This window comes from Chamaea fasciata, unplaced genomic scaffold, assembly GCF_029207755.1.
Source record: "Chamaea fasciata isolate MVZ Bird 193981 ecotype frontalis unplaced genomic scaffold, bChaFas1.0.hap1 SCAF_19, whole genome shotgun sequence".
In the NCBI taxonomy this organism is placed as follows: Eukaryota; Metazoa; Chordata; class Aves; order Passeriformes; family Sylviidae; genus Chamaea; species Chamaea fasciata.
This window is the reverse complement of record NW_027094104.1, coordinates 7,116,732-7,237,126: the sequence shown is the minus strand read 5'-3', so window position 1 is coordinate 7,237,126 and position 120,395 is coordinate 7,116,732. Positions and strand designations below refer to the sequence as shown.

Here is a 120,395-nt window from a genome sequence, read left to right as displayed (position 1 = left end):
CATCCTGTCCAAGTGAAATAGTGCTGCTACTTCCCTAGGATGTAGCTTGCCTAACGGGATGAGGGATCCTGTTACCCAGTGCTGGCAGTCCTTCACTGCCTTCATCCTCCAGTGTTCTTGGAAAACTGGATAATTTTGCCTGCCAGCCTGGGAACTGTTTGTCTACCACAGTGCCAGAGAGGGAAGACCTCCAGAAGCCCGTCCCACATCGCTGTCAGTGTCGTGCTGGAGAGTCACCACTCCATGGTGACAGAGCCAGTGTGACCCCCTGGGAAGAGCACTGCTGGCTTTTTCCTTAGTCAAAACTTCTTGGGTTTGCTTTTTGCCACTTGGGTTCTCCATAGGCAGAAGGGAGAATCTCCAGCTCGATCGGAATGGGTAAAGTGAGCTGTGAGCACCCAGACCTGGGTCCCTTCTGGAGGATGCAGCACATGGGCCTGGGCTGCCCTCAGAAAAAGGCATCCCTGAAGTTGTGCTTTGCTCTGCCAGCTGGAGGCTAAAGCTCCTCCGAGCCTCACTGCTCTGCCTGATTCATCCCTTTGGACTCTGCAAAATCGTGCTCCTGCTCCTCACCTTTGCTTAAGGCAACAGCCCCCAGCTCTGCAACCACGGCCAGTAAAGCAGGGGGAAAGTGCCATTTCTTGTTTAGAAAACACTGGCTGCACTAAAAATCCCTCTGTCCCTGCAACCCAGCTGGTGAAAGGAGGAGCTGTGGGCTGCAGGGGCCCAGCAGGCTGCCAGAGTGCATGGGTACAGGTTCATGGTCAAGGCTTGGTGCCCCTGGGTGGCTGGTGACCCACCTCAGCCGTGAGGCTTCTGGCTGCAGGGAAGGGTTTCCCCCTGTTTGGAGCACGGGGGAAAGGGCTGAATTGAACTTCGAATTTTAAATCATTTGGACATCCTTCCACAGAGGTCTCAGCAGGTGCTGCTGAAAGATATCCAATATCCTTCTTGTGTGGCTGCTCATCAAACTAGGGGCTGGGCTGCACTGGGTTCAGCATGTGCTAATTAATATTTATCTTTAACCACTACACAAATGCAGCTCTGTTGCCCAATCTTTAATGCAGGATGACCTGGTCCTGCTCAGCTGTGAAGGAATTTCCAGTTTTGCAGCTCTTTAAGGATAAAGAACATGAAAGGTTGAGGTTTAATTGTGCCTTCAAGTGAATTTAAGTCTCTTGAAAAAGCTGCAGGTTGAAGTAGAGATTTGGGAGGATGCAGTGCCTTGCTGCAGGGACAGCTGGTTTGGCAGGCTGGGGCTTGGGGTGTCTACAGAGAGATCAGAGCTTGTTGCCTTCTTGCAAGGTTAAAATTGGATGAGGAACTATGGCTGGGCAGGGTCTTTATTTCAGCTGGAAGGCTGAAATAGCTGAGGCCATCTCCCTCTTCCACTGGTCTGCAACAGCACTGCCAGGCTGCTTCTCCTCCCCCACTTAACTCACAAGAGAAATTAATTTCTGGAGCTGTTTCTTGCTGTTTCTCCTGAGAAGTGGAGAAATGCCAGTGGGAAAATACAGCATTTCCCCTCACCTGTCCTCTTAATTTTGAGTTAAAATGCATTCAGGCTCCTGGGAGGAAGAGCCTCTGCTGTGGTAGTCTGTCTTGGTATTTAATTTAATGCAATTTCATGGCCTGTCTCAAAAGGTCTTATTAACAAGGTGGGTGTGAATTCAGTGTGAAGGCACTCGAGCAGCACTGCCTCCAGCAGCAGTGTGCGTGGCCATGTGGTCCTAGTCCTGGTCTAGCTGTCTGGTTTGATTTTTAGCTGCTGCTGCCTTGTTCTTCAGAGGCAGCTTCTCTCTCGAGGTGGAGGAAATTATAGGAGATCCTGGGGAGAGATTTGTCATGCCCAGCACATACCCCACCAATGCTGAACCTGTTATGGCAGAGTCGAGTTGCTAGAGGGTTAAAATCCCATCACACCAGCACCAAGAGTCAAGGAAAAGAGCCCAAAATGACTGGTGGTTGTAGGTGGGAGAGACCCCACAGGCACCCTCCAGGGATTTGGAGAGCTGGGAACCTGCTGACATTTATCCTTGTAGCCCCAGTGCATCAGCAGCCTGCTGCTGCCAAAAAGCTGCATTTGGGAGTTAAAGGGAAAGAATGTGATGGAAATCCTGCAGCTGTGGGCTGCAGTGGCTGCAGGACTTTGATGTTGTCCTGTTTTCATCCTGGAGAAGGATCCTGGTGATCCTGATGTGCCTCTGAGTGTGTTATCAAAGGCAGCTGCTGATTTCCTGCGCTGTGGAGGAGGAAGGATGCTGCCTGTGCTATTGGGTTATAGTTGGCGTCAAGGCTGATGTTCCTGAATCCTTGGGCTCTTCAGCATTGCAAGCATTTACCTGAACAAGTCATGTATTGATACTGTAATCATGCCCTAAAGGCCAGAATGGGGGATCCAGGATGGGAATTGATGTGTCTGACACACCAGTAAGATATAATGATCCTCTAGGGCCCAGGCTTTGCTCTTTAGGATAAGGAGAGGAGGGAAAAAACAAACCCCAGGTGTCTGTATTAAAACCAGCAAACATGCAGAGGCTGCTTCTTGGGCAGTTTGGGGACAATTGGCACTGAGGTGAGCTTGTACAGCCCTTCTTGTGGAGCTGAGCTGCCTCCCAGTCAGGGAAGAAGAGCCCTGGCTCGTTGTGTGGATGCACAGAGGGTGTCACTGGCAGGATCCAGAGCCAGGCTGGGGAATACTTCAGCTGTGGGCTGGAGGTGTGGGAAGGAGTGTGACCAAACCCCAGCAGCTCGCAGCTGTGTTTGTGAAATCCAGCAGAGATGGCCCTTTGCTGCCCTGGCTTTGTGTGAAGCCCCAGCTTCTGGGAAGAGCTAAAAATTGATAACAGCATCCAAAGGGGGGGCTCTATTCTCTCCTGTAATGACTCACTGGTGCAGCCATGGGCTCATTGCTGCGTGCTGCTCTGCCTGAAAGGATGGTTAATATGCTCTGTGCAGGCACTACTAGTTTGCATCCCTTACCCACTTTGTTACTGGTGTAACTGCACCCAGCTGCAAATTAATTGGGACTTCATTGTCTCAGAGCAAATTGCTTGCAGATGTACCATAAATTCGAAGCCCGTGAACTAGACTGGGGTGGGGCTGGGTGTGCTCTACACCACTCTGCATCAAACTGATTGACAGTGCTGGGAGGGAGGGATGCAGCTGTGCTCCAGAGCAAAGTTATCCCAGCCCTGGGTGCCTACAGCCTTGCTCAGGGAGCCTGAGAGGAAGTAAAAATAGGAAGAGGGTGGTGCTGGCTAAGCTCTGAAATGAATAGCTCTTTGTGGAAGTATCTTGGTGTCATTTGTCATCTCTTTGTGCTGCACTGGGGTCTGGGGTGCCATGGGTGGGGGAGAGCTCTGGGAGCTGGGATTGATCCCTGTTCCCTGTGGGACTGAGGGTCTCGTTGTGCCTGGGCTGGAAGCGCTTTGGCCTGCACATGCAGGCTGGTTCTGGAGCTGGTTTTATCTTCACCCAGCACAAGCACAGCATGAGTGAAGTATTCCCTCTTTTCACAGCATCGACAACGGCATAACATTAGCGATCCCAAATTAATGATATGTTGAAAGCTCAAGGCTAAGGCAGCAGGAATTAATATCCTTGAGACCTGTCTAGTTCTGCCTCTTCTGACACCTCCTAATTTTCCATGTAAATTGGCTTATGGATCCCTGGCTCTAAGGCTGTCTTGTGTGCTGGGGGAGTCTGGCGTGTCTGCTAGGAAATTATCCAGAGTAATGGTAGGGTTGTAATTGTGCTGTAGCTATTCAGATCTGCCTCCCCTGTGTGGACGTCCTCTCTGTGACTATCTGAATAATCACTGCATTTAGAGCAGTTTCACACACATTTCAGGTTTGTTAAATACTCCATGCCAGCGTGTGATGGGCCTGTGTGTGCACAGTTGTGCTCATAATAAAACATCTTGTTTAATCCTTCTGTTATATTGACCCAACCGTGCGTGAACAGCAGGGACAGTTCTTATGTACACACCTAGAATAAGCCCAGGCTTCAGCTTATCCAAGCAAAGTAAACAGACCCAGAATTTTGGAGGAAGTAAATAAAGGTGTGAGCACAGCTGCAGGCAAATCCATTCAAAAGGTATTGATTTGCTTCATTCTGGACCTGTTACTGTACACCAGGACAGGCTGAAATCTGTTTCTGACTTCACAGAAAATCAAACGTGGGAGTTGATTTTTCAAAAACTAATGTTGCAATAGGGACAAAAAGCTGTACAAGTAATTTGTTCAACAGAAATTCATTCAGCTTTTTAATTAAAAAAGGTTTATTGACTGGTGTGTTTTAAGTGCTGATGATTTGAGGACTCTATAGCACAATGAGAATTTGTCCCTCCACACAAATATAATAAATAAAAACAGAGTATGTTTTTATATATAGAGCCAGAGTCCCTTTGTGCTATGGCTTTGCAATTGGAAAGTTCCCTCAATTTGCACATTGCAGTCCTGCTTACTTTTGAGGCCTGAGCTGAAGATGGGAACCATAGAAACATCAATAATAAATCCCCAGAAGAAAAGGAAGCTTTGCTGAAATAGCGTCCCTGCTTGACCCTGAAAGATGGTTATGGAAACAAAGCTGTGGGAAGCTGGAGGCACAGCCAGGTGTGTGCCAGCCTTCAGTGGATGCTCAGGGGGTGCAGATGTCCCTTTCAGGTTCAGCCCACCAAAGGCTGGCAGCTGCTTTTAGGTGGATGTGTATGAGGGCAGGGAGCTTTGCTGAGTCCAGGACAGAGAATGAAGTGTTCATTCAGTCCAAGCACCCAACTTCTGCAGTATCTCAGCAGAGATGCTCTAAGCACCAACTTCACTCTGATCAGCTGAAGTACTTTTGTCTGTCAGGGAGGAAATGAAAATGTGCAGACCAGAAACTCTCACAGGCTCAGGAAGGATGTTCCATTCCCATGCTAGAGGGTTGTGTTGCCAGCATCCCCTCGCTGACATTTTGTGCTTTGTTGGGTTTACTTTGCTGTGTGGGGTGTTTTGGCAGCAGCATGGCCAGGGAATGCCTGTTGGGAGCCTGGACAGGTGCTGAAACCCCTTTGCCAGCTGGACTGAAGAGTTATAAACAGCCAAAATCAACTGTCCTGAAAGAGCCACTAACAAGGCAATCAGAATGCAATAGATTTTGGTAAAACTTGCCTCTGGTTTTAAACAGCTCAATAATTCTATTCTCAGAGTGTACTTGAAGGGCTTGGAATTGACTGTGAGGGGTTTTTTTAAAATTTATTTTCTTCCTAAAGAGAAAGTAGCAGGACCTAACTTCTGGAGGTGGTATATTTAAAAAGAAGAAACCCAACCAATTCTTTCTTTCATGAAGAACAAGAAGATTGTTTCCCTTTTGCTACCCTTCCCTCAGTGCTGAAATTGTCTTGCTCTCTGAGTGTCCAGTCCCCATTGCTCTTTCTGGAGCTTAGAACAATCCTCCCAGGGGTGCTGCTCACTTCTCTTGACTATTTCCACTCCTCAAGTGGCACAAACAGTGCTGACTGGTCTCTTTGCCAAGTGCTTAGACCTTCCCTTCATCTGTTTTCCTTCCCTCTGTCCGTAACATCACCCTTGCTCATGGATCTTGTTTAAAGACATCTCACTCCCTGTGATTTGGTGAAAACTGTCCAGCTTTTCCCAGATGACATAGCCAGGTCCCAGCTCTTGTCTCCTCACCACTGTCAGTGCTATCCCAGATTCCTCCTGTGTAGGATTTACAAATCAAACCCAGTCTGAGTAACACTGCCCTTTCCTAGCTCATCGTCAAGGGGTGAGGAAGGAGCAGACTAAAGGAACTGTGGAATTTGCTTAAACTTGATATCCTCAGAAGTTATCCCATTCCTCTTTAAAGAAGGGAAAACACAGCTGGCAGATCTAGGTGTCCCAGCTCCTCACTGGCTGCTGGAATCTCTTTTCTGGGAGCAGTTCTGTACATCAGCAGTGTGTCACCCTGTCTTGAACTCATCTGAATGAAGCAACACTCACTGCTGGGCCATCTCCCCCAGCCCATGGGATGTATCTGAGATCTTTGCAGCGTTTGAAAAAAGCATATTTAAAAGAATTAGGACCATGAGGTGGTTTGGGGGGATTAGAGGAATGGAGGTTGTGTGCTGTCTTTAACACGTCAAGGCTTAACTGCTCTGCCTGGTCCTTGGCGCTGCATCTCCTCGGCAGCTTTGGTCTGTCACTGGTGGCTTTGTCTTTTCTTGAGCCACCCACTGTCCTCTCTTGGTTTCCTTTCCTCTACTAAAGGAGAGTCAAGATAAGCAGTTGCCTTTCTCAGCAATACTGGAGATTTTATCTGAGACAAGAGCCTACACTTTCCAAGGATCAAATGACCCTCATTATTCTCCTGTCTGCAGCCCTCATCTGAGGTTTGGGTCATAAATACTTGTAAAACATCTGAAATTTTTAGACTCAGGAACTAGAGGACAGCAACATGTCAGCTTTCCTTCTTAACAGCTCATTTTGGTGGTGAAATCAGAGCCCTGAGATGTCAAACTCCATTCTTAGGCAGCCAGAAGAAGCTTTTGGCATGACTCAGACCTTGTTTTGCTTGGCTTTTCTCTATTCCCATGTCATAAATTTCCGAGGAAGCAGTGCTGAGTGAGAGGAGGCTCTGGATTTCCCCCTGGGGCCAAGGGGTCAAAGGGGTCTGAGGCTGCCCATGCCCCTGTCCCATTTCCTTGTGCCACCGTGGACTGAGCACTGCTGCCATTGCCTCCTGGATGCACATGTGCAGGGTGCCATCCCATTTTGGAACAGGTCCCCACACCCCTTGGGGAGGAGTGGTTTGGTCCCAGAGCGTGTTCAAGGCAGGTTCCCTGGTTAGCTGTTATTGTAGGTGTGAGGGTGAGTTTGGAGATAAAATAAAATAAAATAAAATAAAATAAAATAAAATAAAATAAGATAAAATAAAATAAAATAAAATAACAAACTCCAGAGTGTTTAGGTCTTCATGATGTTCTTCTGAAGGATAACTACCCAGCTCAGCCTCTTTTTCCATCCTGTAGCCTTCAGAGCACTAGGTGAGCTGGCAGGACCAAAGGGAAAGGCAGAACCCGACTGTACTCAGCACAGCCCTTTTCCCAACTGCACACAAAGCTGGTCTGCTCCTCTTCCCACTAAAGCCAGGAGTAATTAGCTGTGCTGTGGCAATATAATGAACAGTGGGGCTGGATTTACTGGGTAAAGCCTCCCTCAGAACACAGGAGACATCTTAATTAGCCCGATTGGGCCACTACACGATTCAGGGTTGATGGGGAGAGGCTGGAATGCTGTTTTTCTTTTTTTTTTTTTTTTTCCTTTTACCCTGAGCCTGAGAGTGTCAGGAAAAAAGGGGGGAGGTTTCATTAAAATCCTCCCAAGAAAGACACATGATTTATTTCTCATGGAACAATCGATGTTTCCCATGCTGCAGAAAGGCTGAATATTAATTACAGCAAATGAGCCCCTTCTTATTGAGCTGCCAGTGTTTGTTCTTAGACCTGAGCCCCTGGTACTGACTGGGGGCTGTGACTGGCACAGCCTGGGAGCAAATGTTCATGTGCTTTCTTCAGTGGCAGCAGTTGGCTGAGGAAAAATATCTGGATCTGAATGAAAGCAAAGGACTTGTTCTCACTCTGAGAGGTGACATTTTACTCTTTTCTTTTTCTTCTCAAATAGTTTCTGTGTTGATAACATGACAAATGTACAAGTCCAGAGCACCTGAAGGCCTAAGCTGAAATGCTAGCTGGAATCTTGGTGGTTGTAATGAGGTGACCTTTATGAAAAACAAAAGTGGGAGGGAGTTAAGTCCCCAAAATGTTTTGTGCAAGTTGAGATTTAAGTCTTAATTCATGAGCAGAGAGGAAGGAGGACAGGGAGCCCTGATGTGAACAGTCTGCTCCTTTCACAAGCTCTTTCAATTTTGTGGTGGGAGGGACCTGGCTGCTGGAGAAGGTGCACCTCCAAGAGCGAAGTTCCTAAGGGAGTAAGTCAATAAGAACTTTTAGTAACTCTCATCACTGATAACTTCACCCACTGTTTCCATCCCTCTGCTTATCCCTGTTGAGTGCTCTGTGCCAAAATGTGCATGAAAATGTCAGCATTCGGCTTTCTGTGTTCAAGCCCCATGGGAGAAGGGGGTAGAGGATTGGAGCCTGGAGTGGGATGTGGGTGTGAGATGTCGTGCTCCTGGATGGGGCAGGAGTCCTCCTTGCTGTGGCTGCCTAAGGAGAGCTCTGCTCTCTCCCCTGAAGTGTCTGGTGGAGCAGGGAGCAGCAGACCAGTGTTTCCAAGCTGCTGTGCTTACAGCATCATATGTAGGAAGATAATTGTAAGAGCTCCTCCAGACTTAGCAAAGGCAACTGAATAGTAACTAAACACCAGAATAATTAAAATGATGTCACTGACTCTCAGGCTGCCTACTCTGTGAGTGGAAACCTGCAGGGGACACAAGAGCACAGGTTGGAGGGAAGGGCTGATTCATCTGCCAACTCAGTTTTAAGTGGAAGAAATAAGGTTTAAAGCTTAAACAGGGACATGCTCCAGTTCTGGTTTAACTGAAGCTTGGAAAAATCATTGCCCCAAATGCATTTTTGTGGGTCCAGACCCTGCAGATCTTATTGCAATGCAGTGCTGGACGATGATGCAGTTGGTATGTGAGGTAGGATCTGCTTCCTGGTGTGCTAAAAACCCCCTCACTGCTGTGGTATCAACTCATCCCTGGTACGATGGGCAGAACCTGGCTCTCATCTCCAAAGGACTGACCCTGTGTGGACCTGCAGGACGAGGCCTTGAGCCTTCAGTGGTGCTTGTGCTGTTCAGCTGCTGTTGTGGGCAGGGTGAGGCTTTGGAGGAGCAGAGGACAGAGGGCTTCCTGCAGAGGCTGGACCTGACTCCAGCAGTGTTTAGAGATTGTGAGAGGTACTGAGGTGACACCCTGATAGCTCTTCTGATACGCTTGGCCTCAGTGCCTCTGGAAGCACCTCTCTGTGCACTGCCACGTCTCACGCTGAAGCCGCTTCTCAAAGGGTGACTTTGCAGTTGTTGAAGCCCAGCTCTACCCTTTGGGAGGAACCAGTGCTGCTGCTCTCCCTGAGCCAGTCTGGGACAGCAGGAGTGGTGTTTTCCATAGCCAAGGCAGCCCTACTGGTAGAAAGATGTGAGAGGAACCATTATTGGGTCCTATACAATCATAGGAGCTGTTTCCCAAAGGGGATGTGGATAGGGACAAAGGCACTCAGAGCTGGTCTCCTTTCTCATGCCCTTCTGCAATTGTGATCTACATCTCTTAGCAAAATTTTTCCTTCCAGTGGTGCAGTGAGTTCCCTGCTCAAATGCTGCTCTGTAAATGTAAATTCTGGAGGCTGGAGGGCTCTCGTGTGCTGGAGGAGCCCTTCACTGGGAGATGGGGGCTGTAGAGGAGACATTTCACTTTTACTTCTCTCCTGTGGTTGTGTTTCCTTTTTGCTGCCCTTCCCCAGTCCCACAGCGGGGTTGGAGCCAGCGGAAAGGCTGTGGGGGTTTGGCTGTGCTGCTTTGCTAGCAGGAGGTGAGGAGGGAAGGGCATTGCTGTGTGGTCTCTGCATCTGCAGGAGGATTTAGGAGAAGCCAGTGGGCTGGGAATGTATCCGTACCCTCCACGTGGCTCCTCTCCCACCGGTGAGTCTGCTGAATGAAATGTGTTCAATTAGCAGCCCAGGAAGTCTGAGGAAACAGGATTAGTCAGGTTCTGGCTGTGTCCCAGGGGCCAGTGAGTCACCCCACCTTTCCCTCCTCCCCACCCTGCAGCCTCCATCCGTGTGCTCCATCACGGCTGAAGTTTTCTCCTGGGCAGGTTTAGCTGTGCAGAGACTTCAGGTGGAGAAGGGTGTCCAGGGAAGGATGTCACCAGCTGGGCTCCAGGGACCTCAGCTCCAGGGATAGCTTGGCAGAGCTGTGACTGGGGGAAGGAAGGGATTTTTTTGCTGCCTGTGGGGACACAGGGAGGTGGAGAGTGGAATAGAGGTAACTGAGAAGGGTGAGCTGGGGACTGAATCCTGCCACGACCAGCCAAGGATGGCTTTGTCACTAGCAGGGAAAGTAGGAGTGAGTAAAAGTAACTGGACCATCTGCCCTTTTGTGGGAGTTTATCAAGAGCAGAGCTGTGACATGTGGCTTCACTTGCACCTCTGAGGACAATGAGGGGAAGAGGAGGGGCTGGAGAGTGAACCCATCTGTCGCCCTGCTGTCTGACAAGGCCGCTCACAAACACATGGGATAAGTGCTGGCAAAATGAGCAGAGGAAATTTGTCTCCTCGAGCGTAGTAGGCTGTTGTTCTGAAAAAACAGATTGAATAGTTTTTCTATCACCCTTTGGTTTTGGGGGAGTTTTCCCCCCTGTTTTTTTCAGCTGGATTTCCTTTCGATTGCTCTCAAGATAGAAAATGGGGCCGTGTATGGGACACAGGACTGCTGGGAAATGAGCTGCCTTACCTCTGTGCCCTTCTCATGATGCCTCTCAGGCAGCCCCCACAGCACTCCGGGCTCTCCATCCCTGCACAAGTATCTGTGCCCTTCCCTGCTTTGCAATTCCCTTTATTCAGGCTCTGCCCTTGGTAACCAAGGCACTGAGACAGGAGATCACATAATAAATACAAAGAGCAGAGAGACAAAGAGGTAAAGCTGAACACAAACTAGAATGTCAATGGACTCTCTGAATAAAGCCAGCTCTGAAAATGTAGGAAAAGGGATAGGAGATTTGGAGGAGGTCACACCAAGGTGTGAGCACAGAGATTGTTTAGCTCCTGGAAGGTCTTGCCTTATTGTCTAGGTAGGGTGACACCTCTGAAGGCATTTGATCAATAGGTTTGCTCCTAAGAATAGGCTTTTGTTCATCTTGCCCGGTGCTTTGGGGTGAATTTGGGAAGCTGACAAAAGTTAAATGCTAGCTGTGTTCTTTGCTAGTTTGCTTCCTGTCTGTGCCTCTCTTCCCAGCCACTCAATACATGCACAGGTGTCCACATCCTTGTCTTCCCAAGGAGTGTTTGGCACACTTTCATGGATGTACATGGAAAGGGAAGGACCCCACAGCCAGTATTTAAGCATTTGGACTAGGAAACCCCTTCAGGACAGGCAGGAGAAACTTGAGGGAATGGAAACCATGAGACTTTACAGGGTGGTGGGAAGGGGCACATGGATAAATGGAAGCCTTGTCCATGGTGTTGGGACCAGTCTCTCCAGTATGGCTTTCCACCTCGCACAGATGAGATCTACAGGACTTCAGCCTGGGAAGGTGCCCATGTTGTGGTTAGTGTTGGACTGGTGTGTTGACTTCAGCGTGATGAGATCTGGGAAATGTCAGCCCCACAAAACAAACCCCTTCTGAGTGCTGCACCAGTTGGTGCTGGGGTGGCCTCCCTTCTTGGTTAGCCCACTTGCCCCTGTGGTTTTTAGCACATGTTTTGCCACACCAGTCAGATCGACTCACTTCAGATGGGAACAGACTCGTTCAACCATAAACACCTTTACTGTGTAAGCAAGATAATATCTTCAATGTACTGCTCTCCGAGAAAGCCCTGATAACTCAGTCTGTTTTCATTTCTCATACTTTCCTTATGGCTGGCACTACAGGAAGAAACACCCACCCAGTCATTACCACCTCCTTTCCCAGAAAAGTGTGCCAGTTCTTCCCTTCCCTGCCTCATGGGAGAAAGGTAACACAATAGCTTCCCTTGTCCTGAGGGCAAGTCTGGCTGGCACAGCACACATCCTCCTCGACCTTCGCTCCATCCGAGCCCTTCTGGGAGAGCACTGACCAAAGAGCAAAGCAGCTCCATGAAAAACAGCAGGTGGAAATTCCTGGCAGTTAAAACGGACCAAAGACTTTCGAGCCATAAAGCCTGAAAGTTGCGCAGGTGTCCGGCTTTGTTGGCCGGGGAAACACAGGTGAAAAATCCACAAGATATTCTCAGTCACAGTCTGAATGTGCTGGTTTTGACAGAGCCTGGAAGAAAATTCAGAGGGACCCTGTTCTGAGGTTTGTTCAATGACTCAGAAAGCAACGTGCTGCATCTGATGGTGTCAAAGGTGCTGGTGTTGCACACCTGACTGCTTTGATCGCCGGAGGTGAGCGAATGGCCGTGCGCTTCTCTACAGGGTGTAGGCTGAAGTGTTGGCTGTACCTAAAAGTGCTTACAAGTGTGGTGTGTGTGCATTAGGTGCACCTGTGAGTGTGTGTGTGGCTTAGGACATCCTGTGCAGGTGACAGTTTTGCTTTGGAGCTGAGTAAGGGTGAAATTAAGTCCTGGGCATATCGTGGGTGGCTGGTGGCGTGAAACCATAAGTGTGGTATAACAAATTCCTTTGGACTGTTTGATGTTTTTAATTCTTTAAATTAAATCCATCTACAGTAACCAGTCCCTCCGTGTCTGACAAAGTGTTGAACAATGCCTGCGTGGTCCCTGTGGAGCCCGGCACAGGCTGCCGGTGTAATCCCTGCTTTGAGCTGATCTCTGCTGTCTTTTCTCTACTTTATAATGAGCAGAGTTACTTCCTAACCTCCGACTGTTAAAGCCGCACATGCAACACACAGACATTTAATTTACCCACTTTTAACTTTGTGTAAAGCATTTGTTATTTTTGAGGAAGCTGCATAAGCAACTCTGCTTCCCCTGAGCTGCTTTTTCACAGTTTCTTGCTCCACAGATCTCAGCACAATGTGATTTTTAGTCCAGCTTAAAACTCTCTGCCAGGGGTTCCCCAATGGCCGTGCAGACTGTGAGGCACAAGAGCAGCATGAAGAACTAGCACTGTGAAAATCTGCTCATTGGCATGAAAAGCCACAAAGCTGGTGTTAGCAGCAGTACTTTTGAGAATTCTTTGCAGTCCCTTGAAGCAGTGTGATTATTACGTGTCTGATTTTGCTTGAAATATTTAGGATTAGCATCAAAATGAGCCAGTTCTTGGAAATGTTTTGGTTGCCAAACAATACAGCCCACTGGAGGCAGATGGAGCGGGACTGAAAGGCCAAGCAACAGGGTTGTGTGAGACTTCTGTCCCCCAGATCTCTCTGCTGTGTGCTTCTAGGATATCAGCACAGCCAGCAAAGTCTGCAGATTACTTATTAAAAATATCTATATATGACATTGTGGTTCAAAGGTTCAAGGTTTGAATGAAGAAACTCTGTGTTGACAAGCTGCTTAGGAATCCTGGTCGGGCCAAGAGGTGAGGAATTGTTGGGCAGTGTTGATAGAGGTTTTACTCTTGTAGGGTGAACGTTCCCCCTGGAAATCCTCTGTCCTTTCTCTCTTTTCTGTTCATCCTCTTTGGGGGCCCAGTGGTGGCAGAGTCCTCCTGTGCAGGATGAAAAGCAGCAGCACACAGCATCTCATAGGCTGGAAGCAGTGCAGGAGCAGAGTAATGGAAAGGAGAGGCACCTGCATTTTGGAGGTGCAAGTCTGTAGTCCATAGGCATCTCCAAGACCTGCCTGAAGCTGCTGCTCCTCCATCAATTCACAGATCCAGAGGCTTTCTGCTGCCCTCCCTTCAGAGCGCCCTAGTGAACAGCCACAGTCACCGGCAGCGAGCGTGGGGAAAAGTCCTCCAGAAACTGAGTCTGCTGGGTGGATTCTGGCGCCAGCTTCAGGCACACACTGGCCTCTGTCATGCTGTTGTTGTTGGCAGAGCTGCTGTTGCGACAGGGCTCTTTGGCCGGGCGAATGGCCACCAAGAACTGGCGCTTGAAGGTCTCGCTGAGGGCGATGTAGAGGAAGGGGTTGAGGCAGCTGTTGGCGTAGCCCAGGCTAATGGCAAAGTTGTAGGCGTAAAAGAAGGCCGTGGATGGGGTGTCGATGCCCAGGTGAACAAGCTGGAGGATGTAGAAGGGAGCCCAGCAAATAAAGAAGGCGGAACAGATGGCGACTGCCATTCGGGTGACCTTCTTCGTACGCACCTGGAGACTCCTCTGGGGCAGCGGGACCACGGTGGTGGCCATGTGCTGCAGGATCTTGAAATAGACCACGCAGATGATGACCAAGGGCACCGCAAAGGCCAGCATGAACTGATAGAGGGTGAACCAGTAGATGTCGGTCTCTGGGTTGGGGAGCAGGAGAGCACAGCGCACAGTGCCGTCCTCCAGGGGCATGAGGCCTGCGTACATCCACACGGGAATGATGGTCAGGAAGGACAGGAGCCACACCAGGCAGATGACGAGAGCCGCGACACACGGCGTCCGAACGTAGGTGGACTTGAGGGGGTAGACGGTGGCCAGGTAACGGTCCAGTGTCATCACTGTGAGGATGTTGGTGCTGGTGATCTGGCTGTTTGTGTCCAGGGCAGTGATGATGGTGCACAGGGGAGCTCCAAAGTACCACGAGCCATTGCCTAAGAGCTGGTGGATGAGGAAGGGCATGCCCAAGAGGAAGAGGAGGTCCACGATGGAGAGGTTGAAGATGAAAATATCGGGCACAGTCTGTTTGCATCTCAGCTTCTTCTTCTTGACGATAGTGTAGATCACAATGAGGTTCCCCATGATGCCCAGGAAGCAGATGATGCTGAAGAGACTGGGCATGATGACGTTGGTGTGTGGTGCTGACTTCTCTGCTACTGCCAAAAGAAACCAAAGCAGTGAGTGCAACCCAGAGACAACCTCTTTACAACTCGGTGTGCTTGCCCTGTCCTGCAGATGGACCCATCCCCATCAAGGACATAGATGGGAATGATTTTTGATACACTTTCCAGCACCTGGAGAGGCTTAGCTGGGGATTTGGCACTTCTTTTCTTCCTCTCAGTGCGTGCAGCGTGCCACCCAAACCTGGCTATATGTAGGTATCTTTCCTCAGCTCCCCCAATGTTCTTCTGTCCTGCTCTGCAGCTCTTCAGCCCTTTTTTGAGGGACTAACCTCTGGCTGGCGTGCCTCTGCATTCACCAGCACCTGACAGAGTTGAGAGTAACTTTTATTCCGTGGAGTGAAGTGTTTTTAGCTGTTTTTGAGGGGAGTGTATGAGGCAGCTTGCGCTTCACACACTGGAGAAGTAAAACCTTTCTGCAGGTGCCAAAATCTGGATGAAGTCAATGCTCAAGCTGCTGTCAGAAAGCTTCAGTTCATCTGTTGAGTAGTTTCTCTATTGTCTGGTATAAGACACAGAGTACATTGACCATGGAGGCAGACAGCTCATGCTTATCTGTATGGTGAGATCTGGGACTGTACCCTGGCTGTGCCCCTGTTCTCTTATCAAGGTTAGGCCAGAGAACGTTCTCCTTTCCGTCTTCCTTCCCTGCCTCTCTCCCTTTCTCTAGATTTTTCCTACAAAGAAATCCAAATATGTGGCCAGACAAGGATTGGGAGTATGTTTCAGAGGGACCCTTCAACAGGGATTGTCCTAGGAGAAAAACAGCTTAAAGCTGCTGTCTTTGAGTTCTGGGTGTGGGTGGATTTCCAAGGCAAAATTCTTGCCTGGTAACACTTCACTTATCCATGCCAGTGCTTGACTGTTCCTCTTTGGGGTGGGACCCCCAAACATAATCAAATTCACATTGGCCTTCTCCCTCCCCTGGGTATAAAATCCCATTTTGAAGCCACAAGCTCTTGGGCACAGGAGGTGATGTCAAAGGCAGTGATGGTGGTGCTCTCTGTTCTGCAGGGTTCCCGTGTATTGAAGTCTAAAATAGCCCTTCTTAGTTGAGGCAAATTTCATTTCATCTCATTACTCCTCTCCTATGGGACCTTGCAGGGTTTTTTTCTAGGAAATGGTTTTGAGTGAGTTATTTATGTGGCTGTTGCAAGGACTGTGCGTGACAGCCCCTCAGCCTAGGCTGCCTTTCATTGAATTGCAGATGATTCAATGTGCTGTTAATTGGAAATGCTTTCAGCCACTGAACTGTTCCATCTCCGTAGCAGCAGAAGTGGGGAAGCCTCCTCCAACAGAACCTAGGGAAATCTTGAAAATGAGATTAAGTGAAATAACAGATACTTACAGGTGTAGGCTTTGCCAAAAGCAGTGTCTGTTTGCTGAAGTGGTATTTGCTGACTTTGACCTCTGGAATTCTTGAGTACAAACTTCTCCACATTTGCTTCAGTGTGACAGAGAAGTTTGACAGAATTGGCAAGATGACTGGGGCTACAACACTGGTCTGTGGCTGGAAATGTCTGTGCCATATTTCAATGCTCTTAGAAGTGGGCCATGATAAGCTGCCACTGGCTCAGTCCTTCTGGCATTAGGAAGCAGCCAGCTTAGGCATGAACAAGTCCAAGGCCAATGCCAGAACCCAATAAAGCAGTTCCTGCACCATTTTATTGGGAAGCCTCTCTGCAGGTGTTGGAAAGCAGCCAATGAGGAACAGGAGAACTAGCAGGGGCCTGAAGGTGGAAGCCAGGCTTGGCTGATAAGACAAAAAAGCTTTGTCCAGACCATTTGTGGGGGGTTAAGTGGTCCCTGTTCCTCCTGGTGACCCATTAATGCAAGGAAATGTCCCCTGTTATGTGATTTTAAGTAGATAACCTACAGCCATCAGCATTTGAAATCCGACACTCTTGAGCATCCAAAGATATCTCAAGCCTCGTTAATGCTGGAAGATGGAGGACTAGAAACTGGAAGATGATGTTTCTGGTTCTGCTGTTCTGCATGTAGCTGTTACGAGTTCTGATCTCCTTTCCCTTAACCACAAACTTTATGAGTGTGGTGGGAAAGAATTGTTTGAGTGAAATATAAATGCCACGTGGTTAGGTGGAAATTGGGACAAAATGTCCCTTTCCTGCTGTATAATCAATACAGTGCTCATGGTGATTCCGTAACATTTGGAATGAGCTCAGCCAGCCTCAAAGCAGGACGTGTGGACGCCCAAAGGCTTTGTGTGAGAGGTGGTCTGTGCAGTGCTGTAGCATCTGTCCTGCTGATGGCGTGTGTACAAGCAGGACTTGCAAGAATTCTCAGCTGCACTAATTTGAAGCTCTAGTTCATGTGTGTTTTATAGGCTGGAGTCAGAAGAGCACATCTATCAAATACTCTAAAGTTCTGTGTTTTCTAAAGTCTCTTTCATCTTGAGACATCGTTGAATCTGAATTTTCAGTGCTGCTTTTGTGCATATCCAAGTGAATATATTTTATATTTAAGCAACCACTTCAGGCATTGATTTGTCCTTGTTTGTAGGTCTGTGGCTGGCTTGATAGGTTTTTTTAAAGTCCCAAAGGGGCTGCACTATGTGAACTGAATGAGGACTGGGCTAATTTTTTCTTTTCTCTAAGGTGGTTGTCGTTCTAAGCCATACCCTGACACGTAGGAGACTTCATCTTCACTGCATTTCAGAAGTACCTAAGGCACACTTTTGGTTTCTAAAGGACTGTGCTGGTGCAGAGAGAGTCAAAGACCACATATAAATCACCCTCTGTAGAAGAGTTTCACCAACTTGAACCACTGAGAACTGTCTTGCCTGATCCTAAACTATTGGTTCGAAAACAGGGTCCTATGGAGAAAACGGGAGACTGGTGAGGATCTCTGTATCCCTCTCCAGCGCTATCTCATCCTCTCTGCGCTTCCCTCCCTGTCTAGCCGGGCCGGTTCCTCCCTTCCCAGCAGCCAGGACCTGCGGGCTGCCGGAGTTTGCCGCCTGGCAGCCAACAGGTAGCGGCTGGCTCCGAGCGGCCGTGGCCAGCGGCGGGGTCGGGCTGTGTTCGAGCGCGGCGCGGTGCCCGGGAGGGGTCCCGCCCCCCCGGGGGCCACGGCCCGTCCCTCCGCCCGCCCGGCGCTGTCCGGCCGCGGGTGCTGAAGGCGGCACGGCCCGGGCGGGGTGCGGGGGGTCCCGGCTCCCCCATCGCCCCCATCCCGCTGAGCCCCGGCCCGCGCAGCCCCGCTCACCTGAGCCGTTCCGAGCCTCCGGCGCCGAGAAGTTGCGGGAAGAGTTGCCGGGGGCCATGGCAGCGAGTGCCGGGACCCGGGACGGAGAAAGTTGGGCAAGTTCCCCGTGCGGCTCCGCGGTGGGATGGGCTGGGCCCCCGCGCTTTCCCGGCGGGATGCGGGAGGAAGGAGCCCTCCCACAGCCGGCGAGCGGCGGCTGAGGCTCGGCTGCGCTCGGTTCCGCTGCCGCCCCGCCGAGCCCGGAGCAGGTTCTGACATCAAGCAGCAGCTGACTCGGGCAGACACGCCGGGGGCGAGCGTCCCTCGCCGCCGCCGGTGGGAGGGAACGCGGGTGCGGAGCGCGGGCTGGGCAGTGCCCCTTCACATCACACCCCCAGGGGATGGCGGGGATCTGCGCCCTCCCGCTCACAGCCAGCCTGCGGTGGCCGGCGTCAGGAGGAGTATCAGATTTTTGCCTTTAAAGTAGCGCTCTGATCAGCCTTCAGTGTGTATTTTTCTCTTTACAGACACATGCACTTTTCATCCCCGAGTCATAGGCGCAGCCCAGTGGGGCTGAAGGACGTTAAGGAAGCGAATTACCCACTGAAAAAAACTGTTCCTTTGACCCTCTGACGCCTCTAACTTCAATTCTAACCTGAGACACTTCATTTGTAATTAATTCTCTGCTGTTCTCTGCTGTTCTGCTTCTTGCCACAGCTCATTTGCTTCCTGGCTCCAGAAATGAGCTCTGTTGCTAGCTCAGATTTTATTTGTCTTCTATTTGCCTTAAAAATACTAGGCAAGGACTCCCTTGGGTTTTGAGAAGCTGTTTTACTCTTTTTCTTTGCCTTGCCAGAGCAGTAGCCTGTGGCTTTTTGTGGCTTTGAGCTGATTGTGTTGTGCTCCTGGCCATTGTTTATACATGAGATGGATTCCTCCATTAAGGTTTGATAAATCACATGTTACCAAGGCAAACAGATCGTTCTGTACCTCGGAGCACTTCCTGCACTGAACAAAAAAAAAAAAAACCCACCCATGATAATGTGTCAGAAGCCTGTGAGAAATCCAGCAGCAACAGGCAAGGTTTCCTCTGTGGCAGAGCACAGTGCAGGGGATTTGGTTTGCTTTATAAAAACGACATGTCTGTCTGGAAATCTCCCTTGCTTCTGTCTCTTTCTTTCTGTAGTTCCAAAGGCTGGCATCAACTGCACGAGACATTTTTCGGTGCTTCATAAGTCTGTAGGAATCAACCTGTACCGGTGAAAGGGAGGCCCAGCACACACAGAGCAGCAATCCCGGTATGGGCTGTCAACCAGATTTGACAGCAGCATTTTCAGTACGGGCCATTTTTGTGTAAACCAAGGATGTTCATCATTGTTAGGTTGTCCTCTAGTGGACCAGCAGCAGACACAAACCTGGTGCACATTTTGCCCTGATGTTGAAGCTCTTAGAAACCAGAGACAGGCTGGGGCCATTTTGTCTGGTTAGGTATCTGTGGTATCTAAATTTTGAACATGTACAACTTGTGAAAAAGTGGTGTTTCTCAGTTAATATTTTCTTTAAAAAAAAAACAACCCTGCCTTTTCTTTTCTTTAAAAGCTCTTTCCTTTGCATCTTGGGTGAATGTTAGTGTTCATCTGTATGGGGTTACTGCTGCAAAGCAAGCAGCAGTTTGTGTGTGGGTGTTGGAGTGTTGTGAACAGGGTGCTGTCCTCTGCAGAGAGTGCCTTCAGATAATTTAGTTTTATCCAGGCTTGAAGTATGGATTAAGATTCATTGTTTGCATGGGAAACTGGTAGGCAGTTGCTATTCCAAACATTTTCCCGGCATAGACAAGCTCCTACTCACTTTCCCTGGAGAGGAATGTGGTATCTTATAGCTTTCAAAGAAAGAAGCTGACATTTAAATATAGCAGTTGTTCCAAAGCACGACTTTAGTTTTACTTTGCAATCTCAACTATTGCTGTTCACTTAAAAATGCCTCATGCATGAGGAAGCTGTAATTCCTTCTTCTCAGCTGTAGAGGCTGAGAAAAGGCACAAAACCCCACAGCAGCTCTTTTCCTGACATGACAAAGCCATGCTCAGCATCTGAGATCTGCCTCACCACCATTTCTGTGTCACTGTTTTATTACTGGGCTTTTATATTCAGACTTCGACGAGGTTTGTTTTTACCTTTTTTTTTTTTTTTTTTTTTTTCTCTGTTAATAATCTGGAAGCTCTTGCCCCAGGGGAGGGAACAGTTGTACAAAGTTTTGCCAAGTTGAAGGGATAGAGAGACTGGTGGAATATTAACTGCAGCAACTGGTGATGCGCAGCCTGTCTGTGCACAGAGCTCGCCGTGGGCAGCAGGAGCAGGCACAGTAATCGGCTCATTATCTGGCGGAACACTTGAAGACAGCAGGTCTCTGAAGGACTGGTTCTGTGAGTGTTCATCTACTGGAAACTGCAGCAGGGATGAGCTCTCAGGGGACCTTGGGATATAGCCGATGAGTTGTACTAACCACTGCATGTAATTACAAGGAAGATTGAGGCACTAACCCCTTGAAAACACCTCTTAAAATAGAGATATAGTAATTAACGTTTAGGCAGGGAACTGCCATCTCGACAGCTTAATGATGTAGATAAAAGTGAGGAAATGGAGCTCAGCCCTTGAACATAAAAGAAAGAAGAATTACTTCTTCCTACAAACTTGGCATCACCACTTCACTTAGACCATCCTGTCTGCAACGTTGCTGTTATGAAGAAAGATAGTAATCTTCCAAAGCTGCTGCTAGGCAAATTCTGCAACCAGGGAATGAATCTGGCTGGTCTAACAGTGGTTTAACCCTGAAAGGCTCTTGCATTTCAGTAATGAGTTGTATTTCCTGTGCCTGTCCCAGCTGGAGATCCTGACTTACGCAACGCGAGTGGAACCGCAGCATCCCGTGGGGCAGAGAGCAGTGCCGGCTTCTGTTACCGTGCTACTGAAACCATTTCCCCAGCTGGTTTCACCAAATAATTTCTCATTAAATGGAGACTTTCTCATTTGCTAAATATTTATTTAGCACCTGGCTGCTGCTCTGATTTGCACTCTGGAGAGAGGAGCCTTTGCTAAGAGCCAAGTTCCAAATCCTCCTCTCAAATTCACTGCTCTCCTTCCTCATGACTCCAAACTTACAGAATGGCCCTCTGCACTTCTATTGCTTAGCTCTTTGACTGTGATTATATTGATCAAGTGGCCTAATGGGTGAAGTTTTGTCCTTGTAGTGGCCTTAGGGATAGGGATGATCTCACTCACGATGTGTTAGACATGGTGCATCAACCCTCCATGCTGGCTGAGTGCTGTCTTTGTCTGGTAGCTGCACATCAGTCTCCCTTTTTTCCAGGCAAGACTGGTGAAGCAGTTTCTATCTGCTGTTCCATTTTATCTCCTTTTATTCTTGAAAGTGGGTCTTTGGCACATAGCATTTTCCTTCCCTGTAGACAAGAAGTGATGGCAAACTTAAATAATTTCTCTAAAGCCACATGCTGAGCTTGAGGTCAAAATTTGGCAGCAATTCTCTCTACAGCAGCCCTGGCTTAGGCATCATCTTATCCACCTTTCTGCAATGTCTATCTCAGCACAACTTTTGTATCTTCACAGAGGGATGTGTACTGAATGCAATGATCTGATTAAAAAACTAAACACAGAAAACTCAAATGTTTGGAGGAATACTTTTGTGAAGGCAGCTTGGTGGTGACTCAGGTGCTGCTATCGTTGGTCCAGATGTGCACAGCTGTATGTATGGTCTGGCGGGTTGCAAAGAAGCTCATGTTGCATTGGTGCCCGACTTGGTTCAGACTAGTGCTACTGTGTGATCCAGTTCTGCCCTGGGCTGGTATTAATGAACAAGGAGCCTGAGCCATGAGCAAACTCCTGATTTCTCAGCTCCCAGGCTCTGCTTTCTCTTAGACATGAGCATCTTTAATGAAAGCAGTAGGTGAATTCCCTTTCTCAGCTCTTGATAGCCACATGTTGCTTTACAGAAATTCTTCAGCTAAATGGTCATCTGTGGTCTTCTGTTATCTGTGCTGGATTTCTAATTAATTAACACAAAGTGGGATTTATCTGCAACCAGATTATGACCTCCTCTCTCCCCACAGATTCCTGCCCTTGAAATGACAGGTCCGAGCAGCCTGGCTCATTCCAGTCCCACACTAATTTGAGGTTTAAGCCCTCAGCCTTTGCTCATCCCACTGCTCTCAGCGAGTCAAAGGCCAGGGCAGCACCTTCTGTGGTTCTGTTTTCATTGCTAAAGGTTAGAGGATCCCAGAGACAAAGGCACAGCCAAAAATAACAAGGGGCTAAGCAGAACTTTTCCTGTGGGAGGCTGGCGGGCTCCAGAGCCGGGTCAGCCGATGTGCTGAGGTCAGGGGTGTGGAACTGCGTTTGGTGAAAGGGACAGATCCCCTTGAAGGAGATAAGAAGCTGCCAGCACATCTTGACATTGGGCTGGAGCAGCCAGGAGCCCTCAGGGAGACATCTCCTGCCTCAGGGTATGTATTTGTTGTTAGTCACTGATTCCCTTTTACAAGAACAGGCATTAGCACATGGAGAAGGCAGCTGTAACCTGAATTCTTCATGAGTCTGAACTGGGGGGGAAAAAAGTTTTGGCTTTGATCTGTGGTTTGTAGATAACTGTTAATAGAGCTCAAGAGGAGACAGAGCAGGAGGACTGATGTGGAGAGTTGATGACCAAGTATAGGTGTCTGCCCAACCCAAAATGAGTGCCACGCCATCCTTCTTTTCAATGAGAATTAGGATGTTAAGATTGGAAATGGAAATTACAGATCCAAGATGAAGCAAAAGGGAAAATCCTGAGAGGTTCAAGTCAGGAAAATGAGATAAACTCCATTCAGTGTCTGGAAAGAGCTGTCACATGAAATTGCAAATCCAAGTGTAAGGATTTATGACAGAGCCAATAAAAAAGTGGTGTTTTATAACCAGAGACTGCAATCCTGCTGCCTAGTTCTGAGAAGGGGCAGGGGGGGAAGAAAGCAGTAATAGCTGATTTTTTTGAAACTACCTGAAGCCCAGTAAAACATTTGATACAGCACGTCACAGGAAATTTTTAGTTTGCAAAAGATGTGAGCAAGCACAGAATCTATAAAATTAATAAGGAATTAAATCCCAGGTGAGACCAAAGCCTTGTGTTGAGGGGGCTGTGAGCAGTGGTAGCATGAGATGGGAAACCCTCCTGACAAAAACCTGCAGGTCAGGTCCCAGGAAAAGCTCTGCTCACCTCAGCAGCTGGGTCACTGGAGCAGCCAGATGTTCTTTTCCTCTCCACTTCCCCTCAGGGAAACCAACCATATGTTCCCTGTGCCGCTGCAGGGCACGGAGGCATCTGCTGGGGTTGGAAGCAGTGGCTCAGGGCCGTGGAAGAGGTGGGAACCTTTTAAAATGATAATGAAAAAGTAAAAGGATGCTCAGTTATGAAAACAATAATCCGTAAAGCGCTTTGCCTCTTGGGCTGTTAAACACTGAGAGCAGAGGCAGATGCTCCAGCAAAAGCAGCCGTCATTTGTTATCATCTAGGAATTTCATTAGTTGGAAAGACGGGAGAGGAGCGAGATGTGGGTTCAGTGTGAGCTCCCTGTTTAACGTGGCTCAGAAAAAGGTAAATGTGATTTTCAGAGGGACCTGCTGTGATGTTTCCCTGGCAGGAGTTACTGTTGTGCAAACTCGGGGCGAGGCTTCTTCTGGAAGCCTGTGTGGATTCTTCATCTTTCATGTCCACATCTACACAGAAAGTTGAGCTGCAGAAACACTGAGTGAGTCAGGACAGAGTTAGGGCACAGGGAGGTGACCAGGGTGATGCTGGGGATGAACAGACCTGGTATCACACCCAGTTTTGCAGGTCAAGCTCACAGAAAAGATGCTTTCTTTCTTTCATTGGTGCATTCTTTCAGAATCAGTGCAGGTTCCAGGAGAAGGGTTAAACAAGCAGAAGCTGACCCTTTTTGCTGGTTGCCTTAAAATATTTGGAGAGAGTTCATCTGGATAAAAATCAGCCCCAAATGTTATTTTTGATTGACTCAGTTCCTGGAGGGTTTTGCGGCAGTGGAAGATGCGGATACACCACTGCAGCGCATTCTAAATGTCCCAGTTTGCCACTGGGCGTCTTTCTCTCTTCTCTCCCTGATTTTTCCTGCTGTGTGAGAAGGGCTGTTGGTCTAGAAGGCAATGGAGATATTTCTGCTGCCTCCTGCCCTGGGTTATTACTCTGTGCAAAAGGCCCCTTCCCACATCTTGAGCCACCATAGCCCCGTGGTTCAGCGCACTCAGATCGTCTTTCCACTGGCACTGTGCACAGTGACCTGCTAATGCCTGGAGTTTTTTCCTCTGATCCTTATTTTGCAGACTGAGGTGACAGTCAATGCCTTTGCAAAGCCATTTTAAGTGTGCTAAGTTTTGTATGAGACCGTGTGTGTGTGTACGAATCTGGGCTGCTGAGGTTGCAGCTGGGGTTGTCAGCAGACCCAACAAGCCAGACCTATCTCTAGGTCCAGGATTTATTCCCATCAGAAATCATAGTTAATTAAACCCTTCTTCTGAAAGGAATTTCTTAGCCACACTAGAGGGATAACAAAGTGAAAGCCTTGTCCTTAATCCTGCCCTTTCATCTCTTAGAAATTCCTTCCTCTCCTGTCTCTTTCTCCCTGTCCTGATTGTTAAAAGAAATGAGAAATAATTTCCACTTGGAAAAAACCCAAGACAACAAAACTCCAGCCCAGCTGATCGCAGCAGAAGCCGAGGAGACGGAGCTGAAAGGAGGGAACTGTTAATGAAGCATCAGCAGCGAGCCAGGGGCAGGAGCTGGAGCCCATCCAGATGGCACTGCTAATTCCCTGCATCCACTCCACACACGTGTCCTCCCGGGGAGAGCTCGGCCGAGCGGCCGCTCTCCACAGCACTGGTCAGCTGCAGCCTCGCCCCCACCCCCAGGAGGGGATTTGCCTGGGTTATCCCAGGCCTCCAATTCAACACATCCAAATTCCCTCTGTGGACGGGGAATGGCATCTTCCCTTCTCATCCCATCGAGGGAAAATGGAGCCCCAGAGTTTGGTTTCCATGCATTCCTTCACTCCAATAGCTGCTCTCCTTCCAGCCATCCCTGTTAGCACGGCTGGGAAAGGCCAGGAGGAAGGACGTGAGGGAGCAATGGGAACGGAGGGATCGCTAGGCATGGACAGCAGAGCTGGCAGCGTGGGGAGCAGAGGTGCAGCAGCATGACCCTGATGGCAGAGGGTGCTGTGGCTGTGCCAGCACTGCCCTGTCTCCCCCCGAGTTCCCACAGCTTCCCTTCATCCACAGGCAACCCGGATATTCGTGTTTCCTGGCCTGGCAGATAAGGCGGCCTCGCCATTAATCAGGAGGCCTGGAGAATGGGATCAACGCAAGGCAGGCGTGCTGCAGAGTTAATCTCCTTTACTCCCCGATGATGGATGGAGCTCATTGCAGACATTAATCAAGTCTGTGAGTGTGCACCAGGCAAAATGGATTAGACACTGTGCTGTTGGCAGAGGCACGCCCCGAGTCCCTGGGCAGTCCTGGAGGAAGCCCGGCGTGGTGGCAGCGCCAGTCAGGGCTGCAGCACAGTGATGTGGTGTGGGTGACAGGGATTACAGCTGCCAGAGCCACAGGGTTGCCTAGGTGTGTCCCCACTTCTGCTCTGCTGATGCTGGCTGTGCCTCCTCAGGGGCGCAGGGCTGTGAGGTGGGTTCTGGTCGCAGCTGGATTGTTCTTATCCATGGAGCTGCTCTTCTAAACAGCCTGCAGAAGGTCCTGGGATTGTTTCAGGGACATTGGAACATCTGCAGTTGTACAGCCCCCAGATCTGCCTGTTACCCAGAGGAGACCCTGCTGCCTGTAAAGGGAAGCTCTGGTGGGAATGGAGAAGGAGCATCAGGCAGCAGAAGCCACCTGTGAGGCTCTGGAGATTTTGGGAAAAGGCTGTCCTGGATAGGCAGGAATAGCATCCACTGCCACCTCCCAGCCCTGGCCATGGTTCTGCAGAATCCCTTGCGAAAGGCTTTTTCTGGTGTGAGATCCTGTTCCAGCTCTGAACTGTGCTGCTTTGGACATCACGAATTCGAGGAGTGGTGTCTTGGAAGCAAAGCAACATGTTTTCAGGCAATATGAAAAAAATGTTCTTCATCTGCTTCGTACTGGCGTTGGAAGGACCAGCAGTGAGAACAACCCCAAATCCTCATCTTCCAGAGGGGGGAGAAGTTCAGGCCTGAGGAAGCAGAGGGAAATGCCCTGGAAAGTTAAGGACTGTGCCACTGCACAAATGTCATGCCCCAGGGAGCAGAATATGGATTTCCAGCACAGCCACCCTGCAGCACCTGCTTCCCCCTTAGAAATGAGCAGCTCGGGGTACTCCCCGCGGGCAGCCCTGAGCCCCGATCTGCTGGAGCGATGCCGGTGGCCCACGCGCTCCCTGCTGCACGGCAGCTGGAGGTTGCAATATCCACTGACAGCCAACGAGTTGTGGTTTTCTGATGATTAATGACACCTCCCTCCTCATGGGAGCCATTCAGCCTCCACGCAGCTGGATGATAACGGAGCCAGAGCGAAATTTGGGTGTTTCCAGAGAATAAGGCCCAGACGCAGGGAATGCGGTGCTGCAGTTGTGAGTTGGTTTATTCCCCCCACATCAATCCTGGAAGGGGGCTCAGTTTCTGCAGGTAAATGTGCCTGACCTTCATTTCCAGGATGGATGCAAGTGGTTGGGTGGAATCCAAGAGGTTTGTTAACAGATATTTTCTTTTCCCCCTCTGCCTTAAGTGCAAAGCCCAACTGACATCAAAGCAACAGAAAGTCTAATCCCGTTTTGAATCAGTGCAAGCACATGCAGCGAATGTTAAACAGGGAATCCGGCTGCAAAAAAAAGGGAGGATTATCTTTAATTTCCTGAGTGAGGGACTAAGCAAGGAAGACGGGGAGAAAAGAAAGGCACAAGACCAGAAAGAAGTGACTGTCAGCACAGGGAGGCTGGAGGAGGAGGAAGAAGAGGAAGGCAGGGCAAGGAGGACGGTGCGAGCAGCAGCTCACGTGTGCCTGGAGAGGTGAGTCCGGCGGGAGCCAGGAACTGGCCCGTGGGAAGGAGCCCCATGCCAGCACCTGCCCAAGCCCCCACAGGGATTCAGGGGAAGAGTTTGGGTTTGCTGTGCCAGGGCAGGGGCTGGTGCAGGCTGTAACTCCTGGTTTGCACTTGTTCGAGCCGGAGCTGTGGAGTTGCTTTTCAAGGGAGCTCAGAGCTGGGCTGCTGTGGAATGATGTACCTGATTACTTTTGTGGGGGGGAAACTATTTGTTGCAAAAGATACTACCAGAGCAGAGCTTCCTAAACCACCAAGCCCTGCTACCTGTCTGAGAGCTGACTCTGAGGGGGTTTCTGTAGCTCTTTGCCACCAGCAGGTCCCATCAGCTCTGCTGAGGGCAGTCACTGCTGCATTTTATACTGACTGATGTTCAGCTTCACAGGTTATGAGTTCATGGAGCTGTGTCTGGGTTCTGGCTTGGGTCTGGGATGTATCCTGGCATTGAAACCCTCCTGGTGGCAGTGGCCAGCTGCAGGCAGCAGCTGTGCTGTGGTATGACAGGAGATGTCTGGGGCCAAACTAGCCCAAACCTTTGTCTGCCAGAGCCTATTCTCTGGGAGAGAGCTGTGATCCTCAACCTCCTCCTTGTGGGCAGTGCGTCTTTCTCTTGATCAAGCCCCCTAATTCATCTCCTTGGACTGCTTCCAGCAGCAGCTATTTCCAGGAGGGTGTGTAAGAGGCAATGGATAAATACCTACGTAAGCACCTTTGTGTCCAAATCCTCCATCCTGCTCTCACTTTGCCCTTGACACTAGTGCCAATGAGGTGGAGTGCTGAGCAGGGTGGGAAATGCCTGGCCTGGATGTAAGGTGGGAGGAGATGGATGCCTGTACAGGAAAGGCTCCAATGGGGACAGCATGTGACTTCTGAGGATCAGGAATGAGATTGAGACTTGCTGGGCTGCTTAAGGACATGAGCAAAGCCCAGCAGTGGGGCACCCATCACCCCTCAGTGCTCAGGGAGCCAGGTGATGTGTGAATCAATGCCAGGAGCTGCAGGAAGGGCTCCTGTGGGTGGCTTTAAATCTGAGCAATAACCTGCTTTCTGCCGTGGCCTGATTCAGTGCAGGAGAGGCTCTTCCTCGCCCTGCTTCATCCTCAGCCTGCACCTCTCCTCCCTGCAGGACAGATCCTGTGGTCCAACACAGCCTCTGCCATGGTGGTGCCGCCCTTGTGCAGGTGCCAGACATCAGCCCTGTGCTGGCCCTGAGCGGGGAGTGTTTGGGCAGTGGTGTCTGCACACCCACCCAGGGAATCGACCCTATCTGCCATGGGCATCAAACTGCTATTGCTGCCTTGTTTTCCTGAACCTCCTCCTGCCCAGGTCTGAGAAGCAGCCCTGGGATTACAGCAAGGCTTTGGGTCGAGCTGGGCATGCTTTAAAAAAACAGCAGTGAAAGAGAAGCCTGAGCCACAGCTGAAAGTGGGGAAGTGTATTTACATCCAGCTGGTTCATAACATACTTAAAATGTTTTGGACGTCTGGTCTGGGCCTTTGCAGACCTCCTGCCCACTCAGTGGGGATGAAATGGCCATGAACTTCCAAGTTTGATTTTCATGGGTGAGATTTGGGAGTCTTGCACTCCAAAATTTGGAGCTGTGTCTGTCACAGCCTCACCTGGAACCAGCGCTGGCCATGAAGCTGCTGTGTATATTGCTTCTGCCAGTGTGGTTGCTTCCATGCTGGACTGCAAATGCATTGCTTTGAGTGTTTTACCCCATCCCAAAATAGTATCAGAGTGGAGAGGAGGGGTTTGCACAGCTGCAGGGGCTGCGAGACAAGCCAGGATGAGCCGCAGCCACCCAAGACATGGGCTAACCTAAAAAAGCCGCTTTGAATTGTTGCACTGAATTTAAAAGAAAACCAACAACCTCCTTCCCAATACTTTACAAGGCGACGATCGCTGTAGCAGGGACCTCTAGATGGCAACATCGACCTGAGGAGCTGCGAGCAGGAACCGGGGCCCCGCAGATCTGAGCAGCCCGACCCGGCTGGAGCCCCCAGGCCCCTCACCCAAAGCGGGGAACACAAGTCAGGGCTGCCTTGGGCACCTTTCTGCAGAGGCTGAGGGCAGAGCTGGGCACACAACTGTGCCTGCACCTTGAAACCCGCTAGACTCTAAAACGTACTGGTGCACAGAAGGGGGTAAATCGTTAAAGGACTTTCTCTGCAGTGAAAATTCAATCGATGCTCTCAGCACCTGCTCTGCAGGCACAGGGGAATAAATGTCATGGGGGGTCTGTCAACTCTGCAAGGTGGACACGGTTGAAGCCACTGGCAGCTCTTTGTGCTGGTGTCACCAACCAGCTGTTCATCCTTCAAGAGTAGCTGGAAAACTGGGATTCGTGGGTAGAAATGGGGGCTGCTACCTGCCCCTTCCAGCTCCACTCCCTGCAGGCAGGGCCGTAGAGGGAAGGCGCTGAGCTTTGGTGCAGTGTCAGGACTGCCAATATGGGGTTAAATGTTTGAAGGCTGCACTAGAAATTGTTGATTTCTAGTAAACCCCTCCATTGGCCCCCTCCATTCAAAAGGCTTGTGTGACACCAGAGATTAAAGTTTGAATTATCCAGCTTCAGCCACACGAGTGTGGCTGCAGCAGCACAACCTTTGGCTGGGGATGTCAGGGTGCTGTGCCATTACTGTGGGGTGACAGCGTGTGCTAGAGGCCGCTGGGGTGAAAAAGTCCTTCCCCTGCCTGAAATGGGACACACATTTTGTACAAAGCAGGTTCTGGGCTCCTCTTTTGCAAAGTGGGTTTAGTCTGTGCCCAGGGAGCTGCAAAGCTTAATTAAGATCCTTAAAAGGACAAAAGGTGCCACATAAATTCAGGGGATTATTATAAATGTCACTGCGCTTTACAAGCTCTGGAAAAACTCAGAGGAGGAATAACAAGACCTTTCACTTCACAGCCCTTTCTTGCAGGGCTACTTAGAGCTTTGTGCTTCAGCGTAGCAGCCATAAAATGTTGACATTTATAATTAGATGTGCATAATAATCTCTTTATTCCCGAGCTGAAAAGGCAGGGTGTGTCTGGAGACGTCAGTCCCTCCTCCTTGCCAAGGATCCCCCTCATTGGGGCTGCTCATGAAACCTTCATTTGGTGAAATGTCTCGGGGCCTGGTTTGAAGGTGTGTGGGATCGTTGCAACTCCTCCAGGGAGCTGCAGGCTGGCCATTTAGTGAACAAAACCAAAGCCTCCGTGTGTTTTTAATCTGATTAGTTGATGATAATCCAGTGGTATCATGCAACAAAAACTGTCCAGCTTTATTAGGCAATCTCCTGTTTTAAAAGAACTGTGCTCGAGGGAGTACTTGCCTCTGCTGTTTCTGCTGAAGATTGGCAGAAATGGGTGATTTTTGGTGGTTTTAGTGCTTTGTGAGGATAGGATTAATTTGGGGATCAAATTGACGGCCGGGGATCGGCGGATTTTGGTCCCATGGGTGCCATCAGTGGCATTTTGCAGCCCCTCTCCCAAGGGGGTTGGGGTGGAGGGGGCAAAGGGCTGACGGGGGAGGGCTGGTTCCCAGACCACCGTGCTGCTCCTGAATGGAGGATGGCGGACCTCTCTCCGAGGCCGGTCCTGTAGCACCGGACCATTCCCGGGTCAAGCACTCTAGGTCGGTCCCGTACGATGCCAGTCCCAGACCACCGGCTCCGAGCTGGATTGAGGAGGATGCGGGATTCCCAAGGGAGCCGGTCCCGAACCACTGGCTCGGTCCCGGATCGAGAACGGGGAACCTCCCACCAGCTCGGTCCCGAACCCCGCCGGTCCCGGAGTATCGGGTCGGTGCCGTACCACGCCGGTCCCGCTCCCCGTCGCCGGTCCCGGTCCCGGACCGCGCTGTGTGTCCAGCCGGACCCCCTTCAAAGCGAGTCGATGCCCGGGAGCCGGGGCAGCCCCAGCCGGGGGCGGAGCGGTGCCGGTGCGGCGGGATGGGCGGCCCGGCCCCTGCCCCGCTCGACGCCGCATCACGGTGAGTGACAGCCGCCCCGGCCCGGCCCCGCCGCACAACCCGCCGGGCTTTTCCAATCAGGCCGGGCCGGGGAGGGATTTCCTGCCGGGACGGGGCCGGCCCGAGCGGGACTTTGCCGAGTGCCGCGCCGCCTGCGAGCCGGGACCCGCGGCTCCGCTCCGGTACCGGCCCCGCTCCCGCCCCGCGCGGCTCGGGAAGTTGCGGCCGGACCGGGCTCGGCACTGCTCGGTGCGCCGCGGTCCGGAGCGGCTCCGCACGGCGCGGGCGGGTCCGGTCCGGTGCCGTCGGTTCGCCCCGGCGCGGTTCGGTTCGCCCCGGTGCGGCGGGCTTGGGAGCGCCGCCAGGTGAGTGGGGCCGGCGGAGCAACTCGCCCCGAGAGCCGCGGAACAACTCGCCTCGGTGGGGGCAAAAATCCCCCCGAGCGCGCTCGGAGGAAGGAGCCGCCCCGCCCGGGGGTCTCGGGGCCGGGAGGCGGAGGTGCGGCCGGGGCCCCCCTCGCTGCCCGCCCGCCCGCGTCCGCAGCGGGGCTGGAGCCTCCCGGGGGAACCCGGCTGGCCCCGCCGCCCCTCGGGACCCGGCTGGGTGCTTTCAGCTCCTTTGCATCTTTCCTCCGCCACTTACGTAACTGGTTTGGGTTTGTTTGGGGTTTTTTTTTTTTTTTTCCTCCTCTCCCTCCTTTTTTCCCCCGGCGCTGCCGTTGGCTGCGGGAATGTTTGGGATACTTTGGTTCTCCAGGTGGATTCCTGGGCTGGAGGCTCAGCTCTGCTCGTGTGGGAGGGATTTTTTGCTGTTGCTTTTCCAGCTTTGTGCTTTTCTCGAATTTTGCCTTCGCTTCTCCTCTCTGGAAAGGCTGAAGGAGGTGTAGGTCGGCATTCGGAGCTCTCGGTCCCTCCGAGTTGCCCGCTGAGCTCCGCGTGTTCCGGGAGCCGCGGCAGCAGCACCGGGGCTGTTTTCCAAGGGAGGTCGGGCACCTCAGATATAAAGGATTTCTCAAATATAAAGTCGTCTCACCGCCTCACGTTTTCTTCTTGTGAGTGCTCTTGAGGAGCAGCACAGAGCTGGATGCAGTGCACAGGGTTAAACGAAATTGTTCTGAAGACGGTGCGACGCAGGAGGTTTCGGGAGGGGATTTGTTTGCAGCGAGAGGTTAGTCTGAGTCAAGTGGCTGAAACTTTGTTGTAAGGTAGATAAGCTTGTGCAGGTGCCCCAGGACGAGGGGAGGTGACACCTGGCCCCGATGGGCACCAGCTTCGGTGCCGAGAGCTTCATCAGCTGAATGAGCTGTGGGTGGGGAAGAATCCCCCAGCCTGGTGTGGGAATCACACACCCCCTTGTCCCAGAAGCTAAGCCAGTACCTGAGGATCATCTTTTTGTCTTTCCTGGCTGCTGCACCCTGTGGAGTGCTGGAACACGGGGAAGTCGTGAGCCGTGTCTGTGGGCAGCTGCAGCTCCCGGCTGAGCAATGCTGTTATGCCATGGGATTCTCCTTCTGGTTTTGCCCCCACCCCAACAGGACCTGTCATTGTTGCCTTGTCTCCCCCGTGATTTCTGTGCTCCGAAGGGTGACCTCGATTGCTCGGAGGAAGCGACACCCACTGTTATATAAACTGTGGAGGTCGAGTGCTCTGGGAAGGGAGACTTCACTGAGCCGTGGCTGGGGGAACCAGAGCTGCTTCTGATCCGTCCTGGATGGGCAGAGGGAAAGTTGTGGGGCGATCTGGCGATGGCCTTGCAGCTGGCACGGTGTGTGCTCCCTGCTCTCCTGCACGCACGCTCCTCCCCGGTGTTGGAGCAGCCTGCCAGATGCATGGCCCTGAACCAGGAGGGGTTTTCTTGCCACACAGTGTGGGCAGCCCGGGTGCAGTGTGGGAGCACAGGCTGGGACACGTGAACTGCTTCTACAGGACTCCGTGCCCTCTCCAGGGTACCCTGGCTGGCCAGGATATGGCCTTGAGCCTGTTCTGAGCACAGTTGTCCTGCTAAATTACACCCAGCTCCTCACTGGGGCCAGAGAGAGCTCCTGAACTGGTGAGAAGTGTCTTGAGTCCCGGGAAGTTTGGAGGGTGAGGGTTTATCCTCGTACAGGAGAAGAGTGCGAGGCAGGCTGACCTGCTCCCATGGGCTGCAGAGGGCTTTGCCTAAACCTTCCCAGCTCCATCCCTTGTGTGCTGCTGCCGGGAAAGGAGAGGGGGAGGCATCGTGTGCCCCGAGCCCCGTGTGCTGCCTTTAGGGACGGCGTGGTGTGTGTGGCCCCGGGAGCGCAGGGAAGGAGCTGTGCCCCTGTCCCGCTCTGGGGGCAGCACCCTCGAAAGGTTTCCTCCATAGGTTCTTCCCTCTCCGTTGAACATAAGACTGAGCCAAGTCCCGCCAGGACTAAATATAGTCAAAGTATTCGTTCTTCGGCACGGATACAAAAGCTGTCGCGACTGAGCCGGGAGGTAAATGGCCTTTGGGGGCTGACTCTGCTCTTCCCTCCGCAGGTCCCGGGCTGCCGTGCCGGGGCTCGGCCGTGCATGGGGCTCTCCAGCGTGCCTGCAGTGCCGTCACCGAGAAGAATGCCAAAACGAAGGGGCTAATGAGCACCAGAGAGGGAGGATCTATAACTTCCAGATGGCAACGAGCCCATAATCCCTTTGGGAAGAATTAGGGACTCATCAGCGCAGCAGAGCCTGCTGAAGGGAGCAAAGCACGACACCTCTGGCTCCAGGAGTGCTGTGAGAGGCTGAGGGCATCCCAATGCTGCCAGCGCTGGACACCCTGCCCTGAGCTGCCCGGCTTTGTCTCACAGAGCTCTGGTGCTGCCGGGAGCCTGTCCCCAAGCACTGAAGTATTTTTTGTTTTAATTAAATGCATGTTCTCCAACCAAACCCCATCTGGGTCCTGCTCCTCCCGACGCAGAAAGGGACTTCTGCCCTTAGCAGAAAGACTTCTTCCTTCTGGTTTTTATGCCCGGTGGGATTGTAAAGTGTCTTTCTTCCTGGATTTCATCTCTCATCAAAGTGTGTTTTGAGGAATTAGGGGCTTATTCCTATGGCTTTATAAACCCCTGGGATCTGAGGGTTTCTACGTTGCTGCTGGTCCCACCTGCCTGCGATGGGGCGCGAGCAGGAGCTGATCCAGGCCGTGAAGAACGGGGACGTACCTGGCGTGCAGAAACTGGTGGCCAAGATCAAGGCATCCAAGAGCAGTGAGTACCTGGGCAGAGAGCTGTGGGCTCCCTCCCCCTGACTGGGCTCCCCTGCCAGTCCCGGGGTGTGAGTCTCAGTGCTGGCCAAGCCAGGGTGCAAGTGCCTGCTCTGACCCCCGGCACATGAGTTGTGCTGCGGCCGGATGCGGGAGTGCAAGCGCAGCCCGTGCGGATGAATGACTGGGCTGTAAGCAATCCTACAGCTGAGCTGGGGTTCCCCTTGGGCTCGGGGCCAGGGGCCCTGGAGCGTGGGCCACTGAGCAGGGGTGGGTGAAGGGAAGCAGCCGTGGCGGGGGGAAGTGAACCGCTTTGGGGGGGACGCTGCTACAAAGGGTCTTTAGCGGTTGCTGCTCACTCCCAGCCGTATTTATCTTGTGAAAAATTATCATCCCAGCCAGTCGACTGGAACCAATCGTCAAGCCTTGAATTTCAGTCTGGTAATGTTTAACCCTTCAGCAGGGCTGTTTTCTTGCCTGTGCTCTCAGAAAGGTCAGTAGTAAGCAGAGCTTGGAGTGAACAGAGGGCTCGGGGAGTCCCCAAGGGCAGCAGGGCCCTGCAGACACGGCACGGCATCTGGAGGAGATGGGGAGGGTGGAAAGGTGGATGAGATTGTGACCAGTGCCTTCTATAGACCTGAGCTCCTGGTCCTTTCTCCTGACAGACCAAGAGAAGGAAATTGGGAAAAGTAAATAAAAGGGCTCTCGATGTCATGTCTGGCTGGGGAAAGGTGCACCCTGGATGCCCAGGCTGTGGGAGTGTGGATACCCCTCCCAAGGCTGCTCATCGTGGGGGGTCTCTCGGGGGTGTGTGGGATAGCTGAAGGGGAATAAGCTGTCTGGAGGAGGGAGGGAGGAAACTCAGGCAGGAGAAGCTTTAAGGCTTCTTAGGAACAGCTCAGAGCATAGAGGCTGGCGCAGAGAAACCCAGGTTAGGCTGAAGATTATAAACGTGAGGAGGGGATCAGCTTCCCTGGGTCATCTACTGGAAAGCTTTGACTGGGACCAGAACTTTGCAAATCTCAACTTCTGGGCTTTCAGAAGGGCTGGGAGACTCCTCCTCCGCAGAACAGGGGCACCTGGTGCCCCTTCCCTGGGTGAAGGTACTGGGTGCCATTGCCCCCGCTGCTCAGGAACTGTGCCTGTACAGGGTCCCAGAGCTGAACCAGAGCAGTTTGCCCACGTGGGTGGGTTGAAGGACACCCCCAAGGCAATAAACAACGTTAGGACACGAGTGTCCTGCTGGCTGACGCAGCCCCGTCCCCTGAGCCGGTGTCCCATGGCCAGGCAGTGTGTGCAGGCTGGGCTGCCCATGGCTCTCCTCCTCCTGCACACCCAGAGGGATGAAGTCACACTTGTTTTCTCTCATACCCTCCAGTAACTCTCTCCCAGTTCAATCCCGTCTGTTTTCTCTCTGGAGTCTTCCCCTCCCTGCAGCCGTGGGGCACCCACGTGAACATGTGTGTTTAACTCCCCCGCTGCAGCAGCATCAGCAGCTCCCTCGGCTTATTTTCATTTTATTCCTTTATAAGGAGGGGCCAAAAAACCCTGACCCCTCCAAGGCCACTGCTGCAAGCCCTCAGTGGGGCTCCCGTGGGGCTTGCCTGGTCCTGGAGGCTCATCGCTGGCATGGAGGGCACCACTGCTCCCCATCCCTTACGGTTCCCTCTCCCTCTTCTCACCAGTGCTATGCGAGCCAAGCGTTTGCTGCCTTTGCTGCTCATTAGAGCGCCTTTTCCATATGACAGGCTGAGATGCTGATTTTTTTTTTTTTTATATATATCATTATATATTTTTTTAAATCCCTCTAAGAGTCCTTCTGCTGTCTCAGTGGATTGGGAGCTCGATCGCTGTGATCAGCCCTCTGGGGCTTCCTGTGCCTAAAAAAGTCGCCGCACGTAAGCAAAATCCAAGCGCCAGTCCCGGCAGCGGGAACTTCAGGGACACGTTGTTTAATATTCTCTGCGCGCAGCCTCCTCCCCGAGCAAGCGCCGCCGCACAAGTGGGTCACAGCACCTCTCATTCCAAGGTGCTGGGGTGGGCAGGGACAAGATTTTTGGGGGCAGGAGCCAGGAGGGAAAGGGCAGGCGAGGGCAGTTGTGCTGCCTGCGGGAAGGGGACGTTGGCGCGACGCCGTGGTCACTCCTGCAGCCAGGGAGGGGGTTCTGGTCTGGGAGAGCCAGGCTGCTCCTGCCGGGCCAGCCGTGCTTTGCTGAGGTTCCCTGGCAATGGAAACATCCCGCTTTTTATTTTCCTTCTCCCTCTCCCCTCCCTTCTGCCTCGGGAGCGCTGCAGAGTTTAATTGAAATTGTTAAACGACCCATCACGGCTTTGGCCTCTCTCCCCCGCGATCAATCACGGCCCTGGGCTGCTGCCCTCGCCAACAATGCCCCAGTTGGCCCGGCCAGGGCCGGCACCGAGGGGCTGGGGCTCCCGGGGGAGGCGAGAGGCAGAGCCCCTCTGGCCAGGGGTCCCAGGGGCGACAGCTCCTGGAGCTGGACGGTGCCCCGCAGTTTGGGTGTCCCCATCCCTGGATGCAGGATCAAGGGGCAGGGGATGGGGGGATGCAGGGAGAGGGGGTGCCCCTGTGACAGCCGGGGGCTGGGGGAGCTGTGGAAGGCGATGGGAGCTGGACTCGCTGTTTGTCTTCCTCAAGGGAGTGGTGAAGGTTTTTATTTAAACGTGTGTGAAGTGCAAAGAAAGGGCAGCAGCTGAGCAAACTGGTGTGAAACTCTCAAGGACAGGGAGCAAAGCCCTGCTGGGGTTCAGCTGCTGCCTTGAGGAGGTTCAGTAAGCCACTTGCCCCATTTCACCAGCTGTGTTGGTGCTTTCCAGACCTTAGACATTAAGGATTGGGGTGGGCTCCTGGGACATTTCTGTGTTTGGGCCATGACCTAGCAAGTTGTTAAACGTTAGCAAAGCTTGCAGAGGGGCCTTGGCTTTATCTCCATGCCTGTGTTGGAGCCTCTCACTGCTGCATACAGCCGCACAAAGCATGTTAAGGTTTTCTCAAGAGCTGTGCCAGCCCTCAGATGCTGCTGCCACCATCCAGTTTCGCAGGAGAAGGATGATGCTACTCCACGTGCTGTGAGACTGTAGCAGGCAGATGTGGGATAACTCACTCCTCTCCCCCCTGAATTTCCTCCTAATCCCTAGTAGGTGTATCAGCTTAAGCCTCAAAGCGTGAGGTTTAATATCTCTCCTGTGATTTGTTAGCCTTTGCCAGCGGCGCTCTGTGTCCCTGTCCTCTGCAGAAATATCCACCCTCCTTTCATGACCTGCTAGGATTTCTGCTTCTCCCCACAGCGACAGGTCTGTAATTGTTTGGGGGAGAAGCTGCTCCTTTTTGCAATCTGGGAGTTATTTTGTAATGGTGTTGGATGTGCCTTTGTGTCAGGCAGCAAGCCCAGTGTGCCATCCCCCCGTACCGAGGAGGACCATCCTCCTCTTCACTGCTGCTACCGAGCGAGGCTTGTCCCAAACCCTCGGGTACCCCGGGTGCTATTCCTGGTCTGGCTGCAGGGCAGAGCCCAGGCTGGCCTTGGGCAGGATCCTTATCGTGTCAGGCTCTGTTTCACCCGATGGCTTTCCCTGGTGGCAGTGGTGCAGAGGTGCCTGGGCACCTTTCCTGCTCCACTCCTGCCCCAGGCAGTGGCAGGCAGCTGCCAGCTCTGCCACCGAGCACGAGTGTGGCCCTGGCCACGTCCCTTGAAGGCCAGGTTTCGAGGACGAGTTCCCAAAGCGTCCTTGGCTGTGTCCTCCCCTCCTCTCCCCGCACGCTGTAGGTCTGACGGGCTGGACCGGCTCCGCAGCTGCGCTCCGACTTGGAAAGGCTGTGGGCACGCCTGCGGAGAGACGCTGAGAAACTCTGCCGAAACGGGCAAAACTCCCTCTTCCTCCAGGACTGAGCCAGGAGCGGGGCGAGGCGCCGTGCCCGGGGAGCCGGGCTGGCAGCGGCCCCGTGCCGGGGACCCCACCACCCCACAGCATGCCCAGACCTGCTCCTGAACCAGCCTGCGGTGGGTGGGTGGTGGGAGCGGGAGAAAAGAGCCTTCAAAGGCTCCACAGAGTGCAGCAGCCATGGGGCTGGATGGTGGAGGGGCTGCAGCTCCATGGCAAGGCGGCGTCAATCCTTTCTTCCTCCCGCTGTGGCTCCTAACCTCCCTGGAAGGGAGGTCTCCTCTGGTAGCCTGGTGTTTGCTGGGTGGGTTTTCCCATCCACATCCTGGCGTTCCCACCTCTCACGCTGGGAAGGAAAAGCCCTGCGCAGGCGGCGGAAGGAGTGAAGGGACAGTTGGTTTTCAAAGCTGGGCTCCAGCGGGTGTTGTGTTTGGAAAGGGGCCCGGCTGCCACTGGAGCTCCCAGGGCCAGGGAAAAAGTCGCTGTGCCGAGTGCGGGAGATAAGGCACAAGCGAACAGCGTCACACGGGGAGATGGAGGAGCCTGTGCCGGGCATAGGCTGGCCCTGCCCCTCTGCACCCATTTCCCTGTGTTCGCAGCTCCACGTCTCCCCTTGTCACAGGTCTGTCCCCAGCCTTTGGACACCCATTGGCAGGGCAGCCTGCGGTCCCTTGCTCTCAGCCTGGACCACTGCAGCTGACTTTTTCTTGTCTGTAAAAGAGTGGGGGAGAAACCAGGCTAATTCTGGGAAAGGGGATGAATGTAGGGACTTCTGAGCCTGCCCCAGGCCATGCTGCCATCCTTTGGAGATGACCAGACAGCACTGGGGTATTCCAGGGAATCTCCTGGAAATGTGGAGGTCCCTCAGGGCCGTGGATGGAGCCAGGCTGGCAGCCATCCCCAGTGTCACAGGCAGGAGGTGGAGGTTTGGGACAGGAGGGGAATTTCCATCCCTTGGGCATTTCCTGGTGACTCAGCCCAGACCAGGGGGCTCAGCTGCCTCTTCCCAAGGGCTGCAGAGGCCATTTTGGCTGTCTGACCCAGAAACATGCAACGATTCAGATGAGGACAGCTTGAAGGCAGACAGGGAGGGCAGTCCCGAGCCCAGGGACACCGTGCAGCACACGGGCACAATAACCAGGACAGTGCTCCCCAGGGCTGCAGAGAAGGGGACGTGGCAAGGACACTGCCAGAACAGGCATTCCGTCCCCTGGCTTGGCTGGTTCCAGGAGGGAGCTGGTGGACCACGACAACGACCAGCATCACTTCTGCCACCTCTCTGTCAGGTTCCCAGTGCTGCAAAGAGGTTTTTCTGGGAAGGTGGGAGGTGAATCCCAGTGGTGATGGACGGCGTGTAAGATGGTTTCCTGCTGGAAATGGATGCTTCCACCAGCATTGCTCCGGCAAGAGTTAAAAGCAGGGTTGGATGCCGTGCGTGTATGTGTGCATGCACGCGCCCTGCTTTGTTTTTAAAAGCGCCTCGGCTGTCCTGGATCCCCGCCAGACCCGGGGCCCGCCGCTGGCAAAAACTCCGGCAAAGGAGTATGAAAGGGGCAAGAAACTAAATAACAATAAACCACCTCTTTTTTTTTTCTGGCTGCTCTAGCAAGTGAGAGGGTGGGGAGGAGCTGCGAGCATTCCAGCTCCCCCTAAATCCCATCCTGGCTTCCCTAAAAATCACGCCGGGGATGGAGAGGGAGGGATCTGTTTGAACCTTGGGGCTGTAATATCACCCAAGCCTTGCCGAGGTGTCCTGGTGAGTCACAGACCTGTCTGGAGATGCCCAAACTGCTTGGAAATGGCTCTGTCGGTATGATCTCTACCCTCCCAGGGAAGGGCTGGATACTCTGGCCCATCCCTCGCTCCTGCGGGATGCTGCCCGGGGTAGGTGCGCAGCCACCCCGAGCCGTTTGCAACCCCAGGGAGAAAGGCCGGAGCTGCCAGCGAGCAGGGCTGCGATGGCGAGATAAGGGAGCAGGGAGAACCTGCGTGAGGCAGGTACGCGGCTCCCGCAGCATCCCAGGCCTGGTGCAACACGTCCAGCTGCGCTTCCGCCGAGCCCTGCCAGCGCCGCTCCCCGCGGGCCCCGGCCAAGGCTGCGCAGGGAGCACGTGGCCCCCGGCACCGAGGCCGTGCCCAGACCCCTGCCCTCTCCTCCCCGGTGCCATCCCAGGAGCTGGGCCTGGCTCGGCCACCTGAGGTGGGCGGCTGTGCTGGGAGGGGTGAAAACTCCTGGGATTTCATAACGCTGGGCACGGCTGGTTGTGTAAGGCTCTGTCTGCTTGCATGGGAGTTGGCGAGCATGGCAGGGGCATCTGGTGCCTGTCACTGAGGTGTCCCCAGCAGCAAGGTTGGCTCAGGGTCTGCCATCCACTCTGCAGGTATCTCTTGCCCCCACGGAGCGTCTATCCCAGGGGCTGCCTGTCTCACTCTCCCCCTCCAGCAGTCCCTTGTGAGGCATCGCCTTGTTTCTTTGCCAGGACAGGCGTGGATAAGCCTGAAGGGAGTTTCCAGCTGGAGGTGAACTGGGTGCAAATAGGAGTATGGAGACTGAGGATTGGGAGCCCCACTGAACTTCCCTTTCCATGGGTGTCCTGTCTCCTGTGCAGCCCCTCAGGGATCTGGGATGTGTCCCCACCATGGCAAGGCCATGTGAGAACCACTTGCCTCAGTGGCCTCCAGAAGGGGCCAGAGTCCTCCCTGGTGGCTAATCATTGCCTACAAGGGGAACATGGGGACACGGTGAGTCTGGCCAGCAATGTGGGGTCCAGCACAGCCATGACCCGGGGATTGCTTTGGGCTGTGACCCAGGCTGCTCTGGTTGGTCTGAAGCATCTCTGGTTTGGTTTTGTGGGGCTGACGCAGATGGGAAGGGCTTCATGAGCCCTCCTGGCTTCCCTGAACCTGTACCTGCTAATCCTGCTGGCTTAAAAAGAAGGGATATGCTCCTCCTTAGAGGGAAGGAGGCTCCTGCACAGAATGACGTGCTGCCTCTGACCCTGCTCTGTGTCTCCAAACCTCAAGAGCTACCTAAGCATTGGGAGAGCCCTCAGTTTCCTCCTCAGCAGTGTTGAGGCACAGGCAACTCCCTGTCTTGGAGCATCTGTCCCACTGGTTATATTTAGCAGCACATGGATATCCTGGAGCTGCTTCTCTGTTCCTTTCGCCCCAAACCTGGTGTGGATGGGCAGGTGTCCAGCTCCGAGTCCCCAAAGTCATGGCTCTACTCTGTCCCACTGGATGAACGTTTCCTCCCAGGAGCAGTGCAGGTGGGTGCCTCTTCTCAGCCCCAGCCAGGCACAGCCCAGACCCTGGGACAGGGACCAGCATGTGGCCATCAGCCCACTGTGCCTACACGTGTTGCTGGCCGTGTGTTTGTAAAAACAGAACCTCGTTTTCCAGGAAGGGACATGAGGCTTCCAGGGCTGGTTGGCTCTCCCAGTGTTTTCCCAGCAGGACTGCCACTGCTCAGAAAGCCATTCCCTGCCAGGCCTGGGGATGGAGCAGCTCCCCGTGGTCTCATGGCCAGGGCAGGGGGCATTGGATCCCACAGGAGGGGTGGGTAACACAGAGCAAGCAACGCTGCCTTTTCCTACCAAAAGGAGCAGATGGAGGCAGGAGGGTCCCATTTTTCCCTGTGCTCCCCCACTTTCTCCCCACAGCCGGCCCGGGATGCTGCGGGGCAGCAGGTGGGGGTTTCAGGGCTGGCTCCCACGTCCTGCCTGCGCCGCCAAGTCGGGCTTGCCGGGGCCGTTCCCGACACGCTCCCGCCACGCTGGGAAGGCGTAAACAGATCGGCTTCCCGGCAGGGGTCCAGGGAGCGGGCAGGCCTTGGCTTGTGTCCCACACTGCTCCGTTGGGATGGGGTGTGGGGAGCACCCAGGCAGGGCTGGGATGGAGGGGGCCGACCCGGCAGAGGGGTCCCTGCAAGCAGCAGAGTCCCTGAGGGAAGCTGGGCATGACCTTGGTTTGACAAGGAGCCAAGGATGTTGCCTCTGTTTACCTCTGGTGCTGAGGTGGGCCTGTTCTTTGGGGGCTGGGAGGTGTGGATGTGCTGCCCCCAAACCCCTTCCTGATCCCTTTATGGCGAGCTGCTGGCTAGAGCTCAGCCCATGGACTGGGGGTCCTCGGATCCAGCTCCTTCTTTTCTCTTGGAGTTGTATTATGATGCCTTTGACCTTGCTGTAACTCAGCCCTTGTCCCTTCCAAGGTAGATGGGGGGATGGGGCTGCTCCGTGTCGCCTTTGTCCTCAGCTGGTCCCCGAGCAGCTGCTGCCCGACTCTGGCGTCCGGGCTGGGCAATGGGAGGAACCCGCTGCCCTCCCTGCTGGCCCTGGAGCAGCTGGGACGAGGGGAGGGGGTCAGGAACGCAGTGCCCAGAATAACTCAGCAGTCACCGAGGGCCCCGAAGGGATGGGAAGGTGGGTGTGGGGTCCTGGGATGGGTTCCTGCTTCCAGGACGGGGTGATGTCTCCCCACAGGACACAGACTGTCACCGGCCGCTAAGTGATTGCTGCTTCCATGTGGGGACATGCAGGGTGGTGCAGGACATCCTGGTCATGTAGCTGTCATGTCCTTCTCCTGTCCACTGCATATGGAACCCTGCTGTAGACCAGAATCCCAGGCAAATCCTGCTCTCCCACAGCTGCATGAAAATATCTCAATCCAGCTAAGGCAGTGGGCAAGATTTTGATGATGGCTTCTCCCACTTTGGCATTGTCCAGCCAGAAACCCGGGTGGGCAGTCGGAGGGTCTGATCCATCTGGGAAAGAGCCCTCACTCTGGGCATGGACCACACCATGCTACGGGATGCTGTTGAAAGGACAACCCCTTTCCCTGTCTTGAGAGGGAGAGTGTGGCAATGGGACCACCCCTCTCAGGCTGCTTGTCCCAGGCTGGAGAGATCTTGGCCTATGCCTGCTTGGGATGGACCCAGCCCTCTCCCATTCCCACTTGCCAGCAGCATGGAGCAGCCAGTCAGTGCTCACGTGTTTTGGTAGGTGACTTTTGCACAGGGAATGGGAACAGCAAGGTGCCCTGTGCGCCCTCACCATCACTGGAGAAGGGATTTGGAGAGGGATCCCTCTCGTCCATCATGGCTTGGGAGCTGAGCAGCCACTGCTGGGTGAGGTCCTTACATTCTTTCCCAATGCGGATGCCACAAATGGCTGCAGCACCACAGAATCTGCAGGAGCAGTCACCGATCCAGCATCCCTCGAGACTGGCAGGAACCAGAGGGCACCTTTTGGCTCTGTCCTGGAGTGAAGGAGGCGTTTGGCTGAAGCTGCTGAAACCCAGGCTGCAGTTCAAAGGGAGCTGAACAGTGCAGGCATCGCTTGCTGGAAGGAAACTTTAGGAAGCTGAGCCCCTTGTTTCAGTTTGGCAATAGAGAATATAGTCAGCAGCTCCCCAGAAGTGGAAATCCTTGGTTCTTAGGAAAACCCAGTCCCCAGACAGCAGCTGCCATGTCCCTGCACAGCCCAGGCTGTGACTGTCCCAGGGGACCCCAGTGGCACGTCCCGAGCGGGGCTGGCGGCAGCACCGGCTCACGGGGTCAGAGTTGAGGAAAGGCATCCACAAGGTATTTTTAACTGTGTGACTCCGAACCGTGGCCGCCAGCAGCCATCCGAGGTTAGTCCCGGGCTGCCGACAGCTGATTGCCCACGGGCTGCTGGCAAGAGGGGGGAGTTCTGAGTAAAATTCAGTTCCCAGCCGTGTCGCGGCCTCGGGAAGGAGTGGCGGCACTTGAACCATCGACCTTCTGGGTGACCTCGAGCGAACAGCTTCACCTCCCGCTGCCTCCCCTCCCATCCTGTGTGTGCCTTGCCCAGATTAGCGCAGCCAGGGTGGGGACGGCTGCTCCGTCCGCCCTGGCAGCGCCTGCTCCAGGTGCACAGCAGCTTCCCTGGGGCCAAAGGAGGAAAATGTCACAGGATTTCCAGCCTCCGCATCACTGTGTGCTTTGAGTACTGGCTCCACCGGCTGGAGCAGCTCCTGGGTGCCAAGCTGCCATGTGCAGGCACGGGGCTGGCACTGATGGCAACATGGTGCCATAGGGCTGTGGCAGCCCAGTCCTCCAGCTGCAGCCTTGCCCTGCTTCCCCTGGGAGCTGCACGGTTGCAGCAGCCTCCAAGCTACAGTGCAGGGGCTGGATCCTTGTTTCGCTCCCTTGAGCCCACAGGGTTTTGCTGGCTACTGTTGGCTGCTCTAATTTTTATCTGGGGCTCATTGTTAGAACCATAAAATAAATAGGTACGTGCTGCTCTCGAGCGTCAAACCCCTCCAGGTGTAGGTGGGTTGCTGCGTCCCTGCCCGCCCTGCCTAATTAACTGTTGCTCAGCTAATCCAGACTTACTGACCTGCCCTAATCTTCCCATGCAAGGCCAGCCCTTCACTGCTGCCTCCTGTCGCTCACCTCTTACGTCCCCTGTGAGCCTCTCCCATGTTCGCAGCCCAGGGTACGAGATGGATGGTGGTACCCCAGGAAGCAACAGAATACACGGTGGGAGATGATACCCTGAGAGGCAACATCCACCCATGCAGGGCTGCTGAGGTTGCTTTCCTGACCAGCAGCTCCCTCTGTGCCCACGCTCACACTGCTCCTCTCACCGTCCCCCCACATCCTGCTTCCCCTCTTTCTTCCTCCCATTGACCTGCTGCCGGTTGGATTATTTCTCCCCAGATGCTGCAATCTGCATTTTTCCCAGGTTGAATCTGCCTGGGGTTTGTTCTCCTAATCTCTCTTAAGTCCTTTTCGTGTTATTTCTGCCCTGGTCAATCTGTAGCACATCCGCCACAGATTATTTTAATGCACCATTTGCTGGGCATGGCATTAATGACAACACTGAGTGTGTCTGTAGGTGCAGCCCCTTTGCCAGGGTATCTGGGATAGCCCTTCCTTGGCTTCCAGGGGACCAGCTGGACACGAGCTAAGGTGCATTGCTAATGCTGGAGCTGATGCTCTGCTGGTCCCCGTGTCCCACAGCCCAGGGGTGGCCCTTGGCCCCACGGAGTGCCCGCTGCAGGTTCAGGCGGTGCTCGCACTTGGCCGTTGGCCCCCACCGCTATCGGCCCATCTCTTCCCGCTCGGGAGGCGTCCTGTCCTTTCGGAAGGATGGGGGAAATGGAAAAGGCTCCACCTCTTCCCTGGGCAAATACAGCTCCTCTGAGTTCATATCCTGGAGAGCGGAATAGCCAGGTCCCAGCAGGGACGGTGACTTCACCTCCCGGTAACGCGTTTCCCCGGCCAGCTGGGAAAGGAGCCCTTGTATCTCCGAAGGAGCCGCCTGGCTTCCCCCACCCGAAGCCTTTCCCAGCTGTTTCCATCCTGGATGAGGCTGGGGGATGCAATTTTTGGCTCTATGGGGAAGGGGTGTTACCACTTCTCCCAGCCAGGGGAGCTGGGCTGGGCTGCATCACTTTGGGGTAGGCAGCCACTACAGACCCACAAATTATTGTGGTGAAGGGGAGCAAGCACCGTTCTTCTCACCACAGCTGAAATCCTTCTGGGGGCCTGAAACTCAGAGCAAGAGTATGTGTTTGGCTTTTGCAAGGGGTGAATCCAGCCCCAAAGGATTCCTGTGATGCTCTTTTCCCTGCTTGGTGTTTGTCCCCTGTGGCCATCAAACCTTGGGGTCAAGAGCTGAGAGCTGCACCTTCTTCCCAGCTGCGTGGATGGAGACGGGGTTTCCGATTCTGCTTTTCCTTTCATTGTTCTGGGAGCCTTCACTTCGAACAAACTGCCTGTTTTTTCCTGCTTTGCTTGTGAGGGGAAGCAGCAGGGGAGAATTGGGGGTTTGGATGGGGGTCCTGGAGTGGCTGGGCTGGGGGTGAGTGATCAATGTCTGTGCTCTTTGGGGATGCTGCCCAATGTTTCACCTGCTGCCAACCTCTTAAAAAACTTTATAAGTTTGATTTCTCCTGGAAAAGATATTCCCAGCCTTTTCCAAAGAAGGAAGAAGGCTCCCAGTTGACTCCATGGTCCTGTTGCCCTATCCCTCTTTGCCTGTGGTGGGCCTCTAGCCCAGCCCAGGGTGGAAGGCAGATCCTTGGACCTCTCAAACTCCTCTGCCTTTGCCATCACCTGCCTTCACCATCGTCCGCTGTCATATCTCAACATGTTGCAGGACAGTATTGCTTAGAGAAGGAGATGAGGAAGGAGGCCAAGCTGCCAGAGGAGACTCAGACATGCCATCAGCAGAAACAAGTTGGTGACAGGAACAGTTTGGGCTCTGTGTGGGCTACAAGCCCTAAGATTTGGGGCTCCAGCCAGGGGTAAATAGTGCCTTGTGTTGAGGTTAGAAATGAGCATTAGGTGCAGGGATACTCACAGCACAGAGGTGCTGTGTCCAGCCTCAGGATGCTGTGAGGAGCTGCCCAGAGCTCAGCTCCTGGAAGGTTATTGCCCCTGCTGGGGTTATTCCAGGCTGCTGAAAGCAGGAGCAGGGCTTGGTGTGACAGCCATCCTGCAGCCTGTGCAGCATCAGAGCAGGCAGGGCCCTGTCTGGTCCAGAGTTTGGTAGGTTTCTCAAGGGATGAAAATGCCAATTACTCTTGAGGAGTTGCCAGAGGTTGGTGTAGGGACAGTAAGGGGCGCCGAGCTGCTCTCATGTCACTGCCATTTGCCCTCTGCTGATGGGAATCCACTTCCTTGATTGCAGCGTCCCCATCCCTGCCAGTTAACCCAGTGGGTTTTTCCCAGTCACACCAACCCCATGGTGCCTGGCTTGGCGAGGGGCCTGTTTGTCAGCGTTGGTGGGGAACCCATCCTCAGTGATGCTGCAGAGCCTCAAACCCACACAGGCTCTTTGTGGGCAGGAAGGCGCCCCTGGCATTTGGACAGCCATGGCATTTGGGCACAGGGATGGGTGCTCCACCAGGTGTCCCAGGCAGCCAAATTCACCGACCATCACCATGGGGGAATTAGGGGAGCCCCTGTCTGGGGAGCTGGGCACAGCACTGGACTCAGTGTTTGGGGTGCATCTGGTGGCTGCAGTACAGAGCTGGGGTCAGGAGCCCTTGGCTCTCTCTCACCCAGCCTCTGTTCTGAGCTGGCTGGGCAGCTTTGGTTAAGTTTCTTAACATCTCTGTGGCTGAACTCCTTCCCTATCGAGGTGGGTGAATCTTCTGAACCTATTGGGAAACTGCTCCTGAAGCAGCCGGTCTGCCGGGAGGCTGCTCTGGGAGGAGCCAGGCGTGGGTGGCCACAGCGGGACATACCTGCGGACGGGGAGGCGACAGGGAAGGGTGACTCCTGCGGAAGAGGGATGGACATCACCTCTTTGGGTCTTGGTTTTGGCCAAGACAGTGAGTCTGTCCTGAGCCCTGGCATGAACCCGCCATATGCCGAGGCAGGGCCACCCTGGGCCATCACGGGGCAGGTTGGGTGAAGCTGCCACCTCCTGCCACCTCCGCCTCCAGCTCCAGAGGCTGCCACCACCATCGGAGACGGCTGGTGTTCTGCGGGATGGCAGCTGATTAGCTCCTCCAGCTGGTTTATTGGCTTAGTGGTGACAGTCGCCAGGTGGATTTCATTTTCCCAGAGGGTATGTGCATGTATTTGGTGTGTTGGATGCACACTGTCCCTCTCCCAGTGCCCAGGGAAGCAGGGTGGTGTTCCTGCAGTGCCCTTGCAGGGCTTTCCTGCGTGCAGGGTACTTGTAGCAGGCAGTGTAGGGGTGCTCAGGACTGGATGTTCAGGGATGCTCATGGTACAGGGACACTCAGGGTTGATGCTGTGGCTGGCAGCACAGGGATGTTCATGACACTGGGATGCTCAGGCCTGCAGCACGGGGAGGCTCATGGCACAGGGGTACTTGCAGCCAGCAGTGTGGGGACGTGATTTCCCAGGATGAGGGGATGGGATGAGAGTCTGTGACACAGGACCAGCAGAAGGAGGTGTTTTTCCAAGCGTCTCTGGCAAGGAGGTGGATCTCCAGTTACGGATCTGTGTGTCGCCCTGCACAGCAACAAAGCCTTGCAAGTGGGGGAGCTCTGCTGTGCCTGCCCTGGGTGGACAAAACCGGTGGGGGGTGACAGCAAAAAAAAAAACGCCTTCTGGAGCCTGACTCCCGTGTGAGAGGCAGGGCGGGAGTCTCCAAAGGGCAGGACTCCACGGGATATTTGGGCATTTCCTTCCGCAGCCAAACCCAGGCGAGCACGTGTCGCCGCTTCCCACGGAGCGCTTCGGAGGGATCGCGTCCGTCTCCAGGAGCCCGGGGTGAAGCTCTCCGGTGTCCCCGCAGGAAGGAGCTCTCGGTTGGAGGGCAGGGGGTGACTCAGGGTGCCCGCTGTGCTGGCACAGGGGCGCTGGGCCGGGCGAGGGCACGCCTGGCTCCACGCAGCCGGCACAGCCGGCGCCAGGCGAGTGCCTCCGGGGGGGTAAATACGGGTTTGTGCCGGGCCGGCTGCCAGCACGGCGGGCCAGGAGCTCGCCCCGGCCGGCCGCTCCCCGGGTGCCCCCTGCACCCCCCGAGGAGCCCAGCCCGGCATCCCTGCCATGGGAGTGCGGCCCGCGGGGAAACTGAGGCACGGGCGAAGGGGGAACGCGCCGTGCGGGGCCGCGCCGCAGTGGGGATCCGGCCGGGCCGTGCCGGGGATGAGGGTCCCGGGCCCGTCTGCCTTCGCCACGGCCGGCGGCCGGCCCGACATTTGTAAGCAATTTGCCGCAGCGTTCCGGAGGTGCTTCCCGCTGCCGCTTGGCAGCCAGACGCCGCACAGAAGCTCGCTGGCTCCCTCGAGGCCCCGCTCAGGCCCGGCCCTGCGCTGCGGAGCCGCGTCCTGTCCGGGCAGGCGCCGGGGAGCGCGGCGGGGCCGGGGCAGAGCGGGCTCGGGGCCTGGCGGGACCCCTGGCAGGGTCGTGCTGGGGAGCAGGCCCGGGCAGGGGGAACCCACGGCTGGAGTTAACCCTCGGGCTGCACCAGGCTGTGTTTTCCCTGGGAATAAATAACCCCTTCAGCGCTGGGTCCGTGTTCTTCTGGGTTCGTTCTCCCGGGGATCTGAGCGTGCTCCTGGTGGGGAATGGGGGTTGCAGATCAGGCCTGAGAGTGCCCCCACCCCAGTGCAGACCCAGCGGGGATGATGATGTGGCTGGCAAGGATCTGGCCACACCGTCCCAGTGCTGTGGCTGGATGAAGCCTGGAAGCCCTTTCCCAGCCCAGCTCTGCAGCCCCCTGGCCAAAGCTGAGCAGGCTGGTCTGGAAGGGCTGTGGGATTGGGAACAGCTCGGCCCAGTCTCTGCTGAGCTCCAGAACATCTGTGTGGAAAAGGATGGGTAGCCTGGGCACCAGCGGGGAGAGAAGGGGCTGAAGAAATGTGGGGAAAACCTGGGGAGTTGGTCCAAAGGAGCACATGGATGGAATGAGGAAGGGGGATGCAAGGAAATGTCCCATCCACTGCCTTCCTGTCATCAGGTCCCTGGAGTTTGAGACTGTGCAGCAGGATGGCACTAGCGGAGGGGTCCCAGCTGCCTGGCTGTGCTCTGCTTTGCTTCCATCCATCCATTCCTCTCCTTTCCCATGCCTTCATGGTGGGGTACCCAGACACTTTCTCACCTACACTTCACCTTCCAGCCTTGCTGCAAACCCTCCAGCTCTCCAAGCAGTGATTTACCCAGCTGCAAACCAGGGATGAACTCTTTCCCTCCCTGCCCAAGGTGGATCCAAGCATTCAGGAGGACCCCCAAAGGGAATGCTGCTCCTGGCTCTGCTGTGTGTGACCTCCTGCTTTCTCAGCCACCCACACCATGTCCCTGTGGTCCTGCCCTGTGTCCTGGTCTGGCTGTGCTGCTGGAGCAGGGAACGAATTTGAGGAATGTTGCTCAAGGAGATGTGGATGCTGACAGCTGCCTGGAAGCAGGCAGGGACACCCACTGTGTCCTGGGACATTCCAGCCCTGCTTACTGGGTCCCACTGGCCAGCTCAGTCCCCCTGAAGCTGGGGTTAGGGATGGGATTTTGGGGTGAACTCTCCTTCTTCAAGTAGTGGGCATTGCTTAACTCCAGGGGCTGTGGAATGATTCTGCTTCTTTTGGAGGTGCTGGTGCTGGTGTTCTTTGGGCATCTCCATCCAGCCCCTCTCTTTTTCCAGCACTGCACTCCCAGTGGTCATCATTGAGGGTCTGCCCCTCCTGCCCTGAGTCAGGACCCCTCTTCCTCCTCTTCTTCCTCTTCCCCGACCCTTTTCCAGTGGCAGTTTTCAGCTGCAGGTGGTGGAGGCAATCCCAGTGGTTACGATTCTCCAGGACTCGGTTCAGAAGTGGCCAATTTACAAGTGAAATGTTATTTTTTCCTGGCTGCTGAGGTCAAGGGAGGTGACTTGTCCTTGATGAAGACCCGGGATGCTGGGCTCTTGGGGCTGGGAGGGGGAAGTGGGAGCTCTGCTGAGTGATGGCTTTGGGAGCCAGTTCCTTTGGGAAGGCCTGTTGGATTGGTGGCTGAGGCTCAAAGACAAACAGTCCCTGGAAGAGGTAATTAGGGTGATCCTGTCCTGATCCCCTCAGCTGTGGCGAGGAGTCACGAGTCCTTCACCAGCAGCCACTCCAAGCCTATTTTGTGTTAATTAGGCTGTTTACAAAACACTGTAAATTGCAGTAATGAACACCCCAGTACTTGGTTTCCTTTAATTATCCATTTGCATGATGAATGAGCCAGCCCCTCTTCAGCTCTTCTTTTCCACAGCCCACTATGGCTTTATATGGGATCTGCCATGCAGGGTGGGCAGAGACCTTGGGGAGAGAGAGAAGAGAAGGGAATTGAGGAGGAGAGGAAGGAAAAGGAGAGGGATCTTCAGCACTGGAGATCTACCTGGCTGTGAGGAAGGGGGCTCCTTCCCCAAGACCCCAACACAACAGAGTGGGGTCTGAGCAGCTGTTTTACTCCAGGCTCAGAGCCTGGCACTCGGACTTTGATTTTTCCGTAGGAAAAAGCACAGAAACCATTCAAAGCATTTAATCCTCCCTGGCTGGCGATGGGGCTGCCTGGAAAGGCAGAGGAGGAGCGGTGGTATTTCTTGGCCCCCCACATACCTTCCCCTTTCTTTCCCTTTTGACTTGGTGGGTGAATTCCAGAGATGTTAATCCGCTCTCAACCCCTCAGTGAAGAATAAAACGTCCTCTCTGTGTGGGAGGAAGGAATCCATTCGAATTAAGTGCGGGAAGGAGCCGGGAGCTGGGGCTGCACTGGGGGTGCGTGTAAGGCTGGGCTGAGGGTGGGCTGAGCATCCTCTGCTGCCCAGTGGTCCCCCAAGGGAGGGAGGGATGGGCAGGGGGATAGGGATATCCGAGGTGGCACAATCCTTGGGTCCCTGAAGGGGAGGGAGGGCTGGGCAGGGGGATGGGGATATCCAAGGTAGCACAATCCTTGCATTCACTGCTGAAAGCTTCAGCCTCTGCCCTGGCCATAAAAATGCCAACCATGTGGTCTGTGGGCCAGGCCTCAGTGGCAGTGGCAGGCACAGGCAGCGAGTGGGGGGCAAAATGGCCCCACTCAGCAGTTTTGGGGTGTCAGTGGCTATAAAGGGGAGGGAAGCGCTCGCTGTTCTGCCAAGCCAGGGTGGAAGAAACTGCGGGGTCCAACCCATCCCGGGGGCACACATGGATGGGGCTGGAGAGATGGAGGGAGGAAAGTGCTAATCTTGAGCTGGGTCAGCCCACTGAGGGTTCGTGGAGGTGAAAGTGGAGGCAGAGGAGAGTAGAGGAGAGACCCCCGGGATGGGCCAGGCGCTGTTCTGCGCGCTGGGAGGTGGGTGTGGCTGTGGGATAGGGTTCGTGTGGGGGCCTGGGGGCCTGCAGGCTCTGCCCCCTGCCCTGACCTTCACCTCTTGTCTCTGCAGAGCTCCTGGGATCTGCCAAGCGCCTGAACGTGAACTACCAGGATGCGGACGGGTGAGTGCCCCCCTGGAGGGTGCGTGGTGCTGCTGCCAGCCGGGGTGGGCTCCTCTCCCCTGTGTCCAGTCAGTCCTGCAGCTCAGGACAGCTTTCCAGGGGAGCTGGAGAGCACATCAACATCCCAGAGCCAGGGCAAGCCGTGCACAGGCAGAGCCAATGCCTGCCTGGATCTAAGCTGAGGGCCGTGCTCAGTCCCTCCTGAAAATCCTTCATAAATCCCTTGTATGTGCCCCTCTGTAGGGATGGGGTTGAGTAGGGATGGCAGCGTGTCCAGCCAGTGCCCCGTGTCCCCCTGGCTGAAGCCCAGAGGAGCACCCGGCCGGCCTCAGCCCCTGCACTTGCTCGTGCCTCTGTTCAATATCCCGAAAGCAAAATCCCATTGTTTTGGGGGGAGTTAGAGAAAGAAAATATGAGGTTGCCAAGTGACCACAGCATATTTGTGTTGCTCATCACTTCCAAAATCCAAGTGCTTAATAAGCTGGGTACTGAGAGTTAAAGAAACCACAAAGACCCATAAAATAAACAAGCACATTATTCTTATTGAATTAACTCTGACCTGTCAGTCATCAGCATTGTTTTTATGTGCTGTTGTTGTACCTAATTTCTACATGTTTTCTTTTGGAGGACTCAGTAGGAAGAGGTGTCCATGATGAGTGCTAACAGGCCAGCGGGGGGTTGGGAACGTGCAGGATGGCTCCGTCTTAAAATAATACTGTACAGATGGAGCTTAATAGAAAAAGAATTTAATAATAGAAGCAATGATCTGATTCTGATAAGGCACAGGGTTTGTGCTTGGGCAGCTCCAGGAGGGCTGATGGTGGGAACTGGTGTAAAGGGTCTGTTCCCTCCCCTAGGGACATGGGGAGGGTGTTGAGTGTTGCGAGGGCACAGGAAGGGGATGATGGGGAGGTGAGACACGAGCATGGGGATGGTGGTGTGCGTCCTGGGAGAGCCGTAGTGCTGGTGGTGTCCTTGGCATCACCTTGCTCAGGGCTTGGAGAGGATGGGGTGGGCGAGTGTGGGTGTTGTGCAGCCCCCCAGGGCAGAGTGGGACCCCACAGGGTTGGTCTGGGGGGGATGTTGTACTTTGTGGCAGAGGTTTTGCTGTGGCTCAGGGACACGGTGGGTGTCCTGGAAGAGGACTGGAGGAGGGAGCAGTACCCTCTCTGCTGGGGTTAGTGTACCTCCTGCAACGTTGAGACTTGCACAGGGATTTGGGGATGCTGTGGGACTGCAGATCATGAGGAGAGCCATGTCAGGAGCCCCCCATGTCACTTGGAGCAGCTCACGGGCTAATCCCCAGTGGCACAGGGACCCTCGCTTGGCCTTGGCCCTTCACGTGACGGCTCAGGGGGAGCGCCAGGCAGACAGGCCCCTTTCACAGCCCCAAGACACTGGGCTCTTTCATTACTGGCGGCCTCCCACGCTCTGCCATGAGCTCCTGGCAGCCCTGCTGGCGTGGGGAGGGGGCAGCTGGCACAGGGGGCAGGAGTGGCCACAGGGCTGATGTGTTTGATGCTGTGAGCAGCGTTGGGGCTGCCTGGCTGCTCCGTGGAGAGGGGAGATGCATCTCTCTCCATCCTGCCTGTTTCCCCCGACAGAGGGCATGGAGTGAGGGTCTCCTCTCTCTGGGGCTTCCAAAGGTACACAGTGTGCCTGGATCTCTCACTGAGCCCTGGGGCACAGACAGCTTGGAGGGATTTATCAGTGTTTTGCCATGGGGAATCTGAGTCACAGGGAGTGGGGAGTCAGGGAGGACGTAGTCATGAACAACTGGTGACAATCCCAGCCCTCAGCCCATGTCCCCGTGCAGGGGGGGTGGCTGTGGGGACAGCACAGTGGGGCCGGGCTGAGCCCTGCTTTGTGCCACAGGTTCTCGGCTCTGCACCACGCAGCCCTGGGCGGCAGCCTGGACCTCATCTCGCTGCTGCTGGAGGCGCAGGCCACCGTCGACATCAAAGACAGCAACGGTAAGGGGTGACCCCCAGGCACGGCCCCCGCGGCCGCCAGCTCAGCCCCCTGTGCCGGCCGGGGGCTGTGCCCAGCCCCGCTGAGCCCCGCTGCCCACAGGGATGCGGCCCCTGCACTACGCGGCGTGGCAGGGCCGCGTGGAGCCCGTGCGGGTGCTGCTCCGCGCCGCCGCCTCCGTCAACATGGCCTCGCTGGACGGGCAGATCCCGCTGCACCTCTCGGCGCAGTACGGCCACTACGAGGTGGTAAGTGAGAGCCCAGAGCCACCCGTGACCCTCCCTGGGGTTCTCTGGGGTGCTGGGTGGGGGCAAACCCCGCCGTGCCGGGTGGGAGGGAGGCTGCAGGGTGACGCTGAGCCCCCTGCACCGTGTTGCTCCCCTGCAGTCGGAGATGCTGCTCCAGCACCAGTCCAACCCGTGCCTCATCAACAAGGCGAAGAAAACCCCGCTGGACTTGGCCTGCGAGTTCGGGCGGCTGAAGGTGGGTGCTGGGGGCTCTGCCCTGCACCAAGGGCTTCTCCAGGGGCAGCTCTGGAGCCCACTGGCTCCTTCAGGAGCAAAGCGTGGGGTCTGGCCACAACCGCTCTCCCTCCACCATGAGACTCAGAGCCTGGCAAGCAGCAGCTGCCTCCTCCCATGGCCAGACATAGCTAGATCCTGAACCTGGGAGCTGTGGGTTTTGCCCCTGACCTCACAGCAGGGCAGTGTCAGACTGGGAGTGAAGCCAGGAATTGCTGCTCCCGGTTCTCCACAGCCTTCCCCCACCCACCCCGGCTTTGCTCGCGGTTAAGCACGGATAGGCTGAGCTGGCTAATCCCAGCAAGCTCTGAGCATCCAGCCCTGCTCCAGGTCCCCAGCACAGTTCTTGGGGACAGGGCCACACTGTGCTCTGGGAGACCCTTGCCTGGCCAGCACCGCTGGGTTGGCCTGGAGCACAGCCAGCCAGACTTCTGTGCCCCACTGGGAAGTAACCAGGGGGATATTTCCATTTTTGGGGTATCTTTAATGTCTGCAGCTATAAACGGGGCAGTAAAAATAACTCCTCTGTGCCTCTGGGTTGCCCTGAGATGCTGAGAGTCGCTCTGGGCTGGAGAGATTGGAGGTTTTTAGGGCTTGGTCTGAAAAGCCCGATTATGGGAAGACTATTTCTGGCTGTTGTGACCTTTTACAGCCCCTCACAGCAGTGTGGCCATGCCAAGCACTGTCCAGCTCTAGCCAAGCCTGGGGCTGTGGATGGAAGGGAGTGGCAGGATGGGGAGTGGTGGGCTGGCCCCAAGGATGAGACCCTCACTGGGAGGGTGCAGGTGGGGGTACCTGCACCCCATTGCTTACCACTGTCTCATGCAGGTGGCCCAGCTGCTGCTGAACAGCCATCTGTGTGTCGCCCTGCTGGAGGGACAGTCCAAGGATGCCACTGACCCCAACTACACCACTCCGCTGCACCTGGCAGCCAAGAACGGGCACAAGGAGATCATCAGGTAACTCCCTGGAAAAACCCATCATGGCTTCCTCCCAAACACACCTTCCTCCTGCAGGCTTCAGCCCCTCGTCCCCAAAGCAAGTGCAAGGTGTTGTCCCCTTCCCATCGGAAAGCAGCCAAGTGCCTGGCCCTGATGTCCATATCCTGCTGTTCATGCCTCTCCCTCCTTCCCACCAGGCAGCTGCTGAAGGCCGGGATCGAGATCAACAAGCAGACGAAGACGGGCACAGCCCTGCACGAGGCCGCGCTCTACGGCAAAACAGAGGTGGTGCGGCTCCTGCTGGAGGTGAGCGCGGCAGGGACGGGGCTGCGTGGGGAGACAGCCCCTGGCAGTCACCCAGCACCCCTTCTCCTCAGTCCCTTACCTCCCTTGGGTCTGGTGGCGGTGAGGGATCTGGCCTTGACCACGTCTCCTCCTGGGCAGGGCGGCGTTGATGTGAACATCAGGAACACCTACAACCAGACAGCGCTGGACATTGTCAACCAGTTCACCACCTCACACGCCAGCAAGGACATCAAGCAGCTGTTGAGAGGTGGGGATGGCACTGAGAGGGGCTTCTTCCCCCTGGGACCTGCCTGGGCTCCCAGTGCTCCTCCTGAGCAGCCTAAATCAGTGCCAGCATCCCAGTCCCCTCTCACGTGTGCCCCCATCCTACACGTGGGGCAGTGTCTGGGGATTGAGTGCTTTCTGCAGTATTAATGTTTTCTTCTCTCCTCTCCTTGCTCTTGCTTTCTCCTTCTGCCCTCCCTGGACTCCTCTCTTTCCTCCCTGCGCTCTGGCACCTTCTTTCTTCCTCTGTCCCTTGCCTTCAGAGGCATCAGGAATCCTGAAGGTCCGAGCTTTGAAGGATTTTTGGAACCTCCATGACCCAACTGCTCTCAACGTCCGAGCAGGAGACGTCATCACGGTGAGGCTGCTCTCTGCTCCCCATCCCCCTGCCCCACCACGGCCCTGGGTACCAGCCCCATCCCTCTTGTCCCATGGCAGGTCCTGGAGCAGCATCCAGATGGCCGATGGAAGGGGCACATCCACGATGCTCAGAAAGGCACCGACCGGGTCGGGTACTTCCCCCCCTCCATTGCTGAGGTCATCAGCAAGAGGACAGGTCAGTGGCCGTCCTGGGCATGCCGGGGACAGTCCCCTGTGCGAAACCTTCCCAGCCTTCCCAGCACCTCCTGTCGGACAGGCCCTGCAGTCCTGGCTAGCTAGGGGGGAAGAGAAGGACTAAGGGGGTGTCACCATGGTTGGGATACTACTTTGAGGGTTGTGGCTCAGCTCTCCCCCACCCGCACCTGCCTCCTGCATGAGCTCTGACTGTGTTTTGTCTTTGAACGCAGGCATGGTTGTCCCCCGTGTGGCACCCGCGCAGCAGCGCCAGGGTCCCCCCGGGGCCCTCCCGGCCCCCCCTGGGGGGCTGCAGCACCTCCCTGACGAGTGTCCACACCCGGCAGCCCCGAGCGGCCCCGCGGCCTTCGGTCACCTCACCCTAACCCGGACGGCCCCAGGCCCTGACAGCTCAGGTCAGGGGAGCATCTGGGGAGGGAGAGGGGCTGGGGACCTTCCCCTGTTCCCAGCCCTGCCTGGGCAGGGGCGCAGGGGGAGACTGTCCTTCCACCTCTCCGTGGGAAGTAGCCAGATGAGATGGAGCAGATGCAGGGAAAGGGAGTTTTGGGAAGCCCTTAGAGCAGCCCCTTCTCTCCCTGTGTCTCAGCCCTCTGTGTGTCCCTTGCCAGCCCAGGTCACCCTGTCTGTGTTGTGCGTGCTGGGAGGCGGGAGGGAACTGATGCGTTGACCGTCACTAGACGGATCTTGTGGGAGATCGGTGGCATCAGTGTGTTGGCACACAGGTCCTTGCTGGGGACCTCTGTGTCACCCCCGATCCTGGGGAGCTGCTGACAGGCTCCCTGCTTGCCCCAAGCAGCAGGAGACAGGAACAGCGTGGGCAGTGAGGGCAGCATCGGCAGCATCCGCAGCGCCGGCAGCGGCCAGAGCACCGAGGGCACCAATGGGCAGAGCACCAGCATCCTCATTGAGAACGCCAGGGTAGGCGCCAGCCCCTGCTCCCCTGTACTGCTTCCCTGTACTGGCTTAGGCTGAAGATGTCCCCTCCTAGCAAAGGAGGAGCTGCTGGAGTAGTGTGTCCTACACCAAACACCTACTTGCTGCCAGGACTTGGCAGGGAGATGCTCCTGGGGTGATCCCAGTTGTTCCCCAAAGCACAACTGGCCTTTTTGAGTGGAGCTGGAGGCTGTGCTTGGCATCACACAGCATCTCCATCATGTGCTGTGTCACCTGAGAGGATAATAAAAGGCCCTGAGCCAAATCCTGCCCAGATCTCTTGTTGGGGGCCAGCCTGTTGCTGGGTGAAGCTGTGACCAGCAACCCAGCATGGGGACCCCCACTCTGCTCCTGGGGGTGGGACAAAGCTGGTCTCCAGAGCTGAGTTCTTCCTCCACTGACTTCTCCTCTCCCTCAGCCTCTGCCCTCCACCGGTGACAACCTCCAGCAGCACCTTTTGGGATCAGAGCCACACAATGGGACCTCCCCAGCAGGTGAGAGCTGTCCCAACTCCACGGGGCCCTGGGGACAGCTGTCCCTGCAGCCCTAGGGGCTGGTCACTGTTCAAGTGCTCCGGTGACAGTTCTCCTCTCTACTTTCTGCCAGGGCCACAGGGCCTCCAGACCCCAGGCAGCTGCCCCCCTGGAGACAGGGTCTTCTCCCACCAGTTCTTACGTCCTGAGCAGCTCCTCGAGGGGAAGGTAACTGGAACAACTGGGGAATGGTGTGCTGGGTGAGAGGGCCATGTTTGGGACACTCAGCCCAGCTCTCACTGCACCAGGGACACAGGGAACTGGGTCTTCAGGACACAAGTGGCTCTTGCCCGGGGAGATCCTGTCATCTTGCCTGGAGCAGTCAGGTTCTTTCAGCCCCTCCAGCCACGTCATGGGCTGTTCTGTGTCCTGTCCCCTCCCCAGGATGCAGAAGCCATTTACAACTGGCTGCGTGAGTTCCAGCTGGAGTCGTACACTGTCAACTTCCTCAACGCTGGCTACGACGTCCCCACCATCAGCCGCATGACCCCGGAGGTGAGGCAGGTCCTTCCCCACCCAGAGCTGCCAGCAGTGGGTACACACTGCCTCGAGCTCCCTGAGCCACTGCTGACCACGGCCCCACTCTGCTCCCCTTAGGATCTGACAGCCATTGGCGTGACCAAACCAGGCCACAGGAAAAAGATCTCCACAGAAATTGGGCAGCTCAGCATTGCTGAGTGGCTGCCCAACTACATCCCGGTGAGTCCCTGGCACTGAGGCTTTGGTCACCCCCTTTCTTCAGGTCTTTTCTCAGAGCTCTCTGACCCCAAGATAGGACAGGATGGGGTCTGTAAGTGATGAATAGCTTTGACTGGATTAAAGCAGTCAAGAGACACCCTAAAAACAGTCTCCCAGGCAGGGAGGGAATGCTGAAGGGAATGCTGTGCATTCCTCGATGTCCATGGCAGTGGCTCCATGCTCTTTCCAGGCTGACCTGATGGACTGGCTCAGTGCCATTGGGTTGCCCCAGTACCACAAAAAGCTGGTGAACAACGGCTACGATTCCATCACCATCGTGACGGACCTGACATGGGAGGATCTGCAAGAGATTGGCATCAACAAGCTGGGTGAGTCTCCCCTGCCATGCTGTGGTGGCCCAGGGCAGCCAAGTTTCCCACCCAGGTTCTCCCTAAGGCTGGGGGGTGCAGGCATGTCCTGAGCACCCGGAAAGGACGCTTCCTGGCAGTCCCTAAGGACTCTCCTTGGCCAGCTGGAGCTGGGCCCAGCTAGGTAGATGCCAACAGTAGTTTGTCTCCTCCCATAGGCAGAGTTTAGATAACCCTGAGGCCTTTGCCCCGCTGTGTGACATAACTACTACTCTTCTTGGCATAGAAGCAGGCCTTGAGGGCTGGAACTGATCCAATGTCCCTTTCCTTCCTGCAGGCCACCAGAAGAAGATCATGTTGGCTGTCAAGAAGCTCAGAGACCTCCGCAAAAGCCTCAATCAAGCAGAAGCAACTCTGGCAAGACGCAAAGTCCCCGGTTCCCTGGACATTGTCACCATTGAGTCGCTGGAGAACGGGGAGTGCCAGTCCCCACACACACCCAAAATGACAACCTTCCAGGACAGTGAGCTCAGCTACGAGCTCCAGACAGCCATGTCCAACAGCTGCCACGACACACTCGGCATCAAGAGCAGCCAGGGAATGTCACGGAGCCAGGAGAGCATCGGGGTACGGTCGCGGGGCTCAGGGCACTCGCAGGACAACGTGCTGTCCCGGCGCTTTTCCAGCCCCTCTCAGGAGAGCCTGGGCAGCGGCGAGAGCAGCAGCAGCAGTGGGCAGTCCTGTGCACCGCCCCGCAGCAAGGAGAGCCCAGCCAGCCTGCCGGGCCGGCCCAGCCCAGAGCCCTATGGGAAGCTTGTGTCCCCCGAGGGGCTGAACGGCTTTGCCAACGGCAGCGGGGGCAGCCCTCTCAAGGAGAGGAACCTGCCTGAAGGCACGGACCAGTACGCCCGGCCCGTGGCTCAGAAAGGAGCCGGGACTCCAGCAGTCACTCCCTGTACTCCTCCCCAGACTCCCAGCAAGGGAACAGCCCCCTATGTGTTCATGTACCCGCACGTCTCCCTGAAATCCCCAACAGCCCCGTCTGTCCTGGGAGCAGAGCAGCCCAAGGCCCTGGCACACGCATACCCCTCCGTCTCCCCTGGACAGAAGAGCAGCCTGCAGACGTCGGCCCAAAAAGGCTTCTCCTACCTGCACAGCCAGTGCGGCCCCACGGAGCCGCCCACCACAGCCCCCACGGCCGGGGAGCAGCACAACGGCGGCGAAGGGTTCAAACACAAGAAGCGCTCGCACAGCCTGAACCGCTACGCGCTGTCGGATGGGGAGCACGAGGAGGAGGAGGAGGGGGCCCCCAGCAGCACCCTGGGTTCCTACGCCACGCTGACGCGGCGGCCGGGCCGCAGCCAGATGCCGCGGGCCTGTCTGCAGGCGGAGGCCAACAAGGTGACCCGCAGCCAGTCCTTCGCCATCCGGGCCAAGCGCAAGGGCCCCCCGCCGCCGCCTCCCAAGCGCCTCAGCTCCGTGTCCAGCGCCCTCGCTGCCGAGGCAGACGGCGAGCAGGCCCCCAGCCCCGAGCGGCAGCCCACAGCCCCTCAGGACGTGGTTGATGCGGCTGCCACCCCCGGTGACGCTAGCCGTGGCAGGACAGTGAAGAGCCTGGCGGCTGCGCTGGAGGGAACACCAGGTGTGAGTCCGTCCAAGCCCCTCCTGGCCCCAAAACCGCTGCACCTGACTCAGGACTGTCTCCCCCGGGCAGATGTGGGTGAGGGGTCCCACCATGGCGGTGACGGCAGCAGTGCCACACTTTCCAATGGCAGCAGGGACCCCTTTGAGAGCGGCAAGCCACGGAGACGGACAGTGAGCGAGCCCAGTGCTCCTATGACAGAGGTGGCTGCACAGGGTGAGCAGGAGGACGCCTGCTCAGACACGGAGGAGGAGGCCAAGCCAGGGGTCTCCTCTTCATCATCCCAGAACAGCTCCAGTGAGTGCATCCCCTTTGCAGAAGAAGGCAATTTAACCATCAAACAGCGGCCAAAGCCCAGCGGGCATTCCAAGGCTGACGCAGCCATGCCGGACACGGAGCCTGGTTCCCAGCCGGCAGAGCCCCAGGGCTCCACTGGGAAGGAGCCAGCAGCCCCCACTGCGACCAAGGAGCCGCCCGTGCTGGAGTTCAACCTCACTGAGTCGGACACTGTGAAGCGCCGGCCGCGGTTCAGGGAGCGGGAGCCGCTGCAGGCGGTGCTGAAGGCGTTCAGCATGGCGGGGCAGGCCGAGGCGGGCGCAGCCCCCACACCGCAGTATGCCCAGGCCCAAGCCGTGAGCATCGCCGGCCCTCCCGCCCCGGCACCACGGCCCCCCCTGGCCGGGGATGCCTTTGACGACGACAGCGTGGAGTTCAGGATTGCTGAGATAGAGAAAAGCATCTTGTCGCTGGAAAAAGGGATGAAGAAGGCCCCAAGCCCCACCAAAGCCCCCAGCCCCACAGAGCTGGTCGGCACGGCTGTGGTGAGGACACCCACTCCAGGTATGGGGGCTTGTGCAGTTGTCTCCAAGGTGGTGGTGGGGCTCCCTTCCGTGTTGGTGTGGGCGGTGAGGAGAACCTATTCCACCACCTACCATGAGGCCCCTTCCTTTGCAGATGTCCCTGCCAAGCACACCTCCGTGGCATCCACCAAGCTGGTCTTCTCTGGACCCAAGACCATCTACCAGCAGGTCCTGCAGCCCTCGCGCCACACTGTGGCTCCCTGGGCGGCCACTGAGGCAGTGCCGGATGTGATCGGGTCCCTGCCCAGTCCCAGTTCGCTGACGCTGGAAACGGGCAGCAAGGTATCAGCCAAGCCTTTGGCAGCTGCCACCCTGGCCCAGCAGCGGCTGGAGCAGACCAACTCCAGCCTGGCTGCCACGCTGCAGGCAGCCGAGAAGAAGATCACAGTGGAGGAGGCAGAGAGGTGAGGGAAATGCTGGGGCTGGGCCCCTCGAGGTGGGGTTGGGAAGGTTCCAGGGAGGGCAGGAGAAGGGCTGTGCATGGGCACGTCATGCCTGCACCACACAGGTCACACATGCTCAAGCCCAGCTCAGTGCTGAGCTGCTCCTGGGTCAGACCCAGCCTGGCCAAACCTTCCCCATCAGTAACTGCAGCCTTTGAGCAGAGCTTTGACTCTCTCCCTTTCCTCCCCAGCCATCCTGGGACCGTGCACTCGGCCAAGAACATCTTGGAAGACATCAGCAACATGTTCGACGACCTGGCTGACCAGCTGGATGCAATGCTGGACTGAGGCTCGCTCCCTCCTTCCCCTCCCCGCCTCCGGCTGCTCCACCAGTGCCCCTCATGATGGCGGAAGAGCGGATCCGGAACCGAGCAGTGCCTGCAGGTCTCTCCAGCTGCCTCCCTCCCCACACTTTGCACTGTGGCTGGGAACAAAGCTGCCCTCCTTGCCCACCCCTGGCTCTGTGTCACACGTGACAGCGTGGCCCTGGGCTGGTTTCCGAGGGGGTCAGGCATTTCCCACCAGACTGGCTGCAGGAGGAGAGCCCGGAGGGGCTGCACATGCAGTCCTGCAGGCCACGGAGAAGCCCTTGCTCCCTTGCACAGAGCTGAGGAGCCTCCACAAGGGACCTTTCTCTTTCCCCACTGCATTGTCGAGTCCTGCCTCTTATTATTTATCCCCTGCCAACAATGTGTCACAGGAGAGACCTCCCCGGGCCGCCGCCACCGCCACCGAGCTGGCGATTCACTGTGCAGCCGCAGCCCCGGCCAGGCCTGACAGCACTAAAAGAAGACAGGGCTTGTCGCGATTTGGCAGCTTGCAGAGCGAGAAGGAGCCTTTCTGCTTTATTTGCTGCTTTTCCAAACGCGTCAGCGTCAGGCAGCGTGAAATCCGAGTGGATCGAAATCCCTCCAGTGGGACCCACAGAGGGGGATGTTCCGCCACGGCCCTGCCGGACATGGGAGCCTTCCTGCCCCTTCCCAGAGTGATGAGGATGGTGATGGCAGTGCCAAAAACCTGGGAATTTGGGCCAGTCCGTCTGGATCCTGCTGCTCAATGGAGTTTGCCCTCTGCCAACACCGTGCCTATGCAAACCCCTACCCTGGTCCTTACAGAGTGCAGCAGCAGCATGATGAGTGCTTTTAAATTTTTCTTCTCCCCTCCCTTATCCCTTTTTTTCGGGAGAAAACAGCCCCTTTTCTCACTGCCCCTCCCTGCGGGGAGCTGCTGGCACAAACCCCGCCGTGAGCATTGTTCAACAGTAGCAGCGTTTGGGACGTGATCCTTCCCCGTGGCCCCGCAGCCCGGCGGGGAAGCTGACCCCGGATGCACCGGGGAATTCGGCCCGGGAGCTCCTGCGCGCTGGATGCGGCCGCAGCCCGTGGCTGCAGCGGGGAACGGCAGCGGGAGCTCTCTGCATCCCGGCGGGAGGAGCGGCTGCATCGCTCCGAGACAGATTTCTCTCGCAGGATCTGCTCAGTAGTGCATGGCTAAATATGTCCAAGAGCCCCGAACTTGGCTGGCGCTCGGCATGCCAAGCAAATGAAAGCATCGGAGCACCAGAAGGGAACCGAAGATTGTGCTGAAGTGCCATTTGCTACAAAAATTGCAAACAAAGGGAAAGAAAATTCCACATATTTCCTTTTTGGAAAAAAAAAAAAAGTCACCAATGCAAAACCAAATTGGAGAGGGAGGAGGTGGTTGAGAAGGCAGCTGTGTCCCGGTCCTGTGGGGAGTCTGTGGCTGGATTGGACTGTTTGCAGCCCCTTGCGCTGTTGCATGGGAAGGGGAGCAAAAGCCAACCTGAACATTCCTGAGGGTCTCTGCTCCTGAGGGCAGCTATGCCGTGGGCTGGCCAGGCAAGAGGTGCCAGCCTGCTTTCTGGGCTGAAAAGCAAAGACAAAAAGCCTGGAAAAAACCTAAAATCCCATCACTGTCGGGGACTTGAGGTCAGTGTGAGGCGGGCAAGACACTTCTTCCTTGGCTCTGATTTCTATCCCACACTGAGTGTATCCACTGCCTGTGTCCGAGTGCTACGTCATGGACATGATGTTTTCAAATAGCTACAACCAGTGGCACTTTATAAACAGGTTCACAGAAACCTTTTAAAACTGATTTTTACTCTCACAAGTCAACCTGGGACAAGCCCAGTAATTTTTTTTTTTCCGATGTTGATAAACTGTAAATGTGTTTTTTTTTTAAGGCCAATGTATATATTTTAAATGTGATTTATTCTATATATTTACTAACCAGAACTGCAAGTCTTGGGTCAGGGATAAAGAGGACACTGGGGTGGAGCTGCCACTGTCTGAGCCACCTGAGGGCAGCACAACGCTGCTCTCATTGTCAATAAGGGAACTAAACATTTGATTTTGCAGAAGAATGCCTATTTTTTGAGCTCTAGATCTCTATTTTGAAGCTACTGTATGGTGTGTAAGTTATGTACACTGCAACTGGGACTAACTGACCCCAGCTGCACCTGCTCCGTGCAGCGACAGTGAGGGGAAAAAATAGCCCGTGTAATCACCAGACTGACAACAGATTTTAAACCATCTGCTCTGTTTGTGTTAATCATGTGTTTTGTTTTCCACTAACATCCATTAAGACTAAATTCTATTAAATAGTGGGGCATATTTTACCCTTTTGATAGTTTTCCCTACTTGTGTCGTTTGTGTGAAATGGCACAAGCTTGTCTCCTGCTGCTTTGAAGTCCATCGAGGATCAGCTTTATCCGGTCCCTTGAGTGCTCCAGGGTTCCTCAGATAATCTCCCCTGGTGAGTCCCAGTCACCTCCTCTGAGGTTGATGTTCAGTGTGAGTCTCACCGCCACGGCAGTAACGTGGTGACAGTGCTGGTGTCCCGGTGTCCCAGTGCCCAGCTGTGCCCATGTGACACCTCCAGTGTCCCCATGTGCCAGGCAGAGCATTCCTTTCTCCTCCTGCCTGCTCAGAGTGTGGCCACTGTCACCCCAGTGCCTGCTTTGCCCCGGACAAGCAGCTCAGGCCGCCTTATCCCAGCACTGCTTGTCTCCCGTGCTCCCAGTGCCTCTTCCACCTCACCCTGACCTTTCACCCATCCAGAGAGATCCAAACTGTGCAGCCAGCCTCGACTGAAGCAGTGCCTGGGATCCAGGAAACCACCAGGTAAGCAAACTTCCTCTGTAGGAAGAAGCTTTCAGAGACAGACAGATGTACCCAAAGCTGAGCAGAAAGTGGGAAAAAGGCCAGAACTGGATCCCAGGAGCATCAAGCTCTCAGGCTGTGACCCTACAACAGGAAAATATCACACCTTGTGACCCCAGCAGCCACAGACACTTTTACCTCCTTCATTTGCTGGGTGCAAACTTGTTCCCAACTCTTGTGTGTGTTATCCAAGACAATCATTTATTGCCATTCATATACTGGATGCTTGTGGGTCTGGGTTTGTTTCTTTTTTTTTTTTTTCTTTTTTATACAATTTACAAGCTTTAATACAAATGAAATATTTTTACATACATCCCAAAAAATTTAATATAAAATATACAGCATTTAAAAACATCTCGATGTAGGAAATTTCCTTCTGAAGCCGTGCACTCTGACCCTTAGACACTTCAGTGGCCTGAAGGAAGGCTGGCACTGGCAAGACCATCCTAAAGGCTCCATTCATACACTTTTAGCTCCCTCCAAGTCTAGCTGGGGAAGGAGGATGCAGGAAAATAAACATTTGTGATCACCCAGAGGAGGAAACTTGAAGGTGCCGCCTCCAGAGGAAGGTGTGGCCAGCAGGAAGCCCTGGAATCTGCTGCCTTTTAACACCTACAACAGTTCATGGCACAGGGCAAGAGCTGAGGTCTGGGTGGGAGGAAAGCTGGGACAGCAGTGAGCAGCTCTGTGCTGCCTCTGACTCCAGCTCAGCGCAGCCACGGGGGAGATGATACCCCACTTGTGACCTGACCCTGGCATCAGAAGGAAAGCGCATTTCTCAGTGGCCAGGTGTCAGAGATCTGGAGCTGGCATTTAGTGAACTGAGGCTGAGAAAGTTGCAGCTTGTTCTCCCTGAGCCCTGCAGGTGCCAGGGGAGTGAGGGCACAGGCCAGCCTGGCTGGCAAAGGTGGGCAGACACTGCTGTGGTGCAGGGAAGAGCCCTGTGCTTCCCCAGGGAGCTGCTGGCTCCCTATCCCATGCAATTCTGCCAGCATGGGATCTGCACATCTGCCTCCCAGCTGCAGGAGCTGAGTCCAGGGCTTGAACAGCCCCAGCTGCCCCCCTCCAGCATCCTCAGTGTGTCCCCAGAGCTCAGGGGTTGGCTGTACCCAGCTCTGCTCCTCTACCAGTCCCGCAGCAGGGTGAGGGTATTGCTTAGAGACACTCAGCCGTGTCCGTGCTCTCTGGTTATGCTGAAAAGTGAGGAAGACAAGGTGGAGCAGCAGGGCAGAGCTTGGGGGTTCCAGCCAGCTCCCTGCCTGCCCAGGAGGGACCAGCTGCCACTTGTTAATCTCTGGTACCAAAGAGGAACTAACACAATTATTGTAGTGTTAATGTTGGGACCAAAAACAGGGCTAGGATTTACCAGCTTCTGTCAGTGTTTAGAACTAGACTCAGCATCTCCATGAGCTGCAAATATTCCAGTAGCTAAGCCTGTGTGCTCCTGTGTGGCTCTTGGCTGTCAGCCCACAACGGGACCAGTGCTCCCAGTACAGATGGGGTCTGGTCAGAGCTCAGGAGTTTGTGTGTTGCACTGGGGCAGACCGTGGTTTGCTGCAGCCCTCAGGGGAGGGTCCCCCCAAGGCAAACAAAGAGACCTCCAGAAAAACTGAGCAGATGTTGCCCAGGGAGGTTGTGGCTGCCTCATCCCTGGAACTGTTAAAGGTCAGGTTGGACAGGACTTGGAGCACCCTGGGATAGAGGAAGGTGTCCCTGCCCATGGCAGAGTGCCTGCAGCAGGAGGTGGAACAAGATAAGCTTTAAGGCCCCTTCCAACCCAAACTATTCTGTGGCTCTGTGTGAAGGCATTAGCACAGAGGAGAGAGACTTCCCAGCACTATCACAGACAGACATGATTGAGGGGGGTTCCCTGTGCCTTGAGCAAGAACTGGATGCAACACAATCCTGGGATTGGGGAAAGAGTCATTTGCCAGCTCTGTATTAGTCACAACTGCAAGTTGCAGATATCCTGCCTGGAAAGACATCCCCTTCCTCTAGGGTGGGATAGTCAGGGCTCAGGCTTTATCTCAAGCTGTGGTTTTCTCAAGTAGGCACATTACTGAAGCAGAACAGCAGTTGGGATCACAAACAGGAGAACAGCTATAAAACCTCTCTGGGGGTTGTTAAAGAAGATAAAAGCTGGTTCAACAGGGCTGCAGGAAGCTGAGCCATGCTGGCTCCCTGCAGGCAGGCAGAGCTGCCCTCCCTCTGCACCAGACCGGAGGATCACAGCCAGCTTTTCCCAAAGCCCTGTCTCATTCATCCCTCTTCTGACACAGCCAGCACAGGGCTGTGACAGCGACACTAGAGGGCAGGGCTGGCCCAGCCCGGCTGTCCAGAGACCCTTCCCACTGTCCCCTCGGGAATGTGAGCTCCCAGCACTCTTGGGACTGCAAGAGGGATGGCTCCTTTGCCCCGGGACACAGGGCAGGGAGGCGGGGAGGGCATGCACAGGCATGCACACATGGAAAGCAGGCAGAGGTGGAAAACCAAAATGGGTTTCAATAGAGATCTCCTGCTTCAGCAGCCCTACTGGTCCCAGATTCTGATGCCAGGCCCGGAAAACCCATCTGCTCACAAAGAGGAAAGGAGCTGCTTCATTTTAGCATCACCATGATACTAACAAATGCCTCTAGTAATAAATAAATAAAGGAAGAGCAGCCTGGACAGGCACCAGAGCTTGCAGGCTCCTCTGAGGGTACTTGGCAGGCTGGGAAGGGGCTGCATACCTATGGGGGGTCCCTGCCTGGGGCCCCAGGAAGGTGCAGATGTAGTTTTGCCAGGAGGCTGTCTGGTTTGCGTGTGTGACAGAGAACTCCCTGAGCCTTTGGTGCAGCCACTCTCCCAGTGGCTGTTTGGCTCTGGCTCCAGGGAACTTGAGCTGGGTGCTTTTAAAATGGTGAATTCATCCCCAACTTGGTTTCAAACTGCAACTTCTGCCTCTTTTGGTAACGGACACGGACCCTGGAGAAGAAGAAAGAGAGTCAGTATATAGAGGGGTGAAAGGTAAGACTGCCCCACTGCCATTCCTGAGCTGCTAGCCCCAAGAAGCAGGGAAACCCCTGGCCTGGGCACTGTGGTAGCCTGGGAGGAGAATCAAATCCAGAAAGCAACCCACGGTCTCAGTCCTACCCCATCCAGCCACATCCCATCTCCAGGGACACCAGACAGAATAGAAAGGTCCAGAAACTCTTTGCAGGAACTGAGATGGTGTCTATCCCCATCAGGGCTCCCTGTAATCCCGGCTGCTTTGCCTCCCCAGCCCATTTCCTGAATCAATGTTCGTTAAGGTTGCCTCCCAGCTCCGGCTGCTCCCTGTGCTGGGAAGAACAGCCAGTCACTTTGCCTGCTACTCATTCTTGGCTTCAGCCACTTCCCGTGAAAACGAGTCCCACAGCCCAGGCTCTGTGTGAAGACACATTTCCTCTGCTGTGATTCAATGCCTCTGTCCTCATGGGACAAGATGGAGAGAACAGCCCTCCCCAAATCCATACTGGTGTTGCATAGACCTTGGCTGTCTTCCTCCCTTTGGTTTGAGATAAGGAAATTTTGTTCTCCCTTCCTGCTCCCAATCACTGCCACTGCCCTTCTCTGACCCTCCTTCCTCTCCTGTGCTTCCTCCCTGGGAGGTGGAACGTGGGCCTGCACACAATAGCCAGGTGATTTACACAATGCAATCAGCTCTTCCTTTTTGTTCCCCACCCTGTTCCCTGGGCATCATTAGTTTTTGCAGCTCAAGGCCAGGCTGGAGGAAGGCTTCAGCCCTTTCTCCCCATCCTCCCTACAACCCCCATACCTGATTTCATGCAGCTTGACAATCTCGTTGATGATAACCACAAGGACCAAGGAAAGAAAACCCAGGAGCCATGAGACTGGAGAGATGGAGACGTGGTTAAAGGTCAAAGAAGAGTTGAGGTTTTCCCAGAGTTTCAGGTCCAGCACAGTCTGTGCCACTTGCCCCAGCACTCTAAGATTAAAAACAGACACAGCAAATCTCAGCAGACCTGACAAGCTTCCCAGGATCTGCAGATCAGGATTCAAGCCCAGATGAAACGCTCACAACAGAGACCCTTCACCAGTTCAGCAGTGGAGATCAATTGCCGTGTACTTGATTCTCCTCAGCACCAGCAAACTGGAGCTGGAGCTCCTTGCTCCAGCATCCTGGAACACCTCCCCAGGGCCTGGGGATACTCACACAACAGCCACAGTGAGTGTCCACCAACGGTTGGAGAGGGGGCTCTTCTTCCACAGGGGCTTGGTGCGATGGACGTGGGTGATGGATATGAACACTGCAGGGAAAAGGGGATCATTTAGCATCACACAGAACAGCACTTCCTTCACAAGGTGCATCAACACCTGGTACTCCTAATGGATACGGGGTTCATGTCCCTGGAACCAGCCAAGGTTCAAGGGTCTTTCAGACCAGGCTCCTCACAGCAATTTTAAGTCCCTGGAATGCAGACGGGGGCAGTGAAGTGGTTGTAGTGCACACAGTTATTCACTGTGAGGTTGGTTCACAGCCTGGGAGCTAAAACAGAGCAGGCAAAGGCCCAGGTCTGGGGAGTGGGACAGGGGTGGGTGTGCCCTTGTTCCAGGGCTGCAACAGAGGAAAGCTCCAGCCCAGAGAGAGATTTAGCCAGAGACTCAGAGCTGTCTGTACAGGACTGAGGATTTGCTCAGCTTTCACTCGGGCTCTTCCAAACAGCTGCCAGGTAAAGCACCCCTGCCTTGCCTCGGTGGTCTGAGGGACATAAAAGTACTGCAACCCACTCTCTCCAAAGCTGGAGAACAAATGAGGAAGCATTTCTGTTGGACTGGACACCTGGACACCTCAGCTCACAGTGTCTGCCCAGCACCACGGGACATAAGGGACAGGGAGCTGAGACCTTTCAGCATTGTCAGGGAGCAGCTGGACCTACTCTGCCAGGCAATGGGTGCAGGTGCTGAGGGTCAGCCAGGAGCTGGCTTCACACTCCTCCAGAGGCTTAAAAAGGCTTCAGCTCTCCAACAGTCATAGCTGCATCAGTGCCTAATGTGGGAAGGCAATGGGGTACTTCACAGAATAGCAGCAGAGATATAAACACTTTGGAAGCAGGGAAGATTTTTGGAGAGCTACAGGTGCTGCCACTAACTTTCAAGAAGACAAAAGGGATTTGGCTATTCTGGTGAGACTGGACAGAACTAGCACTTCACCAGGCTGGTAGGAAGCAGAATCATTTCTAAGGGTGTAGTCTTTAATCTGCCAGGGTAATGTTTAGTGAGACAGGGGGATTTGTGCCTGTGCTGTGAGGACACTGCAGTGTCTGCTTCTATCAGGGAGTTTGTGCTCTGACATAGCGGGCAAAGAAAGAGACAGAGGATGCAATTTTTCCCCCAGAGCAGGGAAAGGGCTTCTGGGGAACAAGGACTTACCTGTGTGTAAAACAATCAGGCCAGCTGTGAGCTTCTGGGCTACCAGGAGAGCATTGGAAAACGTCCCAAACCAGTCAGGAGTACCATAAGCATTGCTAGTGAATGAGAGGACACAGGAAAGTCAACAGTGGGCACTTAACTGTCTGACCTGTTCCCACCAGGGCCAGGCCTCCTTTAACAGCTGGGGGACCTGTGTGTGAGCTCAGGCTGTCCTGGAACCAGGAGGTGACAGTGGGCAATGATGTAGCTGTCAAGGCTACAGCCCTGGTGGATCATGGAAGAGGCTGAAACTTGTAAGAGGAATGGAGTCAGTCCTCCTTGGAAAGGGCAGGAGTAGTAGGGATGTGTGTGCCCAGTTCCTCACCTGTGCAGCATGATGGAGGAGCAGGCTGTGAGGTTGAGGCTGGTGGTGTTCACTGCTTTGCAGGACTCATGCAGGGTGAACCCGAAGCAGATGAGGCAGGAGCAAATGGTCAGGCTGAACTTCAGCAGGAAGCAGAGCAGGAAGTAGTGCTGAGTCTGTGAATAAGGGAAAGGAAGGGGGATGAGATGGGCATGTCATTGCTACCACCTCCTCCCCACGGACCATCAGAGAATCAGAGGCTGCAAAAGACAAGCTGTAGTAGAGATGAGATGCTGCACTGAGGATCTGCCCTCTGGGCGTGCTGGAACAGGGGATTCCCTCCCTGGTTCATGCCATGGATCAATTTACTGAGCGAGCTAGGAAGGCACAGGGCCTCAGCTATGCATCAACACTGGGACAAAAATGAAGAGAAAAATGTGTGGACAATTTAAATCTGAGGGGCCACCTACCTTCTTGGGAATGGAAGTCAAGTTTTTTCCTGTTGCCATGGTCATGATGGAGCTGTGGGGAGGCTTGCCCAGGAGCGAGATACTGGAGAAAGGTAAGTTAAGTGTCTCAGTAATGTGTTCAGGCACCAGAGTTATTGTGCTTTTATCTAACATTTGAACCCACATAACCTACTCAGACTGCCTGAAGCATTGGCACTTATCTTTACATATGCCATAAAAGGTGTTATTCATGGCAGGTGCGGACAGAGAGAGAAGTGACCTCCAAATGTATGAGGGAGAAAAAAAAACACCTGTGGTACCTTGGCCTCCACCTGACACCCCAGACTTGCCATCACACAAGGCAGGGGTTAACACAGGAGCACACAGTGCTCCTGTCACTGCTTCCAAGCACCTTGTCAAAGCAGGTGCTTGGAATAATCCTTGCAGCCTTCTTAGCATGCTGTGAGTGAAGTCAGCTTTCTTTTAGCACGGAGACAGTGAGGCTGAGGGAATGGTCTGTGCATCCTGTGCGGGTGGGAGGACATTCCACCCTGACAGACTCACCTGAGCAGTGGGTAGCAGAAACAGGAGAGCCACACGATGTCTGTGGTACTGAGGATGGGGGGCAGCTGCACCAGGCAGGAGAGGAACTGGACAGAAACAACCCAAAGTGAAGAGCATGAGCAGTGCTAGGACAGACTTGTTACCCAAAATGCTGCTGTCTTCCCCCGAAACACTGGGATGAGCTGGTAACTGGGCTGCCAGTGCACAGCCCCTCCATATGTTCCTGTGGCAGGAGCTGCAGGGGATCCTTTTCTCCAGGGAAAAAGGGTTTGAAAGTAAATGTGTGAGGATCAGGGAGAAGGAGCAGCGCAGGCTGAGATCACAAAGTCTCCATCTCTAACCTCCCCAAACACACTGTGTAAACCTGACTGAAGGCCACGCTCCTCTCTTGAGGCTGCCCCAGTGCAGCCACCCATATCCATGTGAGCCCTCCTGTCCTCTGAGCTAAACGCTGTCCCAAGGCAGGCCAGGACTCACCTGAATGACAACCAAGGTCAGCTGGCACTGCAGCAGGAAGAGGAAACACTTGCGGATCCCATACGTTGCATGCCTGGCCTGGAAGGAAGCACAAGCCCTCAGAGCCCTGCTGGGAGCAGCTGCCAGCCAAGAGCAGTCATGGCAGGCAAGGACAGAACATGTGGCCTGCAGGGGAAGTGGGAGGGGAGAGATCTGGACACAATGAAGGCAAAAAGGGAAGGTCTCTTGCCTACGTGGAGAGGTTCTGAAGGAAAGGCAGGATTTAGCCAAGGGGTAAATTTGTTTAAACTCCTGGCTTTGCTGGGGTTACGCTTCTCCTTAACACTGCATTGTTGTCTGGCTAGGGATCTCTGCAAGATTATACTTCATCCAGATGAACAATATTCATGTTCTGTTGCCACAAGGCACCATTTCCAAACCATTCCCTACACCTTGGACCAGGAGGACCAGGCAGGATGATTCTCCTTCTTGTGCTTCCCGGACAAAGGTCGGGAGACACAAGCAACGCTCCTGCTGGCAGCATTGTGGGCACCTCAAGCAGAATGCTCGCGTGAGCTCCTGGCTGTGCTCCTTGCAGAGTGGAGAGGGCATTGTTTGTCTCACCTGCTCTATGAGCCTGATGATGCTGGTGCTCTCCTCTTGGCGGAAGGACATGGAGCAGGGCAGGCTGTTGAGCTGCCCTGAGAGCTGCAGCGGGGTGAGCTCCTCAGAGCCATTGCTCAGGGTGGTGCTGGTGGCATAGCCAAAGGTCTCCCAGGAGCAGCGGGATGGGTAGAGAGGGTCCAGGGCTATACTGCAAGGACAACACAAGGGTGTTGGTGAAAAGCCTCATCCCAGAAAGGAAACTGTCTCACTGCAGTCCAGCTTGCAAAGTCACACTGTGTTGTATCATGAGCTGTATACCTTGCTCAGGTAGAGAAGCTTGAGCTATAACATGAAATTAGGATCAATCTCCCTGGACTTTCAGTTATTCACAAAGAAATAATGAACACATTTGGGTTTGTGGCACAAGGTCAACAAATTGGCTCATCCATGGGGTACTTCCACTCTTTCACCCAATGGGAAGCATCTGCAATGGCAGATGGGGCACAACAGTCCAGCATGCAAGAGAGTATCTTCCTTTCAAACATAGAAATACCTCTGTGTGTCAAGGGCCTTAAACAGACATCCCCATCCAATGACCCCATATCTCCATCTCGGAGAGAAATGCAGCTAAAAATGGACAGAGCAATTGTGAGCACCTCCCTGTACAATTCACAGGTGTGGTGTCACCCACGGCTGGGTATTTGCTACAATCAAAGCAAAGGCAATTGGCGGAGGAACAGACCCTGCCCCACCTGATATCACTCTGCAGGAAGAGGCAACTGTTCCGAAGGTTGGCAGAGCTTCCAAGACAGCAGGTCACCTCCCCATACTCCTGCATGATCTTGATCATCTCACACATGGCTGCAGAGGGACAGAAGGAGCAACAGTGTGTTATGTCATTATGCACACAAAAATGCAGTGTTTTGCACCCTTTCCAATCTGGATAACAAACAGATCCTTTAAAACTGCCCCATCTGATACTCACCACTTGTGTACACTGAGATCCACAGTCAAAGCACACAACTAGACAATTAATTAAGTGCAGACCAGGTGCTCTATATACCTGCCACTTCAGGAATTGACCTGTGGTTCACAGAACTATGACCCGGAGATTTGCATCTCCAGCACACCTCTTTCAGACCAGAGCTGTAGGTATAGCCTGGGTGAATAAAACAGCTTCAGCTTTCTTGTTAGAAAACAGTGGAAACAAAATAAACCTAAATAATTCCAACTGAAAATAAATACAGTGTTTCAAACTCTGCTCAGCAGCACATCACAAGTGTTGCTGCAAGTCTAAAGGAAGGGAGGGAATGTAACAAACCACTCCAAAAGCAGTGCCACACTTAGCCATACTCAGAGCCAGTCCCTGTTCCTGCACTCCCACCCACCACCATCTCTACCCTTTATCAGTTATGTTTATTGACATCCCCAGGGCCTCTGAGTCAAAGCTGCAGTTTGATTTTAGTTCTGTAGCTCCATGCACAGTGCTCTGTGTATACATGGATTTTCTAGAATGCTCCAGGCAAAAAAACCTCAAGCCTCCCTCTGCAGACTGCCTCGTAAACACCTTCACTAAATGCCGGGTGCACAAAGACCTGCAGCACAGTGGGTAGCTGGGGTCAAGTGGGGAGCTCTCACTTCTGTCAAAGAGAGAGAGGAAATTTGGGCACGAAGTGTGAAGGCAGACTGGACTGGAATTGACACACTGGAAACTGTCACCAGAGGTACTAAAATGGCAAATCATAATGATGCTCCACACTTACTGGAGACTTGGCAGGTATTTGCCAGTTGTGCACTCAGCCCCTTTCTTTAAGGAATACCTCAGAGAGCGAGAGAGAAATTTTGTCCTTTCTGTTTCCTGCAATCAAAAACTGTAAAGCAGCAGAAGGTGTTTACAGCAACTGCCAGGGGAAAATTCTGGGAAGTGATTTCCCAGTTATATAAGAGTTGTAAGCAGAGATCAAAGTCTCCTGGTACACTGATAACACTTATTTAATGAAAGGCAGTAGCATTTTGGGTGTTTGCTTTTGTGTCTCTTATGAATGCAAATTGAAAGGAGTGGTTCTCAGCCCAATTCAGCAGCTGGGCAACAGCTGCACTAAAATTCAGTTAACACCTGGCTCCCCACAGGTAGCAACAGAGGGTAAATTAATACCAATATGTCCTTCTAGATTTCTGGAATGTATCCCCTTCCCTTCACCCATGTCCACACTTGGATGAGCCAGACCAAGGAGCTGGGGAAGGAATTCATGGACAGTAGGAAAGGCCACTTACTCTCTGGTGTGCAGTCTGTGAACAGGGGCACCAGCAAAGGCACGTTGTCAATGTTCTGCAGGTGAGGTCTCACCTGGTGGATCCCCCGGGGGAGTTTGGCCTGAAAAAGGGAAAGGACAGATTAAGCAGGGAGTGTGAGAGACAGGCATATCAGAGGGTACTGCTGAAATGAGAATAATGATTCCTAGAATTACGCAGCTTTAAGATGGAATACAAATTCATATTCCTGCAGATAGAACTGGCTTTCCTAAGCCACTGTCAAAAGTTTCCTGATGTAGTTCTGCACTGACCTGCCAAGCTGCCTGTGCTTGCCCTCAGGGTTTGTAAGGTCAGTATGACAAACCTGTGCTCAAGGATTTCTAAGGACTTTTTGCCTGTGTGGAGAATCTAGTCAGACACATCTGCTGTCTTCCAGCAACTGGATGCATTTCAATTCCAGCCACATCAACCTGCAGCAAGGCAAGCAGGGTTCTTGCCTTCTAAAACCAGGCCTAAAAGATTTTTTTAAATCTGTATCTCTGATATTCCTGTAATCTCTGGTGATCATGTGTGAGGTCTTTATGAAGCAGGAAGGGCTTGTCTCACACTCTGACCACTGGGCAGCACCAGTCTGTGGCTCACAGCTGGCAGAGAGAGTGTTTCTTCTGTCTGAATGGAAAGGGGGATGTTCCTCTGCCCTGCCCAAGCCATGGGACCCAGAGGAACTGAGATGCAGCTCTCAAGGTTACCCTGTGTTTGGTAACCTCCATTCCTAAACACCAAAGCAAAGAGCTGTTCAGCAAAAGCAACTAACTGAGAGAATCCCAAATTTCCCAGGCTCTAGATATCAGGCTGGAAGAGGGTGAGGGAAATCAGGGGTCGCAATGTAAACCAATCTCCTCCAAAGAGGAATTTCCTCTGGGAGTAATGAGGCGGCACTCCTGACCATGACAACAGTAGAAGGTGTAGAGGGAAAGGGGCCCTCACCCTGTTACAGTCCTCCAGGAAGCTGGGGATATCACTGTCTGTTGGCTGAAAGCTGATGAGATCCGAGTGCCCCTCCTCTTCCATCAGCAGAAGCCCCTCCACATCATCTCGAGAAACTGGAGCAGAGAGAGGCAGCATAAACAACAATCACAAACCTGCCTCTGCCACCCCTGTGCCACCCATGTGGGACCTGCACGTGGCACTGCAGAAGCCAGGAAACGTGAGGCCTGATTTTCTGGGTTAGCAACACTAAGATCTCCCACTCAGTCATCTAAAATGCAGTATTTTTAGATGACTAATCTGTTCAGAGGTAGATATGTGAGCTCTTTTGAGACATGATACTTTATCTGTACTGCTGTCCTTCTAGGGGAAGAGAATAAAGAAATCCCAGCTGAAGTAAGGAAAAAAAAAAGAGTAATGCACAGGCAAGGGACCTTCAGTGGCTTGACCAGGGCCCCAGCAAGAACCAGAAGCACTCCTGAGCACATAAATTCATGGCAGCTGGTGCACAGAAGGATGTCTGTTTCCAGAAACTTGGTACTGGCTGGCTGGAAAGGCTACAAATATAAAGTGATGTTGCTTACACACACACCCCCGAGGCCCATCCAGTTTTGTGCTCAAAGCTCTGACAGATCAAGTGTCTGGTGTGGACACAGGAACGTATGAATGGGTTTAAAAGAACCACCCAGGAAACACAGAGCATTCGGAGTGGCCAAGGCACAGTTCTCACCCTGATGGAGATCATCGTGCAGGGAGCCAGCATGGCTGGGGCTGGAGGGGGGGATCTCTGAGCCAGGCACGTCACCATTGGGTGTTAAGGATATGTGGCAATTCCAGCCAGTCTCCAGACCCATTTTCTCAGCAAACACCTGTGGGTGAGCAGACAAAGGGTTTTAGAGTGGTTGCCCAGCCCAGAGCACTGCAGACTGATGCCATACTGGAGCACAGGTACCTTCTGGACTCATTAGTGGGCTGAATCAGATTAACCTTAGATTGCACTGGAGCTAAACTCTCCAGTCAGACAACCAGGGGACATGCAAGGTCAGGGGGTTCAGCAAAGACAGCTTACCTTGCTTTTGAGCTCATCTTCCAGGGAGAAGTAGACAAAACGAATGCAGGCATTGACCAATCCATCAATGAGGCGGACAATGTCAAGGCGGGCCTGATACTGAGATGAGACCATTCCCATGAAGATCTGTCCACTCAGAGCCTGGATACAGTCTTCCTTCTCCATCACTTCCCCAATCCCTTCTTCAGGCATGCAAACAACACGCAATCACATTGAGACATGAGGGGCCACGTGTGCATCAGACAAAGGACATGTGGTGGGGAGGCCACCAAGGTGACACCCAAGGACACGATATCCAGACGCAGAAATGTGCAGGAACACAAACACAAGAGGAAAGATGAGGAGCCATCCATTTGTCCCAGCATACCCAGTCACAGACCAAGAACACAAGTGGGAAAGAGCAAGCATGGAAAGGAAAAAGATAAAACAAAAGGCAGGGATCAGTCACAAGGAATTTGGGTAGAAAGGTCAAGGATGTGTGCTGCATAATGTTCATGTGTGCATTTTAAACACATCTTACTGTGCCTAAACAGGATGAGTCTAGCTGAAGCACAGTGGCATCAGAGCACAAGGGGCTGATGCAAAGGAACTGAATCATGCTCCCTGTAAACATTTCCAAAAAGCCTGCAAAGGCTCTTTGACAGGGTTCCTTCACCATCACCACATCATCCTGTGGTGAATGGGGGCTGGATGCAGCAAGAAGAACAAAATAATAAAACACTTCACACAGTTGCAAGGCTTGCCACAGGTGGGACCCAAAAGTGTTCTGAAAACAATCACAACTATCCCTAGCTGTTGGAAACCCCACTAGTCACATTTTACAGAATGGGAGATCAAGGCAGAAAGAGTTTAAGACTGGTTTTCCAAAAGAGCCTCCTGGATTAATGTAATGGTATGTGTAATGGTATGCTTCCTTCTTAGTTTCCATTGCTGATGTAAAGGACATGCACAGTTCATCTAGTGGGTATCAGTTCCTTCAGTACAGCAACAAAATCCATCAAGGAATAATAGTTGCATAGCACTACACATTTCAATCCTTTGAAAAGCCCATCATGTGCGATTTCCATAAAATCAGACAAATAGCAAACCAAGTACTGAAATACCCAGAAGTCTTGACTCTCTGTAGCCTGCTTTAGAGACAGACTTCCCTCAAGGAGAAGAATTTCTCTGTAAGCTTCAATAACTTAACTAGAAATACCCTTACCAGCTGTCACATCATTACTTCCCCTGAAAACGCATCTCCTTCAGAAACTCTTCCATCCAAATATCCACCTGCTACTCTGATTAACAATGTTCTTACAGCTCTAGACTGATCAGATCCAGCCCCTGGGCCAGCAGCAGACCTGGCTGCAGCCAGGATTGCAGACACACATACCATCTGAGCTCCAGCTATTCCTCCTGCTGCTCTGTTTGATGGGAGTGGTGCCGGGGAGGTCGCAGCACGTGAAGATGGCACTCTGCCCTGGCACCTGCACCAGCTCTATGCACTTGCCATTGAGCTGGGAGGACAGGGCACAGTGCATCGGCTTGTATGCAAAGGCAGAGCAGTACCCTGACAGGCAGGCTCGCTGGTAGAAATCCAGCACCTTCTTCCTGTGTGAAAGAGAAAACAGGCAAAGTTAGCAAAAGTGTGCCACGTTTCTGACAGCACAGAAATCCTGTAGTTCCACGTATTTCGGAAAATGTCTTCCATAATGAGTACTTAGAGAGTCTGAAGATGCCTTTCCCTACTGTTTTTGCATTCTCCAAACTGCAGGCACTGCAGGGCAACTAGAGCACATATTCCAATAAGGGCAGTGGTGAATATTTCTGTTTGCTCATCAGACTGATGGGTATGAACACAGAGCTCTTCAAATACACTTATAATATGCTCTATATGGCTGCCAGATGACTCCAAGGAAGTTCACTGCATGACAGCAGAAGCTTAATTCATCAGACATAATATATCCGTAGGGAGATAAACACCAAAGAGGGAACTGACAACTCTGACAACAGGATCTATGGCAGAGATAGTTGCAGGAGCAGACTTTTCTCCTATTCCCTTTCAGAGTCTGGGTTTCAGGAGCTGTATTTAGTCAATATTCAGTCACTGAAATAAGGTAAAGTTCTTTCTTTAAGCCGAATTCACAAAGGTAACAAATTAGACTATACATCAGATTTTTAATTTGCTTGTAATATGATCAATATTCCAAAAAGTATCAGTGGCAGTTTTTTCACACCTGAGGATAAGCAGATTTAGAAGAACAATGTGAAAAGTCAGTGAAACTAAACATTACTGGTCTGCTGTGCCAACAGGAACTGCAATTCAGCCTGCAGATGAAAATACAGCACACACTGTCAGATATTGCAGCAGGACTCCAAGGCCATGATGCATCATGTGGACTGGTTCAGGCACAATTGATCATTTTGCATTTCATGTAAGACAACACATTTTTCTTGAAAAAACAACAGAAAATTCTCTGCCACCAGCATGACCTGATTATAATTCAGTCCAACTACACAGTACAGTCAGAATCCACTTACAAGAGGAAAATATCCCAGCAGATATAGTAAGAAGTGGCTTGCTCTTCCAGTCCAACTGAATGCTTGTTGCTATCTGATCTCTTACATTGCTATGATAACAATTAATTACAAGCAGAGATGGCTCATGTTCATAACCGACAAGAAGCTCTTAAAAAGCTAAACAAGCATCACAAAAAGAATTTTAACAGAGTGACCAGGTTCTCTCTGCATTTTATCTGCAGCTCCTGAATGCCCCAAATGAGAAAGCTGCCCACCTGTCAGAGCCAGAGAGGGGGTAGATGTCAGTACCATCCCAAAAGTCAGTGCAGGCCTCAAGGATGATGTCAGCTGTCCCATGAGAAAACATCTGCTCAGTGCCTGAAGTGTAGAAGAACAGTGAGTCAGCATCACACGTACAGCTCCCAGGAAGGGGATATCACACCAACTGCTCCCTTATTTGTTAAAACATGAGTGTTCCCACGAAATGCTTTGATGCATTCCAAATTCCTTTTCCTCTGCTGAAAGTCTTTAGTCTCCATTAAGAAATTGTTCAGGACTGAGGATGCACCTGCAACTGCCCTTTGTCTAATTGCGGGTTCAAACAAGGCTGTGATAAAACGTGAGCCATGTAGTCCCTTCCTATTCTCCCCTCACCCTGTGTATCAATCCTGCTTCTATAGAGGTGGGGTAATATCTCACTCCTGTATCCCACAGAGCAGAAGAAGAGAAATTCCTTTGTGCCTCTTGTCATGGAAGTACAAGCAGCAGTGAGGAGCCTACGGGGATCAAAGTCTGCCTACACTGCAAAGCGCATTCATTTTTAGGCCAGACATGAACTAAAGGGTGAGAGCTATTCTTGAATACTTTTCATTCAAGTAGCAGAAGATAATTTGACAGTGTGACCTGCCAGATAACAGCCTGTTTCACATTTTCACCCTGAAAATGTGTTAAATCAGGATGGGTCAAAAGTTCAACATAAGAGACTCTAAAAAAGTAATTCATGTCGTCTTTAGGGGAAGAACTAAAAATCAATGGACACCACAGCTTGTCCTGTTTTTCTTTCTCCCCCTATTTTAGTTTTTAATACAGACTCAAAATCTCTTATTCCCTCTTGTAGTCAGAGGTGTTAAAAAGTTTTTCTCAGAGGTGTGTGACATCCCTAATGCAGGTCCCAGGCACAGGACACAAGTTCAGGGATGTGGGGCTGCCTCTCCTGCTCTCTCTCATTTGTATCAAACCATTAACATTTCCTGCACGTAGAGTCTCTATTCTCTCCTCTAGCTGCTCTGTGACTTTGCCCCCAACAGATTCAAAGCTGAGCTAATGAAAAAAAAAAAAAAAAAACACCAAAAAAACCCCCACTGCCAAGAAAAATGAGCCCAAAGGCTTCTTGCAGGTATTGTTGCTGACTGCTAATGTTCACACTGGCTGGTGAAATCCAGAGCCAAGAATATCCCCTCAACACAAACCAGGCAGGGACCTTCAGGAACACCAAAGGATTTTCCAAAACACAGCAGCTCTCTGCTTTTGCTATAAATAGTTGTCACAAGCCAAGTTTATCAGCATAACAAACTTCCAAGACGAATAAAAGCTGTGTGTGAAAGGAGGAGTCTGTCTCAGGGACACAAAGGAGCACTTGTGCAGAGCTGTGGTTAATTTTATTGTAAAAACACCTAATCCTTCCCACCTTGCTCCTAAGGTCAGACAGTCCTTGCTTGGAAAGAGGGAACAAGAGATGTTTATCCATGCAAAACCTATGTCCTGGACACAGAGCAAGAGCTTGCAATGACCACAGGCACAGATGTACCCCCGTTCATGCCTGACAGCAACTGCAATCCATTTCCCATTCATTCCCACCAGAATCCCACAGCACAGCCCTGCTAAGGGGAAAGTGGCAGTGACTGCAGGCACTATAAACTGCAAGGAGCTCAGTGAGCTGTCCTTGCCAGCAAAATGAGCTCAGCCCTTTCCCCTCCCCTCAGGCCAGGATTTCTCTGGCAAAAGAGGAAAAAACGAATGAGTAGGGCAGAGGGTATGATCAGCCATTCATGGCTGCTGGGACTCATTGGGAAGAACCAAACTGGTCCAGCTGAGCCAGTGAAAGAGATCAAAAGGAGTGGAGCAGTGCAGCTCCAGCAAAGGAAGACAGAGATGGTATCGAGCTGTTTTATTCCGCGGAAGACGCCAGTGAGCCCCTCATTTCCATGTGGTTACTATGGATCTGGGATGAACGCTGCCAGATGGTGAGACACGTATTTCAATGGAATAGTAAGGGAACATACAGATAAGCTGCCTCCTTTTCTGCTACAGCTGTAGAATTTATGTATCTTGCTTTGACTGCAGCATGTCATGGGAGTGGGTGGATTCAAAGATTTATTCACAAATAATGTGTGAGAGAGGTAAGTTATGATCATCTGGTCTGACTTCTGCATAAACAGAGCCATTTGACTTCACCCAATGTTATCTGCACAATCCAGTATTTCTGGTTCTAAAATGGCAGTATTTTAGGAAATTTCAAGGGACAAGACTATTGTGTGAGAGGTGTTCCAATGGTTAACTAAACCCAACTGGCAAAATTCCTCTTAGAATTTACTCTAGACAGCATAATCCAGGTCACACCTATTCGTCTGAGCTCCAGGCTCTAACCTAAACCGTTTAAAAGTGAGGATAAGGAGTTGAAATGAGGCAACATTAAAGGGGTTTTTTCTACACTAAAAATCTCAGCATCAAAGTAATTCCTACTTACAAAGGCAAGATAGCAGCAATCAGAACAAATTACACAGTTCCTTCCCAGATAAAGATAAAAATTAAAGAAGTGGGTGAGAGAAGAGAGTTAACCTGGTAAAACTCTGGCCAGCACAACGATCATATTTCAGATTCAATATTGAACATATGTCAACTCGAGAGAGCCAAATTCAGTCAATTTAAGGAATTACAAAGAGACTAAGAGCTCTGACAGGCAAGCTGTTAAATCTTTCTGAGGTGCTTTAAGACCTCAACCAGCTGTACATCCTTCCCATCCTAGTCCATTCCTATGAGAGTAGGAAGGAGTAGAAAGAGTAGAGAAGTCTGCATGGCTTCAGGCTTATATTCACGGTCACTGTGAGTTTGCATGGGAGTTTTGTGATTTCTTATTAGTATGCAATATAGGAGTGTGTAATGTATGCACTAGACAATGCACAAAGATACTGGTTTATGATTTATCAGAAGGATGAGCATTATTAATTAAAACCCAGAGTGATATTCAACCCAGTGCACCCTACCATCATGAAGTCTATTAAAAACTCAATAAACCCATACCGTGCTCTGCACTGCCATTGGTTTCCAGAAAACAGGTCTACTATATGCTAAGATTTTTTTTTTGAAAATATTTTTGGTTCTGGAGTGAATCAAGGCTGGGAAGAATTCCCCCCCTCAGTATACCACAGATGATCACTGAGGTTTGTTAATCATATCTGCACTGGCCATGGGTAGAGCAGGGGAATCACCCAACAGGGACTCCAGGCTCTTCCAGCCTGACATTTTCTGTGCTGTCTGAGGAAAAGCTCCCCCTGTGCCAAGTGGATGCCCAGAGAAAGAGCCAGCCTTACTGGTAGTGGTGTCCTTCACAAACAAGTTAATCATGTGGCTCAGGGGTGGTCTCCTCTTGGTGATGGATGAAAGCTTCCCCAGGATGGTTTCCTTAACCATCTCATCGCTTGGCAAGCGGTACAAAGCCAAATAGTTCTCCTGCTTGAAAAGATCTTTAGCACCGGGTGTGAAACCTGAAACGTGAACACAAGGAGGAGGAAAATCAGGCTCTAATCAGTGCAAAAGAAAAGTCCCTTCTCCTGCTTCTGTGCCACCCACTTTGCCTGTGCTCATTCTGACACCTCCCCAGCAATTGGTAAGTGAGTTGTGCTCACTGTACATCTATGTAAATATGGCTCAAGATCTGGGATGAAAAACACTCAGAAGGACTAGATTAGTAATTACAGTGTTCATGCTCTTGTTCACTGGTGAGAGTAACTGCGACATCACAGGACAGGCACAGAAGTGAGCTCAAATTTCCAGGTTTTAATCATAGTGTTACCTCTAACCTCTTACCACCCCTATGCCTCCATTTTCCCATCTGTAAAATGAGTTGAGCTACATTATTTATCCCCAAACTCCCTGTAAAGCCCTACTGTAAAGACAGGCCAGATATCTGTTCATAAGCAGGTATTCTTTGTCTCCTGATGAGACTGGCAGACTCACACCAGAAGAACAAGAAGCCTAGCCAGGGCTGGCTGGCACTATCCTTGATGACATTTGTTCCTTGGATAGCACTGACAATGTCAGAACTTGCCAAAAGCCATCTCTTTAATAAGCTCTTTTGGCAACCAAACAACTCTGTATTTCCACCTCCTCAGCAAACGCGACTGGGAAAATATTCTCATGTTCTCTAAGGATTAAGTATCTATTGGCAGCTCTGATTTCTCTGTGTCTGCTCATCCAGCTCCTCCTCACCTATCAGCCTGGCAAGCTCACAGAGGCCCCAGGGCACATGCACAGGCAGCACAGCATTGTGAGTCTCCTGCAGGGCGATGTTGCAGAGGTGGTCGGAGAAGCGGCACAGCCGCTCGGTCACGCTGGCGTTGCACAGGTTGAGCAGCACGTTCAGGCCCAGAGGCTTGAGGGAATTCAGGTGCATGTGCCAGTTGGAGTCATCAAACTGGATGCAGGAGGGGTTCTGCTGGTCTTGGGACAGGCTGAGCATCTCCAGGTGGTAGTCACACACAAAGTCTTCAGCTTCACAAGCCAACACCTCGCTGTCCCCACCAACCTGGTCCAACAGGCAGAGAAATTGTAGTTGGTTACAATGAATACAGCTTGAGCCTAGAATCCTGCAGGGAATTCCCAGTTAAATTCCCCAACAGTGGGGACTCTGTGGGTTTGAGTTTGTGTTACAGCTCCACAAAAGCCTACTTGTGTGCCCCTCTAGTAAGTCTTACCTGAGTATGTTCCTCCTCTCCACCCTCTGTGTCCTTGCTAAAGCTCACGTTGGATCCAGAGGGATGTTTGCTTCTGCTGTTTGGCTTTCGGTGGGCAGAGGCTTCAGGAGCCTTTGGAGCATCACCAGACCAGTTGTTTCTCTCTTGTTCATTGGCCATGTGCACTGTGTCTGCCAGGGGGCCGGAGAGCAAAGCATCTCTTTCATGGGGCTGTGGGAGACCAACAGAACCAAGTCTGGTGATTCAGCGGTTGAACACAAGGCACTGCTGATTCACCTGCTGCTTTAGGACTCCTGTAGAAAAGGATCCTTGCTTGCTTCTTCATCTTTAAGCAAAGAATTATGGCACAGGACTTCTCAACAAGGCCCCTCTATAGTATCACATTGTGTGTCACTCAAACTATGATTGCAGCCAACACACTACATTATGGACTACATTATTACTCACCTCATCTTCCATCTCAGGATGGCAGAAGGACCGTGTGGAGAGCTCATCAGTCAGGTCTTCGTGGCTGTCATGAGGTGGTTCCACCTTCCCACTGAAGAACAGAACAGTCTCTGGGCTGGGGTTTGGCCAGGAAAGAATCCCCTGCTTGTCTACACAGCAGAGCACCTAGAACATCCCACAACACCCCCAAGAAAGCAAAATCTTAGTGAAAACATCTCAGTGCTCATGCATAGTTGTAAATATCATGACTTTAATAAACATATGGGAGGATAGACAATTCTCTCCTTCAGCAACTTTCTCTCTTAAGAAACTGCACCTAATAAAACCCAAGAATTCCTTGCTCTAACAAGATTGATTGATTGTTTAACACCAATTACTTCAGCATATTACAAAAGTAGGCATGAAGACCAAGGGAAGGAAGCAACTACTCAACCTATTTCACTGTCTAGTACCTTACCAGGACCCAAACCAGCTGGTTCTTGCACAGGAATCAAGAGGGTTATTTGATCAGAACCAGAGCTGGAAAATACAGACATCCTGTCAGATGCCACAGAGTATCTCAAACCATTGTTTTAGCCTGTAAATGTGCTTGGACATGACCAGACAATTATAAACTCTTCTACAAAGACAGGTGCCTGAAGGGTTTCTAATTCCAGCACAGTGAACTGATTGCAAACAGTCTGTGCTCAGGGATGGACGACATGAATGATGCAAATGAAGCATCCTCACAGGGCTCCTCTTCCTGACAACCCAGCAATACTCACAGTGACAGATCCCAGACTGTGGAGCAAGCTGGAAGTGAAGCTCAGAGTTGGGGATTTGCCTTTTAAAACACAGAGGAAGTGGCTCCAGATACAGCGTATCATTTCCTGAGGAGGGAAGCAGAGGACATCAGCCAGTTAGAGACTCATTCAGTGGAAGATGAAGGGAGAGAAGGAAAAAAGGGAGTATGACATTACCTGCTTTCAGTTTCAACACAGGGATACACTGTAAGATAGACATCAGTCTCTGTGGGAACCTGTTACCTGATACAGTGCTGGTGTTCTCCAGAGAAAAGCATTTCTTCCCCTTTCCACTGATTATGCTAAACAGTCAGTCTGATTGTTGAATTGAGAATTCACTGAAACTACCTCTTATCTACCCAAAAACACAGGAATGAATTCTGAAGTGAGTTTGTTTCAAGTGAATCAGTTGTCACCTCTTGGTGTTTTTATCCTGAAGTAACTCACCACCTTGGATTGTGGAGTCTGAGGCCTTTGGTTTCCTACCACCATGCTGCAAATCAGGCAAAGGATGGGGTCCCTGTGGTGAGGTGACTGGCCCAAGTTTAATTACTGAGGCAATGATAACATCTGAAACAAAGCCAAGGTGCCCTGACTGCTCCATCCTTACAAAGGAATTGGAATGGAATGGAAGGAAGAGGGGATATTTTGCAAAAGTAAAATGTCCAGTTGGCACCCTTCATTTTCCACACAAACGTGTTTTAGAGGGAGTCTGGATGGCAGTAATCAATCCAAGCACCAGAGCTGTGTGTTTTCCTCTGGAAATCCTAAAGCCAGCAAAACCAGAATTGAATTACTGTGTTATTTTACTGCTTTTTAGCTGTTATTCTGGAATACTGTGACTGCACAGCATTTCCCCAAAAGCTCCTCAAATCATGTTCCCTGGATTCTAATGGTTAGTACAGCAGGAAGCTCAAAGGCAAAACAATTTGGAGCTATCACCAAGAAAAAAAAAGCTCTTACTTAAACCAGTTTCTTCTAAGGAAAAATGTTACAAAAGGAAAGAAACAGATCTCCTCAACAGGGTAGGTCAGCTAAAGTCACTCCCATTTAATATCTGAAAAACATCTCAGCTAAATGATGAACTGGCACAGAAAGGCAACAAAATATTTCGCAAAGGAAATATGTGTGTGTACCCACGTGCATTCCTCTGAGTGACTGGGAGCAAGGAGGCAGGAATTGATTCTTTTCATATGGGGATTTTTAATCACTCCTGGAGTCCATCTGCCTCCTTACAGAAAGGGGAACCTTAACGCCAGATTAGAAGGAGAAGTATCTTTCCTCTACCCACCTGTTTAATCTGGATGATGCAATTTACAGAGTGGCCAGAGCAGTTCCTTCCCCAGAAAAAGGGCTCCTGAATGTTTAATTGTCCCAGCTTTGGAAGCACCAGTAATGTGCTTAAACCTGATAAGAAGCCTATGGAGCAGGATCAGACTTTTAAAAAGCCTGAACATCCCACATTCCCCTCTGCAGTTTGCTCTGGGTGCTGACCACCATTCCCTCTGGGTTCTAGTTATGGCTTGAACAAGATTTTTCTGGTACAAGCAAAATACTTCCCTTCTTTCAGACACACACCACACAAAGTTTATTTTACTTCTGGAACAGGACTTGAAAGAGGTGCTGTCTCCTGGACAGAAAACGTTGATTTCAAACCATTCACAATATTCAGAAAAGCACAAGTGGACTCAGTATCGAGGTCACTTCAATCTCTGGTCAGCACAGCAGTATTTACATGGGGAGGTGGAGGGGGAAGACATGCAACCTGCATGCACAGCAAATTAAAGCAACAAATGAGTGACAATGGACAACTGACACAAGTAAAAAGGGTCTAGAAACAAGCAGGAGATCAGAGAGGGAGGAAAGGATATCATGAAGCTCTGCAGTGAAGATGGAGGAAAACAATTCATAATAATAGTACCTGAGAAGATACCATCTCTGTGTAGCTGCTGAGAGTGTCCTCTGAAAATTTAGCAAGCTGCAGCAAGAGAAGAGACCAGTTACTATAATTGTGCTCAGAAATGTGCCATGAGGAACATCCTTGCCTCAGGATGTGCCTTCAGAGAGGAGAAAGCAGGAGTCCTGCTCAGTGGGAATGGCTGTACCAAGGCAGACCGATAACTCATCAAAGCAATTAAGTCTTTAATGGACTCCATTTTTATCTACTTGTGAAGCACAGGCAAAGTGCTTGGTGCTGTACATCACAGAGGAACAACAGTCATTACCTAAATGTCTACAGAGAAAATAATAGCAATTAGACCCAGAGGAGGCTCTTTCTGGGTGGTTATTTTTAGTCAGAAAGAGCCAGGATTGAGTGATCTGATTTTAACTTATATGGGTCAGTTACAGGAAGGGAGCTGGAAAAGGGGTTGGAAAAGCAGGTGCCTGGAACACAATGGACACAGAGGAATGAGGTGATATGAATGGGATGTGGATAGGAAATGAAAAGAAATTATAGCAGAGCACCACCATGGTGCTCTTGGAATTACACTGAGAGCATTCACTAACTCAGATTTTTTCATCCAGCACAAAGGTATTCCACACGAGATGTAATTTTGGAAAAGTTTAAATTTAAGTCTTTACATAACCATAAGTGAACATGGCAATTACATTTATACGTAAATAAAACTATAGCCCAAATAATAATGCATATATCTGGCACTTGAAACAGGATCAGCTTAACAAAGCCAAAAAAAGCCAAGAGAAATCTGTCAGAAATCATTAAAACGAAGAACTACGGAGGATTATTAGGAACTGGTTCAGAATATTTTGTTACAATTTTAAAAAGCAACAATCCCATAGTAAAAATAAGAGACCACTTTTGAGTGAAAGTGAAAACAGAAGTAAGAATTAACACTAAAAATAAGGAAAAGTATATCTAGTAGGTAATTAAAACCAGATCACTGCTTGTTAAAGACAGTGAAATTGCAAATGACATTGTAGGCAAGGCAGATGTGTTAAGTAAATATTGCTATTCCTTATGCAGTGATACAATCATACCATATGACAACTATGAAATATTTTCCATTCCAACACCAGCTACCAAAAGTAAATATGTTTAAATTAGCAGGTCTGGACAATGACTGTTACTGCTGATTCTGCACAAGGCTTGAACTATGGATTAAGTCCCAGTTCAATGGAAGTGGTGCCAATGCCCAAAAAGGGAAGGAGAACCATCCAAGTTACCACAGGACCCCAGACAGACTTTGATTTCAGACAGAATAAAAGAGCAGCTAACATGAGACTCAATTAAAAGAAAAGTGGAATAATACTACCTGTGCCAAACACCACAACTATATGAGCAGCAAATCTCCTCAAACTATTGTGGTATCTTTTTTTGACAAAATTACAAATTTGACTGATAAAAGTACTACTTTTGACATAGACCATTTGGTAATTTGAGTTGATTCTAAATGCTTGTCTAGTTTTCTAATGAAAATACCAAAGTAATAAGGCCCATGTTAGATGTATTAGAAACAGACTATCTCTAAATGAAACAGAAACAGAAATTATTTGCAATAACGTGTTACTAGCTCCAGCAGGGACAAATCTGGGTATATTGTTACTAGTTTGAGAAAAAACTAAAAACAACACATTACTGATAGAGTCTGTAAAAGATACAAAGCTTAGGGCAGGGTTCAAAGTAAAGAGGACAGACCACTGTCACAGAGCAATATGGACTGCTTGGACAATATGCAAAAACATGTAGCCCAACAGGCACAAAGCTAAGGCAGTGTATTGAGGTGCAAAAATGAAGGTTAGACTTACGAGGATGAGGATTCTCAGAAAGCAGTAACTGCAGCTGAACAAAGCCTGACCTGTTAAAGCAGTGACTCAAAGATCTAATGGGATCCTTTGTTGTACAAACAAGAGAACGCAGAGCAGAAAGCCCAAATTATTCTGAAGTTTATCAAAAGCACAGCTATTACTGGAATATTTTGTGGGGTCTGAGATTCATAACCCTACAGTGATCCTGAAACAGTGGAGAAAGCTACGAGGAATGCCAAGAGAAAGATTAGAGGTTTGGAAAATATGCTTCTAGTGCCTTAAGGTGCTTGAACTGTTTACTTAACCAGAGACGGTAAAAAGGAATGTGAGTAGTTACAACAGACCAGAATTTTGATTGATGTGCTCTTTGCTCTTAAATCTAGAAGACAAAAGATGTAAATTTTCCAAGGGCTGGAAATCAGATACCGCAGAAAATTCTCACTAACACAGAACGTCCATTTTTAGCAGTGAAGGTAAATAATTACTGAGACAACCAATCAAAGGCAGTACAAATTTTTTCAAACCCACAGCAAATTCCTTTCTAGAAGGAATGCTGCTGCAGTCCAACTGTAGTAATGAAACCTAAGGCAGGGACTTGTTTAGGGGGGCACTGGTTTGTGTCCTTTCAACCAGTCACAAGGCTCACCTCTGGCCTTGAAAAATTGGGAATCAAACTGCTTGAACACGATAGGAAGGGGAAGAATGTGGGTAAGTGGCCAAGTTGCCACCAAGTAGGCCAAATGACTGGAGAGAAGGGTCTTACCTGCTACATTTTGAACAGAGAAGAGAGAAGGAAGGAGGGAATTAGAGAGGCCAAGTGATTGCCCTTGTCAGGGGGTGAGTGACCAAGGCACATCACAGCAGCTGTTCTGCAGCAGCAAGGATGGAGGATCATGTCTGAGATGCCACAGAAGGAACTGACTGGACAGACAGAGTTGCCTGGACAAGAAAAAGGAAAAGACAGGAAAGAAAAAAAGGAAGGTGCAAGTATGAGTGACAGGACAAATGGGAACATTGAGAATGATGAAGCAAGGAAGCCAAGGAGCTCTGGCTTTTCCCAGCTGAATTGTGAATTGTGAAGGTAAAGAGGAGATTTCAAAAGTACAAACCAAGTGATGCTGAGAATGGGTGGGAAAGGTAAAGTGGCAAAAACACTGAGAAGAGATTCTGAAGATGCAAATGATACTAAGGGATGTAATGTGTCCTTCCTCCCGGGACACGGGCAGCTTAGTTGTTCAACTAGAGAGAAAAGCGTAGAGAACACAGACCTAGGGCCAGAGGCCAAGGAAGGACAAGGAGAGAAACTCTGTCCAAGTAACAGAAATCAGCACAGAAGACAAACATAGATCAGTGCATCTCACCAGCACTGCTACCAGGACAGAAGAAGGGATGCACAACAGCTCATCCAAGTCAGGACCACATCCCATCAGACCATCCCATTTCCCAAACCAGCACAACCAGAAACTGCTCTTACTCCCTGACCTACTCAAAAGCCATGCCTGCAAACATAGCCCCAGAGCCTCTGGAAAGGACTGCTCAGCTCAGAGGGCATTGCAGAGAGATGATGTATCTCATTCTTTCTCAGTGCCTACACATTGCCCAGTTACAGCCAGCACAGGGCATTTATCTCCATGTTGACCCCTCTGACAAACCATATTTATCTGACAGAAAACACATGCCTTGAAGAGTTTTACAGAATCACCAGAGCTTCCTATTACCTTGGGATATCTGCAGAGAGGTTGAAAAAATTAAAGCATCTGTTTAAGAAGTAATATTGTACTTCAGGGAGACAGCACAGTTGTGACAACCAAAGATCCAACAAGGTTTTACAATTATGTGGACATCTCGGCTTTAATTCAGTGTGCTCACTTCACAGAGCCTTTTCATCTCCTGCCCTTGTGTCTGCAATGGTTTGATGTGGAGAAAAACCTACCAGTGAGGTGGATGAGGCCTTGCTCATCTGGGCCAACACTCTGGCTTCTCCAAAGGCTGTAGCAAGAATCCACAGGACGGGAAAGAGCAACGGAAGGATGGGTAAGACACCATTCACCTGAAAAAGACAACCTGCGATCACCAACAAGCACAGAGACAACAAGCTGTCAGAACCTCTCATGTGACATCTTTTCCACCAAAGTGAGAGGATAAGGATAAAAGGCCAGGGCAAGAAGGAAGGGGACTGGAAGCAGTGCCAAATAGTGCACACTTTAGGGGGGTTTAATGAAGGAGGCCATGAATCAATCACACCAACTTGCAGCTGTTTTTCCTGCTGAATTTGGTGTAAACTCTAATGAGTTTAAAGGCAAAGGATATCATATATATAGATATAAACACATACATGGCTAACGAGAGAGAAAACATTTAAAGGTTAAGTCTGTAAGGAATGGCCAGGGAAGTTCTGTTGTCCTCCACTGAATGCTCCTGGATCCAGCATGCTTCCAGATCCAGGAAGCACAGGATGCTGTCACGGGATGAATTAAGTCACTGAGGGAGGGAATCCATCTCAGTGGTGCTCTAGGAAGGAGGTGTAGTGAAGCTCAGAGCTCTCCTTTACCTGCAGCTGAAGAAGAGTGTACTGCCAGGAAGCAATTCCAGGAGCTTGGAAAATGAAGCGCACGGCATTGATGATCAGGAACCCAGCCTGCAATTCAGAGATGACACTGTCACTTAACTACTGGCACTTGCAGGGAAGGTGTTTTCAGTGCCTTGTAACATTCTCAGCCCCGGGGAAAGTATGAAAAATATATTTTTTGATCTGCTGCTGCAGTTCCTCCCTCCACTCTCGTGGTTATGTGGCTCAGCATCTCTGAACGGCCCAAGATACACACAGAGTCAGCAGCATGAGTGAGACTGGCCACAACTTCCTGTTGATGGCTGCAAATTCTTCAGATTTATTGAGAAAACATGGCTATTCTCAAGGACAAAGGCTTGGAATGAGACCTACCAGCACGATAGGGACAGCGTATTTCAGCATCACTGACTGTACAGTGAACCTCTCATTATCCAGGGCTGTCACAGGCCGGGACAGAGCCATTTCCAGGCACCACCTAAGAGACAGAAAACAGCCTGAAATTTCAGCAGCCAAGAATCTAACCTTTCACTTTCCTTGGATATAAAGCTCCTAGCACACCTGATTATAGAATACTGTGCTCAGCCTACGCTATGAGGCAGGGCTGTCAAAAGAGGAGCCAACATCTACAATAAGAGTGTGGCACTTGCCAGGGTAAATTTGCAGTGTTGCCAAGCAAACTCCTCAGGTCTCCTCACCTGCTTAGCAGGAAGGCAGCAACAAGGACACAGACAGCTGGGTAGGCACTGTGACCTGCACTTAACCCACCTGACATTATCAATTATTGGGGTCTTCAACACACGGAAGAGACGATAGAGCTGAGGATTCTGAGGTCCCTTCTTCACTTCTCCCCTTGGGGAGGGTGGGGGTGAGAAGGGTGGAAATAGATCTCCAGGCTCCAGAACTATGTGCTCATCATCCTAGAAGAAAGGACAGAGAGCTCAAAGGCCTGTGTTCAAGCACATCTGGTTATTTCATGAGAATTGGAGTGAAAGTTACAATGAAAACCACCGAAGGCAAATTTCAAGCTTTAAACTTTTTCCAACCTTCTTCATTTGTATAGATCTTGTGAGTAGTTAATTTACCTCTACACCCAGTATTTTATATTACCTTCTTTTATAATAAATCAGTAGTAAGGAGAAGGTCAAAGCAGACAGACTTTATTTCTGCACATAAAAAGCAGGATAAAGGACGAGGTTTTTATGTCATGTTATCCAACTGGATAGATTCACTCTACTTATATTTAGCAGCACATTACATTTTCCCCTTGACCTGAGAGAGGAGGAAATACAGTGCTTTTCTGTAACATTAGTGTCTCCTGTCCACTGGGTTTGGGAGTTCATGGAGAAGATGCAGCCTGGCTAACTATGCACCATCCTTGACTGAACTGGAATTTCAAGCTCAGAAGAACCAAACACTCCAATAATCTGTACTCTGGGAATTAGAGTACTAGCAAGAAAAACCTGGAAAATATATCGTTATAGGTCAGGGAAATTAGACAAGCAAATTACCTTAATCCCTCTCAGAGAAGCAAATGACTCCTGGCCTGGCCTCAAAGCAACAACATCTCCTTCTACCAAGAGGCTCACGGGCAGGTTGACAAGATGCCCATCCCTGTAGGCCCAGTGAAGGGACCAGGATGGGGCATAAGGCATGTGAAGGTCAGGGTACATGGAGTCTGGCCATTTCACCTCTTTGCCAAGTGTATCTGAAAGCACAAAGGGCAAAAGAATGAAGTGGTAGCAATTCTGGATTTACCTGCTGTAGTGGTTATAAGTCCCCCAATGCCAAGCTGAGCCCATTGCCATGATCTTTTATCATCTCTCTATTCCTCCTTGATGTCTTTTCTCTTCTCTCTCCACCCAGTACTAACAACTAAACAGCCATTTAAAAACCTGTGCAACAGAGAAGCTACAGGCTGTCCTTAAAACTGCCCCAGTGAAATGAACTGCCCCCTCAGGCCCCAAAGCCCCCGCTGAGACGATGCTCACGCACAGCAATTTATTTCCTTCTGCTCCATGTTGTGGTACAACCCCATGTGTTCTCCCCTCATCATCTGCTGCAAGGCAGATATTTTTGTAGGGATATGAGGATTTGAATTACTCCAAAGCACAGCCATAACAGACGCCCACCTGGTAACACACAGCTTGGAAGCACATGGCCACATGACAACTCAAAATAACTATTCTACAGGACAGGCATGAGGAGAACACACTTCCCACAGCCTGTTTCTGTGCAACACAGGAGAAGGTTAGAAGCTTAGTTAGGAATGCATGTGATCAGGTTTGGGAAAGATTCAATGGCAGGAAAACACAAGTGCAAATGGGACAGATGAAGGAGACCTCACCGTTTATCTTATCAACAATGGTCTGAAGCCTCCTCTCCACCTCTCTGCACTTCAGCCTCTCTTGACGCCCGATCATGAGGAGATCCAAGAGGAGCAGGAGGAAGAGTGCCAGTGCATTGACTATCTCAGCACCTTGGCTTCACACAGCAAAACAGGAGGAAGCAGAATGCAGATGAGGTTTGAGTAAACGAGCAGAATACACTGCCAGACACCCACAGAGATAAACACACACCTGCCTGGTTGTTTATTCCCACATCTCACAGATTTGTGGCTCAAAAAGAAATGCATGATTGCACTTCTTCCTTAGGATAATGACACCAGAGAGGTCTGAAAGGACCTATCTGAATTAAAAAATACTTTACAAATATGGTCAAGGCATGTATAGCACACTAACTTCTCCCATGAGCCACTAATTTCTCCAGTTTCAAAATACTTCCTAACTATGATAATGCCTTAGGAGTTTTAAAGACCTAGGAATCCTGTAGAAAAAAACCAAAACCCTCAGTCTCTCCATAGGACACTCTCTGGGTCGATTAGAAATAGAATTAAGTTGGCTGAAGTTCTGTGAAAGGGATTGATAGGAAATTACCAGTGTGAGTATGCTGACAACTAGATATCTAGACAGAATGAGGGACAACACTTATGTCAATCACACACAGTACTAAGATGATATAAAACCACCACCTTGCCTCAGTTAAGCAGCACAGGAAGCTTTGCTCACCTCCCCTGTGGCTGGCTCCCATAGCAGCACAGCAGCAGCAGCACTGCCAGCAGCATCAGAGACGCACCAGGCCAGTGGAAGCAGGAGCAGCGGTTACCATGGTACAGGAAACTGCTCCTCCACACCTCCTGCAAAAGGAGAGCAGCAGACAATCAGCACTCATGGAATACAGAGCCAGACGATTGGAAAAGCAGAGTGAGAAAGGGTGAAGAGGGCAGCTGGTGCTCCAGGGAGAACAGAACTTTGCAAAACCCCTGAACATGACACAGAGCATCCCAGATCCATTGTGTGAATCCTTCAGAACCAATGGATATTCAGCTGGTGAGTCTGGGTGAGCACTCTGCTTCTCTCTTGATTGGAAGAATGAAAAGGCTTCTGTGCCAGGCTGTCCCATTGTCACTGACCAACCAAGGAACACTTTTAAGCACTGTGCATGAACACTGGCACTTCCTATTCAACACACATGCCAGGCAAACACAGTGGACAAGGGGAGACTGTTGAGCTTCACAGCTCTTCATCTCCACCTGAGATGGACCCTCTAAGCTCACTGCCCTTAGTGGCTCTTGAAGTCCTGAGATCCTTCAGATGGCAAGAGGCATCTTCCCACAGAGCTCTGGCATCCAGGAGAGAAGTGCTGACAGAAACTCACCCTTAGGTAGATTCCTTGCTTTGCTCCCAAGGACTTTAGCAGTTCTACACCTGGACACTCTGAGGGGGGAATGCAGCCAACTTCTGTTTAGCCCTCATCTTTGCTTTGAGAAAGGGAGACCAAGTGCCCAACTTGTGCTGTTTGGTGCCTCACCTTCCATGAAGTCCCTTTTTTCCGTTCCTTCTGGTGCCCCTCCAGCAGTGCTGACAACTGGTCTCTCAGGATTGTGAGGGCTTTCTTTGTGGTAAGGCCCAAACTTGAGGTCATCTCATCCTGAGGTGCCAGAAAAATAAACTGGTTAGTGCTTCCCTGTTTTCCTTCTAGACTTTTTCCTGGTGGCTGACAGAGCATGTGACCGTGAATGCCCTGCACTCATCATCACCAGCCTGATTCTTCATTTTCCTGAAATCATCTTCCCTTCTGTGAACTTCAGACTGCTGGCTGGAATTAAAGCACTTAGGTAGTATCAGGTAAACAAACTGGTCCTGACTGTGCTGATAAATACTTTATCAAAGCACAACACCAAGTCATTTCTGTGAAACAAGATCTACTCAGCAGAGGCTGAGGACAATACAAACAGAGGTTATGCAGGCTTGAGCTGGTATCACCTTGGAGAGACAACAGAACATAGTTATGGTAGAATTTTAATGATACAGGATGAATTTTGCTAACAATAGTAAAAACTAAGTAGTAGAATATCTGCAATTCAAAACAAGAGCGGTCCAATTTCCACAACTGCTTCCTACAGATTGTTGTTTGTGAGTCCTGCCTCTGTGACTACTTTGATGCAGAAGCTCCCAGATTTAAACGCTAGGCTGTGGATCAGTTCAGGACCAGACATGACCCCACCATCAACTCCTCCTTTTACAAGAGCAAGCACTGGAGTTTTAAGTGATGAACTGCAAGGGAGACATTTGGACTTGCAGGAAGCACAGAGTCCACAGCACCACTCCCTCAGTGCTCAGCAAAGAGGCAGCAGTCCCAAAGGACACATCTCAGGAGCGTGCCATATGGAAAACACTGCCATAACATGCTGGTAACAGCAAAGTGGGGTAAACACTTGCATTTCTGGGCCAGGAGCATGAGCACTTTCTTTCAAAGCACAGATTGCAGTGAGGTACTGTGGGCACCAGATCACTGACAGCAAATCAGCAGGGAAGAGCAGGGAGGTGTCCAAGAGAGGCCTGCAGCAGAGAACTACTAAATAAAAGTTCTCATGGGCATTTCACGTTTTAATGCAAACACATTGAGCAAGTACAGCACACAGGATATCCTGCATGTTGGAAATGTTCATGTGTGTCATACTGTGCCCAGAGCACAGAACTACTGAACACAAACAGGCAGGAAGTTTGTCCCTCCTGTCCCCAGCAGTGTGACACAGCCCAGAGCTCAGGCAGGAGCTGCAGCTCTTCCTGCTCTTGTAGCTCTTTCCAGCCCTGCCAAACCCACCGTGGTCTCAAACTGCAGCAGTTCTGCTCCTCAAGAGCTGCTTGCACACACCCAGCTCTGCAAGCGCAGCTTGGCTCCGATCTGTTCTTCCTGTTCCTTAACTGCATGAGTTTGTGATGAACATTTACTGGAAACTGATCTTGGACTTCAGACTCATTTGCATTGATGGTCCAGTCCAAAACTGCGACACGGTGTTGAGGAATAGAACATAAATTCTCTTCCAAATTCCATCTACCACACACACACACACACTCTCCCCACCTATCAGGGACAACCTGAAACAGCAAATTCTGTCCAGGCAGAGTCCAGCAAAGCTGCTTTAGCTGCACTTTTATAGAACTAAAAATAATCCTGCTGCAGCTTTCATTCTCTGTGTCAAGTTTTAGGAATAGAGGAAGCAGCTCTGTGTTGTTCTTGGAAGCAGCCCAGGTAACATCAGCACAGGACTAAACACAGGAGTGTCTCAAAGACTCCCAGAGGAGAAGATGGCAGTGGAGCTGGCACCAGCCGTGCTGCAGCACCACAGAGTGCTGCAAGCAGGAGTGTCTGAGAACAACACTGAGCAAGGGACAATCAGGCTTCTCTCTCTTGTCTGACTGCTGCCTGTCTGGGGCAGAGCAAGGCACCCACAGAAATATAAATCCTCTCCAGCATGGGGAAAGCAGACAGATAAATAAAACACACAGAATGAAAGGCAGCAAAATAACAGGGACTGAAAAGCAAAGTCTGCTTAGACACCAAGCTGGTTCTAGTGGACACAGCAGGAGCTACAGAAGAAATGAGAAGAAACGCGCACTTAATGCCAACATCTACTACAGTAACACAGTGCCTGGAAAGAGAAACTGCCCCAGCACAGCAGGCAGCGAGCACAAAAAGGCAGCAAATCCAGAGGTAATCAAAAAAAGTTCCTGAAACACTTGCACACCTGCTCCAGACTTTACACAGGAGTTACCGGTTTGGCACAGTGTCCTCAAAGGAACGTGGAATGCAGCAGGTGACAAAGGACAAGTGCATTGTGGCAGGGCTGGGGAAGGGCAGGAAGGGCAGGGATTGTTAAACACCCATCCTGACACTTAGATCATGGAGTATTTGGCAAAGGAGGCAGAGGCAAACTCGGGTAACCTGCTGTGGGTGAGCATCAAGGGAAAAAGCCTGGGACCCAAATGAAAGGGACAGGCAAGAAGAGCCACCCTGAGCTCCTGGCAAGGGGCAGCTCCAGGTTTTCGCAACTAAAGCTGCCCTGCTAAGTCATCAACTGCTAATGAGGCATTTTTCAAATGCCCTTAAGTAAACCTTTGGCAAACCCAGGCGCTCTGAAGCTGTCCCAGAGGGATCTTTCTAGCCTTTCATCAGCTGCAAGTGCTCTTCCTGCCACAAACCAGGAAGTGAGCACCCCAGGGTGAAGAAGCCATTCACAGGAGGTGTCAGTTCATTAATAAAAAACCTCAGCATTCACATCTTTGCTTTGGAAAGTTACCTCAAAGAGAAAGCCTCTAATTTTCTGGCCCAAACAGAAACAGCAAGACACCTTTCTACCCAGCTGCCTCAGCACAGCGTTTCCTCTGAAGAGCAACAAAGAAAGAGCAGGCAGTAAATTCCAGGTTACAGTGAAAGCAAACGCCTGATGGGTATCAGGAGGTATTTTAAAAGGCTATACTTTCCTTTTGCCTGTGCCTAAAGGCAAAAAGTCCTAAGGACAAAATGAGCAGTTGCTCCCTCCTTTGCCCTGGAGAGCACAGGAGCCTCTAAGTGCACTTTACTCCTCTGGAGCTGAGCCCTGCCCTGGCCATCCCAGCCTCAGTGTGAGGCATGGCTGGAGCCAGGTGAAAAGGGGATGATTGCACCCTCCTGCTTTGGGATGGCATCAGGGCTCGCAAGAGTTGTGATCTTTGGGATGGCTGTTAGGGGAAAAACAGTGCAAGGTATTTCCTTTGTGCATGTGATTTTATTTTCTAGAGGCAATGAATGTGCTGAGGTGTGGAGTGGAAGGGAACATGAAAGGATGTGTGAATTTCTCCACTTGTAGTAAATATTCTACATGTTAAATTACTGCTTAGCTTGCCTGAAAACATTAGGGAAAGGGAACCTGAGACAGATCTTGCAAATGCCCATGATTAGGAGCTGGTTTGGCTCTTCAGGAAGGAAACAAGAAGCAGCTCAGAGGCAGGAGATGAGGAGTCACAGAATCTGTAGACTTTTCTTTGCCTTGTCCTTTCAGTTGACCCTCCATAGTTTGACACGGGTAAATAAGTTGTCAAATAGCCAGGACCTTGTTTAAATTCATAGCCTTGCCTGGCTCATGGGAAATAGGTTCTCCTTGCCTTCCTCGGGGGTTGCAGGAGCATTTTCAGGCTGATAGGTAGGAAAACTGTGGTTATTTTCTGATTTTTCCTCCCACAACCAGAAGTTGTTCCCGAGCAACACCACCTACCCATGTCTGCTTCCTGCAGCCCACCTACATCCTCACACAAATTCACCACTGAGTTCTCTTCCTAAAATTCCCATCTTGTTCTTTTACATATAGAACTGTTTCAAATTACCTTAAAAGTTTATCAGCTATCTCACACTCTCAGGTAGCAACCTGAGAGAAGAAAGACAGAGGTCCTGCAGCTTCCTTCCAGAGGAACAAAGCAGAGCCCAGAATGTGCACAGAGAAATGGACACAAAATATTAGTATATTAAACTCCTCTTATATTTTCTCACAGCCATTACACATCCATAGTAGCATGTTTATTTGTTGTACCAGTAAATGTTGATATAATATGTGCCAAATATTTTTTTAATAATACAGGAACATAAATATATTCCTTGCTTTCCAAGAGCAAAGTGGGTTGAATCATCCTCCATCCTCTGTGGATTCAGTCTCCTGCAGAATAAGGGATTCTCACCAAGACTGCTGTACACTTGAGTGTGACTGCCTTTACAAAGACTGTTTAAACAAATAAGTGAACAGAATACAAAACATTTGCTACAAGTTTCAATTCTCATAGACTGCAGATCCACCCCTCTGATTCAGAGCAGTGGAAAGCCCCTGCAAGGCAGTTGTCAGACTGTTTCCCTCCTTTCAGGCTACACTCACTAGGCTCCTTTTAGAACACCTCTACTCAATTGCTTTTCAGATCTGAACAGCTGGAGGTGGGAAACTGGGCAGCAGAATGTTCTTCCTTTCTTCCTGAGAGCTATTTTGCATTCCTTAGCAGAAAAAGAAGGCAGTTTTTAATTTAACAATGACACCTTGCAGGCAGGGATTTACACCTCCTGAAAAGTAAGCATTATTCACAGGTTCAAAAACACACAATAAGGAGTAACTCCACCAAATATATTTGCATTTATTACTGTAAGTGGGATTCTTGTTTAGGATAAGTCACAATATGGCACAAAGTGGGGGTTTTGGGTCTGATCAGAGAGGATGACAGATCAAACACATGACAGCACACGATTTCTTGGGGTAGCATTTCATACAGCAGCCTAGTGCTAAAGAGGGATTTATTCTTGTTCTAAAGCAAATTACCCATCAGGACACTACAGCTCCTCTACACCTGCAGCTGCTGATTTAGTGCTCAGACTGCCTGAAATGGCTCATCCCTGCTCCAGGGTGACACAGATGGAACCAGCAGGGCCAATCCATCAGTCTGGGCAGAAACTTCTCTTTATTACCCCATCCTTGGTCCCAGTCTTGCTTTCTGTCTTTCTTGGGGCTCTCCTGGCTACTTTTCCTAAGAGATCAGATCCCCAGGCCCAGGCAAGAATGTTTCTCTAGTGACCCAGGCTACAGCAATCATCTCCCCAACACATTCCTACTCCATGGGATGAACTTTTGATTAAAACTCTGGACTGTCACCACAGCTGGATTCTCTAATTCCTTCTGCACTGGTTTCTGCATGACAGTGGGAAAATCGGATACTCCTCTGTGCCTTAGTTTCTCATTCTATGATGGGGCTACCAACTCCCCACCAACTGTTGTAATTGTGAAGACTGTAACAATCACTAGCCCACCTGAATGCTACTGGAAAGCTCAGGAAAAAGAAATCTATGTTGATACCTGCACAATTCAGGCAGCTCCACCAAGCAGACCACAGCTCTTGTGGGAACCACTGCCTTTAAACCTGGACATGCTGGGGAAAGCACCAGAAGGCACAAGGAACACAGCTATTAAATTTGGTCTGAATGCACCTGACGTGAGCTTGGCAGCCTCAGCTTAGCTGCTGGTGGTCTCAAATCAAGTGAAACAAGCGGAGTCTTCAGCACAGCAGTGCCCAAGTTAATGGACAGAGCAATAGGCAGCAACTGTCTCCTCCCTCCACTATGCAGCCCGGGATGAAAGGCAGCCCAGACCTCCCGCTGCCCCTGGACAAAAGAACCCCCCCAGCTGGGTAACTGGGTGCCTGCAGGGACTCCACTGGGGATGCTTTGAGGCTCACTAACAGGGCCTGCAGATTGCCTCTGCAAAAAGACAGAGCTGCAGGAGCGCAGAGCTCTGAGATGTGGCCAAAGCAGAGCTCGCCAGGCTGAATCACTGCTGCACTTTGCTGTGCACAGGGTCCATTTCAATCCATGCAACAACATCCACATTTAATGCTCTCCATAAAGCACGGAGCAAAGATGCCAACAGGCACGATCAACATTTCTACACAGGTAATGCAAAGCCCAGCACTTTGCTTCTCCCCAGCAGCAGCCCAGCAAGAGAGAAAGAGGCAGCTGCTCCCCAGGAAACAGCCCAATCTGGAATTGTATATTCTTCAGTCGGTCCCTTCAGTCCTATTTGGAGCAGCAAATCCCCAACCATAGTTACCTGTCCCACCAGGCTGCTGGCAGGATGAGACAGGGTTTATGCAGCACTTTGAAGCACTACACAATTATTAAGCTTTAATTATTGTAATTTAGACAGTTGCAATACTCCTCCAAGTTCAGAGAGCAGTTAGGGGTCTGTATTTATCCTGGCTTCAACACGCAGCAGTGCTTTATGCCAGTGCAGAGCTCCCTCCACGGAATGCTAATCCCCTCCCAGAGGCCAGCAATGCTCAGAAAACCACAGAACTTCAGCACATCTTTCATCCCCTTGATAGTTTCCTTCCCATGCCTGCTTCTTCAGCTGAAGACTTTGGGGGCTAAAACGATGATCCAGCCTGGCAGGTGTGCTGCTGGACAGATCCCACAGGGATAAAGAGGTTCAACAGTTACAGATCAAAGCCCATAGAAGCAACAGACAAATTTAAGCCATGAGGCAGAGGGGCAGCAAAGCAGGAGTCAGCAGCTAAAATCCTGTGTGGATCTTCCTATTGGTCCTGGGGTTAAAACTGCAGTTTAAAACAGTTTCTTTACCCTGTCACCACCAAAAACAAGCTATTCCCTAGCTAAAATCATCACTCTCTGTTTCATGTCCTGCCATAACCTCCTTCCCCCAAAACCTTCATGCCCCATCACATCAGGCAGGATGCAGACTGGGGAGAGAGACAGGGAAAGCCATTTTGAAATTAAATGTTAAGGGAGAGGAACTTACTTTGCGACATTTGCCTTGGTGGGGGATCCAGAGATCGGCCTGTTTGAAGAGCATCTGGGCTAAATTCCTGCACCACTTCCCCAGCAACTTGCACTGCTGCTGCTCTCCAAAAAATGAAAGAGCAAAGAGGGAGAGGGAGCAAGACTGTGCAGAGCCCAGCACCGCAGAGAATGAGACAGAAGCAGCAGAGTGAAGCACCAGTCTGCTGATTAATTCAGCCTGTTTCCAGTCACGCTGCAGATCCAGCAAGGAGGCGGCTGATGGGGGTGGGGGGATGAGGGAGGATGAGGGATGGAAAGAGGGGGAGAAAAAAAGCAGAGAGGGAAGAAAGTTTGCCCAGGATAGCACCAGATGTCTGTGAGAATGGTTCATTCATCAGATGGAACCGGCACAGTGAGGATCCCTGGGCTCACTGCCTGCAGAGCTGCATATGCATGCACAGGAAGGAATGATGCTGACAGACAGGGGTCTGTGCAAAAGCAGATGGCAAATTAGGTAGGACAAAGTGCTACAAAACATACTACAGGGGAAGGAACACCACAGTAGGCATGGAAAAAGACTAAATTTAGACCAAGAGACCCTGGAATACTAACTGCCCCACAGATGACTCCACAGCTTTGGATTCAAGCTCAATTCGAAAATATAAGTATTTGCTATTTAAACAAGTTGAGATGGTTACAGGTCCTGTCTGAAGTATATCCTCCCTCTTCTCTTATTGATAAAGAATGCAGCAAAAGCCCCTCTTGGCATCCCATACTCATCCTGAGCCATACAGACTGAACTAAAAGGTGAATATAAAGTCACCATAGCCATGACTGGGGCTCCACATTTACCTGGGCATGGCACACAGGAGGCAAAAAGTGTAGACAGGGAAGGGCTGGGTAGGACAAAACAAGGGGATAAAAAGGTGAAGAAGGAATGAGCCTTCTCTCTCGTTCTCATCTTTTGCAGGAGTATTTCCTTCTCACTGTTGGAGGGATACACCTTTATAAGTGAGTTTTTATTTAGCTCCTACTTCAGTGCTGTCCTAATTCTGTCTGGGGCTTCCTAGTTCTGCAGAGCAATCACTAAAACAACTGCTTTCATTCCACACAGAAAGGGGTAAAGAACTGGCCCAGCCAAGCACCACCTCAATAGCTTGCCAAGGATTACAACTGCCTGGTACCAAACAGGACAGGCACTGCCAAGGCTTCCAGTCTTAGCACACTTCGGGCAGCTCTGAAGACCATGTACTGGTGTCAGGACTCACCTACCCTGCCTGGACAAGCTCTTCACTTCCTTTTCTCTCCTTTCCTGAGGTTCAAATGCCTCATTAGGCACAGCCCATATTCTGTGTTTTAAGTCAGAAGGGCAGAGATTAAGTGGCGTCAATATTCACAATAAACCCAACATAGGGTCTGGTTGTCACCTGTGTGTTGGCACTGAGGTACATATCGGTGTGTAATCTCATGTGTTGGTTCCCAGAGCCAAAGCAGAAGGGAAGCTGACACTCTGTATTTGTTTAATGTAACTACAGGAGAAAGCAGAAGAGAGAAAGAGGCAAAACATCCTTTATCCTTCTGCCGGGCATTTTGTTTCCTAGACAACAATTTGAAACTGCAGAAAACAAGAAAATGTCCTAACGGCACAATTTTTCTTTCCTACTTGCTAAGGAACTACTCATCTACTCCTTTCAACACAAAGAAAACAGGAGAGAAAAAAGAAAAGATCAACAACAAGACTGGTAAGAGTGGATAAACACTCACACAACATACTTGTAAGACCCCTTCATTATTACAGTGCTTGCTGGTATGTTTCCCATGGCTTTGTACATTCTGGAAACTCGAATGGAAGTGAATAAAACAACTTGCTCGTGCAATACCAGGAACAATCCTTGTGCTTCACACAGTTAGAGGTCCCAATCTCAAAATCTCCAGCTTTGGTCATGGACGCAAAACGAATTGGATCAGATTGCTTCTTCTTGTTTACCCCGCTGCTGAAAGATCTTGCTCTAAAGCGTTTTGTGTAAGGTAATAATCTGTAGCTTCCCTCTGATATCAACTGGTATCAGAAATTGCATCTGGATATGTTGCGCATTGTGATATTTGTGTATTAAATAATAGAATGAAAGAGCAGAAGACAAAACCTTGGGATCTGAAGACAAAACTGGGACGTGAAATAGAGGGCTAAGTATACAGGAAGGGACTGACCGATACAAAATCTGCAGCATAAATGAGAGACGCCTGTGGAAAAAGGATCAGTTTGTGAAAAAGCCCTTGGAAGAAGAACTGAGCTTTCAGGGAACAGCAGGGAATAAAACCAGACACACAGACACTGGCAGGATGAGAAGTGGCAAAGGATTTGGGCTACTTTTCAGTCCAAAGGTAGGACTGTAGCTCTTGTTAGGCAATCTGGAACAAGGACCAACAGTGCAGGAGCTGGAGCGATGTGGAGCACAGCACAGGCTCCCTGAACACGTTTCCAGGCTCTGGCCAGGAGACATGGTGCTGTATCCAGGCTGCAGCAATTACACAGGGACAATACAGCTCAGTTGTTATGGGTAACTGTGCAATGGATGATGTCAAGAATTTTTGTTAGCTGTGTGGCTGCAAACCCAGCCTCCGTCTAATGCAACTCAGGAGCGTCACACTGTCCTGTGGCAATCAGTGCTGCTCTCTCTGTATGTGCTGAGTGGTCTTGGGACAGAGATTCTGGCACCTTTCACAAGGATTAAATTCAGAAATACACAGAAAATTAAAAAGTCAGAGGAGGAGGGGAAAGAACAAGATATCAGCACATTTAATTTAAGAAGGCTTTGGCTCTGCTCCTAAAATACTCTCTGCCTCTCTCTGTGGTGTCTGACTCCTGGCAAAAACTGCTGCTGGAAGGCAGCCTGCATTACACCTGACAAACTCTGATCCTCAGCCATTCCTGACAAGGGAACCTATTAGCCAACTGGAGCCAGAGGACAAGTCTCATCTGAGTGACAGATGTCTGTGCTGCAGCAGTGCTCTGAGCACGTCTCCTGCTCCAGGAGTGCTAAATCTCCATCACACATGTATTTTTAAGAGATTTCTTTCAGCCAGATTTGGGACTGATGTCTTCACGTGGGTTCATTTTATTTTTAGCATTTTAAAATAAACCCAGCAGATCGAATTTACTGCTGAGGTTACAAAGCAGGATAATTTGTTCCCTTATCAGTGTATACGTGTCCAAGTTTTTCACTTTGGGAAGGAAGATGGATTCCACCTTAAAAGGGGTGGAAAGAGGATCTGCAGTATTAATGACAAAAAAAAAAAAAAAAAAAAAAAAAAAAAAAAAAGGAACAAACTCCTTAGCACCAAGTAATAATTACAGAATGGTTTGGACTGAAAGGGATCTTAAAGATCATCTAGTTCCAAGCCCCCTGCTTTGGGATGCTAACAAGAATAAAATCATGGTCTTTCCTCAGAATCCAAACAAAATAAGTTGTAAAATGCAGCTTTATGTATCTGTGGGGTTTTTTAATTCCTATTTTAAAAATTGTGGTGATCTCTTGCCTTCATTTTTAATTCCCATTCAGAAAGGAGGGAGAAAACATTTCAGGAAGCCAGGAGAGGAGGTTAGGTCTTGAGAACACCGTGATTCCCCCTGTAACCTCCTTGTCAGGACACTTTCCTAATAGGCCTTTTAAAGATCTATTACAATACTGTCCACGCTGCTGCCTGTCCAGCAATTTGATATGATCTTGTTGCACTGTACAGCAGAGAATGTCATATGAGAAAGGTGAGCCAAAGATAGTGACCTACAGTGAAAGTGTCACCACTATGCCCTGCTCTCTTTGGTGCCCTCAGACCCTACACAGAAAACACCCCTCCACACAGTGGTAATTGCATCATCTCCTAAAATGATCAATACCAGATTAGCCCATGATGTCACTAATAAGAGAACAAGTAGATAATTATTCTCATTGGAATGTTAACTCCATGGTAATAAAGCAATTTGATATAAAACAACATAAATCAAACACATCCTCTGAGCACTCTGAAACCAAGAGGTTTGGGCAGGAGTGAGCCCAGGCCTTCCTGGTCTAGCACAGCTCAGAGCAGAAACCCAGCAAAGAAGCAGTTGAGTAAGCAAGTGCCACAGCTGATGTTAACCTTTAAAAGTCACTTACACTGCTGTAGTATCTTTTAGTCTAGGTGAGTCCCTAACAGGTACTTTGCACTAGTGAACAAAACCATTTCTCGCTGCTGCAAACAAACAGCAAGGAAAGGATGCACAGAGAAAACAGAGACAGCCAACAGACAAAAGCTCACGGTGTGCTGGGGAAAGGGACATCAGAGAGAAAAGCAAAGAGTGTTCTCTCACCAGAGCTGGCTGAGATCCCAAGTTACCATCAGAAAAACTGGACTCAGATTATTCCATTGCCCTGGTTTATGTAAAAAAATCTTTCTGTGAATTCAGCCTTTCAAGTAAAGCCGAGCTGAGTGTCCATGGGAACAGAGCCCCAGCTTAGAGCTCAAAAGAGAGACACTGCAGGTGTGACAGAAGACACCCCACCTGTGCTGCTCCACTGTGGTGCCTCAGTCCCACCCTGCAAAGGATTTCCCTGCTGACACAGGGATGTGAAGGTGACACAACACTTAACTTCGATACTAACCATGGATTATACCACTACACAATAATGGTACCTAAAATAATAGAGACATTTAAAAGGACTCAACACTTAAGCTGGGTGTGACTGTTATCAGCAAACCTACCTGACACTTCTCCTTGAGGTCCATGGCTGTGCAGTTCTGTAAGCATGTCCAGCAAAAGGGGACTGCTCCTCAGGGGAGAACGTCTCCTAGGTAGAGAAGAGCTTGGCTACATTTACCACATCACCATCTGTAGAAACAGAAGGGGAAGCAATCAAGTCTCCCACATTGCTTCCTTTAGAACAAGAAAGTGATGAAATTCACAAAATTCAAATTACAGGACTGGTCCTTAAAAGAAGGAGAACTAGGGAGATGAAAGTCCTTCTAATAGTGCATCAACCTACCCCAAAACTCAGAAGTCAAGTTACCTTAACTCTCCCCAAAGTCTGGCATGCACAGATGAATTAAGTTGCCTGCAATGCAGAATAAGAGTATGATTGTAGTCCTGACAGGCTTTTGGGCAAGCCTCCAAAAAAAGGCTGACAAAGCCTGTATTCCACCAGGTGTTGGAGCAAGCTGTCACCCTCAGCTATTTGTCTTGTTACTCTTATCTACCAGGAGCTTTGTCCAGCTAATCTCTAATGGAGCCAACAACAACAATTCTTCCATTTGCTGAACATCACATCCAATCTTTGACAAGGCTGTACTTGCTGGGCTGAGCATGGATCTGAACACCAGTAAGTAGGCCAGCACTCCTAAAAACATTTCCAGATGACCATGGATCTACACCTTTTTTCAGCAAAAGTGGGACTCTAACAGAATTGAGGTAGGAAGCAGCTCTGGAACTCACATTCTTCTTCTAGCTCACCCTCTTCTACTTGCCATGGCACAAATTTGTTCTCCTTCAACAAAATGTCTTTTCTGGTCGTAACAAAGGATCTGTGTACATTGCTCCAGAGGACTCTGTTACATATAAACACAACATGATGCTACAAGATTATGCTATGATTGTCTTGGGAAAGTCTTTCTGTTAGTTAAAAATTCCTGGTTCTATTTTTTAATATCACACGGAAGCTCAGGGCTTGGACATATCCTTCTCCTAAACCCAAATAAACAAGGAAGCAGCTAGATATGCAAATCAACCCAAACCACCCACACATCACCTAGATACAACAGGACTGGCCTTTGCCAGCTGGGATTTACTACCTTGGTTTATACAACACTGCCTTCTTCAAAGAAGGATTCTGGAGATCCCATCCGTGTGGCAGACACCTTCAGCACAGCTCTGACAATGCTGCATAATTTCAAGGAAAACAAAAGGCATCCAAAAGCTTACTCAGAAAGCCACTCTGTCCCACTCTGCAGTTAGATTTCAGTATTTCCTCTCCTGCAGGCAATCCTGCACCTGCATTCTGGGGGGGAAAGAGCAGGCATTCAAAATTCAGAGTGCTGGTCATCAAAGACCTGCCCGCAGAACCACAACCAGCACCTGCAAGTGCCATTTTTTGGCTGCTAGGCTGGTTGTCATGAGCCACCACTCTGGACTCTGCCCTACTTTTCTGTTCTGTGACCCTTTCAATGTGCACACAATGAGGGAATAAAGTTATTTTCAGTCACTTCATATCCCTGCCAGGCCAATTAGCAACTGCAAAGAGAAGATCAGACAAAGTTACTGGAGTGAAGCTGACAAAGAGCTCCAGCAAAGGCCTGGGAGTGGAAAGGAGGAAAAAGTACTTTTGTGTGTTTGCACACAGCAGTTTATAGCCTTAGCATCTTGCCTTTAAATTGAGAGTGACTCCAGTATAAAGGAAGGCAAGACAAGATGATTTTAAGGAGAAAACGGTCACTAACAATAAAAGGACTAAGATAAATCCACGATCCTTCTTTTTAGTCCACTACAAGATTAGTTATCTACTGAAAGACTTAGGCACCGTGCTCTCACTTGTTCAAACAAAACTAAGAGCCTGAATTTCTCTCTGGATCTGGATTTCAAAAGCATCCAGCAGGGGTGGGTGGCTGGAGGGCAGGGGACTGAGCTGGGCAGAAGGCAGGATTTCTGCACTGCCCTCAGGGACATTCTGGCTCTGGCAGCAAACTGAAATGTGATACTGAATGCAAAACATGCCATTCCCTAAAGTTCACAGCATATCATCTGCATGCTTAGGAACACCACCCCGGAGTCCCTCAGTGCTAGGAAGCAGGAAACACACCATGGGTGCTGGTTGGAAAGAGAGAATATTCCCTGTTTAGAGAAATTCAAAAGTTGTTACAATGGACAACGTAAGAGCTTGTGAAAATAATCAGTGGTGCACAAAGCACTGCTTCATCATCATACATGTTCAGGGCTTCTCCAAAATTTGAACACACTGACCAGCCCAGACGCAGTTTTTCTCACATCCCTAATTTAGGGTACCAGCAGTGGTAGACTGTAGACATTTCACACAGAGAAAGCAAGAAGGCAAGTCTTTCCTGTGCCAATCTGGATACACAGAACAAGGAGAATGTTTAATTTTCCAATGTTTTAAAAGGGTTTTAATTTAGACCCAAAAATTCCAAACACAGCTAACCCCAGATAGGTTAGGATATCTTACTATTGGGGTAACTGAAGCCAACAGCAAAGACAGGCTAGGATGAGAAACCAACCTTGCTCAATTTCTGCACCTGGACTGGCACTGGAAACAGAGAAGATGTGATTTGTGTGCTTTCTTTTAAATGCAGAATCTATCAAAATAAAACTGCAAGAATTCTGTCATCCCAACTAAACACCTCACATGCATCACAGAGGTCTTCCAAGCACTCAGGAAACAGCTTCACACACCGAGGCTGCAGCAATTTAATAAATACTGGAGGCAGCCTGCAAATCTGCAGAGCTGTGCATCCACTCACTCCTGACCCTGCAAGGTCTTTGTGTGCTCCCCAGCCAGACTGCTCTGTTCCAGGGACTCCTGCAATTCCCAACTCCATCCCTACCCTGATACAGGAACCCTCCACACTCTGGACCCATTCTAGTTTTGTGCACTGCTATTCCACACCGGAATATCAGCTTCCTTCTGTCCTCCCTGTTCTTATCTCTCTTCTGTCTGCCCAGGCAATTAGTCACTTGACATGTTACACTCTGCAGGACAGAAATGAAGTGGGGCTGCTTTGCTGGGACATGTTGGAGGGTGTCAAATATTCAGCTGCAGACAGAGATGCCTGAAGCTGTGGCTGCTCTAATCAGACACCACATGCTCCCAATGCAGCCAGTTTACCCCTTCCACTTTCCCAGCACACTCCATTTTCCTCAGGGTTTTCAAGCCTAGGGCAGTTTGTGAAACTTGGAAAGGGCTGGATGTGGTGTTCAAGTGTCATCATGTTGCATTCAGCCTGAAAAATATTTCCAAATCGTTGGGCTAGAGTGAAACCCAGGAGAGGGTTCACCAAATAATGCAGTGCTAACAGCAAGCCAACTGTCTGGAAGTCCTGCATGACAAACCCAGCAAATGGTTACCCCACAGCTGTGGGGAGAGCTCTGCAACCCACCTTAGAATATCTCTATTTTACTCGACTGAGTGAGTTCCGTGCCTGGGTTGCCATGTGTGTCTGATATCCTTCTCGAATTGGAAAATGCATCCACATCACCCCACAACTTGTTCCAGTTTGGATGTGCCTTGAGCAAAGAGCAAGTCTTGTAGCTCAATCTGAGTATCAACAAGTGTTTGAAACACCCCTCTGGACAGCAGAACTTGGCAAGGGTCCATTCACCCTTTTCTTTACCAGATCATCTCTTGAATAACAATGTCTTATGCAGCCAGTGTATTTATATAGGTAAAAATACTATGGCTCAGGCTCTCCTCTGAAACCCAAGGATTTCAGATCACTTAACCATCAGTATGAGATAGCAGTGTTGAATTTTAATAAAAAATTATACAGCATGATACATTACCTATGAAGCTTATAGAACAACTAGCAAAAAGAAAGATCAGGTAATTATAGAACCTATAGACAGTTGGAAAGAAAAATGTATTTCAGAAGCTGCTGTCTTTAGGGAGAAAAATAAATCAAACTAATGAAACTATTTTCCCTAAAGTGTTCAATCACTGATGCCTTCATGTTATTTACTGAAAATTCCCAACACAGATTACTCTACGAAAAATGATGGGGAGTGTGAACATTTCTTGCTGCCAGAAGTGAATTCCTCAAGAACAGAAGCCTGATCTGTCACCGAGAATAGAAACATGGGGGAACAGATAACCAAAAAAAGCAGCTGCCTTGGAGAAAATGGCTTTGATTTGAGCTGATTGTTTTGATATCAGCAGAACCATACGGTCTTCCTACTCATGAGGAGCTGATGTCTGCCTGATAATTTGCAACATGGGCACATTTGCTGATGTATGGCCTTCCAAAGGTGCACCAAGTGATACTGTCAATTGCTTTGAGACCCACTGAGAGCACGGAATAATTACACCAAGGGAGCTGGCAGACACACTTCTTGGCTTCAGTATCTGCCTGTGACAAAAGACTTGTCAGAATTTGGGCCAGCTAAACATTCTCTGCCTCAGTAACCCCAGATTGTAGGTAGGAATATGAATATCTGCTCCAGAGGGAGACTGTGAAGTAAAATTATTAGTATCTGTAAAGTGAGATCCTCTGAAATAGTGCTGTGTATGTGCTAAGTATTATCAACTCAGGAGCGGTCAAAAGCTCATTTGAGCCTGGCAGTGAAGAATCAGGAGCTGATTTCACACAGTCTCTGCTTCCCTTCCTAAATGACAAGACTCAGAGAGAGGTCTGCTCTGCACTGAATCACAAACAGGATTAAACTTGAACCTAAGAGTTTGTCATCCATTGACAACTGTGCCTCTTGGAGGTGAAATTACTTTTTGTTTAAACCTTACTCGCTGAGTTTTACAATAAAAAATATCTGACTCTTTCCTACTTTCTCCAGCACATTGAGGACTTGCACACTGGACTGTTTCAAAAGAGAGTCATTGCTCAAAATGAAACCTGAGCAACAAAGAGGGAGAAGGGGAGTAGGGAATTGCTTTGGCACACTTGCAAGAGTCAGACCTTTGGCTTACTTACGAGATTAAGACTGATAAAACAAGATGCTCCACAAGTGAAAGAACACTTTATTTTTGTTTTAATTTTATTTTGGTGAGCTGAGAAACAATTATCAAAAGAAATATGATCAAAAGAATTATAAAGCTAGTTTAGTCTACCTTACCGTTTCCATAGGGGCTGATAGTGTTTCAAGTTAAGGTATTGTAATCTGAAAAGTATTTGCTGTGTTCATTTTCCCTTACTTGGTTAAAAAGAAAAAAGAGTGTTTGGGAATTAAAGGACTGCTTTACTTTTTCTGCTTCAGGTAAGGCATGCCACAGAAAGACACAGCATGTAGAGAGTCTGGATCAAAGTGGAAAATGTAACAAAAGCCGTAATTCTGAAAGGTGGAAGGGTCCCTCCAGCTTCCGCAGAGAGATGACACGTTATGGCACAATGTCTTGAACAGAAATTTTTGCAGCAAATCTATGAAAGAATTCACTGCAGAAGTGACAGCTGTCATTCATCATCATGACATTGATTATTATGGTAGCCAGGATTGTATAACTACCTCCATTTAAAAATAATACTGAAATGTCAGAAAAACCACAGAAAGAAAATGGCCCAAAATAAAATTTAAAAGGCTTGTGCTTTTATAGGACCTTTTAACAAATCAATTTCTGCTGATATACACTGACTCAGAGACAAAAGTGCAGCTTTTCCTCTTAATTCTAGATTATAAATAAAGGTGTTGTATTCGTAGTTTATAGTAAATCTAAGTAAAAAACATTCTTAGACCAGTGTTTGCCATTTGGAGATATTTGATGAACACTGTGCCCATGGGAAGGAGTTCTCTGGGAGTTCCCCAAAGCAGACTCAGCACCTGAAGGCCATTCAGACTGAGTTCCAACACCCACCCCAAGCACAGCACAGCCCTTACCTAGGAAAGGCAGTTCACAGATTGTGTCTTTTGCTGTTCTCACAAGCCCCATGAAAGTTTTATGATGAACACGTGTAGCATGAGCCATGTCTAGAAAAAGGGCAGTGAGCTGCCTCACTCTGCTGTGAAAGGAAAACAGGAGCTCTCCGCAGCTCCTGAAGAATCTTCCCCCCAGTCTTCACTCATGAGCACTCCAGAGACACAAAGTGCACTATTTAGTGTTCAGACACACACATTATCACAGATGTGAGCCCAACCAACCCAAAGCAAACCCTGCTCCCACAGCTCTAAGTGCAGGACACTCTCTTTGGCCAGCCCAATCCAAGGAGTTGCATTTTGGCCAAACCCCCGTGGCCCCTGGCTCCGCTCCTGGCCAGTCCCAGCCACAGGGGGATAGAAACCCTGCCAGCCCACACCTTCTCAGGGTTGTGTCTCTGCCTGGAGCAGGCTGGTCTGAGTGATTGCTGTGGCTTCCAGTGCCTAATTCGGGTAGGGCTCTAACAGATCAAGACGTAAACAGAGCTGTAATGTGAAGATTAGAGGACAAAGGTTTGCTTTCTTGCTTCCACCTGCAGCACCAATATCGATTTGTTTGGTGACCCAGGCTAGAAGCACTAATATCTTAATCCTCTCATCAGACAAAAAATGCTGGCAAGGTGTTTGTTGGAAAGGTCATGGTTAAGAAGAATATTATATAATTTTTTTCAATAAGCTTGAGTAAAAGGAAATATAAACTACTTCTCTAAAGAACAAAACATCTCTTTCACAAAACCAGTACCATGTAGCTATTTCTATGTATGCCTGTATTAGGCAGGCTTCTTGGAAAATAAATTTAGTTTGCTTGGTAGGGTATTCAAATTTTACTATATCTGAGCAAGCCCTGTAGATAAATGCAGTACAGCAGCTGTTGAGTAACAGTTTGTTTACACAGAAACCTGCATTTCTAAGCAACTTAAAGCGTTTCATAGAGCTCATGTGCTACTATTCCATTGTGTTCCATTGTGTGTGAGCTGTGTTCATCTAGGAAGCTTATTCTACAATTGCTGGGGGAAATGATAGGATTTTAAAGAAGCAGTCCTTAGTAGCTTCCTTTCCTGAGAAAACATGAAAATATCTACACGTTGGTAGCCGCCTCAGAAGATGGATAGGTGCTTATGGTCTCTGCTACTTTCTTGGTAACTTTTAAGACTGGTAAGCCTAACTTAAGGAAACTCTTCGGTGGCACAAGATTTCTTGTGAAATCTCAGTGTAGAATGTGTAACTAAAACACTCTCCACTCCTCTCTATGGGTTTTTCTTTCTTCTCTATCTTCTGGGTAGATGGTATCATCTAAGACAAACTTCTCGTGCTTTATGTAATGGCATTTTTAAAGGGGATTTGTCGGGCTTTTCCTTATCAACAACAGCCTCTGTTATCCTGCCAGAGGAAAGCTCCCCAACGGACAAATAGGCAGAACTGTAATGGATCACAGCTTTTGAAAATAGAACAGGTGGACGTGTGGGACAAAACGAAGTGTGCCACGAACTTCTGCGGATCAGAACACTTTGATGCAGTAGGCATAGGAGCGAAGCAATATGAAAGAATCGGCTGAGTGAAGGCTGCTATCTCGGCTGGAAGGAGTCTGGAAAACCTCCTAAAGGCCAAAATTTGGTAGCAGACGCTAAACCTTTACGCGGATTATGAACCAGCAGCCACCCCAAGCGCATCCACGGCCGGTGGGCAGCCCCGGCCCGGCTCCGGGGGATGCTCCGCGGCGCTGCCAGCCCGAGCCTGTCCCGCAGCTGCGGGGGAAGCCCCGCCGGTGCGCTGAGCTGCCGACACGTGTTTGTTGCGCCTTTTGTGTGCCTTTTTCTAATTTCCTCTCCCTCCTAAGCCGCTGGGTAACGCTCCGGCGAGCTGCGGGCAATCGGGCCGCAGGGCTGCGGGACTGCCGCGGTCTCTGCCTCGGGCCTCCCCTCTCGTGGCGGGCAGCCCCCAGCCGAGGTGGAGACCTCCGGCCGCGCTCCCCGGCGGGCCACGGCCCGGCCCTGCCCCGCCGCGCGGCCCGTACTCACCCGCCGTGCCGGGCGCCGCCGCCGGGGCCGCCATCTCGGTCACTGGCAGGCGGGACGGCTCGGCGCCGGGGGCCCGCGGGGGCGCTTCGGGGCCGCCACAACAAGCCGCCGTCTGGTTGGTGCGAGCCCGCGCGGCCGCCCGCACGCCGCGCGCTGATTGGCTGCGCCGGGGTGGCGCGCGAAGCCAGGAGCCCGCCCTGGCGGCGGGTCGGGGTCGGTCGTGAGGGGAGAGCGAGGGGAGAGAAAGGGCGGCTTCGCTGAGGGGCGGCCCGCGGAGCGGAGAGCCAGGGCACGGGTCACCCCAGGGCGGCTGGGGAGACGTCGTGGGGACGGTGGCGGTGGGCAGTGAAGTGACTGCGGAGTGAAGGGAACGGGGAGGGCGTGGAGAGGGTTCGAGAGTGGTCCGTGGCCCGAGGCTCCGTGCCCTCGTCGATGGCAGGCCCTGGTGGGTGCCCCAGGGAAGGGGGTGAGAGAGAAGGCGAGTCCCTTTTACGGGGCTGTGCCGCAGCAGGAGGAGATGACACCTGCAAGAGGAGGGTGACACCTGCAGATCTCCCTCTGAAAAGCCACTTTTGCCGTAGAGAACCAGCAGACTGGTAGTGTGGGAGCCAAGAGGTGAAGGCAGGCGCAGGGTGCCAGGTGCACAGGAAACCATGGCGGGGACGAGCACACAAACCTACCCAGGCGGTAATCTTTACATGAAATCTAAGCCTCTGCAGAATCTGGAAAGGAAGTCAGAGGTATGAGACAGAGATGCCCCACTGCTGTGCCTCTGCCTGCAGACATTTGGTGCTTGACTTCTGAATTCGTAGTAAATTGAGTAAATTGAAAATGTATGTCCGTCAATTTTAACTTCTTTCCTATTCCTGTAATTCATTGCAGAGCTTGAGTTATCTGGAGTTGTGATGTGGCAGTTCCCATGTGCGATATTTTGTTACAAAACTCATCTCGACTAGCTTGCTAAACTACAGATGCCAAAGCCTGGTGCAGTTGTTTGCAATTTTGGACAAAGAGCTTAAGCTCTGCATTGTTTTCCCTGCAGATGCAGTTTAGGATAAGAATGCAGCATTTTGGGAGCATTCTCCATACTTCTTCGAGACAGTTTACTTTGACAGTGTCTGGATACACACAGTGCAGGATTCTACAGGTGTGATTTCAGCTCTTTTAAATACAATTTAAATTTTAGTGAGGAGAATCAAGGCCACAGAATTCCTGTTTTTTCTGAGCTTCTCACTCAGAGGAGTTCCTTAGAATCCGTTAACAAAAACCCCCACAACACCTGAGTGATGCTGAAAGTAGTTTTTGGTGACTTACAAGGAAACAAATGGTAGATATGGGGAATTTATGGTGTAATTTGGAGACAGTACAAGGAAGGGAATGGACATAAATGTCCTACTTCAATTGCAACAATACAAAATCATGAGTTGTGCTTAGTGCTGCACAAGCATCTCATTAGTTCCACTTTAGATTGTTCTACCCCAACAAAATCTACTTATTTAGTCAAAGGTTTTAAATAAAAGGTCAGAGTAAAGATATATCTTGAACAGAGATCTGGAATCTGGGTTATTTTGCCTCTGACACGGATTCCCTGTGGATCTTAAACAAGCCCCTTATAAACCCTGTTTTCACTCACAAGTACACTGTGTATAGAATTTCTGTCAGTGAAATGTGCACTTACAAGGCCTGGCAGGCTGGACCTTTAACCTGTTGGTGCCTTTACTTCCTCCTTGGTAAACCTGATCTAACTGCTCACCTCAGGGACCTCCTGCTTGCAAAGTGCTGAGAACAAATGAGAACCATCAAAATGCATTATTACAGGGGAGGCTGGAGGCCCAGAAACACCCTTGAATCGGCCAGTGTTGCTACAGACTCAGAAATAGGGCAGGTATCCAGAGAGCACATTCCCCACGTGTTTTAGCAGTGGATGACAAAGGGAAACTTGAGGCAAATGCTGTGAAGCACTCAAGAGGCACTAAGCTGGTGTGATTTTTTTTTGGACCTGAGAACTTTGCTGTAAAGAGCAAAGTTCCTGGTCTACAGGACAGTGCTCAAGTCATCATTCTCTCTCTTTTTAATATTGCAGAATTGTGAATGAATGGTAAACAAGGTAATGTTAGTTCTGGATGTTTATAGCAATGTAATATTTTGGTAGTGAGAAAGCCACAAATCAGTCAATTTTACCTGCAAATTAAGATCACTTCCCATACTTGCTTCTAGATAGCTATCAAAACTCTTCCTTGAGTGCTTTTTTTTTCTCCACATCTTTATATTTCTTGGAGTTGTTAACACTATGTAAAGGTCTCCTATATCATTTTTGTCGGAGTCCAGGGCATCCCTTTGGTCGCCCTGCAGGATCAGGGACCTCGGCAGACACATCTGGGACCTGAGCAAGAGGGTTTGAAACCTGTCCAGGAGGGTCTGGGTTCTGTACAGGAGAGTCTGGGATCTGTCCAGGGGGCCTGAGATCTGTCCAGGGGGGTTGGAGACCCTGTCACAGAGCCCAGAGAGACACTGTCTTTGATTTCAGTCCATGGGAAAGGCTTCCAACACTGCGAAAGGAATTGCAAGTCACAAGGGTGTGACGGACAGTAGTTTAGCTTATCACAGGGTGGAAAATTCCGTAGTTTTGGGGTTTTAGAATGGAGGTGAATGAGAGCAAGATGGAGAATTTTGGGTGGTGCCCTGAGTTGTTCTTCGTCTCCATCTTCTGCTGTGACGGTGGCACAAAGTAGTTCCAGGGGGTTGGGTCAGAGCAGGGATGACCTGTTTAGTGCAGGTGATAGCTATTGGTGTGTAATTGTAAATAAGGGATATGTGATAATAAAGGGCAGTGACCTCCTATTGGAGGAGGAGTTGTCTGCTGCCTGAGCTGCTGCGCAGACCTTGGCTGGGCACAGGGAAAATGGTAAGATAAGAAATAATAAACAAAGCAAGAAACCTTGAGAAACAAGAACTTGAAGACTCCCTTTTATTCTTGCGTCTGGCTTGGGGCTTTTCAGAAGGCAAAAGATTCTAAAGCACCTGAATCTCGAGAGATCAACTTGAGAATTTTGGTGGGAAGTGAGCTTACAGAAACGAAACAACCCAAACTTGTGTGGGTAGTGTGCAAAAGCTGCATTTCATGCTCCCCGTGTCTCAGTGCAGGGATCTGCTGGCTCCTCCTAGGGGGGCCACAACATATGGGCAGAGCCAGGGCTCAGTTTGCCTGGAACAGCCTGTGGAGCCCGGCAGATCCACGGGAACTATTTGACCTCCCTGTGTATGCCTTTCAGTCAGTCCTCACCAGGGTGGCTGCTGCGGGTAGAGCAGATATGAGAATTTCTGTAGGATCACTTTAAAGCAGGTATTGTATGCAAAAAAACCCCCAAACCTTTCTTTGCTTTTTTTTTTTTTTTTTCAGTTAAGCTCTCTGACAAAGTGTTGAAGTTGCATTTTAATCAGTATTTGACAAGTAGAGTTTCTGAACAGTAGTGCAAAATATTTTAAATATAATTCAATCAGTGAGAAAATTTTGTATTGCTTAGAACAAGCAGTTGCTGTTTGTCTTATTCCCCCACCCCTTTGCATATTTCATGACAGATGCTAAGAAAGGACTATAATTATAATGTGTGCAGTGGAAAAAGGAATTGAAAGGGGAAGATTGATACAAAAACTGTCTGAGTCTTAAAAATTAAAAGGAGTAATCGTGTTGACCACCACCTTTACCAAAGCTGAAGTGAAGATAATATTTTATTTTACCTGAATTACATTACTACCCAGCTGCTGTGTACTGCTTAATAAATAAGGGACCTGCACATAATTCAATGTCTAATTATAAAAAAATAAGTGATATAAGGTATTTCTCAAAACAGGGAGATTCTGCCTTTTCATAATAAGCAGCATCTGCTTTGTTTCTCTCCAAACTGAGACGTAATCGAACTGACAATTTCAGGCTTCCTGAAAACGACAGATGACTGGATTGGGAGTAGGAAGAAAGCAGAAGTCCTGTTGTACTAAAGAAAGGGAGATGGCACACTAGAGTTGGATCTGGTTCTCTTTTACAGATCTCTTTCAGAGCTTAAGCAGCTCTGGGTGACTCCAGTCAACTGATTTTATTGTTTAATTTCTTAATGCCAGTGACAGCTATTGCAGGTCCCAGGTAGAACAGCCTTTCCCACATAGTCACTTTTGTAAATCTTGTCATTTCTTCTTGTGACCATAGAAACACAGGTGGTATGGAAAGGAATCTGCTTGGGTGTAAGACTCATGGGTGACTTTGGTTTGGACCTTTTTTTCTGTTTGTTTTGAGCCTAAGTTTTCTTGTCTCCTGGTCTATAAAAGTCAGAACAGCCCCTGTTTGTCTCACATGGTGATTAAACTGCTTCACAAGTGCTCTTGAGATCTGTAATGCGTAAAATTGTGAAGCTGTTCTGGCAGATCAGCTGTTCTGCCTGGGTCACAAGAACCAACAGTTATTGATTGCACTCGGGCAGATTTACAGAGACAGTTGTGATAACAGTTCAGGGTGTGTGTGCGCAGTCAGAGCAGAGCATTAGGAGGGTTTCAGCTGGCTGAGAAGTTAAAAACTACCAATTCTGTTCCTAATGCTGCTGAACACTGGTGTTAGTTTATTGTATGGCTTTGGGCAAGCTCTCTATACCTCTGTTTTCCTGTTTGCAGAATATGGATATCTATATGTGTACACATCTATTATCTGTTATCATACATCTATTCTATGCCTTTGATATTGTTGCCTTTAGCACTAACCTAAAGTTGCAGATCAAAATGAGACCAACTCACCAATATACAGCAAAATAGTTACCCAATTCATTCATTATCCTGCTCTCTAAAGAACAGACACAGAAAACACATTTGGACAG

General features: G+C 51.0%; 3 protein-coding genes across 11 annotated transcripts; 1 reads left to right on the top strand and 2 right to left on the bottom strand.

Moving 5' to 3' along the window:
* Positions 1 to 13,518: 13,518 nt before the first annotated feature.
* On the bottom strand, positions 13,519 to 17,874 carry LOC136299307 (melanin-concentrating hormone receptor 1-like). Its single transcript, XM_066200783.1, has 2 exons — positions 17,817 to 17,874; positions 13,519 to 14,567 (listed from the first exon to the last, which is right to left on the bottom strand). Exons 1-2 carry the CDS (start codon positions 17,872 to 17,874, stop codon positions 13,519 to 13,521), a joined length of 1,107 nt encoding a protein of 368 aa, XP_066056880.1.
* Positions 17,875 to 31,030: 13,156 nt separating this feature from the next.
* CASKIN2 (CASK interacting protein 2) lies at positions 31,031 to 64,542 on the top strand. 8 transcript variants are annotated; one of them, XM_066200551.1, is made up of 21 exons: positions 31,032 to 31,241; positions 33,378 to 34,084; positions 51,810 to 51,861; positions 53,737 to 53,834; positions 53,935 to 54,080; positions 54,220 to 54,315; positions 55,182 to 55,312; positions 55,492 to 55,600; positions 55,739 to 55,847; positions 56,128 to 56,222; positions 56,303 to 56,420; positions 56,653 to 56,835; positions 57,237 to 57,358; positions 57,792 to 57,867; positions 57,980 to 58,074; positions 58,291 to 58,401; positions 58,504 to 58,605; positions 58,835 to 58,973; positions 59,290 to 61,434; positions 61,549 to 61,858; positions 62,089 to 64,542. In XM_066200551.1, exons 2-21 carry the CDS (start codon positions 33,991 to 33,993, stop codon positions 62,183 to 62,185), a joined length of 4,428 nt encoding a protein of 1,475 aa, XP_066056648.1. In that variant the 5' UTR covers positions 31,032 to 31,241; positions 33,378 to 33,990; the 3' UTR covers positions 62,186 to 64,542. The 8 variants fall into 8 exon arrangements, with proteins under 8 accessions (XP_066056646.1, XP_066056643.1, XP_066056650.1 ...); XM_066200549.1 differs by having other exon boundaries at positions 31,031 to 31,241; positions 56,137 to 56,222; positions 59,290 to 61,858; XM_066200546.1 differs by having other exon boundaries at positions 31,031 to 31,241; positions 59,290 to 61,858.
* Positions 64,543 to 65,261: 719 nt separating this feature from the next.
* Positions 65,262 to 115,588, bottom strand: TMEM94 (transmembrane protein 94). Of its 2 annotated transcripts, XM_066200556.1 has the most exons (32): positions 115,537 to 115,588; positions 107,644 to 107,770; positions 96,127 to 96,246; positions 95,325 to 95,452; positions 94,604 to 94,740; positions 93,768 to 93,964; positions 93,025 to 93,176; positions 92,632 to 92,734; positions 92,242 to 92,328; positions 91,624 to 91,740; positions 87,844 to 87,900; positions 85,905 to 86,009; positions 85,141 to 85,305; positions 84,694 to 84,903; positions 84,209 to 84,524; positions 83,311 to 83,484; positions 79,996 to 80,098; positions 78,594 to 78,811; positions 77,219 to 77,400; positions 76,880 to 77,018; positions 76,150 to 76,265; positions 75,184 to 75,283; positions 73,662 to 73,770; positions 72,928 to 73,117; positions 72,325 to 72,402; positions 71,848 to 71,933; positions 71,305 to 71,386; positions 70,856 to 71,010; positions 70,492 to 70,586; positions 69,275 to 69,368; positions 68,876 to 69,046; positions 65,262 to 68,043 (listed from the first exon to the last, which is right to left on the bottom strand). In XM_066200556.1, exons 2-32 carry the CDS (start codon positions 107,665 to 107,667, stop codon positions 67,971 to 67,973), a joined length of 4,083 nt encoding a protein of 1,360 aa, XP_066056653.1. In that variant the 5' UTR covers positions 107,668 to 107,770; positions 115,537 to 115,588; the 3' UTR covers positions 65,262 to 67,970. The 2 variants fall into 2 exon arrangements, with proteins under 2 accessions (XP_066056653.1, XP_066056652.1); XM_066200555.1 differs by lacking the exons at positions 107,644 to 107,770; positions 115,537 to 115,588 and adding an exon at positions 102,923 to 102,993.
* Positions 115,589 to 120,395: the final 4,807 nt, after the last annotated feature.

What these genes read in the sequence shown, in the direction of transcription:
- LOC136299307 (XM_066200783.1), bottom strand. Translation starts at nt 17,874, where the DNA reads ATGGCCCCCGGCAACTCTTCCCGCAACTTCTCGGCGCCGGAGGCTCGG. An exon ending in GGAGGCTCGGAACGGCTCAG is followed by an intron (nt 14,568 to 17,816) that starts GTGAGCGGGGCT and finishes TTCTTTTGGCAG; the next exon opens with TAGCAGAGAAGTCAGCACCA.
- CASKIN2 (XM_066200546.1), top strand. Translation starts at nt 33,991, where the DNA reads ATGGGGCGCGAGCAGGAGCTGATCCAGGCCGTGAAGAACGGGGACGTA. An exon ending in CGACATCAAAGACAGCAACG is followed by an intron (nt 53,835 to 53,934) that starts GTAAGGGGTGAC and finishes CGCTGCCCACAG; the next exon opens with GGATGCGGCCCCTGCACTAC. An exon ending in TGGTGCGGCTCCTGCTGGAG is followed by an intron (nt 55,601 to 55,738) that starts GTGAGCGCGGCA and finishes CCTCCTGGGCAG; the next exon opens with GGCGGCGTTGATGTGAACAT.
- TMEM94 (XM_066200555.1), bottom strand. Translation starts at nt 102,976, where the DNA reads ATGCTCTTCAAACAGGCCGATCTCTGGATCCCCCACCAAGGCAAATGT. An exon ending in CCCCTCTCTGGCTCTGACAG is followed by an intron (nt 78,812 to 79,995) that starts GTGGGCAGCTTT and finishes TCTTTCACACAG; the next exon opens with GAAGAAGGTGCTGGATTTCT. An exon ending in TCCTGGAGGACTGTAACAGG is followed by an intron (nt 75,284 to 76,149) that starts GTGAGGGCCCCT and finishes TCCCTTTTTCAG; the next exon opens with GCCAAACTCCCCCGGGGGAT.